This window comes from Leucopleurus acutus (assembly GCF_964270905.1).
Source record: "Leucopleurus acutus genome assembly, chromosome: 5".
Classification (NCBI taxonomy): Eukaryota; Metazoa; Chordata; class Mammalia; order Artiodactyla; family Delphinidae; genus Leucopleurus; species Leucopleurus acutus.
This window is the reverse complement of record NC_139147.1, coordinates 86891982-87036160: the sequence shown is the minus strand read 5'-3', so window position 1 is coordinate 87036160 and position 144179 is coordinate 86891982. Positions and strand designations below refer to the sequence as shown.

Genomic DNA, 144179 nt, shown 5'->3' with positions numbered 1-144179 from the left:
TTCAGCAAGACCTTCAGAAAGTTACTGAATAATCATTGTTTGCCATATATATATATATATATATATATATGTATATATATATATATATATATATATACACACAAACACATATATATACACACACACATATATATTATATATATACTCATATATGCATATTCATTCCTCTTTGTGTAGTCCATGTCTATATGGCTTTATCTGACTGCAAGGATTTTCCATCCCCACCTGCTAGTTCTCTAAAGTATTGCCTTTAGGGTCACCTGCATTGGTGTCTTACTTATCCCTGAGTTACATCATCTTATGATATTTTATTTTCTTTCCTCTTGTATTCTTAACTTGGTGGGAATTTTACTCACCTCCTCCCTAATCTCCTTATCATGGCCTTCTTCTAAAGAGGAGATCTAGAAATCTAGAACCTGGAGGGGACCCTGGATGTATAATCTCTGGGTGATCACTGAATGGTTAGAGGTGTCCTATCTTTTTTGGTTCCATAGCTACCTCTCAATCCAAACTTTCATCTTCAAGCTATTGCAGTTCCATGGCTGTGGTTTCCTCACTCCTCTCCCCTCCTGACTTAACTTGCATGCTCTTGAAAGATGGATCTTCTTAAAGCATGATCCTCACACATTCCCCCTGTTCAAGAGCCTTCAGTGGATCTCTTACCTCTAGAACAAAACCCAAAGCCTGGCATTCTAACTCTTCTTGACCTAGCCCCAGTCAACCTTTCTATTCTTGTCCCTCTGCTTATTAATGTATACCTTCTGCTCTAACTATAGTGGACTGTTTAACATTCCCTGGCTTCTCTCTTCTAATCTTCTATTCCTTTACACATCCTCATTGTTCTGCTTTAAACACCTTTTCAAATCATCTTTGCTTCTTTGAACCCTAGACTTCCTTTCTGGTTGAGGCAGGAGAACTCTTCCAATGTGTTCACCCTCAATGCAGTTTCAAACACTGGCCATGTATATGGATATTATATTCATTTGGTATTTGGAATATTCCAAATTATTATTCTTCCTTTTTTATATTTCAGGTTTTTCCCTTTGCAAACAGCCTGTTAGTTTTTTGAGGGCAGAAACCACATATACACCTTGTTAAATTATAAGCTACTAGAATTTGGGACTTGGACAGGTAAAACATGAGTGTAAAGAACATGAGGATTAGCCTCAAACAGATTAAAACTCTGACCCTGGCACTTGCTACCTGTGTGCCACTGGATGAGTTATCTAAACTCTGTGAACCCCAGTTCCTTCACCTATAAAATAGGGATAACAGTATTCTATCTCAGAGGGTTGGTGTAAGAGGCAAATGGCATAATAAATTAAACATGCCCAGTAAATTATAGCTATTCGGATATTAAATTTGTCTGGTATCTTCAGTGCTGAGCACAGTGACTGGCAAATAGTTGGCATTTAATAAACATTAATTGAATTAAACTGCATTTATGTTCATAGCATTTATCTCAGGCTACTACCACTCTTGATGTAAATAATGTTTCCAACTTAGTTGAGTTCCTTAAAATCAAGCATAACTACTGTTTTGAACTTGTCAATATAAAAAATAGTATTATAAACTTTTATGTCAATAAAATAAAAATATCTTCAGTTATGAACATCTGGATTTCAGTTGAATGTAAACCTTTCTGTGGTTTAAATGATGGGGAAGCTTCTTGGCAATCAAGTTAACATGTACCTGCCAACACTGTGAATCGGATACAATAGATACAAGTGAATCACCTAAATTTCAGTAAAAGAAATAGCTGGTCAGTATAAAAGAAAGTATTAGAGAGAAAAGAATGGAAAAGGAGGAAAAGATCTTCAGAACTTGGGGAGGGAGGTTGGTGTGATGGAGACAACAAAGACAGAGGATACCACTACTAGTTTTATTTTTTGCCTCAAACTAACCTTTCACTTCAGACTTGTATTTGTAAATTGAGGCAGTTGGAATAGACTATAATTTCATACACTTTATCATTTGTAAACTATCTTGAAGATTTTTTGCCATAACTAGGTACTATGTGAGCTATTATTTACTTAATATTTCTTTAAATCGACTGACCTTTATTTTACTAAAATAAATTTATTATAAAAATAAATGACATATTACAACCTGGAAAACCAGAATTGGTTGCCATAAATAAAAGATAATGATGAAAATAAACAAAACCAGAGCTATCTTACAAAAAGAACTCATGAAATAAAGCTTCCTACTGAAAGATTTGAGCCTGAATTTGACCTTTCCTTCATAAAAAGGGGGACTATCAAGTATTAAGGAGATGTTAAGGAAAAATAGCACAAACATCAGATCCCTTTTTCATGTAATCCAAATATACTGAAAGAAAATTGAAAAGAAAATGACTTCCTTACTTGATGACTCATTGTTATTAGTTGCCATGCCCCAACACTATCAGACTCTGGACTCTCAGCAACAGTATGAACCCTCACTAGGTATTCTAGCTATACAGATTGAATCTAAACATTCAGTCATATTTAACATGTGGCAAACAAAGCAGGAGTGAAAAGTTTATACCAAAGGTTATAGCCCAGGGTATACTATGACAAAATACTTATCGCTACATTGTAGTTTTGTATTCTACTGATAATTTCATCTGACAGTTTTAAACTATCGATATGTTTGCAGAATATCAGAACAGTCTCAGTAATCAATCAGGAAACAATCAAAATATCTACCTTTGAAGCCTGATTAACCTCACACAAAACAACGAAATACATTATCTCAATTGATAATCTGGGGGTAAGAAGGAATGGGTATCAACTTTTGAATGAATCAGAGTAAGTTCAGTCCAAAATTGTTACCCTTTAAATCTATGGTTTTCAGAAAAATTATTTAATCTCAACTATTTCTGAAGGTGGTCTTTTTTTAATTTTTTAACATCTTTATTGGAGTATAATTGCTTTACAATGGTGTGTTAGTTTCTGCTTTATAACAAGGTGAATCAGCTATACGTATACATATATCCCCATATCCACTCCCTCTTGTGTCTCCCTCCCACACTCCCTATCCCACCCCTCAACGCGGTCACAAAACACCAAGCTGATCTCCCTATGCTATGCAGCTGCTTCCCACAGTTATCTATTTTACATTTGGCAGTGTATATATGTCCATGCCACTCTCTCACTTCGTCCCAGCTTACCCTTCCCCCTCCCCGTGTCCTCAAGTCCATTCTCTACGTCTGTGTCTTTATTCCTGTCCTGCCACTAGGTTCCTCATAACCATTTTTTTTTAGATGCCATATATATGTGTTAGCATACAGTATTTGCTTTTCTCTTTCTGACTTACTTCACTCTGTGTGACAGAATCTAGGTCCATCCACCTCACTACAAATAACTCAATTTCATTTCTTTTCATGGCTGAGTAATATTCCATTGTATATATGAGCCACATCTTCTTTATCCATTCATCTGTTGATGGACACTTAGGTTGCTTCCATGTCCTGGCTATTGTAAACAGAGCTGCAATGAACATTTTGGTACATGACTCTTTTTGAATTATAGTTTTCTCAGGGTATATGCCCAGTATATTGCTGGGTCGTATGGTAGTTCTATTTGTAGTTTTCTAAGGAACCTCCATACTGTTCTCCATAGTGGCTGTATCAATTTACATTCCCACCAACAGTGCAAGAGGGTTACCTTCTCTCCACACCGTCTCCAACATTTATTATTTGTAGATTTTTTGATGATGGCCATTCTGACTGGTGTGAGGTGATACCTCATTGTAGTTTTAATTTGCATTTCTCTAATGATTAGTAATGCTGAGCATTCTTTCATGTGTTTGTTGGCAATCTGTATGTCTTCTTTGGAGAAATGTCTATTTAGGTCTTCTGCCCATTTTTAGATGGAGTTGTTTGTTTTTTTTTGTTATTGAGCTGCATGAGCTGCTTGTAAATTTTGGAGATTAAACCTTTGTCAGGTGCTTCATTTGCAGATATTTTCTCCCATTCTGAGGGATGTCTTGTCATCTTGTTTATGGTTTCCTTTGCTGTGCAAAAGCTTTTCAGTTTCATTTGATCCCATTTATTTTTGTTTTTATTTCCATTTCTCTAGGAGATGGGTCACAAAGGATCTTGTTGTGATTTATGTCATAGAGTGTTCTGCCTATGTTTTCCTCTAAGAGTTTTATAGCGTCTGGCCGTACACTTAGGTCTTTAATACATTTTGAGTTTATTGTGGTGTATGGCATTAGGGAGTGTTCTAATTTCATTCTTTTACATGTAGCTGTCCAGTTTTCCCAGCACCACCTATTGAAGAGGCTGTCTTTTATCCATTATATATTCTTGCCTCCTTTATCAAAAATAAGGTGAACATATGTGCGTGGGTTTATCTCTGGGCTTTCTATACTGTTCCATTGATCTATGTTTCTGTTTTTGTGCCAGTACCATACTGTCTTGATTACTGTAGCTTTGTAGTATAGTCTGAAGTCTGGGAGCCTGATTCCTCTGGCTCCCTTTTTCTTTCTCAACATTGTCTTCATTATTCAGGGTCTTTTGTGTTTCCATACAAAGTAAAAGTTTTTGTTCTAGTTCTGTGAAAAATGCCATTGGTAGTGTGATTGGGATTGCACAGAATCTGTATATTGCTTTGGGTAGTATAGCCATTTTCACAGTGTTGATTCTTCCAATCCAAGAAAATGGTATATCTCTCCATCTGTTTGTATCATCTTTAATTTCTTTCATCAGTGTCTTATAGTTTTCTGCATACAGGTCTTTTGTCTCCTTAGGTAGGTTTATTCCTAGGTATTTTATTCTTTTTGTTGCAGTGGTAAATGGGAGTGTTTCCTTAATTTCTCTTGCAGATTTTTCATCATTAGTGTATAGGAATGCAAGATATTTCTGTGCATTTATTTTGTATCCTGCTACTTTACCAAATTCATTGATTAGCTCTAGTAGTTTTCTGGGAGTGTCTTTAGGATACTCTAAGTATAGTATCATGTCATCTGCAAACAGTGACAGCTTTACTTCTTCTTTTCTGATTTGGATTCCTTTTATTTCTTTTCCTTCTACGATTGATGTGGCTAAAACTTCCAAAGCTATGTTGAATAATAGTGGTGAGAGTGGGCAACTTTGTCTTGTTCCTGATCCTGGAGGAAACAGTTTCAGTTTTTCACCATTGAGAACAATGTTGGCTGTGGGTGTATAATATATGGCCTTTATTATGTTGAGGTAAGTTCCCTCTATGCCTACTTTCTGGAGGGTTTTTATCATCAATGGGTGTTGAATTTCTTTGAAAGATTTTTCTGCATCTATTGAGATGATCATATGGTTTCTCTCCTTCAATTTATTAATATAGTTTATCACATTGATTGATTTGCGTATATTGCAGAATCCTTGCATTCCTGGGGTAAACCCCTCTTGATCATGGTTTGTGATCCTTTTAATGTGATGATGGATTCTATTTGCTAGTATTTGTTGAGGATTTTTGCATCTATGTTCATCAGTGATATTGGCCTGTAGTTTTCTTCCTTTGTGACTTCTTTGTCTGGTTTTGTTATCAGGGTGATGGCGGCCTCATAGAATGAGTTTGGGAGTGTTCCTCCCTCTGCTATATTTTGGAAGGGTTTGAGAAGGATAGGTGTTTGCTCTTCTCTAAATGTTTGATAGAATTCACCTATGAAGCCATCTAGTCCTGGACTTCTGTTTGTTGGAAGATTTTTTTTTTTCACACACACACTGTATTTTATTTTTACAAGAGATAAACTGACACCAAGCATTGTAAATGGATGACCACAACAAAAGCAACAGTGATTGCAATTACCAAACACGAAGCACACTCATACTATGTCATAGTATTGACATTCAGTCCAGGTGTTGGAAGATTTTTATTCACAGTCTCAATTTCAGTCCTTGTGATTGGTCTGTTTATATTTTCTATTTCTTCCTGGTTCAGTCTTGGAAGGTTGTGCTTTTCTAAGGATTTGTCCATTCTTTCCAGGTTGTCCATTTTATTGGCATATAGTTGCTTGTAGTAATCTCTCATGATCCTTTGTATTTCTGCAGTGTCAGTTCTCCTTTTTCATTTCTAATTCTATTGATTTCAGTCTTCTCCATTTTTTTCCTGATTAGTCAGCTAATGGTTTCTCAATTTTGTTTATCTTCTCAAAGAACCAGCTTTTAGTTTTACTGATTTTTTTATTGTTTCCTTCATTTCTTTTTTATTTATTTCTGATCTGATCCTTATTTTTTCTTTCCTTCTAACTTTGATGTTGTTTTGTTCCTCTTTCCCTAATTGCTTTAGGTGTAAGTTTAGGTTGTTTATTTGAGATGTTTTTTCTTTCTTGAGGTAGGATTGAATTGCTATAAACTTCCTTCTTAGAACTGCTTTTGCTGTATCCCCTAGGTTTTGGGTGGTCATGTTTTCAATGTCCTTTGTTTGTAGATATTTTTTGATTGCCTCTTTGATTTCTTTAGTGATCTCTTGGTTATTAAGTTCTGTATTGTTTAGCCTTCATTTGTTTGTATTTTATACAGATTTTTTCCCATAATTGATATCTAGTCTCATAGTGCTGTGGTCGGAAATGATACTAGATATGATTTCAATTTTCTTAAATTTACCACGGCTTGATTTGTGACCCAAGGTATGTTCTATCCTGGAGAATGTGCCATGAGCACTTGAGAAGAAAGTGTATTCTGTTGTTTTTGGATAGAATGTCCTATGAATATCAATTAAGTCCATCTTGTTTAATGGATCATTTAAACCTTGTGTTTCCTTATTTCTTTTCATTTTGGATGAAAATGAAAATTATAGTTTTCATGAAATGAAAAATTATAGTTTTCAACTATAATCTCTTCAAATATTTTTTCAGGGCTTCTCTTTTTCTCTTCTTCTTATGGGACCTCTATAATTCAAATGTTGGTGCATTTAATGTTGTCCCAGATGTCTCTGAGACTGTCCCCAATTCCTTTCATTCTTTTCTCTTTGTTTGGCTCTGCAGTAGTTATTTCCACAATTTTATCTTCCCAGGTCACTTACCCATTCTTCCGCCGCAGTTATTCTGCTATTGATTCCTTCTAGAGAATATTTAATTTCATTTATTGTGTTGTTCATCATTGTTTGTTAGCTGTTTAGTTCTTCTAGGTGCGTGTTAAACGTTTCTTGTATTTTCTCCATTCTGTTTCCAAGGTTTTGGATCATCTTTACTATCATTACTCTGAATTCTTTTTCAGGTAGACCGCCTATTTCCTCTTCATTTGTTTGGTCTGATGGGTTTTTACCTTGCTCCTTCATCTGCTGTGTGTTTCTCTATTTTCTCATTTTGCTTAACTTACTGTGTTTGGGGTCTCCTTTTCGCAGGCTGCGGGTTCTTAGTTCCCATTGTTTTTTCATGTCTGCCCCCATTGGCTAAGGTTGGCTCAGTGGGTTGTGTAGGCTTCCTGGTGGAGGGGACCGGTGCCTGTGTTCTGGAGGATGAGGCTGGGTCTTGTCTTTCTGCTGTGCAGGACTGCGTCTGGTGGTGTGTTTTGTTGTGTTTGTGACCTTATTATGATTTTAGGCAGCCTCTCTGCTGATGGGTGAGGTTGCGTTCCTGTCTTACTAGCTGTTTGGCACAGGATGTCTAGCACTGTAGCTTGCTGGTCATTGAGTGGAGCTGGGTCTTAGCATTGAGATGGAGATCTCTGGGAGTGCTTTCGCCGTTTGACATTACATGCAGCTGGGAGGTTCTGGTGGTCCAATGTCCTAAACTCGGCTCTCCCACCTCAGAGGCACAGGCACAGGCCCAACACACGCCTGGAACACCAAGCCCCTGTCAGCCACATGGCTCAGAAGAAAAGGGAGACACAACAAAAGAAAGAAAGAAGAAAATGAAATAAAATAAAGTTATTAAAATAAAAAATAATTATGAAAGATTAAAAAAAATTAAAATGTAATTAAAAAAAGAAGGAAAGAAGAGAGCAACCAAACCAAAAAACAAATCCAACAATGATAACAAGTGCTAAAAACTATACCAAAAAAAAAAAAAGAAGGAAAGAAAAAATGAAACAGACAAAACCCTAGGACAAATGGTAAAAGGAAAGCTATACAGACAGAATCTCACAAAGAAGCATACACATATACACTCATAAAGAGAAAAAGGAAAAAAAAAATATATATCAGTGCTCCCGAGGTCCACCATCTCAATTTTGGGATGATTTATTGTCTATTCAGGTATTCCACAGATGCAGGGTACATCAAGTTGATAGTGGAGATTTAATCCGCTGCTCCTGAGGCTGCTGGGAGAGATTTCCCTTTCTCTTCTTTGTTTGCATAGCTCCTGGGATTCAGCTTCGGATTTGGCCTCACCTATGCGTGTAGGTTGCCTGAGGGCGTCTGTTCCCGCTCAGACAGGATGGGGTTAAAGTAGCAGCTGATTAGGGAGCTCTGGCTCACTCAGGCCAGGGGGGAGGGAGGGGTATGGAATGCAGGGCGAGCCTGCAGCAGCAGAGGCCAGCGTGACGTTGCACCAGCCTGAGGCGTGCCCTGTGTTCTTCCGGGGAAGTTGTCCCTGGCCACGGGACCCTGGCAGTGGCGGGGGGCTGCGCAGGCTCCCGGCAGGGGAGGTGTGGATAGTGACCTGTGCTTGCACACAGGCTTCTTGGTGGCTGCAGCAGCAGCCCTAGCATTTCATGCCTGTCTCTGGTTTCCATGCTGAGAGCCGCGGCTCGTGCCCATCTCTGGAGCTCGTTTAGGCAGTGCTCTGCATCTCCTCTCCTCGCACACCCCGAAACAATGGTCTCTTGCCTCTTGGGCAGCTCCAGACTTTTTCCCGGACTCCCTCCCGGCTAGCTGTGGCTCACTAGCCCCCTTCGGGCTGTGTTCATGCAGCCAACCCCAGTCCTCTCCCTGGTATCTGTACTGTGAAGCCCGAGCCTCAGCTCCCAGGCCCCACCTGTCCTGGCGGGTGAGCAGACAAGCCTCTCGGGCTGGTGAGTGCCGGTCGGCCCTGATCCTCTGTGAGGGAATCTCTCCGCTTTACCCTCTGCACCCCTGTTGCTGTGCTCTCCTCTGTGGCTCTGAAGCTTTCTCACCACCCAACCCCCATGTCTACCAGTGAAGGGGCTTCCTAGTGTGTGGAAACATTTCCTCCTTCACAGCTCATTCCCAGTGGTGCAGGTCCCCTCCCTATTCTTTTGTCTCTGTTTATTCTTTTTTCTTTTGCCCTACCCAGGTATGTGGGGACTTTCTTGCCTTTTGGGGGATCTGAGGTCTTCTGCCAGCATTCAGTAGGTGTTCTGTAGGAGTTGTTCCACATGTAGATGTATTTCTGATGTATTTGTGGGGAGGAAGGCAATCTCCAGGTCTCACTCCTCTGCTATCTTTAAGGTCTCCTGAATGTGGTCTTTAAAGATAGCAATATAGGAGGCTCCTGAACTCCTCCTCCCAAATACACACCAAATGTGAGGCAATTCCCTCAGAAAGAAATCCAGAAACTGAGTGACTCTTACACATTGGTCAAACAAGAAAATATGCATATCAAAATGGGCCACTTTGAGTCACCAGTATCTCCCTGGAAGGATCTTGTACACACATCTGTACCCTAGCTTTTGTGGCTGTCATCCAAAGGACAGGTCTCCAGACAGCCTGTTCTGATAGTCAATTTGGCTTCCATTTAGGAGTTCCACATGACTGCAGGAAACAAAGAAGCATTTAATAACTGGCTATCCCTCCAGAGCTCAGCACAGAGGGAGCAGGCAAAAATGCCCAACTCCCAAGTTTTACCTGAAAGGGGCCTAACTACATACTTTCCCAGCTGCTGCCTGAGAGTCTGGCTTCCAACCAACTTGCATCTAGGTGCTAAGTGCCATCCTCCCCTGTGGGACACTGATGGGTCTAGGCACACCATCAGCTACTGACAGCCACTAAGAAGAAAGCAGGTTGGACAATCACAAAGACATTTACTGAACATTCCATCCAACACCAGCAGAATACACATTCTTCTCAAGTGCCCATGGAACATTCCAGGATAGAGCATATTGTGGGTCACAAAACAAGTCTTAATAAATTGAAGAAGATTAAAATCATATCAAGTGTCTTTTTCTGACCACAATGATATGAAAGTAGAAATCAATTACAAGAAGAAAACTAGAAAATTCACAAATGTGTGAAGATTAAACAACATGTTTTCGAACCAATGGGTCATGAAAAAGTCAAAACAGAAATAAAAATAAATCTTCCAACAAATTAAAATGAAAGCACAACATACCAAAACTTATGGAATGTAGCAAAAGCAGTGCTAAGAGGGAAGTTATAGAGATAAATGCTCATATTATCAAATAAGAAAGATCTCAAGTAAACAACCTAACTTTACCCCTCAAGACACTAGAAAAAGAACAAAAAGCCCAAAGTAAGTAGAAGGAAGGAAATAACAAAGGTCAGAGAGGAAATAAATGAAAAAAAAAGAATGTCTGTTTGGGTCCTTTGCTCATTTTAAAATTGGATTATTTATTTATTTTTGCTATTGAGTTGTATGAATTCGTTATATATTTTGGATAGTAACCCCTGATCAGACACATGGCTTGTAAATATATTTTCCCATTCCGTAGGTTGCCTTTTCAAATTATTGATTGTTTCCTTTGCTGTGCAGAAGCTCTTTAGTTTGATGTAGTCCCACTTGTTTAGTTTTGCTTTTGTTGACTGTACTTTTGCTGTCTTATCTAAGAAATCATTGCCTAGATCAATGCCAGAGCTTTTTCCATATATTTTCTTCTAGAAGTATCAGTTTCAGGTCTTACATTTAAGTCTTCGATTCATTTTGAGTTAATTTTTCAAATTGTGTAAGATAGGGGTTCAGTTTCTTTCTTTTGCATTTAGATATCCAGTTTTCCCAACACCATTTATTGAAGAGACAATCCTTTTCCTATTGTGTACTCTTGGCACCCTCGTCAAAAATTAGTTTATCATACATATGGGTTTATGTCTGGGCTCTGTATTCTGTTCCACTGGTCTATGTATCTGTTTTTATTCTAATACCACATTGTTTTGATTGCTATTGCTTTGTAATATAACCTGAAATCAGGAAGTGTGATGTCTCCAGTTTTGCTCTTCTTTCTCAGGACTGCTTTGGCTAGTCAGGGTTTTTTGTAGTTCCATATGAATTTTATGACAATTTTTTCTATGTTTGTGAAAAATGGCACCAAAATTTTGATAGAAATATGTTGAATCTTTTTTTTTTATAGCTAACCTTCTTACCTTCTTTTTTTTTTTTATTTATTTTAGGCTGTGTTGGGTCTTCATTTCTGTGCGAGGGCTTTCTCTAGTTGTGGCAAGTGGGGGCCACTCTTCATCACAGTGTGCGGGCCTCTCACTGTGGTGGCCTCTCTTGTTGCAGAGCACAGGCTCCAGACGCACAGGCTCAGTAGTTGTGGCTCACGGGCCTAGTCGCTTTGCGGCATGTGGGGTCCTCCCAGACCAGGACTCGAACCTGTGTCCCCCCCTGCATTAGCAGGCAAATTCTCAACCACTGCACCACCAGGGAAGCCCCTTGAATCTTTTTTGAAGAAGCCACTTTCATAGAAACGGAGAATAGAATATTGGTTTCCAGGGGCTGGGCATAGGAGAAAATGAGATGATATAGGTCAAAGGGTATGCATTTTCAGTTATAAGAATAAGTTCTGAGGTTCTAATGTACAGCATGATGACTATAGTTACTAATACCATGCTGTACACTTAAAAATTGCTGAGAGTAGATCTTAAGCATTCTTACCACAAAAAAAAGAGTTAACTTTGTGAGGTGATGAATGCATTAATTATCCTTTTTTTGTGTGTGTCTACATTTATTTTTAAAGAATTATTTCTTTCAAAATGAAAATGAGTCACAATGGCTGCTTTGCTAGACACAGTTACTATTATACTGCTCTTGCTTTATTGACTAGTTCTTAATCCTGAGGCTTATACCTGGGATAAACAGGCTTTAGGCATTTGTGAATGACACAGTCGACAACTGAGCTGCAAACAGAATGAGGTCATGGGGCACAAGGCTGTAATTCTTCTCATGTTAATGACAGTAATGTAAGTCTGATACATGAGCAGTGTGCATTCAGAACACTCACACCTGATAGCAGGTCAGGAAAAGAGAACAGGGACTCCAGTTTAAGGGTGGAAAACTGAGAAGTCATAACTACCCCAAAGATGTGAAGGAAACCACAAAAGACATGGGCCGGATTCTGCTGTAAAAAGGAAACGTATCACTCCCTTGGGGTTGGTACACCAACAACCTCAGCCCACTGTCATCTTGCCTCTTTCAGAGCTTTAACTACTATTTAATTTTATGGAAAAGTAGACATCCCCAAACAAGAAGAGTGCTATTCACCAAAAGAAAGAGGTCTTATCAGCATGGAACTTAATAAGGAAAAGTATTTATTTGTGCCTTGCACAATTTTTGAAAGCTGTTATGCTTTTCAGTTTTTGGTATTTACTATAGTGCTGGGTGCAAAGTCAACAAAAGAAAAGCTTATTGAATAAATGAATTACAGGATGAATGAAATGATACAGTAATTTCTTGAGAGCTCATATTCCATTATAGTGACCCTTCTAGGCAGCCCTGAAAGGGTTTGGGCTACAGAAGAGTTCAGCGCATGCCACAAATGTGCTTGATCTGCTATAAAATATATCAGTTTTCAAGAATGTAAAGCTTACATAAGGTAAAACTTGGAGGTCACCACCCCCAAACTAACATATGCCAGCCTGCATTAAGGTAAATATAAAAAACTTTAACTGCTCAGTGTTAAATTAACCAAAGTTTCCTTCTAGGTCCCTCAAAAGAAAGAAATGTGTGTGAGGAATATTTGAAACACTCACTTTTAGATGAAAGAAATGATACAAATCACAATCAGTACAAACTAATAATTGAACAACAGTGGAATAACAAAACATGAATTTGACTGTTTTGGTACAGAGTGGTCCAAATGGTTTGCTCACATTTGTTAAAATCCGAACTGAAACAATGACATGTATAAAAGAATAGATAAAGTGGTTCCTGCACAATAGTCTGGTGTATCATAAACTTCCAATCCCTGCTTTCTACTGATCAGGCCGTGCAGCCTCAGGAGAGCAGTCAGGGTGACTTGAAACTGTCTTCACTGGAGACTCCCTCCACTTGACATGCTCACTTCACATCCAGCACAAGTGGACACTGAGACTTTATGACTTGCTTTCTTCTTCTTCCTCTGGTATTGTTTCCCAGATTGGCTTTTTGATGTGTTCTGGTAACTGTTCTAATTTTGTCTTTGTAACTTCCATGGCAACTTCTTCAGGTAAGTTTCACTGAATATATTCCAAGTAGACATCTGCTGTACTCCCAGTGAGATGTTCTAACTCTAAACATCTGTAAAGTGCTCTCATTTCATACTGAACCCTGTGCTTCTTGAAAACATGCACTGATTTGAGAAGAGTAAATCGCTCTATTTTCCTTGGAGGTTCATGTACTTTAACAGAGATACCAAGTTCTTTAGCAGCAAGTGCAACAAAATATTCATAACTGTCCAATACAGCCTTATCATGGCCTTTTACTAAAACTGATAGGCGCTTATATAACGTGTCTGGTTCATCAGAAACGGTTATCGTAGGCTTGGTCAAATCCTTGGGAACATCAATGTGTAGGTTTGAAAACTGTACCCACTTCATATTGGTGAGAAGAAGGCCACCATTTTTGGCTGTACTGCTCCTAGAACTGCATACAGAAAAATTCCTCGAACCCTGCCAGAGACGCCATCCCAGGGGCCCAAACGCTGCTCGCGCCGCCATCTTGCCGTTCTGCATTAATTATCTTGACCTTGGTAACCATTCTACCATGTGTATGTATATCAAATCATCATGTTTTACACTTTAAATACATACAATTATATTTTTTAATTATTCCTCAATAAAGTTAAAAAAGAAAGGACAAAGCTGGAAGCAAGTTGTATATCTGATAAGCAGTTATTGTTCAAAGTACTTAAAGAACTATATAACTCAGGAGAAGAAGAACAGTCAATTAAAAAATGGGCAGAGGAACTGAATAGACATCTTTTCAAAAAAGACATAAAAATGGCCAACAGGTACATGAAAATATGCTCAATTAGTCATTAGGGAAATACATATCGAAACCATGATAAGCTATCACCTCACACCTGTTAGAATGGCTATTATCAAAAGACGAGTGATAACTAGCATTGGCAAAGATATGAAAAAAAGGTAACCCTTGTGCATTATTGGTGGGAAAGTAAATTGGTGCAGCCACTATGAAAAACAGTGTGAATATTCCTCAAAAATTAAAAATAGAACTACTGTGTGATCCAGCAATACCACTTCTGGGGATAAAGCCAAAGGAAATGAAAACAGGATACTGAGGCAATAACTGCACTTCCATGTCCATTGCAGCATTATTCACAATAGCCAAGATATGGAACATAAACACACACACACACACACACACACATATATAGAATGGAATGTTTTTCAGTCATGAGAAAGAAGGAAATTCTGCCATTCACGACAACATGGATGAAACTTAAGGGTGTTATGGTAAGTGAAATAATTCAGACAGAGAAGGACAAATACTGCATGTATCACTTATATGTGCAGTCTAAAAAAACTCAATTCATAGAAATGGAAAATAGAATTGTGGTTATCAGGGGGTGGGAGAAATGGGGAGATACTGGTGAAAGAGTACAAACTTTCAGTGATAAGATAAATAAGTTCTGGAAATCTAATGTACAACATGGTCATATAGTTAACAATACTATATTATGTTCTTACAAGTTGCTAAGAGAGTAGATTTTAAATGTTCTCACCACACACATACAAACAAGGTAATTATGTGATGTGATGGAGATGTTAGCTAACACTATGGTGGTAATCATTTTGCAGTATATAAGTGTATCTAATCAAAACACTGTATTCCTTAAACTTACACAATATTATATGTCAATTATATCTCAATACAACTAGAAAAAAATCTCATTTATTTCTCTTTAATCATTTGAAAAAAGAGATTAATAAGTCTCACTTCACAGGATTGTTATAAGAATTAGAGGTAATGCATGTAAAAAAACTAATACTTAATGGGATTTCAGAATTGACAGCTCATTCTTAGGACTGACATGTACAATCACCTGATAAAGTAGGCAGGGCAGTTATCCTCATTTCCATTTCCATTCTTCAGTAGCAACTGAAGCTCAGGAAAGATCAAAATGGAAAATCCAATCACTAGTAGGTAGTGATTTAGGCTTGAATTTAAGCCTTTTGATTGCCAGCCCAACTTTTTTTCTTCTCTCTGTTCTGTCTCCTTTCTTCCTCCCTGCACATGGAAGCAGGGAACTGGCCTGAAGATGAACGTGTTGGAAGATGAAGAGTCTAATGTTTCTGCCTGTGTGCTCCTGTATATCTATACACTTGAACCAAGGAAGTGGGTAAATATGGTCTAAAAGACCCCTCGCACTCTTTGCCTAGCTTACCTTTGGCACTTCTTCCTGAAGGGCTTAAAGTGTAGACAATATCTATATTCCTATTGATACACATGCTTTCCCTCAAATACACCAGGCATTTGCATTGTCTTTTGCCTCTATTCCCTTTGTTACCTTCTTCTGAACTATACTTCCCCATTGCATTCCTGGCCTTGTAAACAAAACAAAAATCTGGCCCCAAAACCAAAACCAAACCAAACCAAACATCCTACAAAGCAAAAGCCATAAGCCCAAACCAAAGATCACTTCTTCGCAGTAGCTTCTCCTTACCCTTCCCAAAGAGAAAAGATTACCTCCTCATCTGTGTCCTTTTTGCATCTGTACTTACATTATCCTCACATTTTGGAATGGGTTTCTTTTGCATGTTTGTATCACTTTTTTGCCTGAAAGTTCTTTAAGAAGGGGAGCATGTGCATGCCACTTTTGTAGTCAGTGCCTAGCATGTTGTCCCGTAGTACACTGTACTTGCTCCACAAATGCAGGCTGACGTAAATTCAATTGAATTTGTTCTTCTAAGAGAAGGTAAATAGTGAAAGAAATGTAACTTGTCTATATATAGAATAATTAGAGACGCCAATAAAAGTGTTTAGCATAAGACTGGCTACTGTGGAGTTGTGATGTTGCTGCTGTATATTTGTTTGCAAATGGTATAATAATATGTATATAAATTCATACATCTACTAAAACACAAATAATATAGCAAGGCAGAGAACATAGATGTTGCTGCTTGGAATTTTCTTAGCATTCTGGACTTTGCTGAAAAAATAAGAGCTATATTAAGAGTGCTAAATTGAAATTGCCAGACTATCCAGTTATTGGGGGAACATGGTAAGGTGTAAAGTTATGCAAATGAACACAGGAAATTGATCAGACTTAAAGAGTGAACAAAATAGAATAAAACCAAACTTGCTGCCCCAAAATGCCATCAAGGTCCTTGCTTTGCTCTCCTGGGGAATTTTTTTGTCCGTGCAAGATACCCTGGGACCAAGTAAGAGATAATTCATTTCAAAATGAGATGGCCTATTTTTGGAGTACTGCCCTGAATTTTCCCTTTTGCCTATAATAATCTATTGTCCTGGATACCAAAAATAGTGTGTGGCAGGGATTATTTAAAGCTCTTCAGCAGAAGGCAGTTATGCAGCCTGCTGAACTTCTTAGAACAAAAGAAGTAAGTTTCAGTTAAAGGGAACTTTGAAATGGTCTGTGGAGCCATGGAGCCATGTATGCTGGTACCATCAGTACTTTTGTTTTCCTTTATTTTATTTTCTCAGAGTTGGAGAAAGCCCCAAAGACCAGATAGGGTAGAAATTTGACATGATAAAAATTAATTGGAGGGCTTCCCTGGTGGCGCAGTGGTTGAGAGTCCACCTGCCGATGCAGGGGAACACAGGTTCGTGCCCCGGTCCGGGAAGATCCCACATGCCGCAGAGTGGCTGGGCCTGTGAGCCATGGCTGCTGAGCCTGCGCGTCCGGAGCCTGTGCTCCGCAACGGGAGAGGCCATAACAGTGAGAGGCCCACGTACCGCAAAAAAAAAAAAAAAAAAAAAAAAAAAAAAAAAAAAAAATTAATTGGTAGGCTTTAGTTGGGAAAATCCACCTCAAAAACAAATAAATAAGATGTAAGGAAACATTTTAGAACTGTGATGTTTATTTAAGTTGGATGATGCTGGGGCACCAGGAGGGGCCACTGCTTTTTGCATAAATATCTTTAAGCAAGAGTCTCAATCCTTCTGGGCTACATGACTTCTTCACCAAGGGGCTCAAGAAGCTATAATGCTCATCAACTATTTGAAGGATGTTTTTGTTTCCTAACACTGCTGTAAAAGAATACCAAAACCTTAGCTATAGTAAACCTTTAAAACCATAACCCTTTAAATCAGCACAAATTTATACTATTAAAATTCTGGATTTCATAAGTCTGAGATACGATTCACTGGGCTAAAGCCAAAATGTTGGCAGAGTAGAGTCCTTTTAGAAGCTCTGGAGAGAGGATCCATTACTTTGCCTTTTCCAGCTCCTAGTAGCCACCTTTATCCCTGGATGGTGGTCCCTTCCCTCATCTTCAAAGCACATCACTCCAGTCCCTGTGTTCATCATCAGTTTGCCTTCTCCTCTGTAGGCAAATATCGTTCTGTCTCTCCCTTATAAGAACATTTGTAATTACACTTAAGTCCACTTAAAGAAACCAGGATAGTCTACCCATCTCAATATTATTAATCAGATCTGCAAAGTCACTTTTGCCATATAAGGTAACATTCACAACTTCTGAGGATTAGGATGTGGATACCTTTTGGCAGGGGGTGGGGAGCATTATTCAGTCTAGCACAAAGGGCTATCAAGCAGAAGAGGAATTAACCTCATTTTGTGTGACAGTGAACATAACCAGCCATGGCAAGACACATTTTTGAAATTTGAAAGGAAGTATTTTGGATTTATTAGAACTTTCCAAAAGTGGAGAGAACTCCCTTGGGTGTATGACAAGATGTTAAACTGGAATTACAACTATGGCACCACAGTATAACAGGACATTCCAAAGAGAAGTGCTGGACAGAAACACAGATTTCCAAAGAAGATGACTCCGAAAGAAGACTATCAGGGGTCAAGAGATTGGAGATTGGGAAGGATTTTCAAAGAGATTTCTTTAAAGGGAGCTTGTCTCTTCTCTCTTTCTCACAGGGAATGTGGCAAGGATGCTCTCTCCTTTATGTCCAGCCTAGAGGGAGTGGGCTTCAAAGAGACCACTCTAAAAGAGAGGAGGCTTGGACTAGTGTGTGAACAGCAAGAGACTGGCCATCAGTCTCAGTGGGTAGTGCAAAAAGAAACAGATGCTCTGTAATGGAAGAAATTGCTCTTTCTCCAATGGTGAGTCGAAGGTGCACAAGGCCCAGAGAACATATGTGGAAACTGTAGTAAAGTCCTGCTTAATACGATTTCTATTGAAAAATGAAGGGAGTCCACTGGAGGATCTGGATAGGGAGGACTACAGGAAAATCAGAAGCTGAGGAGGGAGGCAGAGCAACAAGCCAAAGGGTGGGACTTCTGGTATCCTGGGAGTCACCTCACAGGGGCTCAGCAGGAGAGCCTCTGAAGAATCTGTCAACTCCATATACTCAGGAACTATTGGTTTTAGTCATCAGCCAGAATCATGGACTGTGGAGCCAACTTAAGGCTGCACTTATGACTCCAACTTTTGTGAGGTCTTAAACTTACAGATATTGAGAGGCTCTCTTTAAGAAAAAGATAAAGCATCACAAGTACAAAATTAGCTAAAAGGTCATGGAAGAGGCCTTTGCAAATGAAGAGCTCTAAAGTTTGATTTCAGTAGCTTTATGGTAAGTTCACAAAGTTAAGAATTTTCTGCTGCCTTTCCCCCTTCTCCCTTCTTATACTCCATTGCCAGAAGGGTCTGAGAACAAGATTAGCTAGGCAAGCCAAGAAGAAAGGGCCAGATCACCCACTAATGGTTGGAAGAGATTTGTGTCTTTGGATGAATACTGAAGTGTTGAAAAGCATATTGAATTGAATATTTAATTACATAACTGAGAATGTACATTTGTGATTTAAAAAGACTGCAGCACTCTGCATTAGCCATGAGTGACCAGAAACCATGAGTTCTGCCCATTTCTATTTAGAGGCTGGAATAAACTTCTCCCACCAAGTATCTATTAAAGTGACAATGGAAAGTAAAAATTTGTGTTTTGATTATATTCCATGAGCTGTGCTTATTCGATATACAGGTTATAGGCATTGGTGAGTTCAACATCACTAGTATGCACAAACAGTGATAACTTGTCAGGGACGTTGTAGAAGAGCTTGAGGCATCTCAAGTGAGTTAAACTAAGTGGTCTTTAAGGTCACTCTAGTTCTGATGATTTCTGGTTCTTCTATGCTTCTCAACCACTGATAACAGAGCCTTTCCTAAGAAAAGTTTTGACAGGGAAGATGAGAAGCCAGAGAAAAGGCAGAAGATGGTGTTAGGTTGATTATGTATGTTTATATATGTATATATGATTATACATAAGTGAAATGAATGACTGTGGTGACAAGGGACAGGAAGGAGGAATTAGGATTTAATTGTTATTATAAGGTAGTGAAGTATCATAGTGTTATTTGAAAATGAACTTGGATTAGTTGTATATTACAAACTCCAGGGCAACTACTAAAAGGAAAAAAAGAAGTATAACTGATATATTAAGAAAGCAGAGAAAATGAAATAACAAAATTCTCAATTAAAACCACAAATGGCAGAAAAAGAGAGGAAGATAAACACAGGAATAAAGAATAAGAGCAAAAAATAGAAAGTTGTAACAAATATAGTAGATATCAATCTATATCAATAGTGACTTTGAACATCAATAGTCTAAGTACACCAAGTAAAAGACAGAGATTGCCAAAGTGGATGCAACAGTTAAGTATATATTGCTTACAAGAAACTTGCTTTAAATATAAAGACACATGTAAATTAAAAGTAAATGAATGGAGAAAGGTATACCATGCTAACACTAATCAGAAGAAAGCAGGAATAGCTATATTAATTTCAGACAGAGCAGACTTCAGACCAAGAATAGTTATCAGTAATAAAGAGGGGCATTACATAATGATAAAGGGGTGAATTCTTCAGGAAGACATAACAATCCTGAAAGTGTATATGCCTAACAAAGGAACATCAAAATATGTGAGGCAAAAACTAATAAAACTGCAAAAATAAATAGATGAACCACCATCATGGTTGGAGACTCAACACCCCTCTATCAGAAATGCACAGATCTGGCAGGCAGAAAATCGATAAGAACATAGTTTAACTCAACAACATTGTCAATGACCTAGATATCATTGACATTTATGGATTCTTTTATTCAACAACTGCAGAATACACATTCTTCTCAAGCTCACATGGAACATTCATCAAGATAGACCACATTCTGAAACACACTGTAACAAATTTAAAAGACTAGGAATCACATAATACCTGTTCTCAGACCTTGATGGAATTATACTAAAAATCGATATCAGAAAGATAGCTGGAAACTCCCAAAATAATTGAAGGCTAGACAACATACTTCTAAGTAAAACATGGGCAAAGAAGAAATCTCAAGAGGGATTTTTAAATATTTTGAACTAAATGAAAATAAAAATACAACTTATCAAAATTTGTGGGATGCAGTGAAAGCAGTGCTTAGAGGAAAATAATAAAATAGCATTAAATGCATATACTAGAAAAGAGGAAAGATCTAAAATTAATAATTTAAGTGTCTACATTAGGAAACTAGAAAAAGAAGAACAAATTAAATCCAAAATGATCAGAAGAAAAAAATACTAAAAATTAGGGCAGAAATCAATGAAATTGAAATTAGAAAGTCTGTAGAGAAAATCAATGAAGCCAAAAGCTGGTTCTTTGAAAAGATCAATAAAATCGATAAAGCTTCTAGTCAGGTTGACCAAGAAGAAATGCGAAAATATACAAATTACTAATATCAGAAATGAAAGAGAAAACATCACTACAGATCCCATGGACATTAAAATAATAATCAAAGAATTCTATGAACTCTGTGCTCACAAATTTGATAACCTAGATGAAAGGGAGCAATTCCTTGAAAGACACAATCTACCAAAAGTCACACAAAAAGAAATAGATGATATAAATAGGCCAATATCTATTAAAGAAATTGAATCAGTAATTAATAACCTTCCAAAACAGAAAGCACCAGATGGTTCACTGGTGAATCTTACCAAATATTTAAGGAGAAATACATGCCAATTCTCTACAGTCTCTTTCAGAAGACAGAAACAGAGGTAATACTTTCTAATTCATTCTGTGAGGCCAGCATTATCCTAATACCAAAACTAGACAAAGATATTAGAAGAAAAGAAAACTACAAGCCAATGTCTCTCATGAATATAGACAAAAATTCTCAACAAAATATTAGCAAATCAAATCCAACAATGCATAAAAAGAATTATATACCACCAGCAAGTGGAGTTTATTTGAGGTATGTAACCCTGGTTCAATATTCTAAAATCAATTTATGTAACATATCGCACCAACAGCCTAAAAATAAAAATCATATGATCATATCAATAGATGCAGAAAAAGCATCTGACAAAATCCACCAGCCATTCATGATAAATGCTCTCAGTAAACTAGGAATAGAGGAGAACTTCCTCAACTTGGTAAAGAATATCTACAAAAAACCGACAGCTAACATCAGATTCAATGGTGAGAAACTTGAAGCTTTTCCACTAGGATCAAGAACTAAGCAATGATGTCCTGTCTCACCACTTCTTTTTAACATTGTACTGGATATCCTAGTTAATGCAATAGGACAAGAAAAGGAAATAAAAGCTATCCAGATAGGGAAGGAAGAAATAAAACTGTCTTTGTTCACAGGTGACACTATTGTTTATACAGAGAATCTGAAAGAATTGACAAAAAACAAAAACAAAAACTCCTGGAACTAATAAGTGATTATAGCAAGGTTGCAAGACACAAGATTAATATACAAAAGTCAATAACTGTCCTATATGCCTGCAATAAATAAATGGAATTTTAAATTAAAAACAAATATCATTTACATTAGCACCCCCCAAAAATAAATACTTGGGTATAAATCTAAATCTCTCTCTCTCTCTCTTTCTCTCTCTGTGTGTGTGTGTGTGTGTGTGTGTGTGTATATATATATATATATATATATATATATACACATAAATGATCTATATGAAGAAAACTATAAAACTCTGATGAAAGAAATCAAAGGAGAACTAAATAAATTGAGAGATATTTTGTTTATGTACAGGAAGACTAAATATTGTCAGCACATCAGTTCTTCCCAACTTGGTCTATAGATTCCACACAATCCCAATCAAAATTTCAGCAAGTTATTTTATGGATATTGACAAACTGATTCTAAAGTTTATATAGGAAGGCAAAAGACCCAGAATGGTCAACACAATATTGAAGGAGAAGAACAAAGTACTGGAGTACTGACACTACCTGATTTTAAGACTTACTATAAAGCTACAGTAATCAAGACAGTGTGGTATTGGTGAAATAATAGAAAAATAGATCAATGGAACAGGCTAGTGAACTTAGAAATAGACCACATAGATACAGCCAACTGATCTTTGACAAAGGAGCAAAGGCAATTCATGGAGCAAAGATACTCCTTTCAACAAATGGTGCTGGAACCATGGCCATCCACATGCAAAAAATTAAATCTAGACACAAACCTTACACCCCTCAAAATTAACTCAAAATGGATCATAGAAATAAACTTAAAACTCAAAACTACAAAACTCCTAGAAGATAACATATGAGAAAATCAAGATGACCTGGGGTTTGGTGATGACTTTTTTAGATACAACACCAAAGGCATAATTTATGAAAGAAAGAATTGATAAGCTGGACTTCATTAAAATTTAAAAAGTTCTTCTCTGCCAAAGACATTGTCAAGAGAATAAAAAGACAAGCCACAGACTGAGAGAAAATACATGCAAAAGACACATCTGATAAAGGACTGTTATCTAATATATATAAAGAATTCTTAAGACTTGATAAACAATAAGAAAACAAACAACCTGATAAAAAAATGAGAGGGCTTCCCTGGTGGCGCAGTGGTTGAGAGTCCGCCTGCCGATGCAGGGGAACACAGGTCCGTGCCCTGGTCTGGGAAGATCCCACATGCCGCAGAGCGGCTGGGCCCGTGAGCCATGGCCGCTGAGCCTGCGCGTCCGGAGCCTGTGTTCCACAACGGGAGAGGCCACAACAGTGAGAGGCCCGCGTACCACAAAAAAAAAAAAAAAAAAAAAGAGAGAGACAAAGACCTTAACAGACACCTTACCAAGGAAGATATACAGATGGCAAATATGAATATGAAAAGATGTTCCACATGATATGTCATCGGGGAAATGTGACTTAAAATAATAATGAGATGCCACTACACACCTATTAAGTGACCCAAATCCAGAACACTGATAAATATCAAATGCTGGCAGGGAGGTGAAGCAACAGGAACTCTCATTCATTGCTAGTGAGAATGCAAAATGGTTCAGTCACTTGGGAAGACAGTTTGGCAGCTTTTTACAAAACTAAATATACTCTTACCATATGATTCATCAATTGTGTTCCTCAGTATTCACCCAAAGGAAGTGAAAACATGTCCACACAAAAACCTGTACATGGATATTTATAGCAGCTTTCTTCATGACTGCCAAAACTTGGAAGCAACCAAGAAGTCCCTGAGGTGGTGAATGGATAAATAAACTGTGGTATAGAAGACAATGAAATATTATTCAGTCCAAAAAGAAATGAGCTATCAAGCCATGAAAAGACATGGATGAACGTTAAATGCATATATATATATATATATATATTTTTTTTTTTTTTTTTTTGTGGTACGCGTGCCTCTCACTGTTGTGGCCTCTCCCGTTGCGGAGCACAGGCTCCGGACGCGCAGGCTCAGCGGCCATGGCTCATGGGCCCAGCCGCTCTGCGGCATGTGGGATCTTCCTGGACCGGGGCACGAACCCGTGTCCCCTGCATCGGCAGGCGGACTCTCAACCACTGCGTCACCAGAGAAGCCCCTAAATGCATAGTATTAAGTGAAAGAAGCCTAGTATTAAGTGAAAGAAGACTGCATATTGTATGATTCCAGTATGACATCTAGACAAGGCAAAAGTATGGGGATGGTAAAAAAGATCAGTGGTTGCCAGAGGTTGGGCCAGGAGGAGGGATGAATAGACACAGCACAGAATAGGTTTACAGCAGTGAAATACTCTGTATGGTACTATAATGGTAGATATGTGTCATTATACATTTGTCCCATTCCAAGGAATATACAACACCAAAGTGAACTCTGATGCAAGCTACGGACTGTGGTGATCATGAAGTGTCAATCAATGTAGGTTCATCAATTGTAATAAATGTACCACTCTGGTGGGATATATTAATAATAGGGAGGCTATGCATGTGTGGAAATCTCTGTATCTATCATCTACTTAATTTTGCTGTGAAACTAGAACTGCTTCAAAAAATAAAGTCTATTAAGAAAACAATTTTAGAAATATTACTGTCCACACCCAAACATTTGCATGCCTTTGTGGGGGCCCCTGTTCAAAATGTATGTGGAAGAATAAGTTTATAGCTGAAACTCATTTTTAAAGTTGGTTTATCTCCAAATGTATGAGTGTTTTATTACTGTTATTATAAATGCCCTTTAAAGCAGGCCTTCTCATTCATTAGCTTAGAGAGTTCCAAAGTTAAATGAAAAACAACAGTTTCTTAACAAGCGTACAGACCTTAAAGCCCTTAGAGTGGATGGAAGAAGTGAGTGTTGCAAAGCTTTATAGATATTGATAGGATTGCTTTATTCTGAAATGATGACATAAATAAGCCTCTTCAAAGGCTTCAATGAGTCTATCATGGAAATTGCCATGTAAGTTTTGGGAACTTGATAAGCTTTGGAACTTGGGCATAAATAATACATTCCCCAGCAAAACTTGAGCCACTACTTTTACTGGCATGTTCACAAATTTCTAAAGCTTCACAATGGCAATTTCCAAAAAGGCAACACTTAAGCTAATATTTTTTGTGTGTGCATGTTATTTTCTGTTTTGAATTGAGGAAATAAATTTTCTCTTAAGAAAGTAGGAAAGTTGATGTTCACTGTTTACCGTATGCCTGGAACTTTAACTCATTTTATGCTGACAACAAATCAGTAAGGTCAGTATTGTTATCTCTTTTAGATATAAGGAAACTAAGAGGCACTGAGAATAACAGTAGCTAAGGCTTATATAACAATATGTATCAGGCAAAGTTTCAAATACTTTTTGCATATATGGGTGGATTTAGTTCCTCAAAACAACTTTATAAAGGTAGGAACCATTATTATGTCTTTTTTGCAGATGCGAAAACTGAAGCACAGAGAGATCAGTGACTTGTTCAAGGTAAGTGATAGAAGCCAGAATGGAGATGCAGGTAGACTGGCTCAAGTCAAACCCTTTAACCACTAAGCTATAGCCTTAAAAATAGCAAAAGGCCTTACAGCAAGGCAATAGTAGAGTTATTTTTTCTTATCTCTCTAATCCTTTAAGTCTTTCTCTTTCTTCAGGGTTCAAGTTTCCACTAAAATGAGAGTCATTATTATACACCTGACTCTCAGGGTGCTGCTGGGATACATTCTTTCCCTGAGCTGCCATGGCCATATTATTTGTAGTTCTACTTAGCAAGCATTTAACTCTGATTTAGCTGTTTACATGTAAGCTCTTTGAAGATAGAGACTAATGTCTTATTATCTCTAAGCAACCAACATTTGTACAGTAGTGGCTGCTCTGGAAATTTTGAAATGAAAAAGTGGACTATCTATTTCCATTTTTAAGCAACGGTGTTTTCTTTTTTTGTTCTATGCTAAAGGGGCAAATATAACATGAATGAAAAGGTCTGTAGCTGATGATATTATATAGAAGACTGAGTAGTTTAAGCCTGAATTGATAACACTCAGAAGGAAAGAATGTCAACTAAATGCCAAACTTAAGCTAACAGAAATAATGCAATGTAAACTGAAAAAAATTTTAGAATACAATAAACACAATAAAATTACTATCTTCTCTACACAAATGGAACTTCTCTTAAACTCCATTGGCCAATAGGTACTGGAGACATGAGTTTGAAACATGAGCCCCCCATGTGGAGCCTTGAGCCACTACTCACTGGTCACTGGGAGTACATGGCCTATGTATCCATAGGCCAGGTATCACTCAGAAGATACCACTTCAGACTCTTCAAAGCTGAGATGCAAAGCCCAGTTCCCAGAGACAGAGACATCTACCTTCTGCTCCTAGTGCTGGGGCTCAGGTGGGTTGGCCCAGGCATGTGTGTTGCAGTGAAAGCAGCACTGAACATGGAGTCATATGATCTGGGCTTAAAGCCCAGTCCTGACACTCCCTAGTTATGTGCTGGGGCAAGTTCCTGATCTGCAGTTTCTTCATTTGCATAATGGGTGTAAAAATACTGCCACGTTGTGTTGATTAAAGGGTTGACTGAGATTCTGTTTGTGAAAGTCTCTGGCCCATTAATCCTCTCAGTATTTGGGCAATGTGAGTTCCATCCATTCCTGTCTTGGCCACCTCCAACGTGCACTGCTGCTCTGGCTGCTGGTTCCTAGGCTCTCACTACTCTGGCTCCCTGAGGTCTTCAGTCCACTTAGTGCTGACTTCACCCCAGAAGCCACTACAGGGGGCTTGAACTTTCCTGCACTCTGTCCAGAGCTCTCCTCAGCTTTGCTGCTGCCGTTGGTTCCCTCCCAGCCTCCAACATGCACCTCACTGCAGATTTCATTTTTTCTAGGGCCTTTCTTGAGGCCCCCTCCAGCTGTCATCACCACCTCTACAGAGACATTCCAACCTTGTCTGCCTTTGGCTAGCTAATACCTTACTTCCCAGACTCCGTATTCAGCATCCATGCAGTCCACAAACATTAACTGTAGGCCTACTAAGTACCAGGTCAGACACTGGAGTTACTGGGTTGTTGTCTTCAAGGAGCTCAGAATTTAGAAGGAAAATAGACAAACCAACCATAACAGTACAGCATGAGATGTGTTAAGAAAGAGAGAAGCAGAGAGCAGAGACCAGGGCTCATCTGTAGACCTGTCCCTCTAGTATTCTAGCTTTGCCACCCAGACAGAGTCCTGTGTCTAAGGCTTTGGGTGCAGGAGAAAGTGACTACAGATCCCAAAGACTGACAATGAAAAGGCCTTGCAGGGCTGTCATTATAACTTTCTGTGCTGTGTCCTGGGGGTGGGAGTGCATAGGGTATCTCATGTTCCCTCATGCTAGCAACCCACTTTGCTTCCTAAGCCCCACACTGGAAGTAATCACTTTTGTGATTTCTACCCCTGGTGGCCTCTCTCCTTCTAATATGAACAGGTCTCCCATGCCCCTTAGGCTTTACCATGCACAGGCTCATTTATTCATCCATAAACACTGATCCTATGGCATAAAAGCTGTGCAGAGTGTCTCATGGTTAAATAATGATTCCTCTGACTATAAGATCTGAGCTTTGGTTTGTTTTTCCACCAGAAGTTAGATTTGGGATAATACTCAACTCTTTGACTTGCTTCCTGTGCAACCAATGGAAGACATTCACAACGTCATTCACAAAACATCAGGGTGTGAGCTCTTCACAAGTCATGTGAAGATAACTGGCCTGCAAGCAGATTGAGCTCAGAACCTTAACTTCATTAGAGAGAAGAGAGGTCCGATATACGGACTCAGGGCCACAGCTGCTTTCATGATATGGAGTTGGTGAGCCTATTCTAAGAAGTACACTATAAAGATGCGTCTGTGCATATTCTTATAGTTTCCATCAACTAACAGATTAACAGAATGGAATAATTGCCAAAATAGGTGAAACAAAGTACATGAGCAAAAGAAGCCATGATTAAAAGAAAGAAATTCTTGTATAAACATATTTGAAAATTTGGCCCTCAAATCATGGGTTCTTGAGGGAGGGACAGTCCATTCACCTCTGTATTCTCAGAACCTAGGAGATAGTTTTTTGAACATTGCTTAATAAATATTATATAAAAGAATTCACAATTACTTGCCAAAAATCTGGCATAATGAATCTATGAGAAAGTAGTCATTTGGAATAAAATATACTTAATATGGTAAGTCAAATTCAGAATAAAATATAAATCCATCTCATAAAATATATTATAAATGCATTAGACCAGATAATATAAGTACAAATTAAGAACATAAAGGATGTGAACCAAGAGTTGGCAAGGAAGAAAGATCTACAAATGCTTTCAAAGTTGTTGAAAATGTTTACTAGCTGAATTCTCGTATAGTCTGTGACTAAAAAGGCAACACAAAAATTTACAATAAAGGGTAGGGAAGGAGAGCTTAAAACTTGGTGAAAATATTTTTTCCTCTGTCTGTTGTGAATTTCTCAATTACAAAGAGATTTTCATATTTTTACTTTTCCCATGTCATCTATAGAAACTATATGTAAGCTGGGGTTTCAGAATAACAACATCTTTAAGAATTATTTTCATTGTTCTCTAAACCACCCATTTCTGGATTCTTAAAATACCTCTGGCTACTAAACAGGACTATTCACAAATATTTCATTTTGGTTCATTGAACTGAATTCCTTTCTTGCTCAAGAATAAAATAGTCATTTAAAAACAATACATTGTTTTCTTACAAAATTAAGTACTAAGAAAAGTTAAAAAATTTAAAAAAAGAGCCAAATAAGAAAGTCCTTTGTAAGACGCTACCTGCTGCTGCAATAGGACACTTGCCTCTCCTCTCTACATTCTGCAGTGACTCTGGGGCTCTCAGAGCCTGGGCATAAATAACCCCAAGTAGCCCCTGATGCAGCGTTCCTGTCTCCAGCCAGCCATCCCTCTGCTTGGCACTGCAGCAGCTGGAACGTGACTGACATGCCCTCTGGCTGCCTTCTAACCCTTCCAACCACAGCCTACATGTGCATTAAGTTTAATGCCTCCACCCCAATTGCTCTCTAGAACTAACTGGATGGAAGCTGCTACCAATCAATGAGTAGATCCATTACCTCCTTGAGCACTTAGGCCCAGGGAGAGAAAGCCTGAATTTAGAAATGATAGGGTAGACCTTGAGCAACACCGTGGGAAGGAAGTGCCTTCCTAGGCTGACATACGCCCCAGAGAGCTACTGGGGATGAAGGGAGAAAGAAGAGAAGAATCTCTGAAATGTTTATTTCAGAGCTCAAAATTCAACTTATTACTTGGTCACTTTGCTGTTGTTATTTTCTTTAATCTAAATATTATCCCAATGAGAGTTAAAACCAAACACAATTTGTCATAGGAATGGAGTTGAAATAATATAGTACCTAACCTGATTTCATATCAATCTTAATAGTTATTTTAAAAATATAGGTACTGGTTTTCTCATAAAAGAAACATTTTGAAAAATCTGAAAATAATCTCTGTACATATATACCTTGAGTTGTTTGTTTTCATTCATTCAATGCCATGTATTGAATACTTATGGTGGCCCCATAGCACTATACCGAGGAAAGTAGTGTGATGTAGAGACCCTTGCTATTCAAAGTGTGGCGCAGACCAAAATATGAACATTAGCAGGGAGTTTGTTAGAAATGCAGAGTCTTAGCCACATCAGACACACTGAACCTGAATTTGTATTTAACAAATTTCCCAGGTGATTTATGTGCCCAACAACATTCGTGAAGTACCAGTGTAGAGCACTCTCCAAAACTTTTTTTAAAAATCATGCATCCATATCCGTTAACAAAAGTAATACTCTCCAATATGTGTGTATATATTTACAAATTATGTGTGTATTCCTGTAACATGTTGCATTATATATTTTGTAAAGAATGCATAAAATTAAAATTACAAGTTAAAATATGGACATTCTAGTAATTTCTTGCTGCTGCCTCAATGGATCATTTTGAGCACACACCCATTTTGCAGATCCATGGCCATGAGGACAGTGTACTGGGCTTAAGATATGAAAACTTGGGTTTGATTTCTAGTTTTACCAATTCTTAACTTTAGTTCTTAGGAGGGTTTGGGATAATGTAGCACAACTCCAGTTGTATGGCATTCTGGGTTGCAGAAAGTAGAGATTATAGAGAAGGTGAGCTAGCAGGAAGAGGAGTCATGTCTAGGGAGAGGCTGATAATCATAAGTCAAGTCCCAATAAGAGAAAGGCATCCCAGTTCAGTTATAGGTAGGTTCACAATCTAAAGGGACTCTACTTCTTCAGGAGGTGTGAATAGTAGTGGGCAGTGCTTGAAGGCAGGTATTAACCGAGTGATTAAACAGGAAATAGAAACCTGTGAGAAGTGGAAGCAGGTACCTCATGGGAAGAATGGAAAAAGTGACATCTGGAATTGGGCAGAACTGGTTTCAGGTGCTGGCTCTACTCTTTATCTCAGAGTCTCCATTTCCTGTCAAAGCTAAAAAGAAGCTACCTTGGTCTGTAGAGAAGTTTTAACATTATGTTACCCTAAAGGAACCGACCTTAACTTGAGGTCATTCTTGATAAAGAAACAGAACAGGCAAACAATTCCAAATGAGACCAAACTGTTTTTTCCCAAATGTGATGGTTAATTTTATGTGTCAACCTGACTGGGCCAAGGGGTGACCAGATATTTGGTCAAACATTATTCTGGGTATTTCTGTGAGGGTGTTTTTGGATGAAATTAACATTTAAATAGATAGAGTAAAACAGCTGGCCCTATCCAGTGTGGGTGGGTTTCATCCAATCAGCTGAAGGCCTGAATGGAATAAAAAGGCTGACACTCACTAAACTAAGAGACAATTCTTTCTGCCTGATTGACTTTGAACTGGGACATTCACTTTTTTATTACTTTGAACCCACACTAAAGCACTGGCTCTTCCTGGGTCTCAAGACTGGGGCCTTCAGACTGGAACTACACCACTGGCTCTCCTGGTTCCCCAGCTCCTGACTCACGTGTAGATCTCGGAACTTAGCCTCCATAATCACATGAGCAATTCCTTATAATAAATGTATCTATCTATCTACCTACCTATCTAAAAATTACTTATATATAATATTTATAATTAAATAAGGAGTTTTTCAACTCAGCACACAGGACCAATTCCCAGAAAAGCAGAATATAAAGGCAGCTCCTCTGTAGTTGGGATTGAGCTTCTGAGTTACAACGTGCTGGAAACCCATTCTCATGACGTATTGGATCCCCAGTCTTCAGGTAGTGACCATGAATCCAACTGCTGTGTGGCTGCTTCATGATCAAGAGCCTGCTTTATGCTCCTGTCCCTACATCTTCTTAGAAACAGCATTAGTGGAGTAGATAAGAGTGCCCACTTTGGAACCATGCAGATGTGAGCTTGAGTGCCTATAAACGTTTAGCACACGGCAACCAAGAATGAGTTGCACTTTTTCAGGGTCATAAATGATTCTGGCAGGTCCCAGTTGGATGGCCGATCAGAGGGCTGGTTCTTCCTGGCACCACACTCCTGAGGAGGCAGAGCTGGTCCAGGATGCCAAGACACTAGGACAGGAGAAAGCCAGAGGGAGAACACTTGGTGGGACAGAGGAGGTATATGATTGAGCATTGATTTAAGAAATTGCACACCCATTAGGCCATCAAAATGCTTGAGGCATCAAGCTTCCCATGTTCCTTAGTCCCCTACACAGAATATCAGAAGACTATTTCCACAGTCCCTCAGTTAACAGAGAAAAAGTGAATGCCTTCCTGTTCTGTGGTTTTCCATGACGTTGGACAGAAGATTGGGCGGCCTTTAGTCTACTGGGTGCTCATTACATTCACCTGGGCAGAGGCTGACAATGAGGGTTTGTTACTTTAATTCTCAGAGAAGTAATATAGCACGGGTGGATTTCACCAGATTCTGGTTTCAATCAAATACACATTTGAGTTGTGACCCTACCACTTACTGGCTGTATAATCTTGAACAAAGTAATTAACCTATCTGAACCTCAGTTTTTATTCTGCACAGTGGAGATCATTATAATAACAGTTAACCTTCATGGATGGTTTCCTATGTGCCAGACACAGTGTCATTTGCTTTATGTTGATTATCTACTTTTATTCTTCTGTCAAGCCTGAGTTCCATACTATTACCACCCTCCCATTTTTATAGATTTGGAAACTGAAGCTTAGAGAACTTTAAATAGTTACTCAAGGTTACATCTACAAGGTGATGGAGTTGCGATTCTGCCTCAGTAAGAGAGTTAGTGCTGCCATGATGGAAACCTCAATTTCCTCTTGAGTAGTTTTGAGGAGGAGAATGGGGTATGGAAAAGTACTTTGTAAACAATAAAGTGCTAAGAACATGTGAATAATTATTTAATGCAGGCTGAGACCACATGTTGCATTCTGCATCTGTCCCCTGATCCTGAGTGCCAAGGGGACAGTTGGGGAGAGGTCAGTGTCAGGGAGCCAGCCAGCAAAAACATGAAAGCTGACCTAGACCTTGAAGGAGAAGTAGGGTTGGTCTCATCAGAACCACCTTTATGTAATTTACCTGTGCATAAGCTTCAAGGAGTTACGCAAATTCATTAGCAGAGAAACTCTATGTTTCTTTACAACACAAAAGACAAATTGCCAATGAGGTTCTATTAGCACAAAGAGAAACTTTTTCTATTAATGACTGGGTTGAGCAATTCTCAGAATTGGAATTATTGATGTTCCTTAACATGACAAAGTCTCCATGTGGAAAAAGCAAATGTCAATGAGTTGATCTACATCTTGTGAAGAAAGCATGATCATTCAGTTTTAGAATAATTCAATTTCCATTTCAAAACAAGAGGAAGGAAGAAAACATGTCTTTATTCTACAGAACTGAAAAAAATACTTTAAAGAGACTAGTTTGCTTCATTAATTAATCATTCATTCATTCAAAAAGCATTTACTAAGTACCTTAAATGCACTAAGCCCTGTGGTAGCTTAGTGCTGAGTTTCTATTATTCTGGAATTCCCCAGAAGTTCCAATGAGAAGCATTGTGGGAAACAAAAATATCAGGAGAGTTAGCTTTAATTTGTCACAAGACAGGCTTCATTACCTCTTTCCAAGTGATGATCTGAAAATTATATATCAAATTCAATGCTTTAGTTTGTTGGGAGAAATGCTTCCACTGTAATAACTCTAGGACACGCCACCACTCAGTGCTCACAAGAAGCACTGTGTGTACTCTGTGTGTAGGTCACAGCAGACTTGCTGCTATAGTGTCCTATGAATCACCACACTGACATAGGATTCTGAAATTTCAATAGCTGCTTTGAAGCAGCAGAGTTCTCTGACTTGAACTTCTAGAACAGAAGACCCATCTCTACTGGAGACTTCATTTCCAAATTGACTTCCATTTATATGGGGCAATTCAGACTTTCTTCCTTAAGCTAGCATTTTAAGTAACATTTAGTAAATCTAGGGTAGAGTAATAACAGTGCCACTTTTCTAAAGTCAGTTTACCAGTAGAAGCCACTTCATATTCTCCAGATATTTGTTGGTAAGGCTGTTATTATTTTTATTATTTTAGCAGTCATATGTCTTATGTAGTATATGAAGGCAGTCATCCCTGAAGGAACATTCTGAGCTGAATTCAGGCTGCGTGTCATGTTTTTACATCTGAAAGCATATGCTTCAGAATATACTAAACCTAAGAAATTGTGAGCAGCAGAACAACATGTACATCAAACTGTGATGACATTTTGGTAAGAAAAGAAAACTAAATCGTAAAATCCCCAAAGGGAATACTACATATTTTCTGTGGGTGCATATCAATTCATAGGACAAGTATGGAAAGTTATACACCAAACTGATGATGATATTACTTTGAGCTGAGAGTGGGAAAAGTCAAAGAGGGGATCTAAACAGTGATGAGAAGATAAGGAGATAGGTTCCTTCCAGCGTTCTTCTCTGTCATCCTTAGGGTGCAGCCTTCATTCTCACAACCCAGTATGACTGCTAGAGGGCTAGCCATCACTTCTGAGTTCTAGGGATTAGGATGGAGGGATAGGAAAAAAAAAAAAAAGGCAACACAACACGTTTGCCAACTATCCTTTAAGGCAATTTCCCAGATTGTCATATAACATTTTCATGTACATCTTATTAACCTGAATTTAGTCAGGTGATGGATTCTACTTGCAAGGGAGGCTGAAAAATGTCATTGCTATTTCACCTGGCCATGTCCTCAGCTCAAGTGAGGGATTTTACTGCTAAGTCAAAAAGGGTGAATGGATGCTGGGGTATGCACTTCAGGTCTTTTGCCTCAGTCACCAAGTGTCTTTGACTAAACCTGTAATGTTTTAATGTTTTATAAAGGGGTGAATTTATATATTATTTGTGTAACTAAAAATCATTTTTGAAATAAAAGGGGAGGTATTTTATTTTTTGAGACACTACTCATCTGAAAATGTTTATGACACTTTCAAATTGTATATAATTGACTCTTAGACTATAAATTTTGCACAGGAGGAAAATCCAGTTTCCCCTCCAAGCCCACTGTGATTAGATGGGGTGAGAGGAGCCTCAGCGACTTAAATGAGATTAGCTTTGGGATTCAGAGCTATAAATTCTTGACCTGCACCACACTCTGATAACCTGACCAAGTAAGTTCTATTCTTCCCTGCCTTGGTTTTTTAAGTTTTAGTCAAATACACATAACACAAAATTTACCATCTTAACTGTTTATAAACTACACAGTTCAGCAGTATTAAGTACATACACACTGTAGTACAGCCCCAATTTCCAGAACTCTTTTTATCTTGCTAAACTAAATCTCTATACCTATTAAACATTTCCCAATTATCCCCTCCCTCTAGCCCTTGGCAACCACCATTATACTCTGTCTCTATAATTTTGAGAACTCTGGGGACCTCACAGTAAGTAGAATCACACAGTATTTGTCTTTTTGTGATTGGTTTATTTCATTTAGCTTATTATCCTCAAAGTTCACCCACGTTGTAGCATGTGTCAGAATTTCCTTCCTTTTTAAGGCCAATATTTAATTTTACGTGTATACCACTTTTTGCTTATCCATTCATACATGAATGGACACTTGAGTTGCTTCCACTTTTTGGATAATTGAATAATGCTGCTATGAACATGGATATACATATACATCGTTGAGATCCTGCTTCCATTTCTTTTGGGTATATACCAAGAAGTGGAACTAGTGGATCATATGGTAATCCTATTTTTAATTTTTTGAGGAACCACCATACTGTTTCCCATAATAAATGCATCATTTTATATTCTCACCAACAGTGCATGAGGGCTGAAATTTCTCCACATCTTTGTCAACACCTGTTACTTTTTTTTTTAATAGTAGCTATTTTAATAGCTTCATAGTTTTGATTTGTACATCCCTAATGATTAGTGATGTTGGGCACCTTTTCATGTGCTTGTTGGTCATTGTTGGTCATTTGTATATCTTCTTTAGAGAAATGCTTATTCAAATCCTTTGTCCATTTTTTAAAAATTATGTAAGTTTCAGGTGTACAGCATTATAATTTGACATCTGTACACACTACAAAGGGATCACCACAAGTCAGTTATCATCCACTGCCATACGGTTGACCCCTTTCACCCATTTCAGCCACCCTTCAACCTCCTTCCCTTCTGATAACCATTAATAAGATTTATGTATGCATGAGTTTGCTTTTATTTTGTTTCTTCTGTTTTTTTTTAAAGATTACCATCCATTTTATCACAATTGGCAGAACTACATTCTTTTTTTTGGCTGAGTAGTATTCCATTGTGTATATATACTACAGCTTCTTTATCCATTTATCCACTGATGGACAATTAGGTTGTTTCCATATCTTTGATATTGTAAATAATGCTGCAGTGAACATAGGGGTGCACATATCTTTTTGAATTAATGTTTTTGTGCTCCTCAGATAAATGCCGAGGAGTGGAATGGCTTATCATATGGGAGTTCTATTCTTAATTTTTTGAGGAATCTCCAAACTGTTTTTTTTTTTTAACATCTTTATTGGAGTATAATTATTTTACAATGGTGTGTTAGTTTCTGCTTTATAACAAAGTGAATCAGCTATACATATACCTATATCCCCATATCTCCTCCCTCTTGCATCTCCCTCCCACCCTCCCTACCCCACCCCTCTAGGTGGACAAAAATCACCGAGCTCATCTCCCTGCGCTATATGCGGCTGCTTCCCACTCGCTATCTATTTTACATTTGATAGTATTTATAAGTCCATGCCACTCTCTCACTTCGTCCCAGCTTACCCTTCCCCCTCCCTGTGTCCTCAAGTCCATTCTCTATGTCTGCATCTTTATTCCTGTCCTGCCCCTAAGTTCTTCATAACCTTTTTTTTTTTAGATTCCATATATATGTGTTAGCATACGGTATTTGTTTTTCTCTTTCTGATGTACTTCACTCTGTATGACAGACTAGGTTCATCTACTTCACTACAAATAACTCAATTTCGTTTCTTTTTATGGTTGAGTAATATTCCACTGTATATATGTGCCACATCTTCTTTATCCATTCATCTGACGATGGACACTTAGGTTGTTCCATGTCCTGGCTATTCTAAATAGGCTGCAAAGAAAATTGTGGTACATGACTCTTTATGAATTAAGGTTTCTCAGGGTACATGCCCAGTAGTGGGATTGCTGGGTCATATGGTAGTTCTATTTTCAGTTTTTTAAGGAACCTCCATACTGTTCTCCATAGTGGCTGTATCAATTTACATGGCCACCAAGAGTGCAAGAGGGTTACCTTTTCTCCACACCCTCTCCAGCATTTATTGTTTGTAGATTATTTGATGATGGCCATTCTGACTAGTGTGAGGTAATACTTCATTGTAGTTTTGATTTGCATTTCTCTAATGATTAGTGATGTTGAGCATGCTTTCATGTGTTAGTTGGCAATCTGTATATCTTCTTTGGAGAAATGTCAATTTAGGTCTTCTGCCCATTGTTGGATTGGGTTGTTTGTTTTTTTGATATTGAGCTGTATGAGCTGCTTGTAAATTTTGGAGATTAAACCTTTGTCAGTTGCTTCATTAGCAAATATATTCTCCCATTCTGAGGGGTGTCTTTTCATCTTGTTTATGGTTTCCTTTGCTGTGCAAAAGCATTTAAGTTTCATTAGGTCCCATTTGTTTATTTTTGCTTTTATTTCCATTTCTCTAGGAGGTGGGTCTCAAAGGATCTTGCTGTGATTTATATCATAGAGGGTTCTACCTATGTTTTCCTCTAAGAGTTTTATAGTGTCTGGCCTTATATTTAGATCTTTAATCCATTTTGAGTTTATTTTTGTGTAGGGTGTTAGGGAGTGTTCTAATTTCAGTCCTTTACATGTAGCTGTCCAGTTTTCCAAGCACTACTTACTGAAGAGGCTGTCTTTTCTGCATTGTGTATTCTTGCCTTCTTTATCAAAGATAAGGTGACCATACGTGCATGGATTTATCTATGGGCTTTCTATCCTGTTCCATTAGTCTATATGTTTTTGTGCCAATACCATACTGTCTTGATTACTGTAGCTTTGTAATATAGTCTGAAGACCAGGCGCCTGATTCCTCCAACTCCATTTTTCTTTCTCAAGATTGCTTTAGCTATTCGGGGTCTTTTGTGTTTCCATACAAATTGTGAGATATTTTTGTTCTAGTTCTGTGAAAAATGCCATTGGTAGTTTGATAGGGATTGCATTGAATCTGTAGATTGCTTTGGGTAGTATAGTCATTTTCACTATGTTGATTCTTCCAATCCACAAACATGGTCTATCTCTCCATCTGTTTGTATCATCTTTAATTTCTTTCATCAGTGTCTTATAGTGTTCTGCATACAGGTCTTTTGTCTCCTTACGTAGGTTTATTCCTAGGTATTTTATTCTTTCTGTTGCAATGGTAAATGTTTCTTTAATTTCTCTTTCAGATTTTTCATCCTTAATATATAGGAATGTCAGAGCTTTCTGTGCATTAATTTTGTATCCTGCTACTTTACCAAATTAGTTGATTAGCTCTAGTAGTTTTCTGGTAGCATCTTTAGGATTCTCTATGTATAGTATCATGTCATCTGCAAACAGTGACAGCTTTACTTCTTCCTTTCTGATTTGGATTCCTTTCATTTCTTTTTCTTCTCTGACTGCTGTGGTTAAAACTTCCAAAACTATGTTGAATAATAGTGGTGAGAGTGGGCAACCTTGTCTTGTTCCTGATCTTAGTGGAAATGGTTTCAGTTTTTCACCATGTTGGCTGTGGGTTTGTCATATATGGCCTTTATTATGTGGAGGTAAGTTCCCTCTATGACTACTTTCTGGAGGGTTTTTATCATCAGTGGGTGTTGAATTTTGTTGAAAGCTTTTTCTGCATGTATTCAGATGATCATATGGTTTTTATTCTTCAATTTGTTAAAATGGTGTGTCACATTGATTGATTTGCGTATACTGAAGAATCCTTGCATTCCTGGGATAAATCCCATTTGATGACGGTATATGATCCTTTTAATGTGCTGCTGGAATCTTTTTTGCTAGTGTTTTCTTGAGTATTTTTGCATCTATGTTCATCAGTGATATTGGTCTCTAGTTTTCTTTTTTTGTGACATCTTTGTCTGGTTTTCATATCAGGGTGACGGTGGTCTCGTAAAATGAGTTTGGGAGTGTTCCTCCCTCTGCTATATTTTGGAAGGGTTTGAGCAGGAAACGTGTTAGCTCTTCGCTAAATGTTTGATAGAATTCACCTGTGAAGCCACCTGGTCCTGGGCTTTTGTTTGTTGGAAGAGTTTTAATCACAGCCTCAAGTTCAGTGCTTGTGATTGTTCTGTTTATATTTTCTATTTCTTTCTGGTTCAGTCTTGGAAGGTTGTGCTTTTCTAAGAATTTGTCCATTTCTTCCAGGTTGCCCATTTTATTGGCATATAGTTGCTTGTAGTAATCTCTCATGAGCCTTTGTATTTCTGCAGTGTCAGTTGTTACTTCTCCTTTTTCATTTCTAATTCTATTGATTTGAGTCTTCTCCCTTTTTTACTTGATGAGTCTGGATAATGGTTTATCAATTTTGTTTATCTTCTCAAAGAACCAGCTTTTAGTTTTATTGATCTTTGCTATTGTTTCCTTCATTTCTTTTTCATTTATTTCTGATCTGATCTTTATGATTTCTTTCCTTCTGCTAATTTTGGAGCTTTTTGTTCATATTTCTCTAATTGCTTTAGGTGTAAGGTTAGGTTGTTTATTTGGGATGTTTCTTGTTTCTGGAGCTAGGATTGTATTGCTATAAACTTCCCTCTTAGAACTGCTTTTGCTGCATCCCATAGGTTTTGGGTGGTCATGTTTTCATTGTCATCTGTTTCTAGGTATTTTTTTATTTCCTCTTTGATTTCTTCAGTGATCTCTTGATATTAAGTAGTGTATTGTTTAGCCTCCATGTGTTTGTGTTTTTTACAGATTTTTTTCCTGTTATTGAAATCTAATCTCATACGTTGTACTCAGAAAAGATAACTTGATACAATTTCAATTTTCTTAAATTTACCAGGGCTTGATTTGTGACCCAAGATATGATCTATCCTGGAGAATGTTCCATGAGCACTTGAGAAGAAAGTGTATTCTTTTGTCTTGGGATGGAATGTCCTATAAATATCAATTAAGTCTATCTTGTTTAATGTGCATTGAAAGCTTTTGTTTCCTTTTTTATTTTCATTTTGGATGATCTGTCCATTGGTGAAAGTGGGGTGTTAAATACCCCTACTATGATTGTGTTAGTGTCAATTTCCCCTTTTATGGCTGTTAGCATTTGCCTTATGTATGGCGGTGCTCCTATGTTGGGTGCACAATATTTACAATTGATATATCTTCTTCTTGGATTGATCCCTTGATCATTATGTAGTATCCTTCTTTATTGTAGTAAAGAAGGTTTACTATTGAAGTAAATAAAGTCTTTATTTTAAAGTCTATTTTGTCTGATATGAGAATTGCTACTCCAGTTTTCTTTTGATTTCTATTTGCTTGTAATATTTTTTTCCATCCCCTCACTTTCAGTCTGTATGTGTCCCTAGGTCTGAAGTGGGTCTCTTGTGGACAGCATATATAGGGTCTTGTTTTTGTATCCATTCAGCCAGTCTATGTCTTTCGGTGGGAGCATTTAATCCATTTATATTTAAGGTAGTTATCAATATGTATGTTCCTATTACCATTTTCTTAATTATTTTGGGTTTGTTATTGTAGGTCTTTTCCTTCTCTTGTGTTTCCTGCCTAGAGAAGCTCCTTTAGCGTTTGTTGTAAAGGTGGTTTGGTGATGCTGAATTCTCTTAGCTTTTGCTTGTCTGTAAAGGTTTTAATTTTTCCATGGAATCTGAATGAGATCCTTGTTGAGTAATCTTGGTTGTAGGTTTTTCCCTTTTATCACTTTAATTATGTCCTGCCACTCCCTTCTGACTTGCAGAGTTTCTGCTGAATGATCAGCTGTTAACCTTATGGGGATTCCCTTGTATGTTATTTGTTGCTTTCACCTTGCTGCTTTTAATATTTTTTCTTTGTATTTAATTTTTGATAGTCTGAGTAATATGTGTCTTGGAGTGTTTCTCCTTGGATTTATCCTATATGGGACTCTCTGTGCTTCCTGGACTTGATTAACTATTTCCTTTCCCATATTAGGGAAGTTTTCAACTCTAACCTCTTCAAATATTTCTCAGTCCCTTTCTTTTTCTCTCCTCTTATGGGACCCCTATAATTTGAATGTTGGTGCATTTAATGTTGTCCCAGAGGTCTCTAAGACTGTCCTCATTTCTTTTCATTCTTTTCTCCTTATTCTGCTCCATGGCAATTATTTCCTCTATTTTATCTTCCAGGTCACTTATCCATTCTTCTGCCTCAGTTATTCTGCTATTGATCCCTTCTAGAGAATTTTTCATTTCATTTACTGTGTTGTTCATCATTGTTTGTTTGCTCTTTAGTTCTTCTATGTCCATGTTAAACGTTTCTTGTATTTTCTCCATTCTATTTCCAAGATTTTGGATCATCTTTACTATCATTACTCTGAATTCTTTTACAGGTAGACTGCCTATTTCCTCTTCATTTGTTTGGTGTGGTGGGTTTTTACCTTGCTCCTTCATCTGCTGTGTGTTTCTCTGTCTTCTCATTTTGCTTAGCTTACTGTGTTTGGGGTCTCCTTTTTGCAGGCTGCAGGTTCATAGTTCCCGTTGTTTTTGGTGTCTGCCCCCAGTGGCTAAGGTTGGTTCAGTGAGTTGTGTAGGCTTCCTGGTGGAAGGGACTGGTGCCTGTGTTCTGGTGGATGAGGCTGGGTCTTGTCTTTCTGGTGGGCCGGACTGCATCCAGTGGTGTGTTTTGGGGTGCCTGAGAACGTATGATTTTAGGCAGCCTCTCTGCTAATGTGTGGGTTTGTGTTCCTGTCTTGGTAGTTGTTTGGCATGGGGTGTCCAGCACTGGAGCTTGCTGGTCATTGAGTGGAGCTGGGTTTTGGCATTGAGATGGAGATCTTTGGGAGCGCTTTTGCCATTTGATATTACATGGGGCTGGGAGGTCTCTTGTGGACCAGTGTCCTGAACTCCGCTCTCCCTCCTGAGAGCCTCAGGCCTGACAGCCAGCCGAAGCACCAAGACCCTGTCAAGCACATGGTATGCATGTATATAAGGCAGCACTCCCCATCTGTTTATGCAAGCTGGAGAGAAAGGTGTCATCCTTGTCACATATATAATGGGCATAAAAAGATATCAAATGCAGCAGCTGTGCCCAGTTAGAGTGGTGCAGTGGGCATCGTGCAAGTAGGCGCCTGGCTCATATAGCCATTTCTTATACAGGTGTGAAAAAAAATCAAGAAAAAATAAATCATATCTTTGTGAAGCTATTTTTATGAAGACATTCTCTGTATTTTAACAGTATAAAGTTTTAAATGTCTAATTTTCAACATGGTAATATTTACAGGTTATATACCTACAGCCAAAGTTTAGTCTGATGCAAGTGATGGACAACAGAACACAGTCAATTGTGTGTTTTATATGTTTTATATTTTTAGAATTCAGATGCCTCGATATATCTCCCATTTTGATAAATAGAAGCACCTTTTTAAGCATATTGGTTTGGCCAAAAAGCTCATTCAGGTTTTTCCATAACATTTTACAGAAAAACCTGAATGAACTTTTTGGCCAACCCAATATTAAAAAATGAACACTGACCACCTATTCTGTGCCAGGCACTGTGCTATTTACTGCATATACAGAGATGAATAGTATTATCTCCACCTTCAAGAAACATCCTAAACATCCCAAATAGCTTGTGTGTCTTCTACCCATTTTCCCTGTCATCAATCCTGGCGGATGGCTTAATTCTGTAGAAAGGAAGAGAAGCTTAGCTTGTTCATATGCAAGCAGTTGATAAGCAAATGAAGGCTATTTTACTTGGATCACATTTCAACACTATCATTTCATGAGCTTCTTCAGAGCTGCCCAATATAGTAGTGAATAGGCAAATCTGGCTATTTAAGTTAATTAAAATAAAAGAAAATAAATTAAATCAGTTATTCAGTCACACTAACCACATTTCAAATGATCACTAGCCACATGAGGCTAGTGGCTCTTGTGTTGGACAGTGCAGGTATAGAACGCTTCCATCACTGCAGAATGTTCTGTTAAACAGAACTGTTTTAGAGTATGGCTTTTGCTTTTTAAAGGTATTGTCTTTGGTTATAGAGTTAGTAATCCTAATTTTTCATAGCAGCAAATTACTCATATGTCAGACTGAAGCCCAAATTAGATATGCAGATATAGAGATGCATATGCAGATATAGATATAGATATGAATATTTATTCTATACAGGTACCCAACTCTGACATTCATTCTTAAGGAGGAAAAGGATAAGTCAGTCAGTTATTAGCACAATCAACCCTCTGAACTTTAAATCTGAGCGGGTGACAGTTTCAGCAATTCTTTGTGGCTTTTACAATATGATTGAAATTTTCCTGGCTGCTCTATTCTCTACGGTTATCATTTTGGAAAGTATAAAATCTGTAATTACAGCATTAGCTCACAGAAGAATTAGACAGGGTATGTGCTTTGTAAATGTCATTTGATATTTGCATGTGGCATTTAAATTCCTCCTAGTGTTAATGAACCACAGAGTTCTTTGTATTGTTTCTGAGTTGTTTCTTTCGTTAATTTTGATTCTCCTTGCAGCCAGCATTTTAAAAGTTACTGGAAAAGTTAGACTTTTGTGTTTAATAATGCCACTGACATTCAGTAAGCTTAATAAAGAAATGAGAACACAAGAACTATGTGAGGAGATTTTAATTTCTGATCTACTGTTTCCTTGAATTAATTACTGGAGAAAGTAGAATGGGCTCCCAAAATCTGATCCTCAGGGTTCAAGGAGGGGGAAGAAATAAAACAAGTACAGATGGACATAGTGAACTGCATTACAAGTTGATTAAATGTCATAATGAAGACATGTTCTCATGTAATTTTTTTAAATTTTACTATTTGTTTTTATGGTTTCTATTAGTGTGTGACTAGGATGGTAAGTTTTACTTTACATGAGCAATTTTCCTCACATTTGTAAATCATTCATTTTGGCTCTTGGCACTATTTCTTAATAGTATCTTCAATGGTCAAGGGTTCTTGAATTTTCATTGTCATTAACACGGGTGTTTATTTTCATGAATGAAACTCTTCATCGTGAAAAATCTTATTTGGCTTTAAATAGTTTTTAATTATGTTGATGCTCTGGGTTTGTTTGTTTGTTTCTGTCATGTAAGCAGGATCTAGCATATAGTGATCCTCTGGCCAACTTTGGCACTGCTCTGCTTTACAGAATCCTCACTGGGGCCCTCAGTCATGTACTCATCATGCACATGTTCACCCCCATATTCCCTTATAATTAATAATCCAGTGTGATCTGACAGAACACATTTGAATTTTATAACTTCTACTGGACTTCCTTTAAAAAGTTTATTATACTTTTAAAATTGCAGTTCCAAGGAAAATTAAAGAACATAGATAAGCAAATTTTTCTTATTTTCTTAAAAGGAATATTCATAGTCTCCTCCTACCCTGCAAAGACAGGCACTGTGAACATCAGGATTAGGTCCTTTTCTCTATGTATACATGTGTATGCATATATATTTTTCACAAATACAGGATCATATATATTATTTTATAATATGGACTTTTTATTTCACTATTTATCCTGAATATCTTTCTTATCCTATAACCTCTTAAGAAATGACAAACTGTTCTAGAACATCATTTGTAATGCAAATACATAATTTACTGAACTATCCATATCACTGAATATTTTACTTATTTCTGACACTGTGGCTTTATTATCTATAACCTTTTGATTTGTTCACTCTAGTACACATTTACTGTTTATATTAGTAGAGAAATTTCTGAAAATTATTAGAAATAGCCAAATTTAGTATTCTTCTATTTTTATATAACAATCTACCTTAATTTTGCTCATCCAAAACAATAATTCATAACTTATTTGACTCAGCCCTGTGGAATCGCACATTTTCTCAGCATTCAGTTCCTCAGCTTTTTACCCACTTGCCAATGCCTTTTTCCTATACTCCCTCTTGCTCTCATCCTCTGTCTTCCTAAAAACCTACTCCTATGTATTTTATTAACAGGGATACATAATTTATTAAAAACAACTTAATGTTTTCCTTCCTGAAGTTATTTGCATTTTAACAGGGGTCAAATCCTTATATTAACAAGATGAGTCTCTAATGGAGGAATAGTAGGCATCCACCAGAAGGTTGGAGAAGACCCCAATAAACAAAGGAAGGAACATTGTACAGGAGGGTGAAAGAATGTATTAAGTTCAATAAATGGTAGATATTATGATCCTGGACCACAAAGTATCAGGCTCCTAGTAGCAGAGGATCAGATTGGATTTATCACACTGGAATTATTATAGAGGCTTTGTGTGCTGTGCTAAGGAGCTGGGGTTCTATTCTCTAGGCCAGTGGTTCACCATCCCAGCTGCCCATTAGAACTGCCTGGAGAGATTTTTTAAAGTACAGATGTCCAGGACCCATCTACATGTGTTTGAGGGGTAGCAGAGATGTTAGATCCACTTTGGATGTGACAAGTTGGGGATACCTGTGGGGCACTGAAGATGAAGATGGAAATAACTCATTAGTCATGGGATATATGAGCCTGGAGCTTTGTAGAAGGCTGTGAGCCCTAAATTTCTGTGGGTACAGAGCACATGGTACATTAACCTAAGTATAGGTAAAGTTGTGGTTGAGTCTCAACCTAACAACATAGCAGCTCTCTAACCTTGGGCAAATTACTTCTCTTTGAGCCTCAGTTTCTTAATTTGTAAATGAAGGTGCTATGGGAGCCAAATGAGATATAAATGAGAGAGTGTTTTGTGAAGTATTATGTGGCTATGCAGTCTTATTATTATCATTAATGACTCATGTACATATAATCAAAATATTTTATTTGTGTGCACATGGTGCAGAAGAAAATATCAGACCAGGAACAAGTGATTTGCCTTCAAGTCTCAATTTTGTTATTCTCTACCTGGTGATCTTAGGTACTTTATATCACTCCTTATACTTCAACATCCATAAAGTGAAAGTTGGATGAGATCAGTGGTTTTGAAACTTCACTCAGTGGAGCCTTAGCATTTTTAATTGAGATACCTCAGGGGCTCCAAAGGGATGGGGTATGGGGAGACTACAACAGTCCTGCTTTCTGCTGGCTTATGTATTGAACTTTTCTATGGGGTTCTTTAAAAGAACATGTTTTAAAGCTAGGAACAGAAAAGTCTGAAAACTTCTGAGTTAGATGATCTCAAACGAACTTTCCTTCTGGAACATCCTACGGTCCTACAGTATTATAAATGATTCAGCCTCTCCAAATCCCTGCCTTCTCCACAAGGTTGTATGCAGGAATAGTTAGGAAAAGGCTCCCAAAGCTGTAAGATAATTCTCTAAAGTTGCTTACTGACAATATCCAGATATCAAGTGATATTATATCCACATCCACACTACGTCACTTAATTGGATTTTTTATTCTTTATTTTTTATGTATAAATATTGCAGGATAGGGATGAAAATACTCATCATACATGCCAACTCTAGTAGCTACCCAGACCCTATGATAACCTGGTTTCTGTGTTTGTATTTGGGTTCCCCAGTAAAGAATGCTGTGATCAACTATTAATTTCTAACATAAGCATAGAAAGAACACAAGCACACATATTAGTATTTTTCATTCCTCTTAGAGGCAAAAATTTGCTTCCTGTGTGGTCAGTACAGCTTGATTCCAAAACATGCCTCTGACTTTCACTTTTGCATATAGGGGTTTTATTCCTGTGGGGAATTATGCCTAAATTTCACAGCTGAGCTCTCTCCTGTGGTACCAAGGGAATTCTGTCCTATTAAAAAAAAAAAGTCTTATTCAGTAAGTGTAAGGGAACTTCCTCGACCTGATAAAGGGCATTTTAGTGGTGAAAGACTTACCCCTAAGGTCAGGAACAAGGTAAGGATGTCTTATCTCACTACTTCTATTTAACAGTGTACTGGATGTTCTCACCAGTGTGATAAAGCAATAAAAAGTTCCTGGAAAAGGCCTTTTATTCAGAATATATAAAGAATTCTTACAATCCAGTAAAAAGAAGATAAAACAACCCAATTTAAAAATGGGCAAAAAGATTTTAATAGACATTTCATCACAGAAGATATATAGGTGTCAAATAAGCACACAGAAATATGCTCAGTATCATGAGTCATTGGTGAAATGCAAATAAAAACTTCAATGATATATCCCTACACATTTGCTAGAATGGCTAAAATATAAAAGACTGTCTACGCAAAATGTTGGTGAAGACATGGAGCAACTGGAACTCTCACACACTGCTGGTGGAAATGTAAAATGATACTACTTTGGAAGATAGTTTGGTAGTATCTTAAAAAGTTAAATATGTTGGGACTTCCCTGGTGGCACAGTGGTTAAGAATCTTCCTGCCAATGCAGGGGACACCAGTTTGAGCCCTGGTCCAGAAAGATCCCACATGCCACAGAGCAGCTAAGCCCGTGCGCCACAACTGCCGAGCCTGCGCTCTAGAGCCCGCGAGCCACAAAAACTGAGCCCACATTCCACAACTACTGAAGCCCGCACGCCTAGAGATCTGCAACAAGAGAGGCCACCACAATGAGAAGCCTGCGCACCGCAACGAAGAGTAGCCCCCGCTCGCCGCAACCAGAGAAAGCCCGTGTGCAGCAACAAAGACCTGATGCTGCCAAAAATAAATAAATAAATAAATTTTTAAAAAAGTTAAATATATGCCTACTATACTACTCAAACATTTCACTCACTCCTAGGGATTTACCCAAGAAAAACAAAAGTAAATGTTGACTCAAAGACTTACACACTATACTCATAGCCACTTTATTTTTAGTAGCCCCAAATTGGAAATTACCCAAATGTCCACATTACCACCTGTCTACTAGGTAAATGAATAAACACATTGTGGTATAGCCATAGAATGGAATACTTCTCAGCAACAAGAGGGTACGACCACTGATATATGCAAAAACAGGGATATACCTCAAAATATATTTTTGAAGTGAAAAAGCCAGACAAAATATAGATACTATGTAATTTTATTCATACAAACTCTAGAAAATGCAAATTACACTATAATAATAGAAAGCAGATCAGTGGTTGCTTTGGGACAACAGGGGGTGGGATGGCAGGGACCAAGGAGGAGCAGGAGGAAAAGATTACAAAGAGACTTTTAGGGGTGATGGATATGTTCATTATTTTGACTGTGGTGATGCCTTTCGTGAGTCTACACATACGTAAAAACTCATCAAACTATAATTTTTAAACATACGGGGTTTACTGTATGTCAGTCAGACCTCAATAAAGTTTTAACAAAAATTAATTACCTGTCATTTTTGGTGAGTATTAGTCTTCTATTTTTACTTCATTAGAAAGAAACCCATGACTTGCTGTGGAACTTGAGCAAGTTACTAACATCACTGGGATTCAATTTCCTCAATTTTAAGAAAGAGTTGACTTCTACAATGATAAAAGATCCCTTCCATCATCTCTCATTTATGATATATAAGCCACATTCAAGAATATGGAGGAAGTCCTAAACTCCAATACTTAAATTTTAATGATAAAGAAATTTTCTTCTGGAATAAGGAAGGGCGGCAGCATTATAATTTGACGTATAGACTCTGACTGTGGCTCTTGTATCATCAGCTGCTATGGCTCCTTTTATGGAATTTTCAGTTTGTGAGGCATTTGTGGAAGATTACACCTGAGCCCAGGCTGAGTTGGTCCCAGGATGACAATCAACCAACAGGAGGATTTGAGGTATCTGAATGTCCCTGGGTCACTTGAGATTCTTTTTAGACCTTATACAATTAATATAAATTTGTAGTGTCCATGAGATTGAAATTGATGTAGGCTAAAAAGCCAGAATGCTTTAAAATTCTGTTCCAAAACTCCTTAAATGTTTATAAACAATGCTTTCTGGAATGATAGGAATTGAAAGGAGTGTGAATAATTTTATTAATATTAATCTTTATTTTCCAAACAATAATTGAAAGAACTAATAAACAATGTTAGCACTCATTGAATGCTTATTTGGTTGCAGGCACTGTGCTTTGCATATGTTATATCATTTAATCCTCAAAACTATTCAATATTATGTTTACTTTTTTATAAAAAAAGTGAAGGATGCCATTCCTGAGATAAATGCCCAGTATCACATAGGTAGTAAAGTGCCAAGTATTAACTATTTTCATCACAGTATTTACAGATCATAAATTTAGCCTGAGCCATGTGGGTTTTTGATTCTGTTTCATTCCACTTCTAACTTACAGACTGGCCTTCAAAGTCACTTAACACTCTTCATGTTCTGAGGTCTGCACTTTGAAAATGAAGATAATGATTTTCTTACAATCCACACACAGAGGACATAAGAAATAAGACATAATCAGATGGCAAAGAAAACCTATTTGCGTTGATAGCAACATCTTCTATAAAAATTAGAAAAATAATTTTCATAGGTTTGGTATTTATCATTTATAGGTGTATCCCAAATGTCAACACAATTAATCTTGCTTTTATTTTTTTAAGATTAAAATAAAATTGACAACATTTCTATCCTTTCAGGAAGTAGAAAACTCACCGCCTTTCCCCACCACCCCACCTTCAGAGAGTTCTCTATTAACTGGTGTTTTCTATTAACTGGTGTTTTCAGAGAGTTATCTATTAACTGGTGTTTTCCTGGACACCCGTAGTTCTCATTTTCTATTCTAGCTGAACTCTGGGTCTCACTGTTATTTCATCCCCAATGATTATTCTTTTTGCTCTGTCTTACACAAAAATAGGGAGGGGCAAAGATTTTCTTTGATTCCAAAATTATGTCAATTTGTATAGATAACACCTCTCTTTTGAGGCAATGGAAGAGGGGAGTTACAGCACAAAACTACACAGAAAACAGTTTAAAACAGAGCATTAGACAATTCTTTTCTTAAGACTCTTTCCATAGCCCTGTTAGCAGAAATTATTCACCAACTTGCTCTCTTCTGCCATATAATCTGAGCACTTTTTCTGTCTAATACCTCTGTCATCTTTCTCTCCCTCATTGAAACCCCCATATTTGTGATAAATTTCCATGATGAACAATTTAGCTAATACTTTCATACACTTCCTTCCAAACTATAATCCTCCATCCTTATCTTCCACACTAACAGGCAGTTTCCTTTTCAAAAACATTTGTCTCCCTAAGAGAAATTCAGATGCCATCCACTGACATACACTTTTTAAAAACCTCATTTCACATTTAATGTGCTAATACCTTGCTAATTTGCAATTACTTGTCTGGTAACCTTAATACAAACCAGAAAGTAAGCATAAATGGTTCACAGGAAGCCAAACTCACCATCTCAGGCAACTTATTTATAAAAATAAAATTGTATAAGAAGTAACAGTAATGATCAAAATGATAAGAAAAACATTAAAAGAGTTTGTCTTACAGATACATGTAACTCAGTGAAAGTAGAACACTCCTTCACACCATATACAAAAATAAACTCAAAATGGTTTAAAGACCTAAATATAAGACATGACACCATAAAACTCCTAGAAGAGAACACAGGCAAAACATTCTAGGACATAAATCATAGCAATATTTTCTTAGATCAGTCTCCCAAGGAGAAAGAAATAAAAGCAAAAATAAATAATAAAAGCTTTTGCACAGCAAAAAAACCATCAACAAAATGAAAAGACAGCCTACAGAATGGGAGAAAATATTTGCAAATGATGTGACCAACAAGGGGTTAATATCCAAAATATACAAACAGCTCATACAACTCAATAACAGAAAGCAAACAGCCCAATCAAAGAATGGGCAAAAGACCTAAATAGACATCTCTCCAAAGAAGACGGCCAAGAGGCACATGAAAAGATGTTCAACATTGCTAATTATTAGAAGAATGCAAATCAAAACCACAGTGAGGTATTGCCTCACATCTGTCAGAATGGCTATCATCAAAAAGTCTTCTAATAATAAATGCTACAGAGGGTGTGGAGAAAACGGAACCCTCCTACACTGTTGGTGGGAATTAAAATTGGTGCAGCCACCATGGAGAACAGTATGGAGGTTCCTTAAAAACTTAAAATACAGTTACCATATGATCCAGCAATACCACTCCTGGGCATTATCCAGAGAAAACCATAATTCAAAAAGATACATGCCCCCCAATGTTCATAGCAGCACTATTCCTAATAGCCAATATATGGAAACAACCCAAGTGCCCATCAACAGACAATGGGTTTAAGATGTGGTAAATATATACAATGGAATACTACTCAGCCATAAAAAAGATGAAATATTGCCATTTGTAGCAACATGGTTAGACCTAGAAAATATCACACCAAGTGAAGTAAGTCAGATAGAGAAAGACAAATATTATATGATATCACTTATATGTGGAATCTAAAAGATAATACAAATGAATCTATATATAAGACAGAAATAGACTCATAGACATAGAAAATGAACTTATGGTTACCAAAGGGGAAAGAGAAGGGGGAGAGGGATAAATTTGGAGTATGAGATTAACAAATACAAAGTACTATACATAAAACAGATAAGCAACAGGATTTACTACATAGCACAGGGAACAATATTCAATATCTTATAATAACTTATAATGGAAAATAATCTAAAAAAATATTATATATATATAATTAAATCACTTTGCTATATACCTGAAACTAACACAGCATTGTATATCAATTATACTTCAATCAAAAGAAGAGTTTGTCTTAAATGTAAAACAAAACAAAAGAACCCTCAAAAGCCGAAGTTCTCTTAGTAAAAATGCTTCCTTGCATTGTTTAAAAAATGAGCTGTAATTAAGGAGTATAAGAACAGTTCCTGGATATGACATGCTCTCAGATATGATTATAATACATTAATGAACTAATTTTGCATGAGATGGATGAATGATTAGAAAATAGCAATTATGATAAAATAAGGTACACACGAAGATAAGCCAACTCTGCTGCACAAAGTACTGGGAAAGAAAAGAAAGAAAACTGAGACAACAAGCAAAAACAAAAAATAACCGTTACTGGAATACAAAAGCCTAGAATTTTCTCTTTAACTGATAACTAGTAGGGGCAGTATGAAGCTTTAATTCAAATATTTGAAATTCCCTGCTAATTTTAAATCCAATACCACCAGCTAGATTATGAAATAAATTTTGTAAAGGAAAAAAAATGGTTGAAATATTTACATATTTGACCACAACATTTTAATAAATATAAATAAACAGATGAATTATTTACTTCCTACTTTGTACAGCAAAATCTTCAAGAAGGAGACACCACTGACCTAGGCTTTAAAGGAATAACATTTACTAAATTTAGAGCCATGACACTCCAGGTGGAGGAAGCACAAAAGCCAAGGCGCAAACGAGCCAATTACTTTTTATTCCATCAAGAGGATACTAATATCATCATGGATGAGTAGAATGTAGCTCCTGGAATGAAAAGCTGAGGGGTCACTACTCCAATGAAATGAGTGATAGAATGATTAAGTTAAAATAAGTATTTCTTTGGGATACTGGTAGAGTTGATAAAAAGTCCTGAATTTTTTCTTTTCTCTTTCTCTTTTTTTTTTTTTGGAGGGGGGTTAGAGGAGGTTGGGGAAGAGAATTCAACACTGACACAAGTTATTAACAAAAATATGTACATTTAACTTAAATTTACAGGTTAGTCTTATGATGTGACTAATGACATTGTCTAATACAAATGTCTGGAACACATTTTTCTCTATGTATTTATATTAGTATTTATTATTTCTTTATTATATGCATGTTATGTTACTTATCAAGTAAACCCAAATACATGGAACATCTAAACTTTGTATGCAAGGAAGTAAATAATATACTCAAGCAATCTAGTGCACATTCCAAGAAAAAATGCATTCACTATGTCCCCCAAATCTCAGGCTATTTTTCCATTCTCCTTCAATTCAAAGATCTTGTCTAACCACAGACTGAGAACCACTCAAAGAAGCTAGAATCACTCCAGGGAATTTTATATTTAGCAACTCACCTGGGTCACTGGTTTCTGTCCATGCCCCATATTTAATATAATATGCTAATCTTTGAATATTGAAGTTTTCCAAATAATCAAGTTTTCTATGAATGACCTAGCCACAAGTACACACATTAGCAATTCATTATGTTTAATTTAGACCTCATCAGTGCCTTACATCAAGTCCTAAAAAGACACAAAACAATATATTCTGAAAAGTATTGGGTTCTACCTTTTGATATTTTTAAGGCTGCATTCCTTTCTTTCATGAATTCAAATGCTGTACTTTCTGGGCTTAACCTCTGTGTCAAGCTGTCAAGATAATAACCATCTGTTTGATTGGTAATTTTTTTTTTTTACTATGTTTGACATACTTTTAATGGTTTCTATTGATTTTTTCTTCCTAGCAATTGTATATGGTGATCAAAATATTTAATATGTGACTTTCCTGTTCTGTCTTCAAGTAGACAGTATAAGCTGTGTTCAAAAATATATTTTAAAAAATCCATATAAGACAGTGTTATGAACATTGTACATGAAAAAGGTATAAAGAATTTAGCAAATTGGCTCTTGTTCCCATAATGAAACTTAAAAATAAGATTTAAAGTAGATTATAAAACTATCTTTAAAAACACACACAAACAAAAACAACTGAGCAAAGAATAAGAAAAAACAGAAATTTGATGACCAGCAAAGTTTTCCATAGTGAGCTCAGAAAAATCAAAGACCAGTTTGCCGAAAGAAATAAAACCTCTAAGGCAATTAAATGTCTTCCAGGGCATTAAATGATTGCCCCAACCATCACTCTCCTCTTTCCTCCTCCTTTCTTAGTCTGGAAAGGAACAGTAGTGGAAATTCTGCAGAGATTCTTATACATTGTGAAAATCGCCTAATCAGCTTTGTAAAAGCTATAGAATCTCAATTACCATCATATCTTAATAGGATTTGGAATCCAATTGATCCAAATTTTGTCTAGATGCCATTTGTGTGGCAAAATGAACCAGACTATTTTCTTTCTTTCTGAACTATACATTTAAGTTTTTGTACAAGAAAAATGTATCCTAACACCCCACCCCTGTGCTACACATTCTTTTAAACCCCCAGCACAGTAGCACCAACAGGATTTTTCATGGAGGAAGTACACAGGCTACTCCTGAACAACCAACTATTTTGCAGACTGGCTTTCTCCTCAAATTTGGCTCCTAGATGCTCAGAGCACCCACCTGAGCAGACATATCCTACATCTTCAGATGAAAGAGATAAATGAACTCCATAGAGGACAATATGAATTCTAAGATAGAAGTTAAGGAGGAAAATCAACCCCCTTACTCTTTTTTACAGGACTAGGAAAAGTTGTGTGTGTGCTTACCTGATGGCAGTGAGCTTGCTCTCTGTGCCAGTGACATTAATCCTGAAGCTAATGTGAACTGCGCCTGACTTCAGAATAGCAGCTCCTTCTGCTATTATCTGACAGCACTACCCTTTCAGAGAGTCTTCTGGCTTTGTGCTGTGGACATTTGCTTCCTGAAAAGATAGTTGATTTGACAGTTTAACTTTGTGAAGTTTGGGTGAATCTAATGATATTTTTCCCCATATAAGTTGCATGCATGTGAAATTGAACTTAGACATGATTAAGAGGAGTCCTTTCTGCCCATTTAGCCTTTGCATCATTTACCAGATGCAGATATCTTAGGAAGATAGAATCTAAATTTTTAAGTTATTTTGGATGCTTAAGTAAGTCCTGGGTGAACATGAAGGTTGGATGAGTCAACTAGAATTTTAGACTTGGCTAGACTTACTTTGGAACTAGGACTTGCAGCTGGCAACTGGGCAGTGATTCAGGAGGTAGCTGATGCTAAAAGAAAAAAAAGAATGTATTAGACTTATATGGTTATAAGCAGCTCCTAACCTCTTTAAAAACACCCCTAATTTCCCTTGTGGTAGTTTCTTTTTCCATCCAAATAGTTTCTGGATGTTAATTTTAATCTGATTTCATCTGGACACCAATGTGGGGAGAATAAAGGGCAAGGCAGGTGAGTAGCAGAGGGAATTTTATCTGAGCTCCAATCATTCACTGGTGCCTCTGGTTGTAAACACCAGAAAAATGAAAGCGATAGAAATAGCTAAAAGCAAATTTAAGAAGAGAAGCTGGAATGCTCAAGTCCAAAACTAGTTACTAGAGGAAGGAGAAGCTCAGAAATTAATGTGTAATTAATGTGTCATGAAAAGAAGTTGGTAGAAGAAGAAGCAGAGGAGACAGGAGGGAACATGGAGGAAGAAAGGGAGAGAAGGGGAAAAGGTATGAACTTCAATTACTTGAGTAGAGCTAGGTCCTCAGCTTAAGCTCAGTTTTGCTGTCATAAGATGACTCCAACTCAATAACTCATAACATTTCTTTCTCTCACATACTACATGTCTCTCATAGGTCAACTGCCGTAACCACAGAACCAGCCCCAAACTGGCCCTATCTTGTGTCTAACAAGATACTGAGTTGTTTTTCAGAGACAACAGAACAAAACCCAAAGCATGTGCAGAGGAGAAGATCTTGACCTCAAAAAACACCCAGAACCAAAGTTTCTCCCGCCATGGAACCAAAGGCTTGGACGTGACTGGAACCTGAACACTGGAACCCTTTCAGAAGCGGAAGGTCCAGACTGAAGCCCCTTTACCGTACCTTACTGCAAATGGCCAAGTTCCAAAGTCCTGCCAGTGCTTCTGCATACCAACCCTCCTCCCCTAACTAATAAAAGTTTGACTGAACCCCAGTTTGACAAAATTGAACTGTACCTCCTGTCTCCTTGCTGGTTGTCCTCACGATAAAGTTTTTTCTTTTCTCAAAAGCCGGTGCCATAGTATTTGCTTCTACGTGCGTCAGGCAACAAGTCCTTTGCTTGGTAATGAGACAGGAAGGGAAGGGGCAGGACCCAACCACCAGATAAATGAAGAAGGGGCACAGCTGTTAGGATGCAATAAACACTGGCTGGAACCAGCTGAAACCAATATGGCTTCGAGAACAGTCTGGTCATTGATCTTTACCTCATTATACCCTCAATGTAATACTAAAATTCACTCCCCCTTACCCTCCCCCCCACCGACAGTTCCCAGACAGACCATAAAAGGCCAAAAAGGTGGGTGGTGGTCCAATTCCTGGAAAATCCCCACCTTTCCCCAAAATAGCAAGAATATTCCTCCCACTTGTTAGCATGTGAAATCACTCAGCCCATAAAAACTGACGATCCCCTGCCCTGAGGCCACTTTCACTTTCTGAGACAGTCTGCATTCTGCCTATGGAGTGCGCATCTCTCTAAATAAACTTGCTTTTGCTTTTCTTTGGCTCGCTCTTGAATTCTTTTCTGCACAAAACCAAGACGCTTCACTTGTGGTCTGTCCTAAGGGTTCCTGCGGGTCCCAGGACATGACATTTCCCTCTCCTGCCACAGTAACACTGCTGCTGGGCGGCTCATTGTCTTCACTTAGGATGTGGGCCGGTAGACTGCGAGGCCCTAATGGAGGTTTCAGAGGGAAAACAGCATACCAAAATCACAAGACAGAAGCTCAGAGGGACACACTTCATCTCTGCTCACACTTCATTTGTCAAAGCAAGTCAAATAGCCAAGCCTGAAGTCAGTAGGGTGGGAATGTATATTTTGAAAATATATAATCATCAAATAATATGTAATAACTAAAAATATTCATGAGGAAAGATGCTGTTTCTACCTTCTTGGCAGTAGTGGCCAGGGCATTTCGTAGAATGCCCTTCAGTTTAGGTTTTTCTGATGATTTTCCTCATAATTAGAGGGGTTATGGGTTTTGGGGGAGGAAGACCACAGAGGAAAAGTGCCATGCTCAGCACAGGATATCAACGGTAGGTACTATCAATATGACTCATCACTGTTGGTATCAACCTTGAGGGAGAGCTTGTCAGATTGCTCCACTGTAAAGTTATTTGTTTTTCTTCATTTCCGTACTTTACTCTTTAGAAGGAAGTCATTATGCACAGCCCACACTTAAGGAGTGGGGAGTTTTGTTCTACCTTTTGAGAGCATTTCACTCTTTTTACAGGTGAGGGATCTGAGCTTTTCAGAGTTTAAGCCCAAGTTAACATAGTTAATTAAGTGGCATCGAGGCTGAAACTCACATCTGTCTGACTTAACGAAACTATTCAGTGCTACACATAAAGAAGCAAAAAATAGGGAAATGATTAGAAAAATAGAAGGATATGTTTATGAGTTTGTTTTATTGAAGCATGTTGAGAGCCATGGCCCCTTGATAATAGAGACATTCAGATAATGATTCCTTAACTTGCTACTCGCTAGCATTGGGACAGGAGAGTTATGCTCCCTGACGTTTATAACTCTATCCAACTACTGTCGTAATGTGACCTATTAATCTGTCTTTCTGCAAATACACCCTGACTCCATTCTGATCATTAAGCCACTTTTCAAAAGGGAAACCAAGTTCTCACAGTGCTGTGAGGAGAGTAGAGGATGAAAATGCTTTTATCTGTCTGTCTTATGGCTCCTAAGCAGTGTGTTTTTTTTGTTTTGTTTTGTTTTTGTTTTTCTCTTGATGAGAGTTATAACTCCAGATCTGACTAATAAAGAGAAGGCATGTTTCTGTCACAGAAATAGCTTTTGTACAAGTGGGAAACTGTCACTAAGGCTGAGAAGCAGAGCAACAGGATGGTCTACATCTGGTGGGTGAAAATTGTGTGAGGTTTTTCCTTCTTACTATGGTGATATAATTCAATGTTGACATTTTAAAGTATGTGTCAGGTCTCATTTCTTTTAAAGTGTCATTGACAATGCAATTCAAAGACAGAAACGACCATGTAACAGTATTTTGTGTTTTCTGAACTAGGATCAAATCTCTCTTCTGACAAAAAATTAAGTTACAGAGAATGTATAAAGATAAAACAGAGTTTGTGGACATTCTATATACTTCACATGAAGATGGATTTCTCTATCCATTTTTATAAACTGAATAGAGACCACGTGACATCTGAGTCACATGTGCATACCATACATTTAATTGTAATCATATGCTACGCCTGAACGTGATTTGTTTAAATATTCTTAGGTGCAGCGATTTCTAAGCTGACTGAACTCTTGGCTGGCAACCAGGAAGTCAAGTTATTCACCTCTATTTCTCATACTATAGAGACATTTATATTTTCAGAAATAATTTTCTCCCTCAGTTGCTGAGATTACCTTGACTTTCTGAGGCTGTTATGTAAATCCTACACAAGGATTGAGATTTTAGGGCAAAAACTGTTTTGTTTACCATTGTGTCCCAGCACTTAGTACATTCTAGAACACTGTATACACTTAATCAATGTTTGTTAAGTGAATATTGAACAAATATTTTCAAGAGAGAAGCATTGCATAAACTTAAGATAGTCATAAAATACACAGCTACTTCTAAAATGAAAGGCCATGTTTAAAGTCTAAGATCATTAATTTCCTTCAGCTCAGAATAAAGCTTATTTTTATGACACCAAGTATAATAAAGTCTGTATCACATAACTTGTGTGATGGCACATTTTCTTCCAAATATCCTAATCAAAGACAAAAGCCCCAAAGATGGATATTAATGGCTAACTTCTATGCTATGCCTTCAGGAAGTCACTAAAAATTTTAACCATTAGGCAGCTATTCATATGAACAGAATCTAATTTTCCTTTTGATAAGCCAATTAAATTATATTTTCTTTATACTAACTAACAAAATTGATTGAAAATTAATACTTAATGCTGATGAGAGTATGTTGAGAGAGTTACTCTCCTCTACGGCTGCTGTGAGAGTATTTTGATACAATTTTTCTGGAATATAGTTTGGGAATATATACAAAGAGGCTTTAAAGAGTTCATAGACTTTTTTAAACAAAGGAGTTCTACCTCTAGATGTTTATGTAAAATAAATCGTCAGAGATTTTGTCAGAGATTAATATTTGAGGATATAAGGATGTTTGTTACATAATAATACTGATCATGAGCAAGTGTCATTTAATTTCATTGTGCTCTAATTTGGGGGGCAATGTTTATTTTTTAATTCAGTGCTAATTTCTTATCACAGTTACACATGATCATAATTTAGAGAGTCAAATTGTTGTACAAGCCTTATTACAGTAAAAAAGCAGAACTCTGACTACCTCTTTCCAATTTCTGTTGCCTAGAGGTAGCCACTTTTAGCTCTTTTAACTGATTCTTAGCATATTTGCCTCCATACTTCCACCAATCTAAAAACAAACAAACAAGCAAACAAGCTTAATTTTTCAATTTTACGCATTACATACTGACTTCCTACTATGGAAAATTACAATTTAGCTTTCTTTCACTGCCTCTATCCCCAGCTTACACATACAACCTCACTCTTTCCCTTTTTTCTCAACAGAGTTTCATCATAATTTTGTATTATCACTACAGCATGTATAGTATTAAGACTATATAAACACGAGACCTTGCTCAGTCATATTGGGTACTGTTATTACTTTTCCTTAACAAGTTTGGGTTTCCTTGTTTCTTTTTTTTAATTTTTAGGTAATGCTACTGTTGTCCATTCTTAGCTTCCTATGTATTTGTAGTTCTTTTATTTACTTCCCCAGTTATGCAAATCTTCTTTCAGTACATGCATGTACGTTAAGCATCAATTTCATCCTCCTAAAAAAAGTCTCTCATGAGCCTTTCACTTTCCACATCTGGATGTCTGAAGCTTAGCTCTTGTTTGCGGGTCTCCTTTCACCATCATCCTGGGGATTTTCTTTCTACTTCTTGTATGGAATTTCCTTTTTCCTGGATTCCATGTCTTTCTCTCTTAGTTTTCTTTGTTTTGGCAGAACACAGATTCCTGAGGAACTGCATATAAGAGGTAAATCTTTTTCTTACCTTTTTGCAGTCTGAAAATTTTTAAATTTTACTCTCATACTTAAGTAATAGTAGGCTGGTAATAGAATTATAGACAAGAAAACATGTACCCTCAGAATTGTGAAGCCTTTGATCTATTGCCTTCTAGCTTCTATAGTTGTTAATAAGAGGCTCAATAACAAAGGCTAACATTTTCTCAGCACTGACTATGTTCCAGTCACACTTCTGTATGTATTTATGTTTATTATCTCATGTAATACAACAAACCTATAAGGTAGGTGCTACTTTAATTTCCTTTTTTACAGATATGGAAGCTGAGACACAGGGTTGCAATGACTTTCCCAGAGTTATAGGGCTAGTGAGTATAGAGTCTGGGATTTGAATTCAGCTGAGCTGGATGGCAAACTCATGCTCTTAACCTCATGCCTTATTGACAAATTGATTAGTGATATTTTCAATGAATCATGAACTTTCAATCTGAATACTTTTCTTATTATTTTATATTTTGATTTCAGTATCCTGAAATTTCACAATGCTGTGTCTTGTGGTGGGCTTTTCTCATTCATAATCATGAAGGCACAGTGAGACATTTCAGTCTGGAAATGCTGTGCTTCAGTTCTGGAGAAGATTCTTGAATTATTTCTGTGTTAGTTTCCTCCCTTCTCTTTTCTCTGTTCTCTGCTTCTAAATTTCATGGACTGGCCCCACTAATTTTCCTATTCTCTGTCTGTATTATCTTCCATAGCTTTACCTTTCTGTTTCACTTTCTATAAGCTTTCCTCAACTTTATCCTCAAGAATTTCTATTGAATTTTTAATTTCTGCTATTGTATTTTAACATTCAAGAGCTCTTCTTTGTGTCCTCTGAATGTAGCTCTTTAAAACATTCTGGGGTTTTTTCCCATAGGTTTATTATCTCACGACTATCTCTCACACATTCATATTTACATCAATCAGAGTATTTTGCATTTTTTAAAAAGTTCTATCCAAGTTGCCATTTTTATTTTCAATTGTAATCTCATTCAGATTCGATGGAGAAATCAAAAGCTTTACAAGCAAAAGCTAAGAGAATTCAGCACCACCAAAACAGCTCTACAACAAATGCTAAAGGAACTTCTCTAGGTGGGAAACACAAGCGAAGACAAGGACCTTCAAAAACAAACCCAAAACAATTAAGAAAATGATAAAAGGAACATATATATCAATAATTACCTTAAATGTCAATGGATTAATTGCTCCAACCAAAACACACAGGCTCGCTGAATGGATACAAAAACAAGACCCATATATATGCTGTCTACAAGAGATCCACTTCAGACCTAGGGACACATACAGACTGAAAGTGAGAGGATGAAAAAAGATATGCCATGCAAATGGAAATCACAAGACAGCTGGAGTATCAATACTCATATCAGATAAAATAGACTTTAAAATAAAGAATGTTACAAGAGACAAGGAAAGACACTACATAATGATCAAGGGATCAATCCAAGAAGAAGACATAACAGTTATAGATATATATGCACCCAACATAGGAGCACAATACATAAGGCAAATGCTAACAGCTATAAAAGAGGAAATCAACAGCAACACAATAATAGTGGGGACTTTAACACCTCACTTACACCAATGGGCAGATCATCCAGACAGAAAATCAATAAGGAAACACAAACTTTAAAGGACACAATAGACCAGATAGATTTAATTGATATTTATAGGACATTCCATCTGAAAACAGCAGACTACACTTTCTTCACAAGTGCACACAGAACATTCTCCAGGATACAGCACATCTTGGGTCACAAATCAAGCCTCAGTAAATTTAAGAAAATTGAAACCATATCAGGCATCTTTTCTGACCACAACGCTATAAGATTAGAAATCAATTACAGGGAAAAAACCGTAAAAAACACAAACACATGGAGGCTAAACGCTACATTACTAAATAACCAACAGATCACTGAAGAAATCAAAGAGGAAATCAAAACACACCTAGGGTCAAATGACAACAAAAACACGATGATCCAAAATCTATGGGAGGCAGCAAAAGTAGTTCTGAGAGGGAAGTTTATAGCAATACAATCCTACCTCAAGAAACAAGAAAAATCTCAAATAAACAATCTAACCTTACACCTAAATGTACTAAAGCAAGAAGAACAAACAAAACCCAAAGTTAGTAGAAGCAAAGAAATCATAAAGATCAGAGCAGAACTAAATGAAATAGAAACAATAGCAAAGATCAATAAAACTAATATCTGGTTCTTTGAGAAGATAAACAAAATTGATAAACTTTTAGCCAGACTCATCAAGAAAAAGAGGGAGAAGACTCAAATCAATAAAATTAGAAATGAAAACGGAGAAGTTACAATGGACACTGCAGAAATACAAAGTATCCAAAGAGACTACTACAAGCAACTCTATGCCAATAAAATGGACAACCTGGAAGAAATGGACAAATTCTTAAAAAGGTATAACTTTCCAAGACTGAACCAGGAAGAAATAGAAAATATGAACAGACCAATTACAGGTAATGAAATTGAAACTGTGATTAAAAATCTTCCAACAAACAAAAGTCCAGGACCATATGGCTTCACAGGTGATTTCTATCAAACATTTAGAGAAGAGCTAACACCCATCCTTCTCAAACTCTTCCAAGAAATTGCAGAGGGAGGAATACTCTCAAACTCATTCTATGAGGCCACCATCACCCTGATATCAAAACCAGACAGAGATACTACAAAAAAAGAAAATTACAGACCAATGTCACTGATGAAAATAGATGCAAAAATCTTGAACAAAATATTAGCAAACAGAATCCAACCTCACATTAAAAGGATCATATACCATGACCAAGTGGGATTTATCCCAGGGATGCAAGGATTCTTCAATATACACAAATCAATGTGATACACCATATTAACAAATAGAAGAATAAAAACCACATGATCATCTCAATAGATGCAGAAAAAGCTTTTGACAAAATTCAACACCCATTTATGATAAAAACTCTCCAGAAAGTGGGCATAGAGGAAACCTACCTTAACATTATAAAGGTCATATATAACAAACCCACAGCAAACATCATTCTCAATGGTGAAAAACTGAAAGCATTTCCTCTAAGATCAGGAACAAGACAAGGATGTCCTCTCTCACCACTACTATTCACGTAGTTTTGGAAGTCCTAGCCATGGCAATCAGAGAAGAAAAAGAAATAAAATGAATCTAAATTGGAAAGAAGAAGTAAAACTGTCACTGTTCGCAGATGACATGATACTATACATAGAGAATCCTAACCATGCCACCAGAAAACTACTAGCACTAATCAATGAATTTGGTAAAGTTACAGGATACAAAATTATTGCACAGAATTGTCTTGTATTCCTGTACACTAACAATGAAAGATCAGAAGGAGAAATTAAGGAAACAATTCCATTCACCATTGCAACAAAAAGAATAAAATACCTAGGAATAAACCTACCTAGGGACGTAAAAGACCTGTACTCAGAAAACTATAAGACACTGATGAAAGAAATCAAAGATGACACAAACAGATGGAGAGGTATACCATGTTCTTGGATTGGAAGAATTAATATTGTGAAAGTGACTATAATACCCAAAGCAATCTACAGATTCATTGCAATTCCTATCAAATTGCCAATGGCATTTTTCACAGAATTAGAACAAAAAAGTTTACAATTTGTATGGAAACACAAAAGACCCCAAATAGCCAAAGCAATACTGAGAAAGAAAAACAGAGCTGGAGGAATCAGGATCCCTGACTTCAGAGTATACTACAAAGCTACAGTAATCAAGACAATACGGTACTGGCACAAAAACAGAAATAATAGATCAATGGAACAGGATAGAAAGCCCAGAGATAAATCCACACACCTATGGTCAACTAATCTATGACAAAGTAGGCAAGGATATACAATGGAGAAAAGACAATATCTTCAATAAGTGGTGCTGGGAAAACTGGACAGCTACATGTAAAAGAATGGCATGAGAACACTCCCTAACACCATACACAAAAATGAACTCAAAATGGATTAAAGACCTAAATGTAAGACGGGACACTATAAAACTCTTAGAGGGAAACATAGGAAGAACACTCTTTGACATAAATCACAGCAAGATCTTTTCTGACCCACCTCTTAGAGTAATGAAAATAAAAACAAAAATAAACAAATGGGACCTAATGAAACTTAAATGCTTTTGCACAGCAAAAGAAGCTGTAAAAAAGACAGCCCTCAGAATGGGAGAACATATTTGGAAATGAATCAATAGACAAAGGATTAATCTCCAAAATATATAAACAGGTCATGCAGCTCAATATTAAAAAAAAAAAACAACCCAATCAAAAAATGGGCAGAAGACCTAAATAGACATTTCTCCAAAGAAGACATACAGATGGCCAAGAGGCACATGAAAAGCTGCTCGACATCACTAATTATCAGAGAAATGCAAATCAAAACTACAATGAGGTATCACCTCACATCAGTTAGAATGGGCATCATCAGAAAATCTATAAACAACAAATGCTGGAGAGGGTGCAGAGAAAAGGGAACCCTCTTGCACTGTTGGTGGGAATGTAAACTGATAGAGCCACTATGGAGGACAGTATAGAGGTTCCTTAAAAAACTAAAAATAAAATAACCATATGACCCAGCATATGACCCACTACTGGGCATATACCCAGAGAAAACCATAATGCAAAAAGACACATGCACCCCAGTGTTCATTGCAGCACTGTTTACAATAGCTAGGTCATGGAAGCAACTTAAATGCCCATCAACAGATGAATGGATAAAGAAAATGTGGTACATATATACAATGTAATATTACTCAGCCATAAAAAGGAACGAAATTGGGTCATTTGTAGAGATGTAGATGGAGCTAGAGACTGTCATACGGAGTGAAGTAAGTCAGAAAAATAAAACAAATATCATATACTAATGCATATATGTGGAATCTAAAGATGTGGTACAGATGAACCAATTTGCAAGGCAGAAAGAGAAACACAGATGTAGAGAACAAACGTATGGACACCAAGGGGGGAAATCGGAGCTGGGGAGAGTGGTGGTGGTGGGATGAGTTGGGAGATTGGGATTGACATATATACACTAATATGTATAAAATTGATATCTAATAAGAACTTGTTGTATAAAATATAAATAAATAAAATTCAAAAAATAAAAAACAATAAAAATCAATACCAGCTTCTTCTCAGACCCTTACACAGCTTCTTATGAAGCTGACCTCATCTTGTGCTATCCCTGATTAATATTAAACATCAATAGCTGAAGGAATGGAGAGAGACTTTCACATCCATCCATTACTGCCAGTGTTCCCACACTGTATTTTCACTGGGAGAAGATCAGGCACCTTTTCAAACATTAAGGCCTGGGCTTTCTTGGAGTCTTACTCTCTTGTATATTTAAACAGGAATAGAAAGCCCAGAGATAAACCCATGCACATATGGTCACCTTATCTTTGATAAAGGAGGCAGGAATGTACAGTGGAGAAAGGAGAGCCTCTTCAATAAGTGGTGCTGGGAAAACTGGACAGGTACATGTAAAAGTATGAGATTAGATCACTCCCTAACACCATACACAAAAATAAGCTCAAAATGGATTAAAGACCTAAATGTAAGGCCAGAAACTATCAAACTCTTAGAGGAAAACATAGGCAGAACACTCTATGACATAAATCACAGCAAGATCCTTTTTGACCCACCTCCTAGAGAAATGGAAATAAAAACAAAAATAAACAAATGGGACCTAATGAAACTTCAAAGCTTTTGCACAGCAAAGGAAACCATAAACAAGACCAGAAGACAACCCTCAGAATGGGAGAAAATATTTGCAAATGAAGCAACTGACAAAGGATTAGTCTCCAAAATTTATAAGCAGCTCATGCAGCTCAATAACAAAAAAACAAACGACCCAATCCAACAATGGGCAGAAGACCTAAATAGACATTTCTCTAAAGAAGATATACAGATTGCCAACAAACACATGAAAGAATGCTCAACATCATTAATCATTAGAGAAATGCAAATCAAAACTACAATGAGGTATTACCTCACACCAGTCAGAATGGCCACCATCTAAAAATCTAGAAACAATAAATGCTGGAGAGGGTGTGGAGAAAAGGGAACACTCTTGCACTGTTGGTGGGAATGTGAATTGGTACAGCCACTATGGAGAACAGTATTAGAAAACTACAAATAGAACTACCATATGACCCAGCAATCCCACTACTGGGCACATACCCTGAGAAAACCATAATTCAAAGAGTCATGTACCAAAATGTTCATTGCAGCTCTATTTACAATAGCCCGGAGATGGAAACAACCTAAGTGTCCATCATCGGATGAATGGATAAAGAAGATGTGGCACATATATACAACGGAATATTACTCAGCCATAAAAAGAAATGAAATTGAGCTATTTGTAATGAGGTGGATAGACTTAGAGTCTGTCATACAGAGTGAAGTAAGTCAGAAAGAGAAAGACAAATACCGTATGCTAACACATATATATAGAATTTAAGAAAAAAAATGTCATGAAGAACTTAGGGGTAAGACAAGAATAAAGACACAGACCTACTAGAGAATGGACTTGAGGATATGGGGAGCGGGAAGGGTAAGTTGTGACAAAGCAAGAGAGAGGCATGGACATATATATACTACCAAACGTAAAGTAGATAGCTAGTGGGAAGCAGCCGCATAGCACAGAGAGATCAGCTCGGTGCTTTGTGACCCGCCTGGAGGGGTGGGATAGGGAGGGTGGGAGGGAGGGAGACGCAAGAGGGAAGAGATATGGGAACATATGTATATGTATAACTGATTCACTTTGTTATAAAGCAGAAACTAACACACCATTGTAAAGCAATTATACTCCAATAAAGATGAAAAAAAAAACCAACTTGCATAGATACTTTCAGTTTGCACAGAGAGGAACTTTTCAGAAAATTCCCTTTATACATCAAAACATCATCTAATATAATATAGCTTTGTATATTAGTTCAAAGAACACAATTCTTTTAAAATAAGGTAGTTTTAAAGCTAAATAAAAATATGCAGTAAATACATGCAGAAAGATAAAACTACAATGTTAATAGGTATTTTCCTTTGAATTAGAGCACTATATCTAAGATTTTTTTAAATGTCTTTTTTTATTCTTTTGAATTTTCCAAGTCCATCATCTCAAATTTACATCTAATCAGAACTCTTGAATTTCTTCCCTTCCTACCACACAAACCAGATATGTGCACCCTGCCTGGCTTCCACAAATTGTTAGTGATCTCTCCATTTTCCTTTTGCTCAGGCCCAAAACCTAGGAGTCATCCTTCCCTCCTTTCTTTAGAGCAAAGTACATCCTGAATTTGACCACTTCTGATAAGCTCTACTGCCATCTTCCAAAATCTTACCTAGATTTACTTCAATAGTCACTTAATTGCCTTCGCTGTTTCCATTCTTGTGCATTGCCTCCATCCCCAAGTCAATTCTCCACTCTGCAGCTAGAATAGTTCTATTAGTACATGATTCAGACCATGTTGTTCTTCTCTGATGGCTTCCTCAAGTCTTTCCCTGGGCTGTATGAGATCTGGTCCTGACCTACCTCTCCAGCTTTTTACCGTTCCCCTCTTACAACATTCCTCAGGCCACAGTGGCCTTCTTGTTCACCTTTGAAATGACCATGCTTGTTCCCACCTCAAGGCTTTTGCATTTGTTAGTTCCTCTGCCTGGCACACACTTGCCCAGGTCTCTGCAGAGTCTACTTCCTCAGTTTGTCCCTGTCTCTGCTCAATGTCGTATCCTTAGAGAGGTTCTCCTGACTCTAACCAAAGTATTGCTCCTTCACCTCTCTGTTCTTGTCTGTTTCCTCCCCCTGCTTTATTTTCCTTCATAGCACTATCACTATCTCATGTCTATTGAATGTACACTCATTTATAACCTGCCTTCCCCTCTAAGACGTTAGCTGCACTGAGGACAGGGACAATGTTGTTCAGTGCTCCGTTACCAAGCTTACAGCAGTCCCTGCTCCAGATATATTTTCTTTCAAGTTATAAAGTAGTACTTTATAATTAGAAATAAAATACATACTTTTGCCTAAGCATGAGCCCAAACCCCAATTATAGTCTGAGAACATTCTGCAAGGTACAGCTTTGACAAAGGAAAAGAATGAGCTGTCAGGAGAATTGAGAGGTTAAATGAAGAAAGTGGAAGTTGAGCTGAGCCTGACCTGAACTAAAGCATTACAGAGGCTAAGGAGAAGAAGAGAAATAATGGGAGAAGGAAAAGAAGACTGCAGTTAAAAATAGAAAGGTCACTGAAGGCCAGCTTCCACTTCCAAGCGACTGAGTGCCAGAGAGGACCAAATTTTATAACAGGCTGTGGAGAGGGGTTTGGCACCTGGCACCGGGATGCCAAGGTTATTATTCTGTAACAGAGCTCTGTGGACCCTTTAATGATGACAGCAGGCACTCTGTTAAAAGGTTAGCTGTAGAGGGCACCTGAGATAGAAAGTGAACAGCAATGTGCCTGGCACGATATGGCTTAAATCTAGTAACTGCACCTGCAAAAGACTGAAATGTTTGTTATGTGACTATAAACAGAATAGGCATCCGAGACAGTGCCCCAACTGTTTTCAATGATCAGGTTTACCAGAATCCAGAATGAAATTAACTCTAAAATATCCACAAAAAGAAAATATTCCAAGAGAGATAGAACTGGTAAGGGGAGGAGAAGACAGGGGCTCCCTGTCTGACTATGCATAGTCAGTTCACCACCCCTATGCAAATAATGTTGTGAGGGGAAAACAAGAAGAAATCTGAAATGGACTCAGACTCTTTCTTTCTCTCTTTCTCCCTTCCTTCCTTCCTTCCTATTGTATCTATATGTGGTGATGGACATTAACTGTACTTATTGTGGCAATAATTTCACCACATGTGTAAGTCAAACCTTTATGGTATACACCTGAAACTCATACAATGATATGTCAATTATAAAAAGAGAAGAAATAGTGCATAGATTCTCTCTCTCTCTCTGATATGGCATTACATAGATGAACATATCTATGTGGAACCAATTTAAGATCTGTTGATAACCATCCGGCAGCACTGTGAATTCAAGGGCAGAATACCTAGAACAGATTAGATCACAGGTTGGATGAGTGATCTTATGTGAGTCATTTCACTCCTCTAAGCTTCATTTTTCTCATGAGTAAAATAAGAGAATTTAACTAGACCATTTCTAAAGTCCATTTCAATTCTTGCAATCCCTATCATTATAACCACTGGCATTGATTTGAGCTAAATGAAGTAAATCATAAGCTCCTAAGGATTGACTCACTTTATTATTCTCCATGTACTTAATCAAATATCATTTATCCATCATCCATCTATCCTTCATTCAGTGAACATTTATTGAGTAACTATGATATGCCAAACACCACTCTAGGAGTTTCAACAAGGTCCTGGCCCTTAAAGAATTCTACCAAAGGGTTTGACACTGTAGTTTTTTAAGGTTAATTTGTTTTGGGTCTTAGGTAAGACTCCTTTAGTCAACAGAGTGAGATTGGTTAATTTGCCAAGATGCAGATTTCTATATATACGTATTTGTATCTGTGTTCTCTTGTGAACACAGATATTGGAATTTTATCTGCAAAGTTTGTATACGTACCCACACAAAGTATGTATATACATGTATACATACCCATGATTTTCCAAGCTACTGAAGTCTGCCAACTGTACTGACAGTGATAAACATAGTATTTATAGCTCAGTCCCACCAATTGCTTCACAGGATTCTAGCCCCTTTAGGTTCCACACTTGTGAAATACTACTGCTTATGTAAGCAACTTCAAGAATCACTGTGTCCACATTGAGGTGAGCCTGCTGGGTGGTTCCCACAGAGGAGAGCCTCCTCTCAGGGAGTTAGGCTGTGCATTAGCCCCTCTTAAGAGTCTGTTCATTTTGGACACTGATGCCCATTTATTAAAGAATGAATTCTTTTTCATTCCCTCCTCCTCTTGAGGATGGTCTCCACCACTTGAGGCTTTTTTAACAGTCATCTCTGGAAATTCATCTTCTCGTTCTTCTAGTTTACCACATATCCCAAGCATTCACTCAGTCAGTTTTACCAGGACTTTATGTTTCACTCTGAAGCTTTAGTTATCAGAAAAATAACAGACTCTTAAGCAAACAAACAAGACTATTTTGGAATTTCTGTCTCCTTTTTTAAGGAATGAAGAAAGATAACCCAAAAGGCCTGTGTTCTTTAACACAAACACCACCTACTAAATCAAAAACTCACACTTATTAAAGAGCCAGATGGTTGTTTCCTCCTGCTCTGTTCCACCTAGTAACCCAGAAATATGTGATTTTAAAGAGAAACCTAAACTTTTAAACAAAAAAAAATCATGATTTTTTACTTAAAAATAAAAATATACAAGCACTGAATAATAGATGAATTATTCTAGCATAAGTAATATTTTTCTTATTATTTTGTGACAGGTGCTTAAAATAGCATTCACCAATGGCAGACGTAGAAATGCACTGCTCAGCTCTGCCTTCAAGGAAGGACTTGCTGTCAGATGCAGGGAATGTGATCAGCAGGCTGCCTCCATCCATTCGTGCTTTAGGATCTGTGTTGGCCGCAGAGAGTCAGGGTGGTACTCTTCTCAGGGCTGTCCCCATCCAACGACTCTACAAGGCAGAGGTGTAAGTGGAGGATCATTTTGGCCCAAGGTGGGACATTCTGATGGGCTTAGATCCCTCAGGAATAAGGGTTTGGGTAGTGCTATCAGGTATATTGTAGACAAGACTAGATTTGGTACCAAATTTGAGGAGACCTTGGATAGTTGAGTGGAGGAGGGAAGACATGAGTACCAGTTGTTGGAATCTACTTTAGCTATGGTAGCTACAGCTTGTCCTGCTAACGTCCCTTTTCTAAGTTTCTCTCAGGAAAGGAGGTCCATCAGAATCCCAGAGGATGTGCTGCCAAAACATGTGGAGAAGGAGATCCAGGAGGGACAAGGGATGGACTGTGGTAGACACAGAAATGAGCTGCCCAGTTCCTTCTTCCAGGAATGAATATCTGCCCGGCTGCAGGAAGCAGCTAATAGCAGACAGTCTCAAATCACTGTCTTCTTCAGAGTTTGCGTCAACTGCAGACAGCCAGGGTCTCACTCTTCCTGGGGTAACTGGTAGCCAATGACTGAGCAAGATGGGGGAATATTTCAGCACAATCTAGAATTCCTCTGATGGTCAATATTTGCTCTGGAGCTCCACAGGGTTGGCAGAGACCTTGCCACACTTGCATCATGATCTGAAATCTCTCAGTCTTGCCCAATCTTGCTTCCTCCCCCTTCCCTTTCTTTCAAAGACCTTTTGCTGTCTAAGGACATGCTTGCAGGGAACACAACCAGTGGCATTCACCCCTTCTCCCACTTACATGTAACAGGGCCTCTTACTTTGCCTCCTCACCTCTTATGTTAGTGGGACAAGGAATGGGAGTGGTGGCCAGCAGCACAGAGATCTGATGATCAGAGTCTGAGGTAGTGAGAAAGGGCAAGAATAAAATTATTTCAGTGCTTTTTCACTTTTCTTCTCAGTCCTGAAATACAGGTAACATCATTACTGGCATGGGAAACATAGATGGTTTGGTGTACAGTACACCTTGCTGCTCAGGGTAATAGACAAATCTTTAAGAAATGGATCTATTTTTAAATGTTCTGAGGAGGTTAGTTAAAGGTATTTTATAATAACTCCTTTAGTAAACAAAATAATGCCATTTTAATCTATTTTAGAAACACAGATTTTCATATGTTAGAATTATATAAATTATATTTAAATAAACTAAAATAAAGCAGCTATTCTGATTGATACTACCTCAAGGTTTGGGATGGGGAAGGTAAGAAAACTGCTCCTACTGTTATCCAAAAATGTGTTATTAAAAAATATTTGGACTTCCATTCAACATTCTCTTTATGTTGAAGACAGAATTCCTTCTTCTTCCCCAACCCCTTAACCTGCCCCCAACTCCCATCCTGTTTCTGGCATTTACTCTCTTTTGAATAGAACTTAGCCCTGCCCCCTTGGCCTGACACACAGAACTCTGGAGAGTGGCTTAGAGTGCTGGCTTTGCCCCAGGATCAGGAAAAAGAGAAGGAGGGCCAGGCCAGCTGGTTCAGGCCCTTCTGTGGTAGAGCTGAGAACCACAAAGATGGAGCACAGTTTCTTTCCCCCTGGGCTTTTCCACTTCTACACACAACATCCCAAGTGAGGGCTGAAGAGGCTGATCTCCTCTCCTTGTTTGTTTCTTCATCTGTACATTGAGGACCCACACAGGCACAGGCTTGCTGCGAAGCTTAACTGAGATAGCGAATATGAGAGGGTCCAGCGCAACGCCTGACACAGCAAAGTGGCCCAAAAAGTGGGTGTTTGTTCATATATGTGTTCATTTATTCCTGGCCTTCTATCAGGAATGTCTGAATATATGACATATGCTCATATCTGAGCCCATGTACCTATGCAGCTGGCAGGGTAAAAAAAAGAGGGACTCCTTTAGGAGACAGGGTTTCCTTATGGACTTAAGCTGTTTTGCCTTTATTGCTCTGCTCTAAACTGCACCCGCCACCCCTGGTGATTCCAAGTTCTCCATTATAATAACTCCAAGGTGCTCCCAGTTCTAAGGGGGTGTGTAAAAAGTACTCAAGTAGTCCACCTTAAATGTCTTTAAATGAAAACAAACCATAAAAACAAAAAACCTTTGTAGTCTTTGAGAGTATGAAATACATAAAAGATGTCACTGGTTTGTAAAATCTACTAATTACTTACTAGTTGCCATTTATTGATTACCTACTCTATGCCTGGAACTGGCACTTTATATACATTCTTTCAATTCATCTGCCTTATAGCATGCGGGATAGAGAAATGGATACTAGAGAAATTGTGTAGCTGCCATGAGGTCCCTAACTACCCAGCAGGTGATTTCCTATGAAGCTGATGCAGCTTAGGCTTTAGCTCCTTCACTTGAAGGGGTCCCTGCGAAGGCCCTGTAAGAAGTCCTAGCATGTGTTCACATGGTCATGTTCTTACTAAATTTTCAAAAGTAAGATATTTTAACAGAAATCAGTTGATTGTTTTCTCTTTCCACTACAATTTCCTCACCATCACACTCTCCTTTGTGGCACTGGAGTGGCCATAAACCTTTCTGGGAGATGGATAAGGGCAAGTTGAGGTAGGCTACATTTAATTTGGGTTTAGTAGCACCTCATGTTTGGTTAAGGTTTCACCAGCCCCCCAGTGTAGGAATTTGCTTTTGTAGGAATTTGTAGGAATTTGTAGGAATTCATTTGTAGGAATTTGTAGGAATTTGTAGGAATTCACATTTGTAGGAATTTGTAGGAATTCACATTTGTAGGAATTCACCCAGCATCATGTCACAGGATGTAGGGCCAAAAGTTGTAACATAATATGAATCTGCCCTACAGCACCCAGCACTGGAAGTACACAGGTAACAGAGGAGAGACAAGGTTTAAAGTCTACAGACACAAAAGATAGACTATGGAAATGCTTCCAAATCTTACATTCACATATGGGAGGAGTTTAATACAGGTTTTCCCAAATTTGGGAATAACTCTACAAATCTAAATGACAATACCAATAATGACTTATGGAGGCAAAAGGCATTTTTTCTGAGCAATTATTTAAGAAGATTATAGCAACCATGTTACAGGAAGGACTGAATTACCTTTCTATTCTTACGATAGAAAATGATATTGCGAAACAACTGTCATATGAAGAAGTGACTAAAGAATTTGAAGCCAAAAATGTAGGAAAGAAATCATGCGGTGTATATAACTGTCAGGTAGTTAGTAAAAAATATATATGGTTATCTTTCTGAATATTGGAATGTTTTTGGTACTTGTTAGCTTTAAATTTTTAAAAAATGTATTATTATTTCTCTTTCAAAATAAAAATCCACGTTTGCTCTAATTTTAGTTTCATATTTTGTATTATCTTTCTTTTTTCCCCATCTTTATTGCTGTATAATTGACAAATAAAAATTGTATAATTTAAAGTATACAATTGATTTTTTTTTTGTTTTTTGATACGCGGGCCTCTCACTGTTGTGGCCTCTCCCGTTGTGGAGCACAGGCTCCGGATGCGCAGGCTCAGCGGCCATGGCTCACGGGCCCAGCCGCTCCGCGGCATGTGGCACCTTCCCAGACCAGGGCACCAACCCGTGTCCCCTGCATCGGCAGGCGGACTCTCAACCACTGCGCCACCAGGGAAGCCTGATGTTTTTATATATGTACACATTGTGAAATAATTGCCACAACCAAGCTAATTAACATATCCATCACCTGACCTAGTTACCACTTTCTTTGTGTGTGCATGTAAGAACACTTAAGATCTACCCTCTTAGCAAATTTCAAGTATACGTTACAGTGTTGTTAACTGCATTCACGTTGCTGTATAATTGTCATATCTACCTGTTGAACTGACCCTTTTATCATTACATAATTACATTCTTTGTCTCTAGAGACAGTTTTTAACTTAATGTTTATTTTGTCTTATATAAATATAGCCTCCCTTGCTTTCTTTTTGGTTACCATTTGCATGGAATATCTTTTTCCATCCTTTCACTTTCAGCCTGAGGGTCTTTAAAACTAAAGTAAGTCTTGTAGACAGCATAACTCTGGCTCCTTTTTTTAAAAAAAATCCATTCAGCCACTTTATACCTTTTGATTGAGAAGTATAATCCATTGACATATAAATTATTTATAAGTGAGGACTTACTATTGCCATTTTGTTAATTGTTTTCTGTTTTGCAGCTGTTTTGTCCCTCTCTTCCTCTCTTGCCATCTTCCTTTTTTATTTGATTTTTATTTTTGGTAGTGATTTACTTTGATTCTTTTCTGTGTATCTTTTGTTGTAACTATTATAGGTTTTTATCTTTGTGGTTAGCTCCAGGCTTGCATAAAATATCTTGTAGTTATAACTTTCTATTTTAAGTTGATAACAGCTTAAGTTCAATTGCACTGCAGATGTTCACAGTGGTGGTGAGGTCCTGGGTGAGGTCTCTTTTTCCCCCGTGTGGTAAGTCACAGCCAAGGGGATCATTTTTGGTGCCAGGATCAGGGACAAAGGTATATGCACAGTCATGGCAGTGCCAGTATCTAGGACATGGGTGCCCATGCTGTGGCATCAGGACTTGGGGGAATGTGGTGAGGGAGGGAAGGGTGTGGCACCTCTGGCCCTAGAGGGATGCAGTGGCAGATCTGGCTTAGGGGGCATACAGTGGCATGGACTCCAAGCAGCTCTGTCAGCTGGGGTCAGCTGTAGTCCTTGGTGGTGAAGGCTGCTGGGGACCTTCTGGTTCCCTTTACCCCCTTGGGAGGAGTCTTTGGTCCAGGGGATCCCTCTTGGACCCAAGCTGTGCTGGGCTGGGGGATAGGATGATTCAGGTAAAATGCTTGCTGCGCTTTTCAATTCCGGCATCTTCAGTTTTTGTGCTCCACAAAACTCCATTTTGCTACAGTTTCTTTATTGTAATCTAGAGCTCTCCAGAGCTGTTTTCATCTGTGAGTAGTTATTAGGTTACTGTTTTGGTGGGGGCATGAGACCTACTAGTTTGCCATCTTGCTAATGTCACTCCTTGTATTATTTTTCTTAAAGTGGAATTCTTAAATTGGATCAACCCCTGCAGCTAGTAAGTGGCAGAGCCAGATTCAAACCCAAGTCTGTCTGATTTCAAAGCTACTCCTTGCTATAGTTTTTTCCTTCTCATTCATTTATAGCTTAATTCTAATCCTCCCTGACCATCTCTTGCATGATCCTCTGATCTCACCTTCCACTGAAACCCCTTCCCCATTGCCAGAGAACATTATTGGGTCACTCTTTCTACCTTCTCCCAAAAACGAGACAGTAATTTCTTGCTAACAATTCTATTTCCATGACAATTCTCTCCCCTGGAGGCAATCCCTTATGCCATTTATCAAAATTCTTAAAACAGGATAAGTTTGTTATTCCCTACTGCCATCCCCAGATATAGCTAACCTGCAAAACAACCTCCTACCTTGTCTTCCCGTGTCCTCTACAGCTACATTCCTTGGTAACTTTGGCATATTCCCCTGTTGGCGTCACAATTCCTTGACCGCCTCAATACATATGGCCTTCATCTTTACTCCATTTGAACCACTCACAGGCATGATGACATCCTGCAACTTGGCTTCCCTCAGAATAGCTCTGTATCCCAGATTTATGAAACTAAAATTTCCCTTCTCCCACTCCTAGGCTCTTTTTCTTCATTTATCCTAAAGCTACTAATTACTTTCCTCAAGCAAGGCAATAAGCTGGTTCATTTTGTTCCATAGTGGGTTCTTGCTGACTCAAATCTATTAACTCTTAAATCTACTTGGTATTTTTAAAAATCATCTATATTTGTCTACCTACGACATTTTCCAGAGAACCTTTTCTCAATCATTTTCTCCCTCATCAAATATTAGTCTATCGGTATTCACTTACTGAACAAAACTTTATCACATATTTCACAGGAAAGATTGAGGGCGCCTAGCCATATTATCTTCTCTCTCCTTCTCAACGGTTTGGTTTTATAAGCTCTTATTTGTCCCATCCATCTCAGAGTAAGAAATTCTTCTTCAAGGCATCCCTTCAAGGATGGCCCCCAACCTTTCTCTTGTCATCTCACTCTTTCTGACACTTTGTTCCACCTTTTTTTCTAATTTCCTATTGTTCCTTCTCTCTGGATTATTCCTCTATGTCTAGAATGTGCTTTCTATCACTCACTTGAAATAACTAACCAACTTTCAGAGGCATCTTCTCGGATTGAAGGTGCATCCTGGACCTTAAGGGTGTCAATATTTCCCATCCTAATTAAAGATCAAGGAGGATACAAAGATGTTAGGGGAGACTTCAACAACATTCCAGAGTGCAGAGGAATACAGGGACTGACACAGTCTTTAAAGTAACCTACATAATGCTAAGTAATAGAAATTTATCCAAAATTGGGATGATTATCTCTACCAATTTTTATGTTTCAGGACATAGATCTGGGTCATCAGGAAACAGGGTGCTAAAGCTGTTGCAGAAATTCCTAGCTGAGGAAGATTATTGGCGATTGTCCTGGACCTCAGCCAAGGTACAAACCCCTTTGGGGAAGAAAGCAGCTGTAGGAATAGGAGCAGCACTATGCACAGGTGTCTCTGTCTTAGAAGAACACATTTATGCCTCCATATATCATTTTCAAAAGGTGAATAACTGGAAGGACATTTGAGATTCATCTAGTCCAGAGGTGAGTCATAACCTGTGAGTTCTATCCTGTTCATTGTTGATAAGCCTTCCTTGGCCCGCACTGTGTTTTTTATAAAAAGTGTACCAACACATTAAAATCTAAAGAAATAACTTAAATATCATGTTTCAGTCCTTAGGAAATACTGGGAGATTTGTCAGCCCAAACTTGAAATTTCAGCATGGCAATCCTTGGTTGGATCTGAGTAATGGCCACCCCTTTGGATGGGGTATATGCTCTTCAGTTTACCATCATCACTCTCATTCATCCAGGAGGCGTTGGCATCTGAATTTCCAACTCACAGCTTAGTCCAATGTCCTAATATTAGAAATGATGAAACTGGGACCCAAGGAGTTTTCACGGTGACTCCAAGGTCACATAAGCTGGTCGGAGATACTGTTGCACTGATTCCAAGTGCTGTGGTCACATACAACATTGCTTCACAAAGCTGCTTTAGCCTAACATTCTTTTTAAATTGTGGTATAGTTGCTTTACAATGTTGTGTTAGTTTCTGCTGTACAACGAAGTGTATCAGCTATGTGTATACATATATCCCCTCCCTCTTGGACCTCCCTCCCACCCCACCCCCATCCCACCCATCTAGGTCACCACAGAGCACTGAGCTGAGCTCCCTGCGCTATACAGCAGGTTCCCACTAGCTATCTGTTTTACACATGGCAGTGCACATACACCAATCCCAATCTCCCAATTCATCTCCCCTCCCCCCACCATGTCCACACATCCGTTCTCTACATCTGTGTCTCTATTTCTACCCTGCAAATAGGTTCATCTGTACCATTTTTCTAGATTTCACATATATGTATTAATATACAGTATTTGTTTTTCTCTCTTTTTTTAATTAATTTTTATTGGAGTATGGTTGTTTTACAATGTTGTGTTAGCCTTCACTGCACAACAAAATGAAACAGCCATACACATACAGATATCTCTCCCTTTTGGACTTCCCTCCCATTTAGGTTACCACAGTGCACTAGGTGAGTTCCCTGTGCTATACAGCATGTTCCCATCAGTTGTCTATTTTATACATAGTATCAATAATGTATATGTGTCAATCCCAGTCTCCCAATTCCTCCCAGCCCACCCCTTTCCCCCTTGGTATCCATACATTTGTTCTCTACTTGTTGTCTCTATTTGTTCTCTATTTGTTGTCTGTGTCACTATTTCTGCTTTCATACAAGATCATGTATATATACCATTTTTCTAGATTCCACATATATGTGTTATTATCTGATATTTGCTTTTCTCTTTCTGACTTACTTCACTCTGTATGACACTCTCTAGGTCCATCCACGTCTCTACAAATGACCCAATTTCATTCCTTTTTATGGCTGAGTAATATTCCATTGTAAATAAGTACCACATCTTCTTTATCCATTCCTCTGTCAATGGGCATTTAGGTTGTTTCCATGTCCTGGCTATTGTATATAGTGCTGCAGTGAACATTGGGGTACATGTGTCTTTTTAAATGAAGACTTATTTTTAAACTAATTAATATATTTATTTTTGGCTGCATTGGGTCTTTGTTGCTGCATGTGAGCTTTCTCTAGCTGTGGAGAGTGGGGGCTACCCTTCGTTGTGGTGCGCGGGCTTCTCACTGTGGTGGCTTCTCTTGTTGCAGAGCATGGGCTTTAGGTGCACGGGCTGCAGCAGTTGTGGCACACAGACTCAGTAGTTGTGGCTTGTGGGCTCTAGAGTGCAGGCTCAGTAGTTGTGGGGCATGGCCTTAGTTGCTCCACGGCATGTGGGATCTTCCCAGACCAGGGCTTGAACCCGTGTCACTTGCATTGGCAGGCAGATTGTTAACCACTGTGCCACCATGGAAGTATCACATGTGTCTTTTTGAATTATGGTTTTCTCAGGGTATATGCCCAGTAGTGGGATTGCTGGGTCATATGGTAGTTCTATTTTTAGGTTTTTAAGGAACCTCCATACTGTTCTCCATAGTGGCTGTATCAATTTACTTTCCCACCAACAGTGCAAGAGGGTTCCCTTTTCTCCACACCCTCTCCAGCATTTATTGTTTGTAGGTTTTTTGATGATGGCCATTCTGACCAGTGTGAGGTGATACCTCATTGTATTATAGTTTTGATCTGCATTTCTCTAATAATTAGTGATGTTGAGCATCTTTTTCATGTGCCTCTTGGCCATCTGTATGTCTTCTTTGGAGAAACGTCTATTTAGGTCTTCTGCTCATTTTTTGATTGAGTTGTTTGTTTAACAATCTACAGATTCAACACAATCCTTATCAAATTACCAATGGCATTTTTCACAGAATTAAAACAAATTTTTTTTCAATTTGTATGGAAATACAAAAGACCCTGAACAGCAAAAGCAATCTTGAGAAAGAAAAATGGAGCTAGAGGCATCAGGATCCCTGACTTCAGACTATACTACAAAGCTACAGTAATCAAGACAGTATGGTACTGGCACAAAAACAGAAATATAGATCAATGGAACAGGATAGAAAGCTCAGAGGTAAACCCATGCATCTATGGTCACCTAATCTATGACAATGGAGGCAGGACAGTCTCTTCAATAAGTGGTGCTGGGAAAACTGGACAGCTACATGTAAAAGTATGAAATTAGAACACTCCTGAACACTATACACAAAAATAAACTCAAGGAAGGCGGAAGATGGCAGAAGAGTAAGACGCGGAGATCACCTTCCTCCCCACAGATACACCAGAAATACATATACACGTGGAACAACTCCTACAGAACACCTACTGAAGGCTGGCAGAAGACCTCAGACCTCCCAAAAGGCAAGAAACTCCCCACGTACATGGGTAGGGCAAAAGAAAAAACAGAGACAAAAGAATAGGGACGGCACCTGCACCAGTGGGAGGGAGCTGTGAAGGAGGAAAAGTTTCCACACACTAGGAAGCCCCTTCGCGGGCGGAGACTGCGGGAGGCGGAGGGGGGAGCTTCGAAGCTGCGGAGGACTGCACAGCAACGGGTGCGGAGGGCAAAGCGGGGAGATTCCCGCACAGAGGATCGGTGCCGACCGGCACTCACCAGCCCGAGAGGCTTGTCTGCTCACCCGCCGGGGCGGGCGGGGCTGCGAGCTGAGGCCGGAGCGCAGGGAGAGGACTGGGGTTGGCGGCTTGAACATAGCCTGAAGAGGTTAGTGCACCACAGCTAGCCGGAGGGAGTCCGGGGAAAAAGCCTGCACCTGCCGAAGAGGCAGGAGACTTTTCCTTCCCTCTTTGTTTCCTGGGGCGTGAGGAGAGGGGTTTAAGAACGCTGCTTAAAGGAACTCCAGAGACGGGCGCGAGCCGCGGCTAAAAGCGCGAACCCCAGAGACGGGCGCGAGCCGCGGCTGAAAGCGCGGACCCCAGAGACGGGCGCGAGACGTTAAGGCTGCTGCTGCCGCCACCGAGGGGCCTGTGTGCGAGCACAGGTCACTCTCCACACCCCTCTTCCGCGGAGCCTGTGCAGCCCGCCACTGCCAGGTTCCCGGGATCCAGGGACAACTTCCCCGGGACAGCGCACAGCGCGCCTCAGGCTGGTGCAAAGTCACGCCAGCCTTTGCCACCGCAGGCCCGCCCCGCACTCTGTGCCCCTCCGTCCCCGCCGGCCTGAGTGCGCCAGAGCCCCCAATCAGCGGCTCTTTTAACCCCATCCTGTCTGAGCAAAAAATAGACGCCCTCCAGCGATCTACACGCAGTGGCAGGGCCAAATCCAAAGCTTAGCCCTGGGTGCTGTGAGAACAAAGAAGAGAAAGGGAAATCTCTCCCAGCAGCCTCAGAAGCAGCGGATTAAAGCTCCACAATCAACTTGATATACCCTGCATCTGTGGAATACCTGAATAGACAACCAATCATCCCAAATTAAGGAAGTGGACATTAGGAGCAAGATCTATGATGTTTTCCCCTTTCCTCTTTTTGTGAATGTGTATGTGTATGCTTCTGTGTGAGATCTTGTCTGTATAGTCTTGCTTCCACCATTTGTCCTAGGGTTCTATCCGTCCATGTTTTTTTTTAAATTTTTTTTTTAATAATTAATTTTAATAACAATATTATACTTTACCTTCGTTCTTTCTTTCTTTCTTTCCGTCCTTCCTTCCCTCCTTTAGACAACGAATCATCCCAAATTGAGGAGGTGGTCTCTGACAGCAAGATTTAGGATTTTTCCCCATTTACCTCTTTTAGTGAGGGTGTATGTGTATGCTTCTGTGTAAGATTTTGTCTGTATAGTTTTGCTTCCAACATTTGTCCTAAGGTTCTTTCCGTCCTTTTTTTTTTTTTTTCTAAATAAGAATTTTTTAATTCAATAACTTTATTATACTTTATTTTATTTTTACTGTATCTTCTTTCTTTCTGTCTTTTTTCCTTCTTTCCCTCCTTCCTTCCTTCCTCCCTCCCTCCCTCCCTCCTTTCTTTCCTTCTTGCCTTCTTTCCTTCTTTGCTTCTTTCTTTCTTTCTTCCTTCCTTCCTACCCTCCTTTCCTTCTTTCTTTCCTCATACTTCTACTAATTCCCTCTACTTTTTCTCCCTTTTATCCTGAGCCGTGTGGATGAAAAGCTTTTGGTGCTCCAGCCAGGAGGCAGGGCTCTGCCTCTGAGGTAGGAGAGCCAACTTCAGGACACTGATCAACAAGAGACCTCCCAGCTCCACATAATATCAAACGGCGAAAATCTCCCAGAGACCTCCATCTTAACACCAGCACCCAGCTTCACTCAACGACCAGCAAGCCACAGTGCTGGAAAACCTATGCCAAACAACTAGCAAAACAGGAACACAACCTCACCCATTAGCAGAGAGGCTGCCTAAAATCATAATAAGGCCACAGACACCCCCAAACACACACCAGACGTGAACCTGCCCACTAGAGAGACAAGATCCAGCCTCATCCACCACAACACAGGCACTAGTCCCCTCCACTAGGAAGCCTACACAACCCACTGAACCAACCTTAGCCACTGGAGACAGACATCAAAAACAGGAGGAACTACAAACCTGCAGCCTGCAAAAAGGAGACCCCAAACACAGTAAGATAAGCAAAATGAGAAGACAGAAAAACACACAGCAGATAAAGGAGCAAGATAAAAATGCACCAGACCTAACAAATGAACAGGAAATAGGCAGTCTACCTGAAAGAGAATTCAGAATAATGATAGTAAGGTTGATCCGAAATCTTGGAGATAGAATGGACAATAGATTGGACAAAATGCAAGAATCAGTTAACAAGGACCTAGAAGAACTAAAGATGAAACAAGCAACGATGAACAACACAATAAATGAAATTAAAAGTACTCTAGATGGGATCAATAGCAGAATAACTGAGGCAGAAGAACGGATAAGTGACCTGGAAGATAAAATAGTGGAAATAACTACTGCAGAGCAGAATAAAGAAAAAAGAATGAAAAGAACTGAGGACAGTCTCAGAGACCTCTGGGACAACATTAAACGCACCAACATTCGAATTATAGGGGTTCCAGAAGAAGAAGAGAAAAAGAAAGGGACTGAGAAAATATTTGAAGAGATTATAGTTGAAAACTTCCCTAACATGGGAAAGGAAATAGTTAATCATGTCCAGGAGGCACAGAGAGTCCCATACAAGATAAATACAAGGAGAAATACGCCAAGACACATATTAATCAAACTGTCAAAAATTAAATACAAAGAAAGCATATTAAAAGCAGCAAGGGAAAAACAACAAATAACACATAAGGGAATCCCCATAAGGTTAACAGCTGATCTCTCAGCAGAAACCCTACAAGCCAGAAGGGAGTGGCAGGACATACTGAAAGTGATGAAGGAGAAAAACATGCAGCCAAGACTACTCTACCCAGCAAGGATCTCATTCAGATTTGATGGAGAAATTAAAACCTTTACAGACAAGCAAAAGCTGAGAGAGTTCAGCACCACCAAACCAGCTTTACAACAAATGCTAAAGGATCTTTTCTAGGCAAGAAACACAAGAGAAGGAAAAGACCTATAATAACGAACCCAAAACAATTTAGAAAATGGGAATAGGAACATACATATCGATAATTACCTTAAATGTAAATGGACTAAATGCTCCCACCAAAAGACACAGATTAGCTGAATGGATACAAAAACAAGACCCTTATATATGCTGTCTACAAGAGACCCACTTCAGACCTAGAGACACATACAGACTGAAAGTAAGGGGATGGAAAAAGATATTCCATGCAAATGGAAGCCAAAAGAAAGCTGGAGTAGCAATTCTCATATCAGACAAAATAGACTTTAAAATAAGGACTATTAAAAGAGACAAAGAAGGACACTACATAATGATCAAGGGATCGATCCAAGAAGAAGATATAACAATTGTAAATATTTATGCACCCAACATAGGAGCACCTCAATACATAAGGCAAATACTAACAGCCATAAAAGGGGAAATCGACAGTAACACATTCATAGTAGGGGACTTAAACACCCCACTTTCACCCATGGACAGATCATCCAAAATGAAAATAAATAAGGAAACACAAGCTTTAAATGATACATTAAACAAGATGGACTTAATTGATATTTATAGGACACTCCATCCAAAAACAACAGAATACACATTTTTCTCAAGTGCTCATGGAACATTCTCCAGGATAGATCATATCTTAGGTCACAAATCAAGCCTTGGTAAATTTAAGAAAATTGAAATTGTATCAAGTATCTTTTCTGACCACAACGCCATGAGACTAGATATCAATTACAGAAAAAGATCTGTAAAAAATACAAACACATGGAGGCTAAACAATACACTACTTAATAATGAAGATATCACTGAAGAAATCAAAGAGGAAATCAAAAAATACCTAGAAACAAATGACAATGGAGACACAACGACCCAAAACCTGTGGGATGCAGCAAAAGCAGTTCTAAGGGGGAAGTTTATAGCAATACAAGCCCACCTTAAGAAGCAGGAAACATCTCGAATAAACAACCTAACCTTGCACCTCAAGCAATTAGAGAAAGAAGAACAAAAAAACCCCAAAGCTAGCAGAAGGAAAGAAATCATAAAAATCAGATCAGAAATAAATGAAAAAGAAATGAAGGAAACAATAGCAAAGATCAATAAAACTAAAAGCTGGTTCTTTGAGAAGATAAACAAAATAGATAAACCACTAGCCAGACTCATCAAGAAAAAAAGGGAGAAGACTCAAATCAATAGAATTAGAAATGAAAAAGGAGAGGTAACAACTGACACTGCAGAGATAAAAGAGATCATGAGAGATTACTACAAGCAACTCTATGCCAATAAAATGGACAATCTGGAAGAAATGGACAAATTCTTAGAAATGCACAACCTGCCAAGACTGAATCAGGAAGAAATAGAAAATATGAACAGACCAATCACAAGCACTGAAATTGAAACTGTGATTAAAAACCTTCCAACAAAGAAAAGCCCAGGACCAGATGGCTTTACAGGCGAATTCTATCAAACATTTAGAGAAGAACTAACACCTATCCTTCTCAAACTCTTCCAAAATATAGCAGAGGGAGGACCACTCCCAAACTCCTTCTACGAGGCCACCATCACCTTGATACCAAAACCAGACAAGGATGTCACAAAGAAAGAAAACTACAGGCCAATATCACTGATGAACATAGATGCAAAAATCCTCAACAAAATACTAGCAAACAGAATCCAACAGCACATTAAAAGGATCATACACCATGATCAAGTGGGGTTTATTCCAGGAATGCAAGGATTCTTCAATATACGCAAATCTATCAATGTGATAAACCATATTAACAAATTGAAGGAGAAAAACCATATGATCATCTCAATAGATGCAGAGAAAGCTTTCGACAAAATTCAACACCCATTTATGATAAAAACCCTGCAGAAAGTAGGCATAGAGGGAACTTTCCTCAACATAATAAAGGCCATATATGACAAGCCCACAGCAAACATCATCCTCAATGGTGAAAAACTGAAAGCATTTCCACTAAGATCAGGAACAAGACAAGGTTGCCCACTCTCACCACTATTATTCAACATTGTTTTGGAAGTTTTAGCCACAGCAATCAGAGAAGAAAAGGAAATAAAAGGAATCCAAATCGGAAAAGAAGAAGTAAAGCTGTCACTGTTTGCAGATGACATGATCCTATACATAGAGAACGCTAAAGATGCTACCAGAAAATTACTAGAGCTAATCAATGAATTTGGTAAAGTGGCAGGATACAAAATTAATGCACAGAAATCTCTGGCATTCCTATATACTAATGATGAAAAATCTGAAAGTGAAATCAAGAAAACACTCCCATTTACCATTGCAACAAAAAGAATAAAATATCTAGGAATAAACCTACCTAAGGAGACAAAAGACCTGTATGCAGAAAATTATAAGACACTGATGAAAGAAATTAAAGATGATACAAATAGATGGAGAGATATACCATGTTCTTGGATTGGAAGAATCAACATTGTGAAAATGACTCTACTACCCAAAGCAATCTATAGATTCAATGCAATCCCTATCAAACTACCACTGGCATTTTTCACAGAGCTAGAACAAAAAATTTCACAATTTGTATGGAAACACAAAAGACCCCGAATAGCCAAAGCAATCTTGAGAACGAAAGAAGGAACTGGAGGAATCAGGCTCCCTGACTTCAGACTATACTACAAAGCTACAGTTATCAAGACAGTATGGTACTGGCACGAAAACAGAAAGATAGATCAATGGAACAGGATAGAAAGCCCAGAGATAAACCCATGCACATATGGACACCTTATCTTTGATAAAGGTGGCAGTAATGTACAATGGAGAAAGGACAGCCTCTTCAATAAGTGGTGCTGGGAAAACTGGACAGGTACATGTAAAAGTATGAGATTAGATCACTCCCTAACACCATACACAAAAATAAGCTCAAAATGGATTAAAGACCTAAATGTAAGGCCAGAAACTATCAAACTCTTAGAGGAAAACATAGGCAGAACACTCTATGACATAAATCACAGCAAGATCCTTTCTGACCCACCTCCTAGAGTAATGGAAATAAAAACAAAAATAAACAAATGGGACCTAATGAAACTTCAAAGCTTTTGCACAGCAAAGGAAACCATAAACAGGACCAAAAGACAACCCTCAGAATGGGAGAAAATATTTGCAAATGAAGCAACCGACAAAGGATTAATCTCCAAAATTTACAAGCAGCTCATGCAGCTCAATAACAAGAAAACAAACAACCCAATCCAAAAATGGGCAGAAGACCTAAATAGACATTTCTCCAAAGAAGATATACAGACTGCCAACAAACACATGAAAGAATGCTCAACATCATTAATCATTAGAGAAATGCAAATCAAAACTACAATGAGATATCATCTCACACCAGTCAGAATGGCCATCATCAAAAAATCTAGAAACAATAAATGCTGGAGAGGGTGTGGAGAAAAGGGAACACTCTTGCACTGCTGGTGGGAATGTGAATTGGTTCAGCCACTATGGAGAACAGTATGGAGGTTCCTTAAAAAACTACAAATAGAACTACCATATGACCCAGCAATCCCACTACTGGGCATATACCCTGAGAAAACCAAAATTCAAAAAGAGTCATGTACCAAAATGTTCATTGCAGCTCTATTTACAATAGCCCGGAGATGGAAACAACCTAAGTGCCCGTCATCGGATGAATGGATAAAGAAGATGTGGCACATATATACAATGGAATATTACTCAGCCATAAAAAGAAACGAAATTGAGCTATTTGTAATGAGGTGGATAGACCTAGAGTCTGTCATACAGAGTGAAGTAAGTCAGAAAGAAAAAGACAAATACCGTATGCTAACACATATATATGGAATTTAAGAAAAAAAATGTCATGAAGAACCTAGGGGTAAAGCAGGAATAAAGACGCAGACCTCCTAGAGAACGGACTTGAGGTTATGGGGAGGGGGAAGGGTGAGCTGTGACAGGGCGAGAGAGAGTCATGGGCATATACACACTAACAAACGTAGTAAGGTAGATAGCTAGTGGGAAGCAGCCGCATGGCACAGGGATATTGGCTTGGTGCTTTGTGACAGCCTGGAGGGGTGGGATAGGGAGGGTGGGAGGGAGGGAGACGCAACAGGGAAGACATATGGGAACATATGTTTATGTATGACTGATTCACTTTGTTATAAAGCAGAAACTAACACACCATTGTAAAGCAATTATACCCCAATAAAGATGTTAAAAAAAAAAAAAAGAAACTTTAAACCAGGAAAAGCAAAAAAATAAAAAAATAAACTCAAAATGGATTAGAGACCTAAATTTAAGACCAGACACTATAAAACTCTTAGAGGAAAAAATAGGCAGAACACTTTTTAACATAAATCACAGCAAGAACTTTTTGGACCCACCTCCTAGAGTAATGAAAATAAAAACAAAAATAAACAAATGGGACCTAATTAAACTTATAAGCTTTTGCACAGCAAAGAAAACAATAAATGAGACAAAAAGACAGCCCTCAGAATGGGAGAACATATTTGCAAATGAAGCAACTGACAAGGGATTAATCTCCAAAATATACAAACAGCTCATGCAGCTCAGTATCAAAAAATAGCCTAACATTTTTTGATGTGCAGAAGCAATAATCCTTATCTTAACAGAGGTACAAAATTCAGGAAACATATTTTTCCATTATTAGCTTTCTACCAACTTTTCAGAATAAGGCAATTCATTTAGGAAGTTTTGTCACTGGGCAGATCAATAGCTCTGACCAACTTGATTATGTAATTTGCAATTGTGTTTCCATTATAAAACTGATTACCTAGTAAAGCAAGAAAAGAAGAATCTTCACTTATCCTTCTTAGAATCTTTTCTCAAACTACATATTCTGAAGGTCAGAGTTCCTTACCAGCTTTATAGCAACTTTTTGGCTTTTGTTCAGGCAAGGAAAATGTAAGAGACCATAACACTGATTCTATAATTAATTCTTATATTAAATACCTGAATTGACATTTAGACAGCATTATGTATGCCATCCTGGGAATTCTTTATTTCCTTAGCATCTATATACATTTTATCTGTTGCTGCCATAAGAGGTAAAAAGAAGGGAGACTTCTCCATTCCAAATCAAGGCATAGGATGCATTCTTCCCTTCCCTTCCAGACCCTTCCCTTCCTTTCTTCCATGCATTTCTTGTCCTTTCCTTTCACTTCCTTTCCCTCTTTTCCTTCCTTTTTCTTCTCTTCCCTCCCTTTCCCTCTTTAATCATTTATTGGTTGCTCATTGCATACTAGTCATCGTATGGGAAAATTCGAGGTGAAAGGAGATTGATAAAGAGCAATGTCAGGTAAATGAATGCATAAATGATTATACAGGAGTATAAGATACGAAGAGCAAACACTCTCAGTGCTCCACCCTGTTCTCTTAGATCCCTTACCATACATCAGCTTAACTTTCAAAGGCAACACTGGCATCTTTGTTGGTGCACTGCCCTCAGGCTTCCAGAACACACTATGCTTATATGTACCACAAGCCAGAAGTGCCTGTACTGGTACAAGGGTAACTTGTAACCAATGGCTAGTCAGTGTAGAAATAAAAATACCCATCCCAGATTCCACTTTCTTGTCTGGGATAATTCTGAGTTTTAAATTTTGAACAGTTTTCCAGAGTTTCCCTATGGGATAGTAATTATCATTTACCCATGACAAGAGTTGATTTAATAACATATCTATTAAAGGCTGCCTTCCCTTCCCTGATTGCTTCCTTCCTTATCTATACATGTTCTTTGCACCTCTCCAAAAACTGCTTGACTCAAATCCTGTCTCTTTGAGTCTGCTTTGGGAGGAACCCAGACTAAGATAGAGTAACTCATGACTCTTGTCTAATGGGGAACAGATCATTACAAGACCAAAGTCATATGAGAACTAGGAGAAAACAATTCTGTCTGGCAGAGTTAGATAAGATATCAATTTGAGGTGACATCTGAATTAGGTCTTAAAAAATAAGTAAGAATTTGCCAAGTGGAAGTGATGAGATTCAATAATACTAACAGCTATACACTTTACATCTGTTTTCTCTATTGATTCTTAGAAAAGTTTTATGGGTTAGGTGCTTACTAATATCCTATTTTTACAAATGGAGAAACTGGGACTTGGAGAGATTAATCAATTTACATAAGGCTAGTCTGCCTGTAAATGGCAGGGCTAAGATTTAAAACCAGCACCATATGGTTCTAGGGTCATAGTTCTTCACAATACTATACCACACAGGAAGAAGAAAACAGACTTTCCAGGCAGGTAGATCTGAGCCTGAATCCTCCTTCATATTAGCTGTGTGTCCTTGACAGAAAATTAACTTCTAAATCTGTTTTCTCCACTGAAATTGGAGATAATTACTCTGAAGAAAGTTTTTATAAGGTCTAACTGAAATATAATATGTAAAGTATCCACTACAATGCTTGTCATAAGTAGGCTCTCAGTAAATAGAGCAGTAGTTGTTGTCATATGTCATATAATATGATTATTGTGGGCAGGTGAAACTGTTAATGTGAAAATTTTATGTGTATCTCTGAACACCAGCCCCTCTTACTTCATGATATAATAATTTACTGTGTCTAGAGTATAGTATTCATGGTAAAAAGTGGTAAGAAATGAGGTTACAATGGAACTTTAGGACCTTCTATTTAAAAGATATGTATGTCAAGTTAAGGTTGACTATCCTAAAGGAAGTCATAAGTGGTTTTTATGCAGGGATGAAGATGACATGTTTACACCTGCATTATGGGGCTAAGTAGGAATGTGGTTGACTTGTTCAGATGTGTGGGGTTTTTTTTTGGTGGGGTGAATAACCTGAAGTCACTAATAATGCTCGATTAGAGGATTGTGGGTCTGGGGGGCAGAAAGAGCTTTCAGGAGACTTTTGGGATTTGCTGTAGGACTTTTCCCATTCTCATTGCCCTCCCTCATTTTCAAAGCACAATAAAATTATTAAGTGTGAGTGAATTCAAAGATTGTGTGTGTGTGTGTGTGTGTGTGAGAGAGAGAGAGAGAGAGAGAGAGAGAGAGAGAGAGAGAGAGAGAGAGGACAAAGTAGGTAAAGGGAGGAGAGAGAAAGGTACCTTGAAACAGCAGCCTCCCTTCCTCAGTCAGTGCCACTCAAGTTTAATGCCCTCAGACTTGCTCTGGACACTGAAGATCAACACACTTGGGTTCCACAGTAGGGAACAGACCTTCCAGGTAATACCTCTCATTTGGCCCTCAGACTTCTATCCTTGAATCTTTCTGTGGACTGTGAATCTTTGGTCTAGTCCACTTGATTTCTAACATCGACTCAGTCTGTGGTCTCAACTTGATCTGGAGAGTGTTCCCCTGAGCCTCAATTTGCTCAGCTGTAAATGGGCAATAACTTTCCTGCTCTCCCCATAGGATCAAATGCAACCTATCTGTATATATTGCAGATCACTATACAAACATCTTGCTTAGTGAGACAAAATTGCTTTTCCACTCCAATCAAGGGAGTCTCCTTCCATTTAATAATTATTTGTGAGATGAGGTATTTGTTCACAAAAGCTAAATTACTATTCTGTCGAACCACTTCTTTACCTAAAAGTTGCAATCTCTACCCTATTTAATCTTGTGGCAGAAGCCAAAAAAGATCATAAAAATCATATAATTCAATTCCACCTTAATTTAACATTATTTTTTAACATGGGTTTTAGAAAACAAGTCATTCAATTTTGGCTCTTTTGGACCATGAATTTTCCAAATTGGTTACCTGTCCATATCCAGTTTTATTACTTTACTTTCTTAAAATGATTTTTTTCAATAATAATTGCTTCTTTTCACAGCCATAAGAAGTAGAACAGCAACTTTATCTGATTCATTTAGTTCTCCTTCAGTTTATATCATTCTGCATCTCTTTGAAATGCTGGATCCTGTCACCTCCAAAATGCTGAAGGAGACGAGTTCTTGGTCTTAGAGCTTTTGCTTGCACTATTCCATCTGGACCTCTCAAACCCTTTCTTTCTTTCAAAACTCTGCCAAAAATTTTAGGAGAGATTAGCTGGGGAAAATATGGGAATCTCTGTGCTATCTTCACAACTTTTCCAATCATCTGAAACTACTCTAAAATTAAATTTTTTTTTCCAAAAACACGATGATTTCAATCTGAAAAATAATGTGTGCGGAATTTAGATGTGGATGCTAGTCCTTCGTGTGTGTGTGTGTTTATGTGCACTTGTGTGTTCGTGTGTGTGTGTGAGAGAGAGAGAGAACAAAGTAGGTAATAGGAGGCAGGAGGTTGGGCTTAGCTAGCCTAAAAAGGAATACTTTAAGGTAAAACTGGGAAGCACTCTAGTTAGTTTGACAGTAGTCCAAGTGGTCAGCATTTTCTCTAAGGAAATCGATATCTAACTATGGTAGCCAGCCTCCAAGATAGCCTCCAATGTTCCACATTTTCTGGTATTCACCCTCTTATGTAAATTACTTCCCTATGAAATCAGGGCTGTCCCTATGTGACCAATAGAATACGGTGGAAATGGTGGTATGTGATTTCCCAGGCCAGCTCATAAACACTGCCACATTCACCTTGGTTCCTTGGATCTCATGCACTCCAGAGGAGGCTAGACACCATACCACGTGGAAGAGTCTTCTCAGAGAGAAACTGAAGCCCCCAGCCAAAAACTAGGACTAAGCTGCTAGTTACTCAAGTGAGCCTCATTGGATCTTCCACTTCCTTCAGATAACTGCAGCCCAATTTGATAGATGACTGCAACTGCATGAGAGACTCTAAGCAAGGATGGCCTAGCTGAGCTCTTCTTAACTTCTTGATCCACAGAAACCAGAGAAATAATAAATCATCATTGTTGTTTTAAGGTATTGTTTTGGGGTGATTTATATGATGCAAAAACTAAAACACTAATATTTATTGAGTACCTAATATGTGCCAGGAATTCTACCAGGTGCTTTTGCAAACATTATTTCTGTACCCAATTTTTGGCATGGATATATTTATGTTCATTTTACATATTTAAACAAATTCAAAGCCAAGATAATTTAGGGTGGGAGGAGGTAGGAGAGAAGAAAGGAAGTAGGATAAAGGAAGAAAAGCACAATTTGGATGAGAATCAGTAAAGAGCTTTGAAGCAAAAATGGATTTGTCATGAGAGGCAGCTGGGAACTCAGTGCCAAATAGTAATTTATTTAAGAGTCCAGCTCCATTTTGTGAACGTTAGAAACGCTAAAAAATAACGCAAATGAATCTATATACAAAACACAAACAGACTCACATAGAAAACAAACTTATAGTTACCAAAGAGGAAAGGGGGGGGAGATAAATTAAGAGTATGGGATTAACAGATAAAAACTACTATACATAAAAAACAAGGATTTACTGTACAGCACAGGGAACTATATTCAATATCTTATAATAACCTATAAGGGAAAATAACCTGAAAAAATGTATATGTATATAGGCATTGTATACATGTAGCTGTATATATATATAGCTGAATCACTTTACTGTACACCTGAAACTAACACAATATTGTAAATCAACTATAATTCAATTTTAAAAAGTAATTTAAAAACAGAAGTGTTCTGTTGGCATATGTATGACTGGATTAAGTCAGAGAGAAAATATAGGTAATGGTGAATCAGTCAGTGCCTAAACTAGGATGGTGGCTACAAAAATATTTTGAACTGATAATCTCTGTTCCTAAGAAAGTTATTTATCAAATTTAAGAGTTTGGACCTTCTTCAAAATTTCATTAAGAAGATCTTTTCTGCCTTTCCTACCAAGAATTCGCATTAATGCTACTTGTAAACCTCCAGGGGGTTCATAAATATTCACATATACAAATAGAGTACTGATAGAGTTATATAACTGCATGCATGAGTCAACACCTTGGACTCTATTTCAATAATCTTCAATTTGTAAGGCAGAGAACAGTTTGTTTTCTCATCTGCACAGTAAGGTTTTAGAAGTATGATGGATTAAGTCCTAAGAAGAGAATCTTGGTTCGGAACCAGTAACAAAAGTGTTTCCAGTTTAAAAAAAGCAAAGCATAAGATTAAAGAATGAAAGTTTCTTACATTGGGAACTATACCATAACCTATAATTGTATCTCTGGATAGAACTTCTTTTTGACAAATTATCTTTCTTTAGTTAGTGAGTATCTGAGACATCAATTCATGTGGTCATGAAAGGACACCAAAGCACATTTTCACCATTTGGAGAACTGGCCATGTGCCCCCTTTTTTTTCTTTTTTTTAACATCTTTATTGGAGTATAATTGCTTTACAATCTTGAGTTAGTTGCTGCTGTATAACAAAGTGAATCAGCTATATGTATACATATATCTCCATATCTCCTTCCTCTTGCGACTCCCTCCCACCCTCCCTATCCCACCACTCTAGGTGGACACAAAGTACTGAGCTGACCTCCCTGGGCTGTGGGACTGCTTCCCATTAGCTATCTATTTTACATTTGGTAGTGTATATATGTCCATGCCACACTCTCACTACGTCCCAGCTTACCCTTCCCCCTCCCCGTGTCCTCAAGTCCATTCTCTATGTCTGTGTCTTTATTCCTGTCCTGGCCCAAGGTTCTTCAGAACCTTTTTTTTTTTTTTTTTTAGATTCCATATATATGTGTTAAGATATGGTATTTGTTTTTCTCTTTCTGACTTACTTCACTCTGTATGACAGTCTCTAGGTCCATCCACCTCACTAGAAATAAGTCAATTCCATTTCTTTTTATGGCTCAGTAGTATCCCATTGTATATATGTGCCACATCTTCTTTGTCCATTCATCTCTCATGGACACTTAGGTTGCTTCCATGTCCTGGCTACTGGAAATAGTGCTGCAATGAACATTGTGGTACACGTCTCTTTTTGAATTACGGTTTTCTCAGGGTATATGCCCAGTAGTGGGATTGCTGGGTCATATGGTAATTCTATTTTTAGTTTTTTAAGGAACCTCCATACTGTTCTCCATAGTGGCTGTATCAATTTACTTTCCCACCAACAGTGCACGAGGGCTCCCTTTTCTCCACATCCTCTCCAGCATTTATTGTTTCTAGATTTTTAGATGATGGCCATTCTGACTGGTGTGAGGTGATACCTCATTGTAGTTTAGATTTGCATTTCTCTAACGATTAGTGATGTTGAACATTCTTTCATGTGTTTGTTGGCAGTCTGTATATCTTCTTTGGAGAAATGTCTATTTAGGTCTCCTGCCCATTTTTGGATTGGGTTGTTTTATTGATATTGAGCTGCTCGTATATTTTGGAGATTAATCATTTGACAGTTGCTTCATTTGCAAATATTTTCTCCCATTCTGAGGGTTGTCTCTTCATCTTGTTTATGGTTTCCTTTAGTGTGGAAAAGCTTTTAAGTTTCATTAGGTCCCATTTGCTTACTTTTGTTTCTATTTCCATTTCTCTAGAAGGTGGGTCAAAAAGGATCTTGCTGTGATTTATATTGTAGAGTGTTCTGCCTATGTTTTCCTCTAAGAGTTTTATAGTGTCTGGCTTTACATTTAGGTCTTTAATCCATTTTGAGTTTATTTTTGTGTATGGTGTTAGGGAGTGTTCTAACTTCATTCTTTTAAATGTAGCTGTACAATTTTCACAGCACCACTTTATGGAAGAGGCTGTCTTTTCTCCATTTTATATTCTTGCCTCCTTTATCAAAGATAAGGTGACCATGTGTGCATGGGTTTATCTCTGGGCTTTCTATCCTGTTCCATTGATCTATATTTCTGTTTTTGTGCTAGTACCATAGTGTCTTGATTACTGTAGCTTTGTAGTATAGTCTGAAGGCAGGGGCCTGATTCCTCCAGCTCTGTTTTTCGTTCTCAAGATTGCTTTGGCTATTCGGGGTCTTTTGTGTTTCCATACAAATTGTGAAATTTTTTGTTCTAGTTCCATAAAAAATGCCATTGGTAGTTTGATAAGGATTGCATTGAATCTGTAGATTGCTTTGGGTAGTATAGTCATTTTCACAATGTTGATTCTTCCAAACCAAGAAAATGGTATATCTCTCCATCTGTTTGTATCATTTTTAAGTTCTTTTATCAGTGTCTTATAGTTTTCTGCATACAGGTCTTTTGCCTGCTTAGGTAGGTTTATTCCTAGGTATTTTATTCTTTTTGTTGTGGTGGTAAATGGGAGTGTTTCCTTAATTTCTCTTTCAGATTTTTCATCATTAAGTGTGTAGAAATGCAAGAGATTTCAGTCCATTAATTTTGTCTCTTGCAACTTTACCAAATTCATTGATTAGTGCTAGTAGTTTTCTGGTGGCATGGTTAGGATTCTCTATGTATAGTATCAAGTCATCTGCAAACAGTGACAGTTTTACTTCTTTTCTGATTTGGATTCCTGTTATTTCTTTTTCTTCTCTGATTGCTGTGGCTAAAACTTCCAAAACTATGTTGAATAATAGTGGTGAGAGTGGGCAACCTTGTCTTGTTCCTGATCTTAGTGGAAATGCTTTCAGTTTTTCACCATGTTGGCTGCGGGTTTGTCATATGTGGCCTTTATTATGTTGAGGTAAGTTCCCTCTATGCCTACTTCCTGGAGGGTTTTTATCATCAGGGGGTGTTGAATTTTGTTGAAAGCTTTTTCTGCATGTATTCAGATGATCATATGGTTTTTATTCTTCAGTTTGTTAAAATGGTGTGTCACATTGATTGATTTGCATATATTGAAGAATCCTTGCATTCCTGGGATAAACCCCACTTGATGATTGTGTATGATCCTTTTAATGTGCTACTGGAATCTTTTTGCTAGTGTTTTCTTGAGTATCTTTGCGTCTATGTTCATCAGTGATATTGGCCTGTAGTTTTCTTTTTTTGAGACATCTTTGTCTGGTTTTCGTATCAGGGTGATGGTGGTCTCATAAAATGAGTTTGGGAGTTTTCCTCCCTCTGCTATATTTTGGAAGAGTTTGAGAAGGATAGGTGTTAACTCTTCTCTAAATGTTTGATAGAAGTCACCGGTGAAGCCATCTAGTCCTGGGCTTTTGTTTGTTGGAAGATTTTTAATCTAGTCTCAATTTCAGTGCTTTTGATTGGTCTGTTTATATTTTCTATTTCTTCCTGGTTCAGTCTTGGAATGTTGTGCTTTTCTAAGGATTTGTCCATTTCTTCCAGGAGTCCATTTTATTGGCATATAGTTGCTTGTAGTAATCTCTCATGATCCTTTGTATTTCTTCAGTGTCAGTTCTCCTTTTTCATTTCTAATTCTATTGATTTGAGTCTTCTCCCTCTTTTTCTTGATGAGTCTGATTAATGGTTTTATCAATTTTGTTTATCTTCTCAAAGAACCAGCTTTTAGTTTTATTGATCTTTGCTACCATTTCCTTCATTTCTTTTTCATTTATTTCTGATCTGATCTTTATGATTTCTTTCCTTCTCCTAATATTGGGGAATTTTTGCTCTTCTTTCTCTAATTGGTTTAGGTGTAAGGTTAGGTTGTTTATTTGAGTTGTTTTTTGTTTCTTGAGGTAGGACTGTACTGCTATAAACTTCCCACTTAGAACTGATTTTGCTGCATTCCATACATTTTGGGTCATTGTGTTTTCACTGTCATTTGTTTCTAGGTACTTTTTCATTTCCTCTTTGATTTTTCAGTGGTCTCTTGGTTATTTAGTAGTGTATTCTTTAGCTTCTATGTGTTTGTATTTTTTATAGATTATTTCCTGTAATTGATATCTGGTCTCGTAGCATTGTGGTCAGAAAAGATACTTGATATGACTTCAATTTTCCTAAATTTACCAAGGCTTGATTTGTGACCCAAGATATGATCTATCCTGCAGAATGTTCCATGATCACTTGAGAAGAAAATTTATTCTGTAGTTTTTGGATGGGGTGTCCTATAAATATCAATTAAGTGCATCTTGTTTAATGTATCATTTAAAGCTAGTGTTTTCTTGTTTATTTTCATTTTGGATGATCTGTCCATTGTTGAGAGTGGGGTGTTATCGTCCTGTACTATAATTGTGTTACTGTCGATTTCCCCTTTTATGGCTGTTAGCATTTGCCTTATATATTGAGGTGCTCCTATGTTGAGTGCATAAATATTTACAATTGTTATGTCTTTGTCTTGGATTGATCCCTTGATCATTATGTAGTGTCCTTCTTTGTCTCTTGTAATAGTCTTTACTTTAAAGGCTATTTTGTCTTCTATGAGAATTACTACTCCAGCTTTCTTCTGATTTCCATTTGCATGGAATATATTTTTCCATCTCCTCACTTTCAATCTGTATATGTCCCTATGTCTGAAGTGGGTTTCTTGTAGACAGCATATATACGGGTATATACGGGTCTTGTTTTTCTATCCATTCAGCCATTCTATGTCTTTTGGTTGGAGAATTTAATCCATTTACATTTAAGGTAATTAATGATAAGTATATTCCTATTACCATTTTCCTAATTGTTGTGGGCTTATTATTGTAGGTCTTTTCCTTCTCTTGTGTTTACTGCCTAGAGAAGTTCCTTTAGCATTTGTTGTAAAGCTGGTATGGTGGTGCTGAATTCTGTTAGCTTTTGCTTGTCTGTAAAGGTTCTAATGTCTCTGTTGAATCTGAATGAGATCCTTGCTGGGTAGAGTAATCTTGGTTTTAGGTTTTTCCCTTTCATCACTTTAATTATGTCCTGCCACTCCCTTCTGGCTTGCAGAGTTTCTGCTGAAAGATCAGCTGTTAACTTTATGGGGATTCCCTTGTATGTTATTTGTTGCTTTTCCTTTGCTGCTTTTAATATTTTGTCTTTGTATTTCGTTTTTGATAGCTTGATTTATATGTGTCTTGGCGTATTTCTCCTTGGATTTATCCTGTATGGGACTCTCTGCGCTTCCTGGACTTGACTGACTATTTCCTTTTCCATATTAGGGAAGTTTTCAACTATAATCTCTTCAAATATTTTCTCAGCCGCTTTCTTTTTCTCCTCTTCTTCTGGGACCCCTATAATTTGAATGTTGTTGTGTTTAATGTTGTCCCAGAGGTCTCTGAGAGTGTCCTCAATTCTCTTCATTCTTTTTTCTTTATTCTGCTCTCTGGTAGTTATTTACACTATTTTATCTTTCCGGTCACTTATCCGTTCTTCTGCCTCAGTTATTCTGATATTGATTCCTTCTAGAGAATGTTTAATTTCATTTATTGTGCTGTTCATCATTGTTTGTTTGCTCTTTAGTTCTTCTAGTTCCTTGTTAAACATTTCTTTTATTTTCTCCATTCTATTTCCAAGATCTTGGATCATCTTTACTATCATTACTCTGAATTCTTTTTCAGGTAGACCGCCTATTTCCTCTTCATTTGTTTGGTCTGGTGGGTTTTTACTTTGCTCCTTCATCTGCTGTGTATTTCTCTGTCTTCTCATTTTGCTTAACTTACTGTGTTTGTGGTCTCCTTTTCGCGGCTGCAGGTTTGTAGTTCCCGTTGTTTTTGGTGTCTGCCCCCAGTGGGTAAGGTTGGTTCTGTGGGTTGTGCAGGCTTCCTGGTAGAGGGGACTGGTGCCTGTGTTCGGGTGGATGAGGCTGGATCTTGTCTTTCTGGTGGGCAGGACCGTGTCCAGTGGTGTGTTTTGTGGTGTCTGTGACCTTTTATGATTTTAGGCAGCCTCTCTCCTAATGGGTGGGGTTGTATTCCTGTCTTGCTAGTTTTTTGGCATGGGGTGTCCAGCACTGTAGCTTGCTTTTCGTTGAGTGGAGCTAGGTCTTAGCATTCAGATGGAGATCTCTGGGAGAGCTTCTGCCCTTTGATATTATGTGGGGCCGGGAGGTCTCTGGTGGACCAATGTCCTAAGCTCAGCTCTCCCACCTCAGAGGCACAGACCTGACACCTGGCCGGAGCGCCAAGATCCTGTCAGTCACACAGCAGCTGTGTGACTGCAGGTGAAGGATTCTACCTCCGTGCCTCTGTCTTTTCCTCTCAGCACTCTTTACTGGTTTTTTCTGAAGTCCTCTTCTTCCTTTCATCTTCTTTTTTACCTTCAGTTCCAGTGTAGATGACAAAAATCTCTCTATCTTTGATGTCGATTTATGGTTGTGGTGACGTCCACCTCTCTGGGGCCGGGCCTAGGCTGCGCCAGATGACGGACAGACGTTCATGGCAAACAGGGCCCCCCTTCTTGTTCTGCCCAGGTCCCCTCGCCTCTCCTCCTTGCCTGTTGGTGGTGTTGGAAGGCAGGGGTGGAGCAACTGTCCGAACCCCTGGTCCCCCAACCCCAGCCTCAGGACCTTGGCTGGCTGGGGTCCTCTAACACTCTTGCTTCTCCTCCTGAGCATGTCTCAGAACTTAATTTTAAAATGGCTCTCTTTGTTACAGCCTCTAGCAATTTCCAGCAAAATTACAACAAGTGCCCTTGCTGTGTAGGAACTTAAATGTGGCTCACCAGGGCTGCAGATCCTGAATTGCAAGTCTCAGCTGATCCTGAATAAACACATCTTTGCTTGAGAAATATCTGGTAGTTTATGTCAGGTCAACACAAGATGGAGGCTGTAATCCAGAGAATATGGAAAGGAATTGGTCTTTGATAAGAGGGGCACTATATTCTCACCTGTTTTGTGTGCCCAGCTGCAATCTGTGTGTCTTCTGTCTTGTACCTGCAACTTTCTTACAGGACAGCCTTTGGTTACTGGAAATGCTTTTGCCTGCAAACTCCAGAACTCCAGACTCCAGAGGCCCTCCTTTCAATGTGCTGCCTCTCCCCTTCTGCACAGGTCCTGTTGTGTCCCTTTTTTTAAAAGATATCTTTTTACCAACTGCTTGAAATTGATGATCCATGACCTGATCTCAGAAGCATTTCTTTGAGAGGTATTTATTTAGATATGCCATTTTGGGATAATGATTGTAAACCTTATAATTACTTAACCTAATGACTTGACATTATTTCCTTTATAATATATGCCACTGTTCTGAACTATGTAGCTATTTGACTTTCATTGTTATCTAACTGGCCTAAAAAGTCATCAGTGCAGAACTTTATGACTTAGAAAAATTTCAGTTGGGAAGCTCTTAGCCTTCTGGGCAGTTACATAATACATAATACCAGAGGACAGAATTTTCCCAATTGGGAATTATTGTTGGAAGGTTACATATAGAATGAAAAAGTATAAGATTGTGAGATTGAAGATGCTGTTTAAATTTTTCAGTACTTTTTGTGAAAGCTTGTGACAGAACCAATAGGATATTTAATTTATAAGCAACAAGTCTAGCCAGCTGTATTTGTAAAGGTAACTCTAGCTAATATGAGACAAATCCCCATATCTCAGAGGCTTAGCATGAGAGAAGTTCATTTCTCACTTAGGTAAATTCTGATTGACAAGTAGCTTTCTACCAAATGGTTCAAGGACCCAGATTCTTTCAACTTGTGGCTCTGTAACTTCAACATGGGGATTCCAAGGTCACTGTGTTCACCTGCATCAAGCCAGAAGGGAATGAAAATTATGCATGAGAGTCTTCATGGACCAGTCGTAAAAGAGTATACATCACCTTTGATCTTATTCAATTGGCCAAAGTTCACTCACATGGCTACATCTAACTGCAAAGGAGGCTGGGAAATAGAGTCTACCTGAGTTGTCCAGCAAGAAAAGGAAAGATTTAGCCACAGCAGCTAGCAATTTCTACCATGACAACCAACTGCTTTATCCTTTTTAATGTCAGTGCTGGAGTCTAAGTGAGTAGAAAATTTATATTTACCAGTATTTTGGGTAATACAAAACCACCAGCACTAATTTTCTAAGTGCTGTGATTTGTCACTGTCTGGCTTTATTGAGTGAGAATAAGACTGTTTCTCTGATTTTGTACTGGTATTGACATGATATCCAGATTTATTCATTTATTTATTTTTGTTTGGCTAAGCCATATAATCATGAGCTCTTTATTTTTAAAGTGATTTTCATGTATCCAACTTTATCATTATTGACCTAAGTAGAACTCAAGAAGTCGTTTATGTTGCCAAATTATCTTACTATGTAGATCACTGAAACCCTCTCCTCAATCACGATGGCATCAAAACATGATAAACTGATTCTGCTGCCCTTTCCTTTTTTAAAAATACCCTGATAGCTTTTTTTTTCTTTTCTACCTCTAAATAAAACTCTGGAAATCTGTGCTATAATGAAAAGAAACAGCATTCTGTGGTAATGAGAATCATGGGAATGTTCTCAGACCAATTTGTTTCTCAGCTCTAGTTTACCGTAAGAGCTGTTTTTGGTACAGGGTCTCTCAAGGGAAATCAAGAGAACCTCAGAAACTTGTTCAGAATTTCCAGGTTAAGTGGAACGGGGAAGCCGTGACAAGTGGCTGTGCCACCTGCAATTTGATGAGTAGCCAGAGGCCCCCAAACCAGAAACAATTTCCATATGTATTTGCTAATTGCCCCTCCACAAACACACACAAATCTTATTTCAACTCAGCCCATCAAAGAGTCAGAACTTTGAGTGTTCCATTTCATTAAGATGTTAGCATTGCCATTTAAGATTTCATAGACTACTACTGAGGAATAAATTAAAGAAGAAAAATGTTCATTATATACAATGTCAAATAGTCCTTGTTTACTAAATGACTTGAGTAACAGAAGTTAGTCCTCAGACCACCCTGACCATAAAATATTTCTTCTTTCTTAGAACTGCTACATGACATTTTGTCATAGCACTCAACTAGCAATTTTCATTTGTTGCTCTACACTAATGATAATTAAGGAAGTTTTCAAAAGGAAAGACACACAATCTTATCATCTTAACAAATTAGCTATTTCCAGTTTTTCTAGTTTATTTCTCATCCTTATTTATGCATATTTAGGGTCTTATTGTTCTTGATAATGTTCTTGTTGATATTTAATCTCTTTTTACTTCTTTTAGTGTCCTACAGAGCCTGGTTTTGAACATAGTATGTATTAATAAACATTTGTTGATAATATTTATTGATCTTCTACTACATGCTAGACACTGTTCTGGGTCCTGGGAGACAGTGATAAATAAGATAAAAATTCTGCCTCAAGTAGCTTATGTTTAGGAGTAAGGTTAGAGAGATAGACAATAAGCTATAAAGATACAAGTTGGATAATACGTATGGGGAACTGAGACTTGAATGTTGAGAAGGATACAGCTGTGTGAAGACCCAGGGATGAGTGATTAGTCCAAGCAGAAAACAGCGTTTGCAAAAGGTGCAGGTTTGGTGTGTTCCAGGTACAGCACAAAGGCCACTGTGGCCAAAATACAGTGAGTCAAGAGAGAAGTGGAAAGAGATAAGGTAGGAGAAGTCAGTAGGGGACTTTGGAGTCCCTGTAGATATTTAAAAATTTATCGAGAAGCCATAGGAAGTTATTAAGTGGCGGCATGGTAAGATCTAATTTATGCTTTGAAGACTCCAGTTTCCATGTGGCAGATATACAGAAAGGCAAGAGGAAGAAAGTCTGGGCGGACAGATGAGTCTGGTCTTAAACTAGGACTGATTCAGGGGAGATATTGAGAAATGCTTGGACTCTGGGTATATTTTGGAAGTAGAGGCAACAGGGCTACCATGAATTAAATGTGTGCTATTAGGAGTAAAGTGGAATCAGGGAAGACTCTTAGGCATCCAGGTATCATTCAGGAGTGTGGTACCATTTATTATGTTAGAGATAATTCGATGATATTCATTCAAACATTTATTAAATGATTACTTTGTGTCAGACACTATGTTAGGCATTGTAAACAGGAAGAATCCCCTAAGGAATTCTAATCTAAGCAAGAGTGCTGAGGGCTGGCATTAAGGCAGAGGAAGAAGGATGAAGAGGAAATGACAAATTTAAGAAATATGTGGGAGGTGGAATTGGCAGAATATGGTGCCTGATGTTGAGAGTGAGAAAAGATTCTGGGATGATTCGAAAATTTCTGATTTAAGTGGGTAGTTGGCAATGTCATTAACATAGAGGGAATACACTATAAGAAATTAGTTTGTGGAGAAAGTTCTTATTACATTAATAAAGGAAGCTAATGATTACTGATCACTTCTTATGTACCCAGCACTGTGCTTAGTACTTAACACAAACGACCTCATTTATTCTTCAAAACACTACTGATACATTATTATTTTACCTACTTTTACAGAGGAGTAATCTGGGAATTATGCAGGCTAAATAACTTGCTCAGTGCTATATATGTATTAAGTAGGAGAGCCAGGTCTTGAATACATGACACTAGTATTTCTTGATGTTGGATTTGAATTGCCATAGATATCCAGTTAGGCGCATTTAGTAGATTTATAAACATGGATCTAGAACTTGGGATGTGACTTGGAGATACAGATTTGAGAATTATCAGCATAAAAGTGATTGTTTGATTCCATACCCTGTATTGGCTTCCTTCTCTTCCCTGTCTTGCTTTCCTTCACCCCTAATGTGTTTCCTGGGATCACCTTCCAAATAACCTACTTGCACTTGAACCCCTGAACCAGAGTCTGCTTCTGAGGGAATCCAAACCCTGAGAGCAACTGACTGAAAAGTAAATAGACGGTGAAGAAATAGCCACAAGCCCTTTCTTAGGAGCTTGGCTATGAAAGGAAGGAAATCAATAGAGAAGTGACCACAAGAGAATGTAGGACTACTTTATAAGAAAGGAAAATAACTAAGTTTATGTGCTAGGAGGAAAGAGTTAACAGTAAGGGGAACATTGAAGAGGTCCCAGTAAAAATTCTACTATTTCCTGTGAGGTTGAGAAAAATTTTCAGCTCAGAGGGAGGGGTGACAGAGAGAAAGTGAAGTGGGGTTTTTAGTGGTTGACGAGGGGTTGAAACCACAGATTGTTGGTGATATCAGTCTGAGTGCTTGCATGATTTTTGCCATCAGATCTCAGCAATCAGAGAACAGAAGTGGAGAAGAAGATAACTGGAATAATATGAAACTGGATTAAAATTTCCAGAACTGACTTCTTTGAGCAGTCCAAGTGTCTAGGGTAGGAACAACAGTGCCCAGGTGAAAGGGCAATAGCCCAGACATTTCCAGCAACTCTAGTTCTTGCTGACCTAGGCAAGGACCACTTGACTGAGACTTCAAACCCCCAATCATCTCTGCTTTGTCTTCTTAAATCCTCTTTGCCTCTCCAATTTCTGACCTACAACTTCTCTGACCTTCAGACTTCATGAATATTCTTGTCTTCCTTTTTTTTAAGTAAAATTAAAGGAGTTATGAAGTCACTGAGTTAAGAGTTGTTGAATCTAGAAACATTTTGAATACAAAGAAACAGTCCCAGAGAGGTACTCACTTGCCAAGATTATAAAACAAGTTAGTGGGGAAGCCAAGAGACTCTGCTTTTTCTAGTATACTGAGATGTCTCTCGTAAAGGTAGGAACAAAGAGACAAGAGCAGAGAGGGGAATATGCTGAAAGGAAAGTGTTTGGGCTTTGTCCTTTTAAACAATTTTTAGAATTTGCATTATATTTTTCTTAATTCTTGCTAAGTAGTTTTATTTCCACAATTTATTAATTTGATTTCCATCAGAGACCAAATATAGTAATCTAATACCCTGGTTCTCTCACTGGAGACATTATTACTTTGTCTTTCAAGGAGTGACCTCCCTTCTGCTAAAAAGGATGCCATGGATGAGATTGCAACGGTCAGCTTAGGTGTCCGAGACTGAGAGGCCCTCCTTCTCCCCCGAAGGAAGTACCTCTGCACTCAGCTCTGTCCCAGGAGGCAAAGGGGGCAAGAGACCAGGCAGGCTAATTAACTCAGATCTCTCCCTTTGGCCGTGGAAATCATTAATCATAAAGGCCACCACATGGCTACTGATCTTTTAATGATGATTTTAATTTGCATACTAAGCAAACAGTCTCAAGAATGTTGCTTTGGGTAGAATTTGTGAGCCATGCCTAGGCAGGTTACTTCAAAGTGAACTGCACTTTAATACTCTTCTGAAAAGTCGCTGTTTCATTTTGACAACTTCATTTTGTAAATACTGTCATTGGGCTATCACTTGCTTGGTGCTGGGTAAATTAATTCCAACCAAGGATTTATTCGTTTTAATAAAAAGGAAAAATATTTACACTTAAAATTGCTTTTAAAATTGTAATGGTTGTGAAATAGCCTGGGTTTTAGAACTAGAAAGGACTTTAGATATTATCTACTCCAAGTGATTTGCAAATAAAATTAAGATCCAGAGTTGTTAAGTGACTCACCAGAGGTCACAGAGCAACTGACCGGCAGAGTTGAACTGGATCAGAAGTCTGGTATTTTTCCCTTCAAACTATTAATGAAATTAGATACATTAAGATACCATAGTGCTTCAAAACAAGTACTGTTTTTTCAGAATCAATTAAATCCTACATTGTGGAGTGTATCTGCATTCCAAATTAGACAGCTTGGCTTACAAGCATTATTGCTGTCAAAAGCCATATCATCTCAAGCTAATTTTCTTAATTTGAAAAGCAAAATCTACTTACTTGTCTTTCATTAAGTAATAATACTTGTTTTGCAGTAATGTGGCCCCAAAATTGCAATCATGAAACAGCTTAATTGCACTCAGAACAGTACTTAAAAGAAACAATTATATCTTAAAGACTTTGTAGTGTAATGTATAGGGAATAACGTGGCCTACCTTAATAATAAAGGACAAGACATTTGAAGCGATTTACAGTGTTACAGGTGATCTCACAGCTACCCACATTATTATAAATTATCCAATGATGTTACTATCTGTTTATAACTTAAGACACAGGGTTGTTATATGACTTGTTTCAAAGTCACACAGCTGGCTGGTGACCCTGACTAGATTAGATCCTAGGCTCTACGTCTCCTGGTTCTCATTTCAGAGTTTCCCCCACACTATAGTAACAGCCTTTCATTGAACCAAGTGTGATATTGTGGTCATTCTGTGTTCTGGACATTGGTCAACGGATCAGATGTTCACCCAGTGAGTGTAAAAGGCACTGCTAAATTCCTTGATTGAGGTCTAGTCTCTGGGAGAACTGGACAGAAAGCATTGCTTCCTATATCATCAGAGTCCTCCTAAGTCCACCGTGGACCCTGCCAATTCTCTGATTCACTGCAGGGCCAGCTCCACCAGGGAGGACCACATCCCTCTTTGGAAAATGCCCATCCTTCATACTGTTAAAGAGAAAAAACACAGGCCCAAAATGGTATCACTTGTGCTAAATAAAGCCCATGATACCAAACTTAGTTTTAACACCTAACCTAATTGTAGTTTCGACCTTCACCAGAAATGTAATCTTAATCAACCATTCTGGAATTTTCTGGTCAGCATCAGTAAGGTAATCTGTCACATGGACCCTCTCTATCCCACCCCTGGCCCACCAGGGGAAGAAGAGGCAATCTGCATGATAAAACTCATGCAGTCCCTTCCTCCCAAAAAGACAATGTCCTGGCCCAAAAGAACTGTTTCTTATCTTTTGCTAATGACTTCCTTGTCCCACCCTTCTTTCTATAAAAACCTTCCATTTTATATAACTCCTTGGAGCACCCCTGTTGTTGCTAGATGGGATGCTGCCCAATTCATGAATCACTGAATAAAGCCAATTAAATCTTCAAATTTATTCAGTTTAAGTTTTTTAACAACATTCTGTGGGCAGCACCACTGATGGCCCAAGAACATACTCACTAAGGATGGGCAGAGGGTAGAATAAAACCTTTTTAAAACAGTCACGCAGCATTAACAGATAAGGAGAGAGGAGTGTGGAAACAGAAAGATGCACAGAGCTGTGAAGGCTACAGCTTACATGGAGACAGCCTGAGAAGTTCTGGAATGAGAAAGGAAATTTCTCAGGCAGTGGTTTTATACTTAGAAGGCAGCACACTTCTCTGCCCAGGGACACTCCCCCATTATACTCCTGTTCAATATGGCAGGCAAATTTAAGACATTCTGCTCATACTCTTCATTCCAGGTGTTCAATGAGAGAAGGCTGCTCATTTTAAGTCCTCTGTGATCTTGTCAACTCAGGCTAATTCCAAGGACCTTCAAACTGTGGCACATACTTCAGTTGCTTCCATTAGTGCTCCTCCATATTTTAAAAACTCAATCATACCCAACCTTCTCTCTGTAACAGGGTTGGTTCCACGATGGAAAAGAGGGAGGGGATAATACAATTAGGATAATCTTTGCAGCATTCACCTGTGTTTTCATGGAGTTTTCTCCTACTTGTGATGAACTTGCATTCTAGTGTGTGCCTACTCTCTCCATGTAATGATCAAGAATACCCTCTCTTACTCTCAAAGTGTCCCTTTTTGGAACAATATGTAATTTGGTCATCATAGTCATATTTTGTAAAATGAATTTGCAATTTATTTGAACATATTATATAACTTATACTGGTTTTCCTATGCCATACCTTCAATCCAAAAAACACATTTACTGAGTGTTTGCTGCATATATAATATTATTTTAGAAGTTGTAATCCTAAGGTGGAAATATGGTTCCTCTTGCCCAAAAGTTCATTATCATGATGAAAAGACAGACAATGAAAGAAAAAAAATCAACACTGCTGTAAAGTAGAATGATATGAGTTATAAGCAAGGGGGAAGAGAGGATCCTTAGAATTGGGGAGTTTTAAAGGATAAGACTTGAGCAGGCATCCCAGGCAGAGATAGTAAATGACAATAATAACACTAACAGCAAAAGCAACAATAGCAGTTATAATTTATAAATGCCTATTATTTTCCAGGAATAATGAAGATTGCTTTAGAGATATTATTTCTAATCATATCTAAGTTAATCAAATCTGATTAAGTCATAATTTCTATTAAGTCTAATCTATATTATTGATGTTAGAATCCACGCAGAGCATACGGCTAGAAAGTTTAAGAGATGTCTTGCTATGGAGGACCTTGAACACCTAGTTGAACACACAGAGTAGTTGAGATTTCAACCTACAGGCAGCAGAAGCCATCTCATATTTGGATTTGAAGTGGGAATATGATCAGATGCTAGTGGTGGAAGGGTGGTGAGAGGGGAAGGAGATGGAGGACTCTCTAGGAGGCTATATTTATGTCATAGATATAATGACGGATTGAAGTAGGTGAGGGGTAATAGAAACTAGGAGACAAATTTGAGACCAATTGCAAAAATGATATTAAGGTGATTTTCAATTTAATAAGATATGAGATTTTCTTTTTTGTCTTAATAAACTCTAGTAAATTTCTAATTTAAGATAAACTGGTGGCATGTGTGGAGGAATGGGTTGTTGTATTTGAAATTACTCTGCATCTTTCTCCCTTTACCCCCTTCATTCCTGTTTAGCGCATTATGTTTTAAATTATCTTTAACTCACTAGAAAAGTTTGGTAACTTTCAAGAAGAGTTAGTTGCTCTTTGTAAATTATTCATCTCTGGGGTGTGTGTGTGTGTGTGTGTGTGTGTGTGTGTGTGTGTGTGTGTGTGTTTAAATCACTTTAAACCTTGTGCAATATCATGTAAATGATATTGCGGAACAGACTGTCAAAAATGGATTTGATCACTGGGAAATTTAAAAAGTAAAATAATTGCAGAGAAAAGAGAATCTGGTTTAAGAGTGGATCTGTGCATGGCAAGGTGATATTAATGATCACCAACAGTAGGACATTTATTTTGAATTGTTTTTCTGGCTTTGGTGTTGGCCAGTGTTCACCAATTCATATTCTCTCAACTGGTTGCTTGATTAGGATTGAACTGCATTAGGATCAAAGCCCTCACTTTAATCTCTTTGGCAATATTTTCATAACGAAAGAAACAAGGGCTAAACTGGAATAAGTTCAGGCTCAAGAATGACAAAAATGTGATCTATGTTAACAACTGAATCATTAGGATGCCATTTACCCTATTAATGCTGAAACTAAAAAAATTTTATTCCAAGAGTTTGTCTTTAAGTTAAATATTAGACTTTTCAAGATGTATAGTCTGTCTTAAAATTATCTATAAATTCAAAGATGACATCCAAGTTCATGCCAGTAATGCAGCTATTCATATTCTATCATTCATAAAAGAAGTTATATCTTACTGTGAAGTGTTCATGAAGAATGTCTCCAATTTCCTATATCAGCTGCAAACAAGAGTCTAAGCTCTAATAATTTATGATGAGTCCCTTTGACTTATGGGTTCACCTCAAATTGAAAATAGATTCCTAAATCATTTCATTTAAAAAGTGGCTATTTCCTACGACACTGTATCAAAATGTATTGTCTGTCAGCTCAAGGATCCTTTAACATTTTCTCAAAGTTTGTATTAGTTGGACCATTTCTATAATATTGTTCACTTAGAAATACCCACACAAGGAACTTCTCTAAGTTTTCTCTTTCAGTCATGCTTTTCTCTTAATTCTACATTCTCTGTTCCTCACCAGAGGTATCAGAAATCTAAGCTTTTAGTGAAAAGAAAATGACATTGGCATCTGGAATACATTTGACTAATATCTCTGGAGAATGGGAATTTCAGAAGAGCCTTTTCTTTCTTGTAAATAATTTTTCCTATTTTCCTTTACAAATTAATGACAATATTTATTCAAATTTGTATAATACTTTATGCTTCACAGTACCACTTTTACAAACATTATCTCACTTGATCCTTAAAAGAAACTCTAATGGAAGTGGGGTAGGTATTATTGTTTTGCCTATTTAAAGGTGGGAAAACCGAGGCTCAGAAAGATAAAGATCACTTAAGGAGCAGGTGGTGGAGCTGGGATTTGCACCTTGGTCTGAGTCCATATCTGGCGTGGCTGACACTCTATCCCAAAGACAATGTTTCTGCCAATACCAAGGAATACCAGGAGACTCGTAAATAGGCTACAGGAGTTCTCTAGCAACTGAACATTGTACAAAAAAAGGAAGAACTTTCTTACCTTGCTAGTAACTGCTGACTTGTATACTGTAACATTGGCCAGGCAGCCCTGGTACTTGGCACAGATGGTGAGATCTGTACCTAGGCAGGGCAGAGCATTTATCCATCAGCAGAGAAGAGTAGGAGCAGGGTAGTAAAACTTGGGGCCAGGTGAGGGAGGCTGATTTATAAGGGTTCCACAGCAGGGGAGCACGTTACCTTATTTAGTGAGATGGTACATGCCGAGCCCGTCTTCTCCCCAGGGTTCACATGCTGCCCAGGAATGTAAGTAATGTCACGTTCAAGTACTGACCATCATGCCTAGCTCAGAACCGCTACTCCTCTCCAGTCGCTAGGTCCTTCCTTCTTTCCTTCCTGCCTCCCTTCCTGACTTTCTTCATTCATTTATTTATTGAGGTATAATTGACATCAAGACCCATTCCTGACTTGAGCAAACCACGCCCAAATCCTCTTTCCTTTTGATGGATTTGGCAATTTGAATTCCATCTGGTCATCTCTTCCAGGAGACACTGTTTAAATGCTTTATTTTCCTATGTCAGTCATCAGCTGATGGAAATATAAAAACGAGAGTGCAGTTCAGCTAGCTCAACCCACCAACCACATCTAATTTTTAGCTTTGGCCCGACCAGGACACCCTTGACATTTAGAAGTTGCATTATCAAATAATACTAAATTAAGGATCTGACACAGAGGACCATGTACACCATTTTTCAAATTTTTACAAGATTCATAGATTTGCTTTGGAACTTGTACCCAGATTTGAGGGAAGTTTATGTAGAGCTAGTAGGAGTTTGGAGCCAGTGAGAGTCAAATATTTCTCTTTCAGAAGTTTATAAGAATAAATATAGCAAAGAAATTCTCCCCTCTCCTCCCAAAACACTCTTCCCACTTTTCTAAGAGTAAGTCAAGAGCATGGATAGGGTTTTATATTTCTTATTATTTCTAGCTCTAGGTCACCTAATTCTCAATACATATGTTCAGTACATATTTCTTAAATAAATTAATTTTTTATTACTATAAATACCTTTTTTCCCCTCCAAATTACTGACTTGCTAAAGTAGGGGAAGCTGAAGTACTATAAAAAATTTCAATGTTATTTCCTTAACTGAAGTTAATGCTGCATAACCTAGACTCTCAGATATAAACAACTTTGGAGGTTGGAGTCCATTATTAACAGTAATGCTACCTTCTATCAAAGTGTGTGGTTGCAGCCTAGTTCTATTGCAAATTGGTGGTAGAAACATCTAGCTATTTAATAAAAATTGGTGCTCCCTCTTTCTTAGTGGAGAGTCATAGTTGAGAAGCAGCTGCCCAGCTAGTGATTAATCTACTCACGCCTTGCATTTGGGTTGGGCTATAGAAAAAGTTTTTATCAAAGGAAAGAGAGCAGAAGTGCTGTGAGTCACTTCCAGGCAAGGCTGTTAAGAAGAAAACACCTGAGAGGACAGTGGACCTTCGTAATGGAATAGCCTAAGTCCTTGAATCTCCTTGTAGAAGAAAACTGCCTTCCAAACAGGAACATACACATTACACTTTTAGATGAGCATAGAATAACCTTAAAATGTGCTGAGCCGTTTAAATTTTGGTATTTGTTTGTTGAAGAGCTAGAGTTACATTGCTTCTATGTATCATTTGGAATCAATGTGACTAAAAATTTAAAAATTAGCCATGCAACAATTTCAGGTATCCTTTTTTTAAATTATAAATTTATTTACTTATTTATTTATTTTTATTTTTGGCTACGTTGGGTCTTCGTTGCTGGACGTGGGCTTTCTCTAGTTGCGGCGAGCGTTGTGGTGCACGGGCTTCTCATTGCGGTGGTTTCTCTTGTTGCAGGGCATGGACTCTAGGTGCACGGGCTTCACTAGTCATGATACGTGGGCTCAGTAGTTGTGGCACGTGGGCTCAGTTGCTATGTGGCATGTGGGATCTTCCTGGACCAGGACTTGAACCCACATCCCCTGCATTGGCAGACAGATTCTTAACCACTGTGCCACTAGGGAAGCCCAATTTTAGGTATCCTTGAATGCAGTGCTAAGGGAATCCCTGATACAGCAGGGAGAATATATAAACAGGCTAGGGCAACAGGGATAGAAGGTACCTAAATGAATCTCTTAAAGTTGTGAAAGAACAGAAGGAAGAGAATTTGATTCAAAAAATATGAGCGAGTTGCTTAGTAAGAACTTTGTCTTTCCACAGATCTTTACTGTTTATGAAACATGATGGTGAGTATAGCATGGACTTGACCACTAGGTTTTGTTTTTTTATCAAAGGTGTTTAAGTATTTAGTGACACTTTTTTCCTCCAAATGGAAATATATTCTAATTTTAAAGAAACAGCAAAAATAAGATTCTCTATACAAATTTTTAAATCTGACCTTATTTAAACTCATCTATTGTATAAAGTGAAGATTATCTAATACTATATATTCACTGGTAATTTGCATATATGACTTAAGGTATTTAAATAGCTATATTAGTTATTTCTGTGTCCTGAATGTTCTGAAGAAATTCATTTCAAAAAGTATTATTGCTATTAATGTTTTCTTGCTAGAAAAGCTTAAGGCCTCTCTTGTGAAGCTGTAATATATTACAAGAAGTCTTCCATAATGCAATTCAAAAGGCCCAGTTATTTCCATGGGACAGCAACCGTTGTTCACAGTCCCAAAGAAATTTTTCTTCTCAACAATTTTACTTATGATAGAAACATCATTTCTCTCAGAGTGACCCAATACAGTCAGAGCTAGTTTGGTGAAAGAACATTTTAAAAATTATGGCCCCAAATTTTAGTAAAAAAAAATGACACTTCTCAGATTTTTGCCCAAGTTTAAAAATGTGTATCTTTGATTTTGCTTTCCTTCCAGTTATAATAATTTCCTGAGGCCAAATAAATGTGGACTTGTGTGCTGAATGTCAGCTGAGTTGTAGAAAGTTGCTGGTAATTCACTTCTTAAAATATTATACATTATTTTTCACTTCTTCTAGAATACTGACTGGGCCTAAATCCTCTTTATTCATCCTGCTATTAGCTGGAGGCTGATACAGGGTTATATTATGAAGTTTAAAATAACATAGCACACAGAGTGAAATCAGTGTTGTTGAAGACAACAAATAATGCACATATTAATTCAGTTATTATGATTTTCATTTTCATTTTGCCTATCATCCAATTATTGTCACATTTTGCTTCAATTTCAATCCCATTGTGATTTGTTCAGTAACTCTTTTGTTGATACTCTTTTCGGGCGTCTCACTGTTGTGGCCTCTCCCGTTGCGGAGCACAGCCTCTGGACGCGCAGGCCCAGCGGCCATGGCTCACGGGCCCAGCCACTCCGCGGCATGTGGGATCTTCCCAGACCGGGGAACGAACCCATGTCCCCTGCATCAGCAGGCGGACTCTCAACCACTGTGCCACCAGGGACGCCCGATTCTGAATTTTTGTAATAAGCTCGAATCAGAATTCATCCTGTGGTGATATGATACATTCTGTCGGGAGCTGTGCTCTTTCCTTTCAGGCCTGCAGGCAGAAACACCCACACCAAGAGAGCTCAGCACCCAGCAGTCCAGAGGATTTCCCTCTGGACAGTGTAGATGCCCTTCTTTCTCCTCCCTCTGCATTTCTCCAATGACTTCGACTCATTTGAAACTAGATTTAGGGGCATGCCAGACAACCGCCTAGGATGTTAGTCTTTAAGGACTACTAGGGCATCAACAGGATAAATTAGAAACAGGTGCCTGTTAACTCAGGTTTCCACCCGCAGTAGACTAGCAAAATGCAAACTGGTATTACTTTTGCCAAGAGGACATACAAACAATCCTGCTTCATGTGCCTATCTATTCTGTTGAACATTCTGAGGAACCTGAAATCAGCAATCATAGCTGACATATCTTAAATAAAGGAATGGCACAAGGTTATTTAGGGTGAACACATGACATATTTTATTATCCAAATGTTGAATGCTTTAATATAGTTCACAGAAAGTTTTCTGGTTAAGAAAATTGACAAAGAAAATAGAAGAGAGAACCAGGATGACAGAAAAGGAGGAAATGCTTTTCTTCTTTCTCCTCTTTAGAAGACTGAATCTGCTTCAATCAGTAGAAGTGAGTTTAGTATGTTACCTTTTTTGGTGTGTAATTTTTGTTAATAGAAAATCAGTTTCTCCTCATCTCTAGTAAATAAATGTTGAATAAGTAGTTGAATCTTGTTGGTTTGAGGGAAACAACATATTAATATGTCTCAGTCCAGTCCTGAAGCATTTCTGGCAATGGGTTCTCCATTTTTATGGGGGTCGCTGTTGTATAGACCTGCCTCACTTTTGCTCCCTGATTTCAAACCATATTCATCCTGAAGCTTGAGAATATACACTTTGGTGCTTGGTCTTTACTACTGTATGTGCTCACTGTTTGAATGACGTGAGCAATAGGAACATCAGCAGGACTGTTACAGTAAAGAAATGATGCCCAGTGGGGGTAACAGGTAGACTCAAAAGAGACAATGGTACCCAGTGGACACAGAGGACAGGATATGCCCACCCAGTATCAGCAACCTGCAGAGATTCTGATGTTCAACAGGAGGTGAAGAGACATCTTCCCTCAGTTTTCCAGGCAAAGGAGACCAAAACAGCATATGTGAAAATTATTATTGGGTTTGGTTGCAAATTAGAAAAAAACTCAACTAACAGTAGTTTCAACAAATAGTAGTGTATTTCTTACACGCCAAGAATATGGCATGAAAGCTAGCTGCTGCACTGGTTCAGCCACTCAACAATGACATCGAGGACTCAGGCTTTTCCAGCTTCATGTTCTGCCATTCTTAGCAATTTAGCTTTCATCCTCATGTTCATAGCTCATGATTGCTATATGGCTGCTGCTGTTTAGACATCTAATTTACCTCCAAGCCAGGAAGAATGAAAAAGTGAAAGTGACCATGACAGAGTGTGCCTTTTTTTTTTTTTTTTTTTTTGCCGTACGCGGGCCTCTCACTGTTGTGGCCTCTGCCGTTGCGGAGCACAGGCTCCGGACGCGCAGGCTCGGCAGCCATGGCTCACGGGCCCAGCCGCTCCGTGGGATGTGGAATCTTCCCGGACCAGGGCACGAACCCGTGTCCCCTGCATCGGCAGGCAGACTCTCAACCACTGCGCCACCAGGGATGCCCGTGCCTCTTTTTATTGAGAAAGAAAAAGCTTTCCTAAAACCACCCCAAAACAAATTTATTCTTGGGTCTCATGGACCACAGCAGTGTCAGAAGACCACCTCTGGCAAAGCTGGGACCAGGCCAGCCATAATTGGCTTAGACTAATCAACTATCCATCCCCGAGACTGAGTACACTGCCATCCCGCACAGTCAGGATTCTTTTAGCCTTGAAGATGAAAATTGGAGTAAGTAATTAAAAGAGTCTGCCACGGGCTTCTCTGGTGGCGCAGTGGTTGAGAGTCTGCCTGCCGATGCAGGGGACACGGGTTCATGCCCCGGTCCGGGAAGATCCCACATGCCGCGGAGCAGCTGGGCCCGTGAGCCATGGCCGCTGAGCCTGCGCGTCCGGAGCCTGTGCTCCGCGACGGGAGAGGCCACAACAGTGAGAGGCCCGCGTACCGCAAAAAAAAAAAAAAAAAAAAGTCTGCCACTGCCAGGTGTCATGGGATGAGAGGTAAGTGGGAAGCAAAAGAGGAAATAAGCAGTGGCTATCATCTCATACCTCAAGACCTATCTCTGAGCACACACAGAAGTTATCCACTGGAAGTATCCTAGGGAAAATATGTGGACAAGGTGAAAAACTTCTAGACCACGAGTAATCCTATAATATAGGTTGGGCAAGACTCCTGAATAGTTCTTACCAGTAGTGCATCATATATTAAACTCAGGCTGCAGTGGAGAAGATACAAACAAAAACCATTTTACATGACTTTAAGAGAAGAGGCTTTAATTTTATCCATGGCAGGGGTGATAGTCACATTTCCTCCTTCCCACCACACCACTGTCCCCTCCTGAGAATTTTCAGTTTCACTTTGGTTTGAACTTCAGATTCAAAGACTGCTGATAATTTTAGGATATTCAGTAGAGTATTCATTCTTTTGAGGGTTTGGGCTATTTGGGGATCAACAAAAAGAGGAAAGATCTATTCATTCCATTTGTAAATTTGTGATAGGAAGTACCAAATTAAGAGGATAAAGAGCCAGCCTGGTTTTTTTTTTTCTCCTAATATCAGAGTCACTATCTATAAATACATTTTTCATAGCTTGCAATGAGTAACAAAAAGAATGGATATTTTGAGTTTCTAATTTTCTAGGATAGGTACATTCTTCCATTGTTATTTGAGGATGCATGTTAGTAAAATTGAAAGTTTTTCTGGAATATGATCCTTTTGATCATGAATAGTTGTACTAATCAGCAAGATTTTGGTTTTACTTTTATCTTCTACTGCCTCAGTTTCCTGCTGTTTTGAAGTATATTAGCAGGGACCCTTTCTATTGCAAATTATATTAGTACTATTTATAGTTCAAGTGCAAGGAAAAAAATAATTTATTGCTTCACATAAATGAAAGATCCATGGCTTGATCCAGGGTTTATCTCTATTCTTCTCTGTTTTATATTATGTTTTGACTTCATTTTCTCCTCCTTCAGATGGCCACTTCCATGTAGCTAAAGAAGATGGGAGAAAGCAGCTCTAGTTTATGGTATTCTCATAGCTCTTGATCTGAAAGGAAGAAAGTCCTACTCTCTCCCAATGTTCTTGTATCACATAACAGGGAAGGCGCTGATTGGCCCTGTTTGCACTATGAATCCACCACTGAAGGAGGGAGATAGATACGCTATTTTTATTGAATGAATCTGGATATTGAGCTCGGACCTGTGGGTAAGGGCAGATGGTTGTGTTCAATCCACCTAAGCTATATGAAAAGGATGAGTTTCCCAAAGTGAAGGGGATTGGGTTCAATCTACCCAACCCATATAAAAGGTAGGAGTTTCTCAAAGGAAAGGGTTAGGATTAAGGTTAGGGATAGGGTTAGATTAAAAACAAAGCAAAACAGTAACAGCAACAGATGACTGCTCATGGAGCAAATCAATATTTCATGGAATCTAATGCCTAAAAATAAAAAGGTATTGTTTATCTTTTGCCTACCTTGAAGAAAATATAATTGCAATCGTTATCAGGAAGTACTAGAAAAACTTTGAAGACATAAAAGACTCTCATTAATTTAGATCAGTTTAGTATAATAATAATATCTACTAGCACTGAATGTCACTCTGGGCTGAGCATTCTATTAGTCATACTTTTTACTTCTGTAATCCTTAGGGCAGTTATATTTTTCTAATGAGGAAGTTGAGCCTTATAGAGGTTGAATAAGTTGCTTAAAGTCATGCAGGTACCTAGTGGCAGAGAGATCTTCTGGCTTTAAACATACTCTTTACAATAAGATTCATTATCATGAACTGGTCGAAATCTGTTCATGTTGTCTGAGATGTTCTCAAACATCCTGAAATTGTTCTGTTGCTTTCAAGGGTATCAGCTAACAGCTAAAAAAATGTTACTTAGCAGAAGTCTTTGGTCTCCCTCTTTATTCTATAAATTTTATTTTATATTTACCATTTATAAATTTAATAAATATATGAGAATGAGTGGTAACCACCATATGAATTGCTTTTCTCTAAATTAATACTTAACTATTTGTTTCCTTGAATAATTTAAACATTCTTGCCTACAAGATTAAATTGTACCATCTTTGACACATATTTGTTAAGCTTGAGCTCAGTCCTTGTTTATATTTTCACAAATTTGAAATTAGTGGAAAGAAAATTAATGTTTTTTTCTCTATTAATAAGGCCAAAAATAAACCAACTTCTTTCTATTAGGATGTGTAAAGTGAAGCATTAGTAGAGTCTTGAGGGGAAATACTTGAAAAGATCCAAAATGAAATAACAAATTAATTTAAAAGAGTTCAGTATTAATCTGTAAGACATTCTGCTGTTTTTCAGAGCTTCTTCTTTCAGTTCATCATTCAACAATCAACAAACATATTTTGCTAGTTGTGTGCCAGGCATTGGTACAAGAGTTGGGAAATCAACAAGGAAAAATATGGGTTTCCTTGACTTCAAGAAACTTAGAGTCTAGTCTGAGAGACAGATGAGTAGACACATAACTAAACAGAGGCTGAGGTACACACAATAAGCTATGGGGATCCACAGAAAAGGCTCCTAAGACAACTTAGGTGATCAGGATTGGGTTGGAAAAGCAACTACAAAGCTTCCTGGGAAGCTTGGTTCCTGAAGTGAGTTGTGAAGGATAAATATAAGCAGCATATGATAAGAGGGGATGGAGACAGAAAGGGTTCCAAACAGAATAGGCAGTGTGTACTAGGTCCACATCACCAAGAGGAGAGGCAGATGGAGGAAGGGGTGGGAGGGGTATATTTAGAAATCTAGAAATAGTTCAGTATAATTTGGGGGTGGAATGTGGTAGGGAGACAAGTGGGGATTGATAGGAAAGAAGTATTTGAGTTCCATCCCACCAATACGAGTAGGTAGTTTTGAACCTCATTTGCCTAGAAGTAGAGAGATTCTACTATCTAAAGAAACAGGAGGCAGCACAACATGCAATCCAAGAGGCAAGGTTCCAAGAACAGCCAAAGTCAATAACAAGAGGACACTAGCCAATGTCAGGAGATGCGCAAAGCTGTAACTGGGGAAAGGAAATGAACGAAAACTGGGGGAAGAAAGTTATGGGAGTAAGAAAGGCATAAAAGGAACAGCTGGTGGAGCATTCTAACCAAGAGTACCAAATAGCTCCTTGATTTATTTTTCCTTTGGAGGCCCACAGACTCTTAAAGTTCTGTCTTTCACCTGATAAAATACACAGAAGATACACATACTTGGCTACCAATATGGAGAATGGCTGCCAACTACAACCAGGAAGGATTACAGGATCTCACTCCTCCAAAGGTGAACGGTGCTCTAAACAAGGCTGAGGGCAGGGAAAGGCAGAGCTATTTTAGACTCCTTAGCCTTCTCCTCTCTGACAAGAAATTGTGTTAGTACCCTTGGAAGGCTATAAATAGCATTCTCTAATGAAGAAGGAAAAAAAGACAGAATCACACATTTCCCTGCTGTACTTAGGGAAACACAATGCTAATGCCCCTGGATATAAACAGAACTCTCAGAAATAAAAAGTACTTCCTTGTTTATGGGCGACTGTGAAAGAGACTCATACACTGTTAAGATTATGGTCATGTTTACCACTAGTAGATTAAATCTTAAGAGGATTTTATTGATATAGGAATAGCCTAACACATAAAGAAAATATGTGGGAAATACGTCTGAAAATGAGCACTTCCAGATATGTTCCATGCCATTGTTCTACTCATGTGACTTGTTCCAGAAACATATTTAAGCCAGTCATAGGAAATTACAGCCACTCCCTCTTGGATTGGCCCAAACCACCTTCTAGTTCTTTAGCAAGGTTACTGATGAACTGGTACTCAACCCAGGCCCATCTTTCTCTGAAAACACAAATGGATATGGTCCCCTGGGTTGATATCCTTTATGCTCTTTCTTGGATGTGATTTTGGTACTTGCTGCCAGTCTTGCATACCCCACTGCTGATGAGAGGGTAAATGATGACCTCGACACGAATTTATTCTGGATAAGCATAACCCTTTCCTCCTCCCCTCCTTCCTCAAGAGGAAGATTACACAATCCGATATGACTAAAGGTGTCTGGTTTGACCATGAGGCAGTTAAAAAGGTGGTATTAATAGACAAAATGACTACAGAGAGTCCCTGATTCTCAAAAAAAAGTCCCTGGCCCTATACCTTCAAAAGTGCATTGTCGGAGGGAGGGAGACGCAAGAGGGAAGGCATATGGGAACATATGTTTATGTATGACTGATTCACTTTGTTATAAAGCAGAAACTAACACACCATTGTAAAGCAATTATACCCCCATAAAGATGTTAAAAAAAAAAGTGCATTGTCCATGTTAGTCTCCCATTGGTTACAAACAACAAAGAAAGTGAGTAAACTTTCTGGGCGGGCGGGAAAAGCATTCCATATTCTCTTTCAAGGTATGTAGATAAGGTGTGAAAAGAGTTCTTACACAGTACAAAATACATTAACCATAAAAGGAAAAAAATATATGAATTGAACTACATTAAAATTAAGAATTTCTGTTCATCAGATGACACCATGAAGAGAGAGAAAAAGACAAGTCACACACTGGGAGAAGATACAACTGTAACTGGCAAAGAGCTAGTATCCAGAATGTATAAAATACTCTCACAATTCAATAAGTAAAAGCATAAATGATGAAATAAAAAATGGACAAGACACTTGAACTAACATTTCACTAAAAAAGATATACAAGATATTCAACTTAATTAGGCATCAGAGAAATGTAAACTAAAACCAGATGAGACACCATCACACACCTTCCTGAGGGCTCAAATTAAAAGGACTGATAATAACATGTGTTGGTGAGGATGAAGTGCAGATACATACACTGCTGATAAGAACAAAAATCATACAACCACTTTAGAATGCTATTTGGTAGTCTCTGTTAGTATATTATGAATATAAGCACACTGTATGGTCTAGCAATTTCACTCCTAGACATACATCCAACAGAAATGCACACATATGCACACCAAAAACCATATATAAGTATGTCTATAGCAGCATTATTTGTAATAGCCCTAAACTGAAAACATCTCCAGAGTTTATAAAAAATAATGTGAATTTAGAAATTGTGGTATATTTATAATGGTTAATTGGACAAATATTATGTTGAGAAGAAAAAAAGCCAGATACAAAACAATAATACAAAAAATAAGGGGGAAAAGTTGTCTATGGTATTAGAAATTAGGATGAGGGACTTCCCTGGTGGTTCAGTGATTAGGAATTAGTGCTCTCACTGCCAGAGCCCTGGGTTCGATCCCTGGTTGGGGAAGTAAATTCCTTCAAGCTGCGTGGCACAGTCAAAAAAAAAAAAAAAAAAAGAAAGAAAGAAATTAGGATAATGATTGCTATGTTATGAGTGAATATGAGAAGATATGAGTGAGGCTTCTGGGGTGCTGGTAATATTTTGTGACTAGGTGGTGCTTACATGTGGTGATTATTTTGTGATAACTCATCTAGCTATGTACTTATTTGTATTTTTTTCTGTATATATATATAGTACTTCACTTTAAAAAAAAAGTTTAAGAAGTGCATGTAAGTAGCTTGACCCTCAGTTATTATTTAAATAATTCCTTGGACTTCTGCCATCCGATGCTCACTTGCCAAATATGGTTGTGTCGGCAGTGCTGACAGAACTAGAGCAGGAGAGAGGATCCCTACATAGTTTGGCCCGAGGCTAGTTGGGACTCCTTGACCTTCAGGGGGAAGGTGATGGTTAACTGTCAAATTAACATCTATATTTTTAAACTTTAACTTGTAAAAAGGGAAATATGGCTTAATTATATCCCTAATGAAATGTCATGCAATGTCTTGGTAAAGACATGGATGTTGAATCTGTGTAAAATGAAAATTGCCTGACACTGTTAAAATACATATAATTTTGCTTGTGGCATAGAAAGTGCCACAGTTTCCCAGAACTAAGTAGATAAAGAATGTGTGTGATATCAGGGAAATAACTGGGCCCTGGTGGGATTGATCTATGGACAAGGCAATCAGTCTGTTTCCTAAGATAATTTTCATGTCTCCAAGGTAACATCACATGTTTAGCATAGCAAAAATATAAACAGATTGTTCTAGTTTACAGATGAGATATTTAAAAAGCTTAAATTGCCATCTACTTATTTAGTTATGAAATCATAAATTATTAGATAAAAAGGCTGAATTCAGAAGCTATGTATCACCTTCAGGGTCAAGTCATACTGCTCAGCGTGGAATATAAGTTTCATCATGATTTGCTTCTTGCAAACTTCTCCATCTTCCCACCTCATCTCTGCCCACTCCATCCTCTCTTGACCCACTGTATACTCCAGTAGTTGCTAACTACTTCTAATTACTGAATATTTGCTCTTCCAAACTTCGAGACTTTGTGCATGCTCTTAACTCTGTACTGAAAAGCACTTCCCCTAACTATCTGCCTGGAAATTTTGTATTCATCCTTTAAAAACTTCCTCAGTCTCAGAGATTAAACACTCCTTACTCTATTCCAACTGCAAACCATTTCTGTTTCCATTACTGATCTTATGATACTATTTTTTTCTTTCTCTCCTTTGATATTTAGAATTCCTTGAAGATATGGGTTATATTTTATGCATCTCTATACACCAACTCCTGTTGTTCCAACATCTAGAGCATGGATAATGCTAAAGGAATATTTACTGAATGGAATTGAAAACAAGTTGCTCTTTCACAAGCAATTTGCCAAGGAAGAAATTCAAATGGCCAATAAGCATATTAGGAAATCCCCAATCTCATTATTATTTAAACAACTGAAAGTTGAAATAATATACATTATTTTCTTCCTTACAGTTAAACACTAAAAATATTATAATACTTGGGCTATTGCTGATGCACTCAGTTTGTTACCTCTTATCAAGTGCTTTTAAAAAGTTTATAAAATTTGACCTGTACCCAAAAAAAGGGGGGTACTTCCCTGGTGGTCCAATGGTTAAGACTCCACACTTCCAGTGCAGGGGGCACGAGTTCAATCCCTGGTCGGGGAACTAAGATCCTACATGCCCTGCAGTGTGGTCAAAAAAAACCAAACAAACTTTGACCTGTAAATATATTACTAGATGTCCATTCTCATGAAACAATCCAACAATGTGTATATATTTATGCACTAATATATATTTACAGTGTTATTTATAATAAAGAAAATGGAATATAAGCAAAGGGCCCAAAATTAAGGGAATAATTTAATCCCCTTAAATAATTGTGATACATCTCTATTGCTGAAAAGAAACACTTGTGCTAAGCTCCATGACAGCAAACCAAAGCTTAATTGCAGTTTCAGCCACGCCCAGGAACATGACCTTTACCAGTTAATCTGGAATTATCTGATCAGCACTATTGAGGTAATCTGCCTGAGGGACCCCTGCCCTTCCCCTAAAGGAAGGTCACTTTGCCTGAAATAATCCTTTCTTTTGTTTATGACTTCCTTGTCCCACCCTCTTTGTGCCCTTAAAAACCTTCCAGTTTGTACAGCTCCTCAGAGCTCCTTTCTACTTTATAGATGGGATGCTGCTCGATTCATTGAATAAAGTCAATTAGATCTTCAAATTTACTTGGTTGGATTTTGTTTTTTAACAGTGGAAAATGGTGCTTTACAGTGTGTTTAATGACATGGAAAATGTGTATAATATAAAGTAACCCCCCCAAAACGAGATACCAAAATGCATATGTATATACAGTATCATTTCAATTGCATAAAGAAAACTTTTGATTAAAAGATTAAAGGAAAAATACACCAAAAAAGATAGCAGTGGTGCCTCTAAGAAATGAAGTTAAGAAAAATATTTTTGCTTTCATAAACTTTCCTCTAGTTCCTAAATTCCTGTAACAGTCTGGAGAAAAAAGAATTCCCCTCAATTATGCTTCTTATATATAAATTAAAAACAAAACAAAATCATTTTTAATTTGAATAAACTCTAGATAGGGCATGCCTGATTATTAAAAATTCTAAAACACAGAAAATATTTTAAAATCATTTTTTATTACTGTCCAATGATCAGATAACTTGAATTGATCACTAAGAGGTGGAGCATTTCCCAGAGAAGGGAAGAATGTGAATCATCAAATATTTCTGAATCTGGAACCAGGTGGTGGGACAAACTCTCTCACATATTTCCTTAGTTATCTGCCATGGAAATACTACAGAGCAGATATCATTATTCACAGAATCACTCTAGTATATGACAAAGTCAGATTTTGATTCCAGGGCTATCTGCTAAAAAAGTATCATTCATTCTATTGCAATTAACACTCTAAGCAAAATAAGAGTTCACAGCCTCCTTTAATGAAGAGATAAAAATTATTTTTAGTGAGTCATACAATTTGTTTACTTAAAGCTTTTTATTAAATAGATTAAATTTGCTTCCTGACTCATAATTTATGCAAACATTTTCATCAAGGGAAACCCTACTAGACGATGAATGCCTTGAAAGTAGGGACCACCTTACAAGCACTGTGAGTATGTTTTCCTCAGCCCAGCCTGCGGTCAGAAGCACCTGTAGGGATTCAGTAAGTATCTGATGAATTAAATTAATCAGACCCTTCAGCAGGAACTTAAATCTTTCCAAGACAAAGTTACCCCAAATTTCAAATTAGGTCAAATTATAAAAATGAGGTTTTATTGTGTTTCATGCACACTTTTGTGAGCACCATTCTTAACCCTGACTGCAAGTTTTACTGTCAAGAGATAGATCTCCCTTAAGATTTTAGTGCAGTGATTAAAACCCTCTCTTTCAAGATCTATGAAAAATTACAACACCCTATTTTAGGAGCAAGGATTAAGGGCTATTGACTTTAGTCTCTTCTAGAAACACTTGTTCACTGATTTTTGTGGTCATTACTACAAACTCTATCTTGTCAGGGGACCTCAAAGTGACTGAGATTTCAGAGAAACAATTCTTGACAAATATGAGCTTTGAGAACTGCCCCCTTTTGGTCAGCTTTGGGTTCTGTGCTGCTTTTGATGAAGGTTACTGAAATTAAAGACACGCCAAAGATGAGACTTGGTAGCCAAATTCTCTTCAGACTCATTAGTTTCTTTATCTTTCTAGGAAAGCAATGCTTTGAGGAATATTTGTAAATGGGGAAGGGGGAAAAAGATGTCCTGAGCTCCTACTATGAATCAGGCATTGTATATACATTATTGCATTTGGAATCACAAAATTCCTATGAAGTAGGTATCCTTCATATTGCAGATGAAGAAAGCAAAAGTTAAAATAATCACTCAAGGACTCACAGCTAATAAAAGATTGAATAGAGTTTCTGAATTGTTTCTTTGCTGTCATATATACTCTCTGCCCTCTCTCTGGCTCGCTGTCTATTAGCAGAAACTATATTTCCCAGGTTCCTTTGTTGTGCCTTTTGGATGTATTCAGCCAAGGGGTAGGAGGGTAGGGACCTGGTGGAGAGGAAACTAAGTCCCCCGAGTTTATGAATAACTCTTTATCCAAAACTATATTCCCTTTCTTGTCCCGCCTCTGCTCCCCTCAGGATTGAGAAGTATTGAAGAAAAGGGGGGACTGAAACCAAGCAGGAACCTGTGAGGCCTTCCCAGGTACAAACACCCCTGTGCCTCCCTCCTCCCCCGCTTCTTGTTTGACCTTCCCTGAGATCCAAAGACCAGACTCAAGCAGTTAATGATTAGGACAATAGAGCCACAGGACTCCTAGTTCTACCTGAAGAGATACAGATAACAATCTGATGCATATCTTTGAGTTGTTTTGCAGAAACTAAGACCCCCACCCAGTGGAGGATGGTGCCTACATGTTGCCTGCAAACACACGGACCCCAGACTGGTTGGAACCAGAAGACTGATGATTAAGATTCCCCAAACATCACTCTGTTACCTCACCATCAACCAATCAGAAGGATGTCCATGAACTGATTAGGCACCCTGCAACTCTCACCCCTAAATTGTTTTTAAAAACCCTTCCCTAAGAGCCATCAGCATCTTCTGAGCATTAGCTGCCTATTCTCCTTGCTTGGTGCCCTGCAAATAAACACCATATTTTCCTTCACCACAGCCTGGTGTCAGTAGATTGGCTTTGCTGCATGTTGGGTGAGTGAACCCAAGTTCGGTTCAGTAACAGAGACTAGGAGGCCACAGAAAAGTAGACAGGATAGTCCTACTCCTTGCTTTGCCTAGGCTAACCTTTCCAGAAGCAGCTCCAGCTCCTTGGTGGCTCCAGGTCTAATGGGTCTAGCTATAGCTCTAGCTCCCATTAGATGGCCTCAGTTTGGGGCTCTGATAATCCACCTCCTCCCTGCCGCTTTAGTGTTAGGGGTTGCTGCTTCTTGTTCTTCCAAATCTCTGACATGCCTGCCCTGCCCCCTTTCCCATCAGCTTCTCAGCCCTTTCATCAACTGTATAAACAATATTCTGCATGAAAACTCTAGCATTAAAAAAAAAAGAAGGAAGGAAGGAAGGGAAGGAGGGAGGGAGGGAGGAAGGAAAGAAGGGAGGGAGGGAAGGAGGAAGGAAGGAAGGAAGGAAGGAAGGAAGGAAGGAAGGAAGGAAGAAAGAAAGGAAGGAAGGAAGGAAGGGAGGGAGGAAGGGAGGGAGGAAGGGAGGGAGGAAGGGAGGGAGGAAGGGAGGGAGGGAGGAAGGGAGGAAGGGAGGAAGGGAGGAAACACCTGGATTGGTTTCTCTGCACTTAATTCATCCTTGACTGATAAAGATTCAAATTTGAATCTGTTTGATCCCCTTGCATGACCAACAGAAAGGTGACTTTTTTTAAGATAATGAGTGGTCCCACATTAACATGTAACAAGAATTTCTGTCTCTGACTCCATTTCGTATATCCCAAGACTATTCAATGTCTTGTCACTATTTAAAACTATTTTTAAATAGTTTTTTTTTAAACATCTTTATTGGGGTGTAATTGCTTTACAATGGTGTGTTAGTTTCTGCTTTATATGTAACTGGAAACTATTACTGACGCAGCTATGTTCAAGATGTTTGTATATAAGTTAGTTACTGAAGTGTGGGCTGGATTTTGGCAGAGAAACATATGGAGCCCAAAAAGTATACCACGTAACCATGGATTTTAATGTTTTATTAAAACTCATTTCCCTTTGTCCACCAGTCCTGCAATTTGTCATACTGTCAGATGCTGAACTTGAAGCTTTTGCTACATGTTTTTAAAAAGGAGACTGAACATTCTCAATTGTCTAACCCACAAGCAATCTAAACTATGTTCTCCAGGCTTTAGAATGCTTTCAGGCAAGTGAAGATGCTCCTTTTCCTGAACTGTATATTATAACCAATTTGTTGAATGAGCCAAACTCAGGAGTGTGCCAGTAGAAACCAACCTATTTTTCTTCCCTTTTTCTTCAAGCCATTCAACAACCTGGTTTCCCCTCACGATTAGGATAATATGTCCCCCAAGTCCCATAGCTTCTTTAATCACTCTTATATGATACACAGATACTTCCTTTGTTTTCATATTAAAAAGCCCACTCAATGCACCCCAAGCCTAATTAATCACAAAATCCTTCCATTAATTAATTTAACAACTATTTACCAAACACCTATTTACCTGGTAGTATTCTAGGTTCTGTAGTTATAGCAGTAAATAAATCAGACAGAAAACCTTCCTCTCATGCAGTTCATGTTCTGGTGGGAAGATAGATAATACGCACATGAAAAGTAAGCAAAATATAGAGCATGCTAATGATAAGTGCTAAGAGGGCTGAATTTTATTGATAGATAGGTTGATGATGATAAGGGGGGCTTTTCAAAGTTTTCAATACCTCACTCCCAGTTGATGACCTTGCTTTCTATTTGCCTGAGAAAATTGAAGAAATCAGGCAATAACTTTTACAAACTCCCATCACTGCATCAACCCACCTATCAACATCTATGCCCATATACTCTGCCTTCTCTCCTGTTAATTTGGAAGAACTATCAACAGTCCTAGATAAATACAACCCCTCCACTTGTGCACCAGATCCAATCCCCTCTCGCTGACTCGAGAACACTGCTTAGTCACTCTCCTCTCTCTTTCCTGTGTCATCAATTTTCTCTTGCTCAGTGGCATGCAAACATCTCTCATCTTAAAAATCCTCTTAGCGTCCAGTTCTGCCTCCAGCAACCACCCCATTTTCTTTTAGAGCAAAACTCTTCCTTTCCTTGTCTATACTCTCTACCCTCAATGACTCTTCCCCTGTTCTCTTTAGAGTCTGTTCAAATTAGGCTTTTCTTCCCACCCCTTCACTGATATTGAAAGGTCACCAACAATCTCCATGTTGCTAAATACAGTGGTTATTCGTCCACCCTCATCTTGCTTCTTCTTCACCACCATTTTACAAAGGCCATCAGTCCAGCTCACTGAAACACATTCTTCACTTGACTTCCAGGACACACTAGCCTGGTTTTCCTTCCCTATTTCTGGAAGCACCTTCTTAATCTCCTTTATGTTTTCTCCTCATCAATCCATCATCTAAACACTGGAAGGCCCCATGTCTCAGTCTTTGAACCTCCCTTTTTTTCTATCTAGCCTAGGCTAGGTCTCATCTAGCCTCCCACTAATATCCAGAAGACTCCAAAATCCATATTTCCAGACTTAACTTTTATTTTATTTTATTTATTTTGGGGGAAGTAAATTTTTCTCACTTTTACTTATACTTTCCCCAGATTTATTGAAATATAATTGACAAATAAAATTGCATAAATTTAAGGTATACAACATAATGATTTGATATACGCATATTGTGAAATGACCACCAGAATAAAATTAGTTAACACATTCATCACCTTACATAGTTACCTTTTTCTGTGTATATGGTGAGATCATTTAAGATTTACTCTTATTAGATTTTAAGTATACAATATAGTATTATTAACTATAGTCACCATGCTGTACATTAGATCCCCAGAACTTATTCATCTTATAACTGAATGCTTACACCCTTTGACCAACATCTTCCCATTTCCCTCAGCCCCCAGACCCTGTCAACAACCATTCTATACTCTGTTTCTATAAGTTTGATTTTTTTTTAGATTCCACATATAAATGACATCATACAGAATTTGTCCTTCTCTGTCTATTTCACTTAGCATAATGCCTTCAAGTTTCATCCATATTGTTGCTAGTAGCTGGATTTCCTTCCTTTTTATGGCCTTTTAGTTTGATGGAGTCCTACTTATTTATTTTTGCTATAAGACCCACGTCAAGGAGATTTTTCCCTATGTTTGCTTCCACTTTTATGGTTTCAGTCCTTAATGCATTTTTAGTTAATTTATGTGCATGGTGTAAGATAATGGTTCAGTTTCATTCTTTTGCATATGGATATTCAGTTTTCCCAACACCATTTATTTATTCTGAAGATTTATTTATTTATTTATATTTATTTTTAATTTTTTAAAATTTATTTTGTTTGCCATTGAAATTAACATACCTTTTGATTCCTTAATTCCATTTGTGGCATTAAAATAATAATGTAAATTTTATTTATTTATTTATTTTTTTAACATCTTTATTGGAGTATAATTGCTTTACAATGGTATGTTAGTTTCTGCTTTATAACAAAGTGAATCAGCTATATTTATACATATATCCCCATATCCCCTCCCTCTTGTGTCTCCCTCCCACCCTCCCTTTCCCACCCCTCTAAGTGGGCACAAAGCACTGAGCTGATCTCCTTGTGCTATGCAGCTGTTTCCCACTAGCTATTTTACATTTGGTAGTGTATACATGTCAATGTCACTCTCTCACTTCGTCCCAGCTTACCTTGCCCCCTCCCTGTGTCCTCAAGTCCATTCTCTATGTCTGTGTCTTTATTCCTGTCCTGTCCCTAGTTTCTTCAAAACCACTTTTTTTTTTTTAGATTCCATATATATGTGTTAGCATATGGTGTTTGTTTTTCTCTTTCTGACTTACTTCACGCTGTATGACAGTCTCTAGGTCCATCCACCTCATTACAAATAACTCAATTTCGTTTCTTTTTATGGCTCAGGAATATTCCATTGTATATATGTGTCACATTTTATTTATCCATTCATCTGTCGATGGACACTTAGGTTGCTTTCATGTCCTGGCTATTATAAACAGAATTACAATGACCATTGTGGTACATGATTCTTTTTTTTTTTTTCCACACGCGGGCCTCTCACTGTTGTGGCCTCTCCCGTTGCGGAGCGCAGGCTCCGGACACGCAGGCTCAGCGGCCATGGCTCACGGGCCTAGCCGCTCCATGGCATGTGGGATCCTCCCGGACCGGGTCACGAACCCGTGTTCCCTGCATTGGCAGGCGAACTCCCAACCACTGCGCCACCAGGGAAGCCCGATTCTTTTTGAATTATGGTTTTCTCAGGGTATATGCCTGGTAGTGGGATTGCTGGGTCATATGGTAGTTCTGTTTTCAGTGTTTTAAGGAAACTCCATACTGTTTTCCATAGTGGCTGTATCACTTTACATTCCCACCAACAGTGCAAGAGAGTTCCCTTTTCTCCACACCCTCTCCAGCATTTATGGTTTGTGTAGATTTTTTGATGATGGCCATTCTGACTGGTGTGAGGTGATACCTCATTGTAGTTTTGATTTGCATTTCTCTAATGATTAGTGATGTTGAACCTCCTTTCATGTGTTTGTTGCCAATCTGTATATCTTCTTTGGAGAAATGTCTATTTAGGTCTTCTGCCCATTTTGGATTGGGTTGTTTATTTTTTTTGATTTTGAGCTGCATGAGCTGCTTGTAAATTTTGTAGATTAATCCTTTGTCAGTTGCTTCATTTGCAAATATTTTCTCCCATTCTGAGTGTTGTCTTTTTGTCCTGTTTATGTTTTCCTTTGCTATGCAAAAGCTTCTTTTAAGTTTCATTATGTCCCATTTGCTTATTTTTGTTTTTATTTCTCTTCCTCTAGCAGGTGGGTCAAAAAGGATCTTGCTGTGATTTATGTCATAGAGTGTTCTGTCTATGTTTTCCTCTAAGAGTTTTATAGTGTCTGGCCTTACATTTAGGTCTTTAGTCCATTTTGAGTTTATTTTTGTGTATGGCCAATACCATTTATTGAAGATAAACTCCTTTCTCCATTGTGAGTTCCTGACACCCTTTCAAAGATGTTGACCATACATGCATGTGTTTATTTCTGGGCTCTCTATTCTGTTCCATTGGTCTATGTTTCTGTTTTTAGGCCCATCCAATATTGTTTGGACACAGATTTTCCTTGACTCATGATGGGGTTACTTCCTAAATAACTTTTCCCAATAATATTTTCGTTGTAAGTTGAAAATATTGTTAATTGAAAATGATTTAACACACCTAACCTTCCAAACATCATAACTTAACTTAACCTATCTTAAATGTGCTCAGAACACTTACATTAGCCTACATGGGCAAAATCATCTAACACAAAACCTATTTAATAATAAGGTGTTCAATATCTCATGCAATTTAGTGAATACTATACTGAAAGTGATAAACAGAATGGTTGTATGGGTACAGAGTGGCTATAACTGTATTGGTTGTTTACCCTGATGATCAAGTGGCTGACTGGGAGCTGCCCAGCATCATGAGAGAGTATCCTACTACATTTTGCTAGCCTGGGAAAAGATCAAAGTTCAAAGTATGGTTTCTACTGAATGCATATTGCTTTCACACCATTGTAAAGCTGAAAAATCCCAAGTCAGACCATGGTAAGTCAGAGACCATTTTTTCTATGGCTTTGTAATATAGTTTGAAATTAGGAAGTGAGATACCACCAAGCTCTGTTTTTCTTTCTCAAGATTGTTTTGGTTATTCAGGATCTTTCTTGGTTCCATGCAAATTTAGGTTTTTTTTTCTATTTCTGTGAAAAATTCCTTTGGAATTTTTATTACGCAGTGCATTGAATCTGTAGATGGCTTTGGGCAGTGTGGACATTTTAATAATATTAATTCCTCTAATCCATGAACATGGGATATCTTTCCATTTTTGTTTCTTCTTCCATTTCTTTCATCAGTGTCTTATAGATTTCAATGTAGAGATTTTTCACCTCCTTGGTTAAATTTATTCCTAAGTATTTTATGTTTTTTGATTCTATTGTAAATGGGATTTTTAAAAACTTCTTTTTCAGATAGTTTGTTGTTAGTATATAGAAACACAACTGATTTTTGCATGTTGATTTTGTGTCCTGTAGCTTTACTGAATTTGTTTATTAGTTCTAGCAGTTTTCTGTGTAGTCTTTAGGACTTCATATGTATAATAAGATCATGTTATCTGCAAAGAGAGACAATTTAACCTCTTTGTTTCCAATTTGTATGCCTTTTATTTATTTCTCTTGCTTAAATGCTCTGACTAGGACTTCCAGTACTCTGCTGAATAGAAGTGGTGAGAGTGGGCACCCTTTAGCCTTAAATTTTATATTCATAAATCCAACTCCCTATTCAACATCTTCACCCAAATTCCCAATTGACATCTCAAAATTAACATGTCTACCTCAGAGTTCCCTTTTCCATCCCAAAATGTTCCAATTAAAGTTTTCCTCTCATCTTAGTGTAGGCCTCCTTGAGAGGAGGAAATGATATAGTTGGCATATTTTCTTTCCTCATTCTACTTCCTCCCCACTCTCCAGTTCCACTCCAGGATTGAACAAGGGAGGGAGGAGAGGAAAAGTGGCGGGAAAGACTCTCCCTGACTATCATGTATCTCTTGCTCTGTAATCTGAAAATTTAGTACAGTATTTTATAATACATTTTCAAAAAGAAAATGAATTAGGGGATAGAAGATGAGAAACAGAGGAACCAGCCAATAAGTTATTGCCACAATTCATGTGAGAAATAATGGTAGCCCAAACTAAGGAATAGTCATAGGAAGGGAAAAAAGTGGACAGGATGGTGAAGTTTTCAGGCAGTAAATTAGCCAGAAGTTGATGGCTGATTGGAAGTAATGAGTGGAGTGGGAAAAGTCAGAATGATTTTTAGGTTCTAACTTTGGAGTCTGGGTGGATAGTAGTGACACTGAGATACAGAATACATGGAAAGCACACAATTTTGGAGAAACAGGAATAAATGGTTCAATTTCAGTCATATTGCAAGCTCATGTCTAATTGATACAAGAAGAAACTGGAGAAAGTGTTCATGTAATTTAAATACAGACGATAATTTTTCAAAATATGAAAGAGAATATGTCTGCACAATAACATGGTTGGAGGGCCTGAACTTTGCATTGAACCAAACTAAAGACCATCAAATATAGAGTACCTCCGTTTCCTACTCCTGATGGAAGAAACACACTTGAAACAAAAAAACACACCATTATAATCATTATATAGCTGCGGGGAAAAGGAAATGGGCTGGTTGGCATAATATTTTGCTGTAGAAATAAAGATGTGGGTGGTCTGCCCATGATCACAACCTTTTAAGACCTACATTGGGTTTAATGCCTTTCTGTAATCCAAGCCCTTGCATAAACCTGCCATCTTTTCCTTATAAATCCTACCCACTCCAATCCCAACCCCCACAACTTACTTCCAAAGAAAATGGTATGTATTTAGGGCAGTCAGTGAATAATAGCAAAAGTAATACCAGTGAGTCTTCCTGACAACAGCAGTTTTGGAGGCTTTAGGGCCAGTGAAGCCACAGGGAAGCTGAGCTGGAGACAGCTTTGGATAATGAATCATTATCAAAAGTGTGAGCTAAATTCTGATTGCAGAATCCTTATTACTGTGATGGTACAACAATCCAAAAAGAACACAGCTGGATTCTCAGATGACAGGTGGCGCTTACAATTTCTGGCTGAAGACAGTTCAATTTTTCAGTTATAAATTGAGCAAATTTGATGTGGACATCACTGTAAAAGGATACATGTGGAACCCCAATAGGTTATTATTACAGTGACTTTTTTTCTGGCAGTAAGATTCACTTTATCATCAGAATTTTACAGCATACGGAGACCCTCTATAGTGAACCTTCTCCACACACAGAAACTTTCTGGAATTTGACTAGTTTAACTTACTAAAAGTTCAGCTTTTAGATTTATGGTAAACAATACCAGCATTAAAACCCTACAATTTGGCCGAAGACTGCGTTTACAGTCTTAACTCTTTACTTACCTTCCTCAAACTCACACTTCAGGTGAAATGTTCTGCTTACTGCCCTCTGACCCTGGATTGCATTTTCCTTACCCCATTCTGGTCTTCTCTTCTTTGCTGAGCTCTTTGAAATCCAGCTCAACATTCTGACTCTTCTTCCATAAAACCTTGCTTGACTCTATAGTTTGAAGTGATTCTCACTCCTTCTGAATTCCTATAACAAATAGAGTAATTTATGGGAAATTTTTGTAAATAGTAACACAATTAAAAAATGTTTTATATATTGTTATGACACTTAGTGTCTCACAATTCTATTGGGAATTATTTTTCTGTTTATGAACTTTTATTCACCTGTGTTCCAGGGGAGCCCAAGACTACTGTCAGGTTTAATGACTTACCAGAAGAACTCAGAACTCAGTAAAGCTGTTATATTCCTGGATAAAATTTATTACAGTGAAAGGATACAGATTTAAATCAGCAAATGATGCATAGAACAGAGTCCAGGAGAAACCAGGTGCAAGTTACCCTCTCCCATTAAAGTTGTACAGACAGCACTTAATTCTCCCAGTTAACAACGTGTATGATGTATATTGTCAACCAGAGAAGCTCACTAGAACCTTGCTGTCCTAGGTTTTTATTGCGGGTTAGTACATAGGCATTCCATGCTTACATGACTGTAAGTCTCCAACCTCTCCCCCACACCCCAGAGGTCAAATTGACACAGCATGGCCCAGCGTCGCAGGAGAACAAAAACGGGTAATCGCTGTAAATTTCATTGTTAGCATGAACTATCTTGTATAGCCCAAGGTCTCAGGTATACAAAGATACTCTTTTCAGGCAAAACATTCCAAGGGCTCAGAGATCGTCTCCCATGAGCTAGTCAAGGGCCAGTGCTTTCTCTGGAATGTGCAGGATTTGAACATGCCAAGCCCACTGGCTATATATCTTGTTTGGTAATATTCAGCCGTCCAAACATATCTTATGATTCTTGGGTGTCAGTGTAGAACAGGATCCATATGGTCTCCTTTGTATTTAGTTATTACTCAATAAATATTTGCATCTTTTGCATCATTATGCATCTTATATTCATTACACTTCATATACCAAATACATCATTCAGCTTCTGTTACAGCTTTTCTCTGCAGAGTAACATAAAGAATGTTGATTCTTGGCCAAATTCTCCTCTTTATCACAATGACATATTTCTATAGATATTTCATCTAAAAATCATGCAGCTAGAACTACTGAGCGACATTTTTCAATAGAAAGTGGGGATATGAAATGTGTAGAGTGCCCATTTGCATTGTAAAACTAGAAGAAAAAAATTTGAAACCTGAGCTCTATGAGGCCTGATGAGTCCCCCATCTACTTAGAATAAGGATGTTGAAGTTGCATATATGTTTTGGGAATTTGTAAAAAAAAAAAAATCAAGTGGAAATTTGTAAAAAAAAAAAAAAATCCCACCCATTAAAAGCAGCCACAGTTAATATTTTTAAAGTAAGAAAAAAAAAAAACCCAGAATGACTAGCTTTATGGGAACAAATATGTTTTAGCTAAAAATACTATTACTGAAGAATATCAAACCAGCTTCAGAGCTGGAGAGTGTGTGGGGTCAGAGGCAGACTAATAAATGTCATGATAGGAGTATGTGACTGGGTATCAGGACTCTTGTTATGACAGGGACACTATTGTGTGTTCACCACACCTTTAGGAAGACCATATTTCCTAGCTGTCATGATATTTAGGTTGAGGTCATTTAATTAATTCTCTGATGTGGAATCTAGCATGTCACTTTCAATCCTAGGCAGTTAAAAACAAGTGGAGGCTATGTGTTCCATAGTGTGGGACTGCTTGACCTGTACTAGACTTTATAAAAGAAGAAACAAATATATGTTGTATAAAGTCACTGCAATTTCAGGCCTTTGTTACTGCAGCCAAGCTCAGCCTGGCCTGGCTATTGTACCCAGGTCAGAAAAACAACTCTGCAATTAGCAGTATAACCAAAGGCAATATGCTTCAGCTCTTCAGCTTTTAGTTTACAGAGAACTAGTCTAAACCATGCAACCCCTTCAGGGTTGACAATGGACCATATGTCAAGGATAAATTAAGTCTGTTCAAGACACAGAAACCACCTACCTTTTAATATCCTCTCTCATATTTAATTCCTCTTTTACATTTAATATTTCTATTGATATTTTAGACTTTGCATTGAGTGAACCTTGACTTTAGGGACAGAACTTCACCCATTAGTGGAGTGCAGAAATCTCCCTCACTATACCACAAGCTGAGAGAAAGGGTTAAATTAAAAAAGAAGGAAAACAAAGAAGTTAACAAAGCCTGCCCTGGTTATTCCAACTCACTTACTCTCCCTTCATCCATATACTCAAGGCCCTTTTTATATATTATATGTCCATTTATCCTTTTAAATCCTTAATGATATGGAGTACATTTATCCACTGAGTATGGAGACAAGCTCAAAAGTTCCTTAGTTTTTCTCCCAGTTCCATATTCCTCCCACCTGCCAGTTCTATCCTTAAGTCAAACTCCAAAAGTAATCCAGATTTTTGGAAGGAGGGAATTCAGCTTGATTCCAATTTTCTGGGTCTTATCATCTGAGAAGTAAATAGTTAAATAGAAGATTTGCAATTCCTCTCTCCCATTTCTGTCCCATTGGCAGGGGACACCTCCAGGAAAGAAAAAAGAATAAAAGATGACCTGGTCAAATATCCTTGTAAGCATACTAAGGTTAATGACCTCTAGCAAACAAAGTAATGCCATTTTCTAACAAGACAGTCCTCATCTGTAGCAGGATATACCTGTTATAAGATGATAACATACCTAGAATCTATGGATTTATATACATGGCTTCCTGGAAAATGTGATATAAACTATGTAACTATCTGAGCATAAAATGGAAATGTTTCATGGCCCAAAAAGTTCTTTCTCAATAAATGACTTAACTGCACAACTCATTGGAGACGCATAGATTAATCTGGGACTAGGAAACATCCTGATGCAGCCCCCAAAAAAGGCCCTGATAAGATGTACTGACTATTTCAGATGTCTCCCTGCTTCACCTATGTCTCAAGATTACTTGTGCACCTGATATCATTAGTAAAACTTGTTCCTGGCAAAATTCTGATTCATGTGTCTGATTTGATAATCCAATTCTTTGTATTATCTCACTATCCAATCAAACTTATGCTTCTCTGACTCTAGCCTGGAGCCCAGCCTTGAAAAAACTACTCTGCTTAATTCTTGGGATCCAGTCCCTTCTCTATAGCACAGCTCTGCTAACTAGCTCTTCCCTGGTTTGTCTCCTGAAACCCTCTCTTGTTAAACTTGTTGAGGACCTCAAACTTTGCAGGACCAAGGTCCTACATTTTTCATGCAAGTCTCTACCAGAGATTTAAATTTTTTAAAAGAGCCTAGCACAATGACTATCAACTTTGTATCTATGGAAAGATATGACTGGTTTGACTTACATGCCTGGATATAAGAATAGCACCCATTCCTGGGCATTGTGTCCCATGTTGTACCCACACTGGATCCCTTATATGCTGAGTCTTCCAGAGGACTCCGCCAAACTTTAAATACTATGTTCTGCTGTTTCTTCAACAGCCATTGATGCCATCTTCCCACCTAGATGGAAGACTAATTTCAGGTTCAGCCCTCCCTAATCTGCCCCGGTCATGCCCTATATCTGATAGGGACTATATCTTACAATTTAACTTATATCTCACCTAGTCCACAGAATACATAATAGATACATAATAACTGCCTGTGGAGAGGGCAGACAGCAGAAGCAAGAAGAACTATAATCCTGCAGCCTGTGGAACAAAAACCACATTCACAGAAACATAGACAAGATGAAAAGGCAGAGGGTTATGTACCAGATGAAGGAACAAGATAAAACCCCAGAAAAACAACTAAATGAAGTGGAGATAGGCAACCTTCCAGAAAAAGAATTCAGAATAATGATAGTGAAGATGATCCAGGACCTCAGAAAAAGAATGGAGGCAAAGCTCAAGAAGATGCAAGAAATGTTTAACAAAGGCCTAGAAGAATTAAAGAACAAATGCCTAGAAGAATTAAAGAACAAACAAACAGAGATGAACAATACATTAACTGAAATGAAAACTAAACTAGAAGGAATCAATACCAGAATAACTGAGGCAGAAGAATGGATAAGTGAGCTGGAAGACAGAATGGTGGAATTCACTGCTGTGGAACAGAGTAAAGATAAAAGAATGAAAAGAAATGAAGACAGCCTAAGAGACCTCTGGGACAACATTAAATGCAACAACATTCACATTATAGGGGTCACAGAAGGAGAAGAGAGAGAGAAAGGACCCAAGAAAATATTTGAAGAGATTATAGTCGAAAACTTCCCTAACATGGGAAAGGAAATAGTCAATTAAGTCCAGGAAGCACAGAGAGTCCCAGGCAGGATAAACTCAAGGAGAAACACACGGAGGCACACAGTAATCAAACTGACAAAAATTAAAGACAAAGAAAAATAATTGAAAGCAACAAGGGATAAACAACAAATAACATACAAGGGAACTCCCATAAGGTTAACAGCTGATTTCTCAGCAGAAACTCTACAAGCCAGAAAGGAATGGCATGATATATTTAAAGTGATGAAAGGGAATAACCTACAACCAAGATTACTCTACTCAGCAAGGATCCCATTCAGATTTGATGGAGAAATCAAAAGCTTTACAGAGAAGCAAAAGCTAAGAGAATTCAGCAGCACCAAACCAGCTCTACAACAAATGCTAAAGGAACTTCTCTAAGTGGGAACACAAGAGAAGAAAAAGACCTACAAAAACAAATCCATAACAATTAAGAAAATGGTAATAGGAACATAAATATTGATAATTACCTTAAATGTGAATGGATTAAATGCTCCCACCAAAAGACCCAGGCTAGCTGAATGGATACAAAAACAACACCCATATATATGCTTTCTACAAGAGACCCACTTCAAACCTAGGAACACATACAAACTGAAAGTGAGGGGATGGAAAAAGATATGCCATGCAAATGGAAATCAAAAGAAAGCTGGAGTAGCAATACTCATATCAGATAAAACAGACTTTAAAATAAATTAAAAAATGAAGCTGGAGAAATCAGACTCCCTGACTTCAGACTATACAAAGCTACAGTAATCAAGATAATATGGTACTGGCACAAAAACAGAAATATACATCAATGGAAAAGGATAGAAAGCCCAGAGGTAAACCCACACACCTATGGTCAACTAATCTATGACAAAAGAGGCAGGAATATACAATGGAGAAAAGACAGTCTCTTCAATAAGTGGTGCTGGGAAAACTGGACAGCTACATGTAAAGGAATGAAATTAGAACACTCCCTAACACCATACACAAAAATAAACTCAAAATGGATTAGAGAGCTAAATGTAAGACTGGACACTATAAAACTCTTAGAGGAAAACACAGGAAGAACACTGTTTGACATAAATAACAGCAAGATCTTTTTTGATCCACCTACTAGAGTAATGGAAATAAAACCAAAAATAAACAAATGGGACCTAGGGCTTCCCTGGTGGCGCAGTGGTTGAGAGTCCACCTGCCGATGCAAGGGACACGGGTTTGTGTCCCGGTCAGGGAAGATCCCACATGCCGCAGAGCGGCTGGGCCCATGAGCCATGGCCACTGAGCCTGCGCATCTGGAGCCTGTGCTCTGCAATGGGAGAGGCCTGAATACTGCAAAAAAAAAAAAAAAATGGGACCTAATGAAACTTAAAAGCTTTTGCACATCAAAGTCAACCATAAACAAGACAAAAAGAGCCCTCAGAATGGGAGAGAATATTTGCAAACCAATCAATGGACAAAGGATTAAGCTCCAAAATATATAAACAGCTCATGCAGCTCAGTATTAAAAAAACAAACAACGCAATCAAAAAATCGGCAGAAGCCCTAAATAGACATTTCTCCAAAGAAGGCATAGGGATGGCCAAGAGGCACATGAAAAGCTGCTCACCATCACTAATTATTAGAGAAATGCAAATCAGAACTACAATGAGGTATCACCTCACACCACTTAGAATGGGCATCATCAGAAAATCTACAAACAACAAATGCTGGAGAGGGTGTGGAGAAAAGGCAACACTCTTGCACTGTTGGTGGGAATGTAAACTGATACAGCCACTATGGAGAAAAGTATGGAGGTTCCTTAAAAAACTAAAAATAGAATTACCGTATAACCCAGCAATCCCACTACGGGGCATATACCCAGAGAAAGCCACAATTCAAAAAGACACATGCACTCCCGTGTTCATTGTAGCACTATTTACAATAGCCAGGTCATGGAAGCAACCTAAATGCTCATTGACAGATGAATGGATAAAGAAGATATGGTACACATATACAATGGAATATTACTCAGCCATAAAAAGGAACGAAATTGGGTCATTTGTTGAGATGTGGATGGACCTAGAGACTGTCATACAGCGTGAAGTAAGTCAGAAACAGAAGAACAAATGTCATATATTAACGCACAGATGTGGAACCTAGAAAAATGGTACAGATGAACCAGTTTGCAGGGCAGAAATTGAGACACAGATGTAGAGAACAAACATATGGACACCAAGGGGGGAAAATGGCAGGGGTGGGGTGGTGTTGGTGGGATGAATTGGGAGATTGGGATTGACATATATACACTAATGTGTATAAAATGGATAACTAATAAGAACCTGATGTATAAAAAATAAAATTCAAAAAAATTGCCTGTGGATAGAGGTAAGATAAAGAACCCACCTAATAACTACAAATTACTTATAATTTCTATGCACCAGGCTCAGTGTGAGTAACATTACTGTATGTAATTTTAAATACTCAAAAAAGATCCTGAAAATGGACTATCATTTTAGTGATGAAGAAAACGAGGCTTAGAAACATCTGCTTTATCCAAGGCTTTCCAGCTAATACAGCTAAGATGTAGAGACAGGCCTTTCTGGATTCAAGGCCCATACTTGCCCATGACACCATAGAGTCTCCTTTTACATTCTTCTTTATTTGATTATCATCCAACTTTATCCAGAAGAAAAAGTGAAGTAAAGGAACTTTATCAACTGAGTGTTGAGAATTCATCAGAAATAGGTAACTATCTGATTTAGGGTATAAAGAAAGGTGACACAGGGTTCTTGGGATCTAGGAACAACAGAGGAAGGAAAAGCATGTGACAGAAATCACTTCATATTAATTTGCTTCCTACTTCATCTAAATTCCTTGTGAAGAGGTCCTCACTTTTGTTTAAATTGCTTTGTTTCCTATTTATTGTTTTCTAACACACAATGAAAAAATTCAGTTTAATCATGGGCCATATGGTTTTCATTTGGAGTGTCCAAATTAGAAGAAGTCACATGGCTCTAGACGCACATTAAAAAATTATTTACAATTATTTACAGTTCAATCCTGTCAGCAATGGATTTTCACACTCATACACGGAACCTAATTCAGAGGCTCCTCAAGTGAGAAGTTTTATTTTTACATTTAACCACTGAAGAGAAAGCATACTTGGCAGAATTATCTTCAAAAATGAACGTAGAAATGTGCTGAAAGTTAGTCAAAAAAGAACATCTACCTTTTAAAGTAGATAAGTGTAGAAATCCATATGCCTGATCCTTTTGGGGTCTTTGAGAAAGCCCAGTTGATTTCTTTAGTCACTACACAATACCTTTTGGCACTAGATCTTAATCTCCTAAATGATTTATATATTTCAGTGCCCAGGAAATATGCATTAGTTGCTTAATAATGTTTCTTAACAAATGTTTGTCAACTAAACTGAAAACATCTCTGCCTCTGGAGGAGGAAAGGAAGGGGAGGAATAGTAAGAGAAAGAAAGAATGTAAAAAACAACATTTTACAATTTCTTCTTTTTCTATGTTCCTGTAGAACTACTAGATATAATTCATTTACCCAATGAATATTTACTTAATACCTACTATACGTTCAAAGGGGAATAATAGGTGATAAGAGAAACATTATCTCTGTTCTTCTGAAACTTACAGCATATTGGGAGAGACAGTCAGTAAACAACCACAAAGACTAAAAAGGAAAAGTTCTATGTAAGAAAAGCATTAAGATGCTATGAGAACATCTAACAAACAGACCGAATCTAACACAGAGAGTTTGGAAAGGCATCCATTAGAAAGTGACACTTAAGCTAAAAAAACAGAGTGGAACTAGCCAGGCCTCAAAATTTGGTAGTGAGGCTGAAGGAGGATTTAATAAAATCTAAGTAACTTTTGAAACTTTGTAAACAGTTTAACTATATATCCTTAATCAAAAGGAAATAAAAATTGAAACAAATATTGAACTCTTTTTAGTAGATTTATTTTTTATAGCAGTATAGCAATTCTGAAACTTTTTTGTGTGTATTATAGAACAGAAAAGGTAAGTAAACATATTGAGGTTAGGAGCCAGTGTTCTCACTGCAGGGGGGAGATACAAATAGAATAAGGATAGTAAAGAAAGAACCCTATGGAGTTTGGATGGAATGGAAAATCTCAGTATAAATGTGTGTGTGTGTGTCTCTGTGTGTTGTGGAGAGTGTGTATTTTCTAGCTTTCTTTGCTGAAAGGAAGCAATAAAATCCATTAGCAAGGAGCACAACTAGCACACAAATCTCTATTTCTAAATAGCTTTCCATACTAAAAGGATCCAGAGCTCCTTGGAAAATAAGGAAGTGCTAAAAAATATGGGAATATGATGAAGGGACCAGAAGTACTTTAAAGGAGGCCCACTGGCCACATCTGCAGCAATTTAGCACAAACTAAAGATAATAATCCATTGACTAAAATAAGAATCCATTACTCTATATTAATGATGATGATGATAGATAGTAGACAGATAGATAGATAGATAGATAGAAGAGAAGGAAAAGTTGTGTCTTACAAAAGACTGCCAGAGGGAACAATGGACTTAGAAAATTATAATTTTTACATTCATTATATATGTAAAAACTTGATTCAGGCAAAATTAATAACTGGCTGCTATATATAAAGCCTTTGAAGGTAAGGACTACTAAAAAGAGTAAGAACCAGCACAGGGTCTGGAACCTAGTAGCACTTATCTATGTATCTGTCTATCTATCTATCTTTTAATTTTTATTTATATGTGTATATATTTATATTTATTATTTATAGAATTTAAACTGATCTGTCAAAAGGAAACCCTCAGAAAGAATGCCCTTGGTTTCCATCTATGAATTCACACAGGAGAAAGAAGGTGCCTCTTTCCACATACATACCACACTTCAGTGCAAACCCAACTGGCAAGTACCAAGCATGACCATTTGTTCTGTTACACAATGTAGGAACAGAGCCCAGGGTCTCTGAGCTTTACAAGGGCTTACACAAACACTGGACAAATGAAATATATAGATATATGCATTGGTTTCAAAACATGAATAGGAGCAAAGTCTAAATCTACAAATAATTAATTAAATATTTAAATAAATTATAGCATGTCAACTTCATTCTTAGAATTCACAAACATTGTTTTTATATTTGAAAGTAATTTTTAGGTTAGACTTTCTCACTTCATTAAGAATTCCCTAGTATATGTAATTACTGTGAAGAAATCAAAACTGATTTTACTTAATGAATTACTTAAAACTCTTCTCTTCTACCACCTTCTATGGGGTTTCTGTCCATGTAATGATGGTGTCAGTTAGGCCAGGTGAGGTAACATGGATGGATAAAAATTTCATTTATGCACAACTAAGTCAGTAGAGAATACCATGTCATTGGTAGCCAAGAAGTTTCCAAGCAGGCAGGTCCCAATTTAACTCAATATCCCAAATTATTCTTACCCTTATCTTTTATTGCCTAAACCCAAACCAAAAGCCCAAGATCTTCCCACCAGATGGGGGAGGGGGGTCTTGTGTGGTTCCACCTCTAATTATTAATTTTGTTATTTTCATGGAGGCATTTCTCATTATAATAACATTATCATAATATAGTCTTTAGTTACCAAGGTAGCCAGAAGGGGTGATTGTGTAGCTGACTTTTACTTATACCCTCTCCTCCGTTTGGTCAAAATTCAACTGTGTTCTTGATTCAGTCTTCTTGTGATGGCAAGAATATTACAGCTTTCAGGTTCCTTCTCCTTATTTTGTGTGTTGTTAAAAGATATTTCCATCCTATACAATTTTTCTTGAAATTATAAACAATGCATTTTATTTTATCTATTGAGCCTTTATAACCTTTTCTTCAACATAAAAAATTCTGTTTTTGATCAATTTTGCGATTTGACAGGAGTCAAATAATTCCAAAATTAGAATTTATAACACTTTTCAAATCTTCCTGGTAAAAATATATATTAATATGGTATGTGATATATGCTGATATTTTGATACCATACAGGTTTGGGCTTCTAAAATAAGTGGGCCAACCACAGGGCAGACAGCAGAAGCAAGAAGAACTACAATCCTGCAGCCTGTGGAACAAAAACCACATTCACAGAAGGACAGACAAGATGAAAAGGCAGAGGGCTATGTACCAGACGAAGGAACAAAATAAAACCCCAGAAAAACAACTAAATGAAGTGGAGACAGGCAACCTTCCAGAAAAAGAATTCAGAATAATGATAGTGAAGATGATCCAGGACCTCAGAAAAAGAATGGAGGCAAAGCTCGAGAAGATGCAAGAAATGTTTAACAAAGGTCTAGAAGAATTAAAGAACAAACAAACAGAAGTGAACAATACAATAACTGAAGTGAAAACTACACTAGAAGGAATCAATACCAGAATAACTGAGGCAGAAGAACGGATAAGTGAGCTGGAAGACAGAATGGTGGAATTCACTGTTACAGAACAGAGTAAAGAAAAAAGAATGAAAAGAAATAAAGACAGCCTAAGAGACCTCTGGGACAACATTAAACTCAACAACATTCACATTATAGGGGTCCCAGAAAGAGAAGAGAGAGAGAAAGGACCCGAGAAAATATTTGAAGACATTATAGTCGAAAACTTCCCTAACATGGGAAAGGAAATAGCCACCCAAGTCCAGGAAGCACAGCAAGTCCC

At 38.0% G+C, this 144179-nt stretch overlaps 1 protein-coding gene and 1 long non-coding RNA gene across 2 annotated transcripts; both read right to left on the bottom strand.

Annotated features, from left to right (window-relative positions):
• Positions 1-13112: 13112 nt before the first annotated feature.
• On the bottom strand, positions 13113-13733 carry LOC309961592 (small ribosomal subunit protein uS10m-like; the record flags this gene model as incomplete). The annotated part of the gene is given in 2 exon segments (XM_082839017.1): positions 13113-13250; positions 13254-13733. Coding segments are annotated over 2 exon segments (600 nt in total). The 3' UTR covers positions 13113-13130.
• Positions 13734-53909: 40176 nt separating this feature from the next.
• On the bottom strand, positions 53910-133313 carry LOC309962637. Its single transcript, XR_014326254.1, has 3 exons — positions 133211-133313; positions 54310-54365; positions 53910-54034 (listed from the first exon to the last, which is right to left on the bottom strand). It is a non-coding gene; the product is annotated as an uncharacterized lncRNA (long non-coding RNA).
• Between the last annotated feature and the right edge of the window lie 10866 nt (positions 133314-144179).